Raw genomic sequence first — 126,701 nt, 5'->3', positions numbered from 1 at the left:
ATCTTTTTTAAATATTCAAATTAAATAACTCTGAGCTGTACTCTTCTATTGTGAAAATGTATTGCCTCCCTCTCTGGGGTGTCTCACGTCCCATACTAAAAGAACCCAAAGAGCCTTCCTCTGCTGAAGGTATCAGTCCCGGTTATTATCCTCATGATGGAAGAAAACTGGAAAGTATGAGGGGCTCATTCACTGAAGAATGCCAAGATCTGGTGCAGTTGCTGCTGGTAAAGTGCTTGTGGAAAGCAGGTGGTTTGATAGTGAGATTCAGTCTTCGGTCACTGCTGCAAGAACAGTGGTGATTTAGCACACTTGTGTTTGGCCACCCATCACTGAAGAAAGGGACCTGGGCACCAATTCACATCAATGCCACTAGTCAGGCAGGAGTTTCTCAAGATGAATTATTTTCCTGAAAGAATATACATAAAAATAGCAGTCATTACACAACAAAGGCACACTCTTTAGTTACCTGGCTCATTCTGAAGAATCATACACATATGCTTTTCAGATATATGTCTAGAGTACCAGGAAGGGTGCATCAGGAGGATACTTAACAGCCTCGACCATGTCCTGAGCTCTTTCCTTGACAATCTGGCCTTGGTTCCTTTCTCTCATAGTGAATGTACACATCTGCCAGTTGACCCTCGATTTGAGCCACCTCAGTTCATCAGAGATAATCTCTTCATGTTAATCTGCAAAACAGAGGGTATTGGAGTCTCCATTCTCCTTTTTCTAGGAAGCTCTTTGGCTTTTGTGCAAGTTGTTCACTCTTACAACCCAGACACAAATCCTAGCCAAAGAGAATGTCTCAGTCAGAGTCCTGACAGCAAAGAGATGGCACATGTGCATACTGAAGATAGTTCATAAAAGCACTATTTAAAGATGTGGCAGGGGGTGGGGAGGGAAATGCAATACCATACCAGCAACAAAGGAGGGACCTCACCCCCTATAGGACTGAAGGGCAAGGGGACAAAGTAGATCAGTACCTAAAGAGGGTAGGCATAAGGAGAGGGCTACCTGACAGGAGCTGTGACTTACAGTGGAGAGGCAGGGACAAAACTCACTCTCCATGACCTGTTAAGAAGAGCTGTAGGAATAAACACTCCAAACTCATTCTTCTGCCTTTCTATCTCCTGCTGGATGTTTCTGTTGGCCAAATGCAACAGGATGCCAGAAGGCAGGGGATCATAGACTGCCTGCAAGCCGTCTGGAGTACAGAGCAGAGTAGAAAAGATGAATACAAATGGAGGGGGAGGGAGACTCAGCACAGAAAGCCAGAGGGGAAATGCTCCATATATTAACATTATTCACAGTGCATTTCACAAACTGGTGCCAGTCTGTGAGGTATTTGTGGCTGAACTGCCATGAGATAAGTACGGAAATGCACATTTAGAAATCTTAATAGCAACTTAACACAGTCAGCATTCAAGTACCTGATCATTTCATTAAATAGGAAATAGAGCAATTCAGGAGCTATTGTTTCCATGAGGAAAATTGCTTGTGGCATGAGCTAGATTCCAGAGGTGTACAAATAGGTTTGCGTTGACACATGAGATATTTTAAGGCAAGTGTGTCAACTATAACTTAAATATTTACGAAAGTCTTTTAAATTGTGAGAATTTATTTTTACAACTTACTATTCTATCGCTTCAGTTATTAAACAAGTAAATATATCTAAATATTTTTATTTGGATATAAATTACATATTTTTCCTTATTAGAAAAATTAAGGACTAATATTTGTATTAACATTTCCATGTCTGGTATTGGCAGAGTAGCTTGTATTGACTAACCTTTCTTAAATAATAATTTGAAGGCTTTGGAGAGCAAAAGCAGCAGAAACTGGAGGGGAGTCAGTGTTTCAAACCAGAGAACTGAATTGGATTAAATTTGTAAGCTGGGCGTGGTGGTTCATGCCTGTAATCCCAGCACTTTGGGAGGCTGAGGCAGGTGGGTCACAAGGTCAAGAGTTCAAGACCAGCCTGGCCAACGTGGTGAAAACCCATCTCTACTAAAAATACAAAAATTAGCCAGATGTGCCGGTGCACACCAGTAATCCCATCTACTCAGGAGGCTGAAGCAGGAGAATTACTTCAACCTGGGAGGCAGAGTTAGCAGTGAGCCAAGATTGCATCACTGCACTCCAACCTGGGCAACAGAACAATTTGTGTTTGTGTGTTTATATAGCTTTTTGTCTGAGGGTTTGCCCCAGTTGACACAAGTCTAAGATAATTAAACTCAAGCAGAAAGTGCCAGTTTGTGGAAACAGAACATGGAGTTTGGAGAATATGTCAATACATTTAATAATGGACTCACTGAAATTAATCCAATGTGAAAAGAAAGAGAAAAAGATTGAAAGAAGATGGACAAAACTTTAAGGACCTATAAGACAATGTCAACCAGACCAACATACATGCAGTTTAAGTTCCAGAAGAGGAGAGGAAAGAATGAGGAAGAAAAAGTGTTTAGAGTAATAACAACGAAGTCCCCAAAGTTTGTGAAAAACAACCTACAGATGCGAAAAGCTCAGCAATCCCCCAACAGGGTACATACAAAGAAAATCACACTTATGCATGTCATAAGCAACTGAAAACCAGAGATAAAAGGAAAATCTTGACAGCCAACAGAGAAAAGAAAACTATTACTAAAAGAAGACCAATAATATGAATCACGGTAGACTACTCATCAGAAACAACAGAATAACATCAATCTTACACAAACTTTAACGAAATTCTTGCCACTGTAATAAGGCAAGTAAAATAAACGAAAGGCAAAAAGGGTTTTTTAAAAAATTAAAACTTTCTCTAATCACAGACATCATAAGTTTAAATCTTCAGGAATTTTTCTACCAAACTTCCAATAGAACTGTTAAGTGAATTAATAAGGTCACAGGATAAAAATTCAGTCCCAAATGTCCAATGTATAATGTTTCTATGTACTCACAACAAATGATATATATATTTATTTTATTTCATTTTAATTTTTATTTTGTTAGACACAGAATTTTTGGTTTGCTTGACCTCAGGAGTTCAAGACTGCAGTGAGCTATGCATTCGCTCTCACGTAGGCTATAGTGCATAGTTCACTACAGCCTTGAACTCCTGAGGTCAAACGATACTCCTTCCTCAGCCTCTTGAGCAGCTGGGGCTATAGGCACGTACCACCATGCCCAGCTGATTTTTTTAAAAAAAATTTTCATAGAGACATGCATACATGTCCATACACACAGCACTGAGAAAGCCTTAAACAATGACACACATGTAACAATAAGTATATCTAGTACCTAATTGTGTCTTATAAACATCATTGTTTGCCAAAAGCCAGGTCTCCATGGAGAGGAGGAATACAAGACGATCCTGAGGTATCTCATGCTGAAAAGTAAGAACATTCTTAAAGAATGAGAAAGCATATCAAAAGGACAAAAAGGCAGCTTGAAGGAGCTCCCACATGTCAAATCTAGGACAATGGATAAAATCAACTGCTGTTAACTATAGTAGGTAAAAATTTGATTCATGTGATCTTTGAGTCATTTTCACAAAATGTATCTCCACCTTACAAGGGAGGGTTCTGTAGATATCATCTTATCCATATGATCTAAGTTAATATCGCTAATATTGAGACAATTTAACATGATATGCCACCAGATTTGATATACCGAGAAAGATATATCACTTTATTCCTGCCAAAAATGCATGGCCTGAAACTAATCATACCCAAATTCAGGGACATTCTACAAAACAACTGTCTTGTTCTCTTTTTTTTAAAAAAAGTCACGGTTAAGTAAGACAAAGAAAAGTTGAAGAACTGTTTCAAATTAAAGGAAACCAAAGAGACCTGGCCACTATTGCTGCCTGTGATATTGGATTGGATCATGAATCAGAGAAAAAACATAACTCTAAGGGACATTACTGGGACAAGAGATGAAATTTACAAAGGGACTATGGATTAAATAGCAGTGTTATAGTAATGTTAAGTTTCCTGAATTTAATATTCTTATATTTAGAAAATCCACACCAAATGATTTAGTAGAAAAGGCAAATGATGTCTTGAACTTACTTTCAGATGTTTCAGAAAAACAATATTTTAAATAAATACACATATGGATATGAGACAGAAAGACACAGAGGCAGAGAGACAGGGAAGGCAAAGAGATAGCTCCAGTATGCCCTGACAAGCTCCCATTTTCCTTACTGGAGCTCCTTGTAACATTCTTGCAACTCTTCTATAAATTTGAAATTGCATCAAAATAAAAACCTAAAACAAATAATTAAAATTATATAGTATTTATAAAAATATTCATTCAGTGATCAACAAATTCGTGTTATTTTATTGGAGAATTTGTGAATTATTTGTTTTTTAACATATATATTTTATTGCGTTTTAGGTTCTGGTGCACATGTGAAGAACATACAGGATTGCTGCATAGGTCCGTACATGGCAATGTGGTTTGCTGCCTCCAATAATTTTTTAAACTAAAATGTTCTTTAAAAATTAAAATAATGCATCTGAATTCATTAGCATATATTTTTTAAAATTATATTAATATCTGAAGATTAAAGAATAAAAGTGAAGCCGCGGTGTTGGTGGTATATTGATTAGCATAGCTGCCTTCCAAAGAATAAAAGTGAAATAATTATAGTTGGTATATATTCATGTACTTAATCAGTTTTGTAATTCTGTATTTGTCTATAATACTATGTCACTGGTGTTTTGTGAATAATTCTTTTAATATAAAATTATTATTTTAAATTTTCTCATAAAATAGCCTGCAGTATTCTTTATAGGTCAATTTTTTATTAATAAATTAAAACTTCATGGCAGCTTCAATTGACTTCTCTCTTTTGACCATGATATTTTTATGTGGAAAAACTACTTGTCTTCACAGATGTTGGGCACTGCACAGGCGGCTCTGGTCAAATAGAGGCTAGTCTCAAATCTTAACTTTTTTTTTTTGAGACAGAGTTTCACTCTTGTTGCCCAGGCTGGAGTGCAATGGCACAATCTTGGCTCACCACAACCTCTGCCTCCCGGGTTCAAGCAATTCTCCTGCCTCAGCCACTCAAGTAGCTGGGATTACAGGCATGCACCACCACGTCTGGCTAATTTTGTATTTTTAGTAGAGATGGGGTTTCTCCATGTTGGCCAGGCTGGTCTCGAACTCCCTACCTCAGGCGATCCGCCTGCCTCAGCCTCCCAAAGTGCTGGGATTACAGGTGTGAGCCACTGCACCTGACCAAATCTTGACTTTTTAAATTGAGATCTGTAAGTATTTTAGCCCCAATTTTTTTTCTTTTTTTTTTTTTTTTTGAGACGGAGTTTCACTCTTGTTACCCAGGCTGGAGTGCAATGGTGCGATCTCAGCTCACCACAACCTCTGCCTCCTGGGTTCAAGCAATTCTCCTGCCTCAGCCTCCTGAGTAGCTAGGACTACAGGCACGTGCCACCATGCCCAGCTAATTTTTGTATTTTTAGTAGAGACAGGGTTTCACCATGTTGACCAGGATGGTCTCGATCTTTTGACCTCGTGATCCACCTGCCTCGGCCTCCCAAAGTGCTGGGATTATAGGCGTGAGCCACCACGCCCGGCGTAGCCCAAATATTTTTACAGATACTATTTTTTTCCATTGAGACTACTTTCGGCAACAAATATTTTTGCAAGATGAAATTTATTTTAAAGTGTCCTTTTTTATGGTTCTTCTAAATATGTCATCAAATTTAGATTCTGCAAAAAAGTAGGTCTTCTCAATTTCAATCCATTCTAGAATATAATATAAACGTATAAAATTAAAACTCAAATATTGATCAAAAGATTTTTTCCACGTTAACTTATTTCACTACTTGAGTGCTCATTGATTAAATTTTGCTTCTTCCTTTGCTTCCATATATTTGAAACCTTTGTTTTTAATAATTACAATTGCTATACACTTAAAAATAAAAGTTTTTAGTTGTTTCTGTTACTGAATAATGTCATTAAATATTTTCAACTGATTTGAGCAAGATGCAACCAAAGTGAAGAGAACTTTCTTCATTATTATGCTTGACATTTAGGTTGCTTTGCCAAGTCATTCTCCACAAAGCTCAAACTTTTTTTTTACTTTAAGTTCCAGAATACATGTGCAGAACGTGCAGTTTTGGTACACAGATACATGTGTGTCATGGTGGTTTGCTGCACCTATCAACCCATCACCCAGGTTTTAAGCCCCACATGCATTAGCTATTTGTCCTGATGCTCTCTCTCCCTTCACCTCTCTCACACCCCACAGGCCTCGACGTATGTTGTTCCCCTCCCTGTGTCCATGTGTTCTCATTGTTCAACTCCCACTTATGAGTGAGAAGATGAGGTGTTTGGTTTTCTGTTCCTGTGTTAGTTTGCTGAGGATGATGGCTTCCAGCTTCATCCACTCCCTGCAAAGGACATGATCTCATTCCTTTTTATGACTGCATAGTATTCCACGGTGTATATGTACCACATTTTCTTTAGCCATTCTATCATTGATGGGCATTTGGGTTGCTTCCAAGTCTTGGCTATTATGACTAGTGCTATAGTAAATATATGTGTGCATGCATCTTTATAACAGAATGATTTATATTCCTTTAGGTATATACCCAGTAATGGGATTGCCAGGTCAAATGATATTCTGGTTCTAGATCCTTGAGGAATCACCACACTGTCTTACACAATGGATGAACTAATTTACATTTCCAAAACAACAATGTAGAAGCATCCCTATTTCTCCCGCATTTGTTGTTTCTTGACTTTTTTTTTTTTTTTTTAGAAAGCCAAGATTTCGCCATGCTGGTGAGGCTGGTCTTGAATTTCTGACCCCAGACGATCCACCCACCTCGGCCTCCCAAAGTGCTAGGATTACAAGTGTGAGCCACTGCTCCCAGCCATTCCTTGACTTTTTAATAATTGCCATTCTGACTGACGTGAGGTGGTATCTCATTATGGTTTTGATTTGCATTTCTCTAGTGATCAGTGATGTTGAAAATCTCAAACATTTTTAAGATCTGATTGATGTTCCATAGCAAAGAGAAAGTATATACTGCCATCTGAAGTTTTTTGTTTCTTTTATAACATCAGCTTTATCATAAAAAATTACTCTATATACACATAAAAATATGTGTAAAATTTAACCACTAACAATTTCTATTTAAATTGGTAAAACACTGAATCTGTTTGCAGGCAATTAGGAATTGTGTGCACACCACAGTCAATCCAAGTACACTTCTGTTCCATAGGTATCATAGTTAGAACACAGTTTTTACAGTGGTGCTATGCGCTGCCAAAATTTATAGTCATGTCACCACAGAAACAAATAATTTTATTTTCAATGTTGAACTTTTCCTTTAGTTTATCGCAGTATGCACAATGGTGTCAGATGTTTTGCCTTCAACAAATCAACTTCCAAAAGCATAACTTGATTTCATAAATTGTCATGTGAAAAGAAAATTAAGCCATTAACTGGAATGAACTCGATCAATTTTCTAGTTGAAGCATCTGATGACTTTGATATACAATTGGAATTATTTAACTGTTTGCAAAATTCTTCTATCGTTAATGGAGCCAACACTTCAGCATCGCTTTGCATATACACAAGAAATGTTGGTAATGAAAATGATTGAAATTAATTTAGAAGAACAGACATTTGATCTAAATGAAAAGTCACTTCAAAGAATGATGTGTAAATAAACCTTCCCACAGCTGCACATACTCAATTGTTTTCTCTGAGCACAATCCTCTTAAGTTCCAACTTTGAAGTAGGTGCCGTTGCTTTTTCAGCAGATGTGTGTCATCTGCTTTTTATATGTTTAGTGATATCACTAAAACTCTTTGGTGGATGGTAAATGTCAACATTTTTGTGCAGGTTTTATATTCATCATCAGCTATCTTGGAAAATGAACATTTAAGACCTAATTTTTCTTTAAATATGCTCTTTCAGGCTTTTGGTTTTGTTTTGGGTTTGTCATCATCATTGCTGTTGATTTTCCTTTTGTTTTTAGCTCATTGCTGCTGAAAGTACTTTTTACAAAATTTTTGAAAGGAGTTACAAAATAGTAACGACCAAACATACAGCAAGAAAGTTTATTATTTTCTGAATATGCCATTTGTGTCACTACTATTCAGCTTTATATCCAGCATATATATCCAATATACCCTCCTGTAATTTTCTATATTTTTTACTGATAGACAATCTTGTGGTTGTGAATCTTCCCAGCCATGGCTGGGTACATACAGGGCACAACTGACTGGTAGACCAAGAGGTCAGTAGAGACAGCAGCGTAAACGAGCAGAAGTGAGCTGTCACTATTCACTCAAGTGTGGGTCTTTCCAGCTAGCCTCTGCATGCTATTCCTGAAAAAGAGAGGTTAATTTCATTGCATCTGAAAAGAGGTGGAGAAAAGGATATGAGTTATCAATGGTCCTCTTTCCAATTTAACCGCATGCTAGAGTAAAAACGCTGTTTACTGCACACATATATACTTGTGACCATGGCAAAACCAAATGCACAAGATAGAGGGCAACTGTATTCATTTTCTGTGCTACATAACAGATTTCCCTCTTCTATAAAATGGTAATAATAATGGGTCTACTTCTGTGGTTGCTGTAAGGAATAAAGGGTTAATAATACAAATAAGATTGGGTCAAGGAAATATATAAGAATTAGGTATTATTATAATAATAATTACGGCTTTCTAGAAAAAAACAAATACTATAATTCCTTCAGCAATTCCTCATTGTTGAAATTGCTAGAAACCAGGATGTTTTCCAGACTCTTCACTGTCATGAAGGCTTTCTTAGTGTTCCATTTGCCAATTTCTGCCCCTTTATAGTTGTATTTCTATAAATAAGAATTCTATTGCTGCAGCTCAGCAATTAGCTTTTATGGGTAGTCATGCTACATATTTTTTGGCTTATATTAAAGTTTTTTTGTAATGTACACCAAAATATATTTCTTTTTTTCTTTTCTTTTTTTCATTCCTCCACTGCCACCTCCCCAAAGTGTATTTCATCTGAACCATCACTAAGCTATAGTTTCCCATTTCAAACTCAAATAGCTAGTTTTATGAAAGTACACTTAGAATTTTCCATCCAACTCTTTTTATATAATCTTGTTAGTTTCCATTCATAGCTCTATTTGTTATAAGATCTTTTTGATCATCCAAATTGTTATCTTTGGATTATTTGTCATTAAGAACATAGGTTTGGTCGGGATGCAAGGGCTCATGCCTGTAATCCCAGCACTCTGTGAGGTCAAGGTGGTGGGTGGATCACCAGAGGTCAAGAGTTCAAGACCAGCCTGGCCAACATGGTGAAACCCTGTCTCTACCAAAAATAAAAAAAATCAGTCAGGCATGGTGGCAGGTGCCTGTAATCCCAGCTACACAGGAGGCTGAGCCAGGAGAATTGCTTGATCGGGGAAGCAGAAGTTGCAGTGAGTTGAGATCAGGCCATTGTACTCCAGCCTGGGCAATAAGATTGAAACTCTGTCTCAAAAAACAAACAAACAAACAAAAAAACATAGACTTGGATTCAAATAATTCTAGGCCTAAATACCAGCTCCACTCTTCATTAATTCTATAGAATTGGACAATTTCAGTCTATTTTCTCATCTGTCAAATGACAATAATAATAAATATTTCACATTACAGGATTCTTGGAGTGATTAAATGACATAATAGTTGATACCTCTCAATATATTATTTAAATAAAATATTTTATAAATGACATTTATTACATACAACATAATTTTAAATATTAAATGCAACATGTCAAATATTACTATTTATATAAATAAAATATTGTAATGAAGAATTATTCACCAGGATAAAAATTATCTCTATGATATTCTCAGAGAGTTGCTTCCAGTAGGCATATGACAATTTCAATAGCTACAAATTCATCTATCAATTTTAAAACTTTACCAGCAAGAATAATATTACTTTACTGAGATAGTCAACATCAATTTTGATTGGCTTCTTACATTGAGATCATTCTTTTTTGCATTATGTTTTGTGCCTTATTCACATTTTATTCTTGAGCTCTTTGAATATATCCATGTCGGTGTATCCACCTCAGAATGTAAGTTCCTGGCAGATCTAATCAGACACCTACACTAACTAGAGGGACAGAAGTCTGCTGCTGGGAGAACACGCCTAAGAAACACATTGCAAGGCATGTCATCCCGAGTGCTACACAAATCCTACTCCATCTGAAGGAAAAGGGACCTATTTCAGAGCCGCACACAGAGCAAGCTCTCCATACATGTGGAGATAGCATTCCCAGCTGCTCTATGGATTTCCTCTTCTTTCCTGGTGCCCACGTGAACTTCCCCTAGGATATCCTACATTCTCTCTCTCTGAGCCCACTATCTCCACTCCAATGTTGTTTTCAATGCAGCCTACACCAAAATGAATTTTCACTCTCTCTCTCTCTCTCCCTCCTTTTCTCTCTTGGACCTTGAGAGTGTTAAGAAAGAGAGGTGGTGGGGAGGGTGACACTAGTTCTTGTACACGATCTTTGAATGTTCAGCAAAGCACAGAGCTTCTCAGGGCATTTCTTCCCACTGCACAGTCAAAGCATCCAACCCAGCTGTCCCATTTACTATTGTCCTGGCAACCAGTGAGGTTGATCTTTCCCTTGCCCTACTTTTTAAAAAGCTGTTTCATCACAGCTTTTCCCTTTGGAACATAACAAGAAGGGACAGAGGTGATGGAGTGATGGCTGCTCCTTGTCACATTCTCCATGGTACTAGGTGGCCTGCACTGCCTGGGCAGCCACCCCATCCCTAGACCCCACCCTGCCAGAGTACCCCTTTCCTGCTGGCACTGGAGCTAGGTCTGACTGCAATGTGATCAGCTGGCCCTGTTCGCCTTCCCCTTTGCTCCATTTCCCTTTCCTCTGAGTGCTTTCGCCACCATCAGGCCCTGGTTCAGCCACTGCTGGCCAGTGCCCTTCTGCTAAAGAGCAAAAACTCCCTTGTGAATGCCAGAATCTTCCTTTAAAAGCCTAATGGAGAAGCCAGTTCTTTAAGATCCCAGCTCTTAACCTTCCTCCTCCAGAACCACAATAAAGCTCTGGCCTCACCAGATACCTCCCTTACATGTTACTTCTACACTCTTTCAGGGAGAGATACTATTCACACTTTTGGGGTGTGTAAACTGAGACTCTGAAAGATTAGTAACTGGAAGGAAGGAGACAAGACCATTTCTTCAGTGTGTAACAGACTGCATTTTTACACACACCACCTCCGGGTAAATGTCCCTGGGACTAATTACTGATGCTCTCAGTCATTAGGGAACTCACCCAAGATGCTGGAGCTGAACCTAACTCCTCCAACTCCAAACCCGCATTCTTTCTAGAACTTGAGAAAGAACACTTTCCCCCAGACCTCTCAGGAATAAAATTACTCCCTTCCCAAGGCTTTCACAGCACTCCCATTGCTTCCCACAGCCTCATTACCTTCACAGCACCTTCACCACCCTAGAGGGTAAGGCTGCCATTTTGTTCATCTTGGCAGTCAACTGTCTGTCTCCCACACTGGAGATGCTCAACAACATATGCTTTAGGGAGATATTTTAAGACAAAGGTCTCATAGAGAGAAAGCTTTTATTAATACTTAGGATCAGGCTCATACACAAAGGAGACTGGGGACACGGACATTTTTTTCCTAGGTGAATCTACTTCTAATCTGATCCACCCACCCAGGGCCATTAAAAACACATAAGGGGCTGGGCACAGTGGTGGCTCACACTTATAATCCCAGCACTTTGGGAGGCCAAGGCGGGCAGATCACCTGAGGTCGGGAGTTCCAGACCAGCCTGGCCAACACAGTGAAACCCTGTCTCTACTAAAAATACAAAAATTAGCTGGGCATGGTGGCAGGCACCTATAATCCCAGCTACTTGGGAGGCCGAGGCAAGATAATTGCTTGAACCCAGGAGGTGGAGGTTGCAGTGAGCTGAGATGGCGCCGCTACACTCCAGTTTAGGCGACAGGATGAGACTCTGTCTCAAACACACATGCACACACACACACACACACACGCACGCATGCGCGCGCGCACACACACACACACACACACACAACATGACATTTCCTTCTTCTATCCATGGGAGTTAGTAATAATTTTTATTATAAAACTTATTACAGTATGTCAATGTAACTTCTTTCTCATCCTATTTCCCTATCAGACTGAGAATTTATCAAGGATAAGACACCATGTAATTCATTTTTGTGATAGATGAATAGTAGGTCATAAGTAAATGCTTCTTGAATGAATGAATGAACGAAGATTAAATGAACCAGATTCTCTGCTTGAAGTAGGAGGTGGGGTAGGTTGATATTGGCTATGAAGCTGTCAGAGTCTTTGATCTGTTGAATGCTAGTGTTCAAAGGCACTTTAGAAGTGAAGCCAAATTCCTTCCATGGGGGAAGCCCAAAGAAGTTTAACAACTTGCCCAAAGTTACACAATTAGCCATTGAGCTGGAACTAGATCTCAGTCTTCTGGTTCCCAGATTAGTGACTCCTGTCCTTTTGAGAATTTGTAACAAAGAGGAGGAAAGACTTAGAAATCTCCCAAAGTGTCTACATTTCTCCTTTAACCCAAGTTCCTTTAGAAGCCAGCCTGGCCGGGCGTGGTGGTTCACACCTATAATCCCAGCACTTTGGGAAGCTGAGACCAGTGGATCGCCTGAGGTCAGGAGTTCCAGACCAGCCTGGCCAACATTGTGAAACCCTCACGCTACTAAAAATACAAAAATCAGCTGGGCATGATGGTGGGCACCTCTAATTCCAGCTACTTCGGAGGCTGAGGCAGGGGAATCACTGGAACCCGGGAGACGGAGGTTGCAGTATGCTGGCATTATGCCACTGCACTCCAGCCTGGGCACCAGAGTGAGACTCCATCTCAAATGAATAAATAAATAAATAAATAGAAGCTAGTCCAAAACTGTTATCCTTTTTTAGGGATCTTATATCCAAAGCAGCCAAGGGAGATAAGAATTGAGCTGAGCTGGATTAGGAAAGCTCCAACTCCCACAATGTTCTCTCCCCTTCCCTCAAAAATTACTTTCACTTCCAAGAATTTACCTTCCTCTGAAAGGTGGACAAAGTTTCATATTGAAGGACTTTTATCATAAAGTTATTTATAATAAGCATTTTTCCCAATATAAATGTCCAAAAACAGGAAAACAGTAAACAAATCATGGTACAGCTATACAATGACATAGTTTTCACCAATTGAAAAATCATATTTTGATAATACAATGAATTCATGCATGACATGAAAAATACTAATATTAGCTAACATTTAATGTTTACCATATGCTAGGTGCAAGCTAAGAAATTTACATGTCATCTTATTTGGTTCTGACAGCAATCTTGTGAAGAAGGTACTATTATTATCTCCATTTTACAAATGAGAATACTGAGGTTTAGAGAGGTTAACTAATTTAAAAAAATTTTTTTAAGAGACGGGGTCTCACTATGTTGCTCAGGCTGGAGTATAGTGGCTATTCACAGGCACAATCCTACTACAGATCAGCATGGGAGTTTTTACCCGCTCCATTTCCTACCTGGGCCGGTTCACCCTTCCTTAGGCAACCTGGTGGTCTCCCACTCTCAAGAGGTCACCATATTGATGCCGAACTTAGTGCGGACACCCAATCAGCATAGCGCACTACAGCCCAGAACTCCTGGGCTCAATCAATCCTCCAGCATCAACCTCCGAAGTAGCTGGGACTACAGGCACGTGCCTCCATGCCTGGCAAGGTTAAGTAATTTTCCGCTAAAACAAGTAAGGCAGAGTTAGAAACTTTAGAAAAATGTCTTTACTATAAAGATAGGTTTTAAAAATCATATGTACTACTTTCTGTATTGTATTATTCCAACTATCTCGTTATTATATTCAATGAAAATATTACCTAAGATAGTAGTTCCTGGCTAATAGAAACATGTACAGCTTTTGTTTTCTATAATGCTTGATATTTTTCAAATGCTCTATAATGAATAAATATTTCTCTAATTTTATTTGTTAGTATTTCTTTATATTTAAAGGCACAGCTTTTCTTAAAAGTATTCTCCTCGGGAAATGCCAGCTACATCACCAGAATTTGAAAAAGAGGAAAAGGGGATACCTTAGAAGGAGTACATAGGAAATGAGAGAAGTTGAGCCTCTGGCTGCTGACACCCTACTCCTACCTCCTCCATGCCTCTTCCCATTCACCAGACTCAGGACCTGGAGGAGCGGACAGGAGCTGCTTGTCTTGCAGTACCAACCATCAGATGGCTCAGATTTTGCCTCTCTGATCCACTTGTGCCAAACTCAAGAGCCAATGTACTCAATAAAATGGAATTCCGATGTCCTTTTTCTCCCACTGAACATTTCCCAAATTTCAAATTAGTGAAAGTTACTGAAAATTGAGCCCCCTCACATAGAAATGGTGGCCATACTGGTAATGAACAGTTAGTAAGAGCCAACATTTCCCAGTCCTCACACTGAACAATTTCTCCGAGGCACTGGAACCTGCTTATGTTCGTCTTCATTCATTTGTTCAACAAACTTTCACTGACCACACATTATGCGACTTTTCCCCAAGCATTGACAATATAGAGGTTAAAAAAAAGACAGACCAGCCCCCTGTCCTCACAAAATGTGTCTATAAACTCTCTAGTATCTCTCCCCTCAAACCCTGAAATATGGGCTGGCCTTGGTGACTTGCTACTCATGAATAAAATGCAGCAGAAGTGACACTGTGTCACTTGAAAGTAAACAGCAATGAAACTTCTCCTTAGCTTTCTTCGGGATGCTCTGGGAACCCAGCCACTATGCTGCAAAGAAATTCAGGCCATATGGGGAGGCCGTATATAGGTGTTCTGGCTGAGAGTTCCGACTGAGGGCTCAGTTAATGGTCACTGGCAGCTACCGGATATGTGAGTGGAGAGGATTTTGAGATGATTCCAACCCAGCCCTCATCTGGCTACAAGTAAATAAGAGACACTGAGTGAAACCTGCCAACCTGAGCAAAGGCAATCGTCCAAACTATGAGAGATAATAATAATAAATAATTATTTGTTTGTTTTACACCACAAAGTTTGAGATGGTTTTTTTCTGTATTAGTAGATGTGTTTACGGTGTAGCAAGGGAAAGCAGACATTAAATAATTATCCAAAAAAGAAAATTCCATTATAAGAGCACCGTGAGACTCTTCCCTTTCCTGTCTCACAAGCCAGCACTTCATCCCAGTCCTTCTCCGCACCCTCCCAGCTTCTCTCTCCTTGTTAATGGCTTCTCTGTCCTGACGAAAACTAAAACTGTGGAATTTGTGTCATTCTGCACTATTTGTTTCAAACCCATACTTATTTGGTTATCATATCTTGTTGATTCTGTTTCCAAAGGTACCTCCCACCTGGCTCTTTCTTTCCCATCCCAACACCACCTGGGCCCAGATTGGGCCCTGAGAATCTCATCCCTGGTGTATTGGAATGCCCTCCCCAGTCAGTCTCACAGCCTCCACTCACTGCCTTGTCAATCCATTCTACTCTCTGCTGTCAGACATATGTTCTTATATCAGGTCATCCCCCATTTTTCCCTCCCCTGCTCACAAAACTTTACCATCTCTTCTCACTTCCCCTCTCTTCCTTTCTCTGCCATCATGGTGTGTGCTTGGCTCCGCTTCCCACCATGTCTTCTCACAAGACTTTCGGGATTAGGTGATTCCTGCCCAAGAAACAAAAGCAAAATTGTCCCATTCCCCAGTGGATTCAGATGAAAATTGGTAGTAAAATCAGGTACAACTCCAAAAGGAGAAATCGGAGAAGAACCAAGTTGGGTCTATAGGGAAATGCACATGAGATGGCACACATATTGATGCTGTCTGAGGGTCACAATCGTGTTACCATATCAAGCTGAAAACGTCGCCACGGTCTGGAGAGTTGGACTTGTTTTATTGGGAATGTATTTTTCCTCTCTGAACCTATTATGAAACCACTGGTTGCCTGAGTTGAGTAATAAATATGTGAGACCTTTCGTTTAAACAAAAAAAACAAAAAACTTTACCGTGTCTTCATGGCCTAACAAATGCAGGCCGGATGTCTTAGAGCCTTCCCGGCCTGCTGTTCACCTCTGATATGGCTTTATTTTCCACACAGTTCTGCTACTACCTGCTACACTCTGATAATCTGGACTTCTCCGTACACTCTGAACACCTCTTCTCTTTGATGCCTCTAGCTCTCTATCCCTCCATCTGATGTTTTCTTCTTTCCTCATGTGTCCCGGAGTCTACCTCCTGTGACTTTCAAGGCTCTTACAGCAGTGATTTTCATAAGTCCTATGGCCAGTGAATAATGATAGCTGTGGTCGAGATGGCTTATGACCCAACATCTTCCACAATGGAAATTAGGAGTTTTAACTGAGCCGGTGGTCAGCTAGAGACTACCGTTCCCTCCCCTCTAATGCAGATTGGCACAATCAGGTGACTAAGTTCTGGAACATGAAATGTAACCAGAAATGAAGTGAGCCACTTCTGGGTGATGTCCTTAAAGTTTGTTGAATTTATTGTTGATGTCCTTCACCTGGCCTTTTACCTTTCTTGCTCACTGGGGCATGCTAAGGGCCAGAGCAACCATCTTGGTTTTAGAGACGGAAGCCACATGTCGAAAATGTGGAGGCCCTCGTATAGCCACAGACTTCCTACCTCTGGACAAAAAGAAGAGTAAACCTCTATTATGCTTATGCTTTGCTACTGGAATTTGCAGTCTTTTCGCTATATTAGCTTTGTCCATACCCCAACTAATATAATAGTTAATCTTTATATTGAGATTTTTATTATGTGGCAGGTACCCTCCATCACGTTATTTATTCCTCATAATGTCATTGTGAAAAAGACAACATTGAAAATGAAGAAACCGAAGCTCAGAAAAGCTTTGGAACTTGCCCAAAGCCATACAGCTAGCAGGTAATGAAATTAGAGCTCAAACCTAAGCCAGATGATTTCAGAAATGATACTCTTAATCACCATTTATCCCTTTGCTCTGTTCCACAGCCCTAAAGGCATAGACAGATGTCATTCAGGCTTACCAAGTGTCCTCAAAGCACTTAGGAAAAAGTGCTTTTATATAGTAGATGCTCAATAAATGTTTGTTGAATGAATGATTGATCTTAGAAAAACTTTGTGAAAGTTTCTGACTAAAATAATATGATACCATTAACTGTTTCTGGTCACTAACAGCCCACATCCCTATTTTATAGAGCCAACTATTCTGGATACTTAATATCCAACAAATCTCTTCCCAAAGAATACCATGTATTGGAGCACTTTTTGTCCATGTCATTATTCGTCTTACAATCTACAGAGAGTCTATGTGAGTTGATTGGGAAAAGCATTTTGCCTGTTTCAGTCATCCGTATTTATTTACACAGCTGTTCTTCCCCTTGTTCAAGTAGAAAACTGTGGTTCAGAAATCAGAGACAGAAATAAAATTAGGGGCTTTTTGAAGACTGCTGTGTGGTATCCTGCATCCTGGGCTCTCAGCTGGGTTATGGGGTCCAGAAACTTTCAAAGTCTTTCTTTGTGCTATGTTAAGGGTCCTGGTAGAAAGTGAATAGTACTGAGCGCTTGGGGCTGTGGGAGAGGTTACTATAAAGAACCGACATCCTACGGGGAGAACTGAATGTGTTCCCTCCTTCAGGGCTCTTATCTGGAGCCCTTTGATAGAAAGGGAATCCAACAGAATGCCTAAACAGCTCTGGGTTGTCTTCAGCCCTCCCCTGGGAAAACTTTTAGCAAGAAACACAAATCAAGAGGAAGCTGAAGAGTAACTTTTTAAAAGAGTCTTCAAACAGCAACAGCCAGGCTTTGTTTTTTTCAAGTAAGGGGACAAAAGGAAGAAATTACAGCCAACTTTCTTTCCAATTAAGTCCCATGGACCTCCCAAAATACAACACAGATGCTGTGACACACACTAACACGCTCCTCAGTGAAGTGTGCTTAAACTCAGTGGCACTTAGAGAATGATTTTTGAAACTAAAAATTTAAAACAGAAACAAAACACAGAGAGAGAGAGACCATAAAAGTTTATTGTAATCATGGCTTGCACTAACTCTATGGGAGGTTATGCAATAAAGCTGACTTCTTTTTCATCACTATATTCAAAATAAATTCATGCTTCTCTTTCACTTCCAATACTGACATACATTTAAGATTATTCTTCCTCTTATATGTCCTTATCATACTGATATTGATATATCAGTTTGAAACTAAGCATTGTTTCATGTTAGAACATGTCTGGCAAGAATGCCCATTCCCTAGAATTTCATGAAGCTGTATGTCCCAGAAAGAAGTTACATGGATGGGTAAGGGCGCTAAGATGATCCTTCCCCTTAGAGGACATTTAGATTAGGAGGAGCTGGACAAACACTGAAGAAACTTGCTTGACCCACTGCTGGTCAGTTTTTTTTTTTTTTTTTTTTTTTGAGATGGCGTTTCGCTGTTGTTACCCAGGATGGAGACACGATCTCAGCTCACCGCAACCTCCGCCTCCTGGGTTCAGGCAATTCTCCTGCCTCAGCCTCCTGAGTAGCTGGGATTACAGGCACGCACCACCATGCCCAGCTAGTTTTTTGTATTTTTAGTAGAGACGGGGTTTCACCATGTTGACCAGGATGGCATCTCTCGACCTCGTGATCCACCCGCCTCGGCCTCCCAAAGTGCTGGGATTACAGGCAGGCATGAGCCACTGCGCCCGGCCTGCTGGTCGGTTTTAATGAGGCCAAATCTCATGGAACAGAGGCAGAATGGGCAGAGACTGAGTGATCAGCCTTGGCTAATTCTAGTTTCTAATTCAGCAAATCAGAGAGGATGCTGGGTCTTCCCCCTACAGAGTCAGGGTTTGCTGCAGCAATCCCATGGATGCCATCAAGTGTAACCACCCAAGGGGGTTCACCATGCCCTCTGCCTAGACAGAGCCAATTCATCAAGACAGGGGAATTGCAAGAGAATGAGTAATTCCCACAGAACCGGCTATGCAGGAGACCAGAATTGAATTATTACTCAAATCAGTCTCCCTGAGCATTCCAGGAGCAGAGGTGGTGTTTTTGTTTTTGTTTTTTGAGACCGAGTCTTGCTCTATCACCAGGCTGGAGTACAATGGCACAATCTTGGCTCACTGCAACCTCCGCCTCCTGGATTCAAGCAATTCTCCTGCCTCAGCCTCCCGAGTAGCTGGGACTATAGGTGCATGCCAGTGCCCAGCTAATTTTTGTATTTTTAGTTGAGACAGAATTTCACCATGTTGGCCAGGATGGTCTTGATCTCTTGACCTTGTGATCTGCCCGTCTTGGCCTCCCAAAGTGCTGGGATTACAGGCATGAGCCACCATGCCCTGCCATAGAGGAACAGAATTTTTAATAACTTCGTGGGTGGGGGAAAGCCAGTGAGCCAGGAGTGCTGATTGGTCAGGGATGAAATCACAGGGAGTCAAAGCTGTCTTCTTGGGCTGAGTCAGTTTCTGGGTGGGGGCCACAGGATGAGATGAGCCAGTTTATTGATCTGGGTGGTGCCAGCTGATCCATCAAGTGCAGGGTTTGCAAAATTTTTGAATTTTGAACTATATAAATATATTAACTATTCAAAAGATAAAATGGAAATTATTTTAAAAATACAAATTGTTCACTCTCCTGATAGTGGTAATAGTTTCATAGGTATATAGATATGTCAAGACTTATCCAATTGTACACTTTAAATATGTATAATATTATACCACAGTAAAGCTACTAAATATAAAATAAATGACAAATTTATTGACTATCCAGTAAATACTATTGGGATATTTGGCTGCCATTTTAGAAAGTCAAATAGAAAAGTTAGATGCTTACATTACAGCAGACATAAAAACATATTCCAATTGGATTAAAGTGCTACACAAGAAACATAACAAGCTGGGCCCAGTGGCATGCACCTGTAGTCTCAGCTACTCAGGAGGCTGAGATGGGAGGATCATTTGAGCCCAGGAGTTCCAGGCCAGCCTGAGCAAAATAGCAAGACTACATTTCTAAACAAAATAAACAAATAAAATAAAAAGGAAAACAAAACAAAGCAAAAGCCCTATTAAAATGTTGAAAGAAAATATTGGAGAGTCACGATGTATGTTTATTACTTTTGAGTGGGGAAGGCCTTTCCAAGAAATACACAAAGCCTAGAAGCCATGGAGAAAAAGTAATAATAGCAGACTTCACCACCTAAAATGTAAAGCCTCTGACAAGAAAAGACACCACGAATGAAGTTAATGTCATTGAACAAAGCAGAGGCTGGGCACGGTGGCTCATTCCTGTAATCCCAGAACTTCAGGAGGCTGAGGTGGGTGACTTGCTTGAGACCAGGAGTTCGAGACCAGCCTGGGCAATGTGGTGAAACCCCATCTCTACAAAAAATAGAAATAAAAATTAATACATATACATCCAGTAAAATAGCATTATCTCTTTAGAGATAGCAGGGTCCTCCACTATTCTGCACCACAGGCCCCTATCACAGTCTGCTGACAAGCCTTCTCAGAATACAATGAAATGCATAAGTATCTGAAACAAAATGCGTAAGATTAAAGAGCAAACTGATTACCTCGAAATACAGTTATATGTATATCTGCTTTTTTACTAACAAAATAAGACAACAAGTGAGGGGACTACTGCAATTTTGATGTTATGGTGAACACAGATGACATCTGGAGATAGCTGAAACAATCACAAGGTGGTATGAAAACATCTGTGATTTCTGTGGGTGACAAAGCCGGGGTAATGCTGAAACTCATGTAATTTTCTAGTAGAGACGGGGAAAATTCATTCATTCAATCCATTAATTGAAGGAATGGCTACATTTCAATTGAAGGTTAATGAAAATAAGGAGGTACTGTTTTTCCCATTCAAGTTTACAGACCCCTGGAGCCTATCCATAGAACATTCGCAGGGCGTCTCCAACCCCATGGGCCATGCTCCAGGGAAGGATCTTGGCATAACCTCAAAAGACAAAGAAATGCAAAGGATAAAATGTAAAAGTCTAATCAAAAGGCATAGCTCCCTGGGGTTGCTTAAAGTTAGGTGCCCTCAAGCCTTCAAATTTATAACAGAGAGACAGAAAGAACACCTTCCTTCGCATGACAGTGTGGAGGTGAGAAGCAGTGCCCTGTGTGCCCAGCTCCATATGTCACACCCAGCCAAAATCTCTAGGCAATGAGCAAAACTGACTAGCTGAAAACAGAATTCCAAAAAATTCCCCTCGGAAAACATTCCCAAATTGCTTGGATGACATAATTATTTTGTTAGCAAGTATGTATCTATACTCCTGGGGAGATTTAGAATTAAATGCTGAGGTGAAGTAAATAAAAGACACAGTATTCTTTGCTTGTGCCAAATAGGGGAGACTCTGAGACTATTTGATGTTTTGAGTTCTTGTAATTTTAAGATAATTTGGCATGTCAGATACCACTTCTGCTTTTTCCTCCCTTATCTTCCTTTCAATTCTTTGATATCTTTTCCACCTCTAGACATTGGAGAGCCGGGGGCCCAGTCCTTATCAATTCTCTAGCTACACTCACTCACGCCCTATAGGAACACTATCTAATAGCTGATAAAACTAAATCAGGTCTCAAACGGACCTCTCCCATGAATTCATTCTCTCATATCTACCAGTCTATTCAACTTCTCCCCTCAGTTGCCTCAAATTGTGACTTCCTGCCCTGACCACACCCCACAAGTCTGTTCTCAGTCTTCCCCAAATCAGTAAATTACAACTGCATTCCTACAGCTACTCATGCCAAAAACCTCGGTTTAGAGTCATTAAATTTTATAAAAATTTGGCTAACAAACTGAGGCAGAATAATATAATATGAATTGGATTAGGTATAATACCAGCTTTTGTAATAGTGTTTGATGTACTAGCATATATAATGTTAAATAAAGCAACTTTGACCATTTAATTTTTAGTTATTCCATCCCATTTTGGTTTTGAATCTTTTCCATCTTCATTCATTGTCACGCTCCCTTGGCATGATTACACAGAGCTTTAAATTCCATGTGTATCACAGGTCCCAAATATAGAGCTCCAACTTCACCTCTCTCAAGAATGCTGTTGCCATCTAGAGATTTCCCTTTGGAGATCTATGAGAATTCAGAGTTCCTCATTCCCCTGCACCTAACTTGAACCTTCAACCCTCCACCTCATTTTAGTTAGTCTATTTACCTACTTGCTCAAGCCTAAAACTTCAGCTTTATCTTTCACAGCTCTCTTTTCTGATTTTGTCCAGTTTTTTAACCAAATCCTGACAGTTCTTCCAAACCATATCCCTAAGTTGTAGCACTTCTCCCTACCTTCATGGTTAGTCACCTTAAGCCAAGGTGACTTAATCCAAGGTTAGTCATCTTAATCCAAGCCACCAGCATCTCTCACTGGGCCTTTTCCAATGGCCTCCTAGGTGGTCTCTCACCCTACTAACTATTTTCCACAAAGCAAGCCAGTTAGTTAGCCTTTAAAAAAAAAAAAAGCCAACTGGGCACAGTGGTCCACCTATAATCCCAGCACTTTGGGAGGCCGAGGTGGGTGGATCACCTGAAATTGAGAGTTCAAGACCAGCCTGACCAACAGCGGAGAAACCCCATCTCTACTAAAAATACAATTTTTTTTTTTTTGGAGATGGAGAATTCACTTTTGCTGCCCAGGCTGGAGTGCAATAGCATGATCTCAGCTCACCACAACCTCTGCCTCCTGGATTCAAGCACTCTCCTGCCTCAGCCTCCTGAGTAGCTGGGATTACAGGCATGCGCCACCAACCCCGGCTAATTTTGTACTTTTAGTAGAGATGGGGTTTCTCCATGTTGATCAGGCTTGTCTCAAACTTCTGACCTCAGGTGATCCGCCTGCCTCGGCCTCCCAAAATGCTGGGATTACAGGCGTGAGCCCCCGCACCCGGCCTTCATTCTTCTTCATGAAGTTCTATGATGGCTTCCTATTTCACTCAGAGTGAGATCCAAAGTCGTTTCTTAAAGCAGTGTGCATTTATTTGTTTGGGGTCTGTCTCCCCCAACCAGAATGTAAGTTCCATGAGAGTCAAGACCCCCTCTTCTCTGTTCACCACTTTATCCACAGCACCTTAAACACTGCCAGGCAGAGTGGGGCTCAAGACATACTTGTAGCACAAAAGAGGAATAAACTGCAGAATGTGGAGTGAAGGCTGGGACCATAAAGCAGTGGAGGAAGGAGGGCAACACGAACATTTTAATCTATATTTTGTACACTTTTGCAAAGAGATGTTTTGAAGACTTCAGTCTTTAAAAATCTAAAAAGGAAAGAAAATTTATTCAAACTTGTTAACAAGTCCAAGCTCTATATAATGACTGAAAGGGCAATAGAATCAGATAGCAAAATCGGTGGGGCCAATGAGGGTAGAGCTGAAAAATCTGGAAATGTTAAATAGACATTAAGAGGAAGATTGGAGCTGGGTGTGGTGGCTCTTACTTGTAATCCCAGCACTTTGGGAGGCCAAGGTGGGAGAATCATTTGAGTCCAGGAGTTTCAGACCAGCCTGGGCAACATAGCCAGATCCCCATTTCTAAAAAAAAAAAAAAAAAAATAAGAGGAAGAACAGATAGATTGCAGACTCTAGCCTGCACTGACTTTGTAATGAGAATCAAATCCCAGCTTTGGCCGGATGCTGTATCCCTGAAGAACATCTGTGCCTTTGCCCACTCTTTTCCATGTTCTCATTCTCACAACATCAATTTCAACTCATACAGTCAATCGGCATTTAAAAATGTCCAGCAAGCTCCTCTTGAATTATGATACACCGAAGGAAGGGTTTTCTTCCATAAAGTCTCAACATCTCCAAATAAAGATTGCAATCTCATCAAAAAGACCCAAGAGAATACTTCAAAATGAACAACTAACATCCAATAAATTCTGCCTAGCTGGAAGCTCCAGACTTTGAGGACTTGTGGACTTGTGATGATTTTCTTCCGTCTGTGATGAGGAATTGGGAAGACCAGACATTCCTGGTAAGTAAAGGAAATGTCAGAGAGGAAGATCCAGGATTAGTAGTAAGTGCCTCTTGACGAGGGCCAGTTTTGGAAAGGTAGGATTTGCTAGTGCCTGGCTATAGTAATGAGTTTGCAGGAAATGACTGATGGAAAGCTGGGTTAACCTGGAGTAAATTTACCCCTCAGCAGGTCTCCTTTCCTTAACTCCACCCCCACATATTTTAATCAAGAGGAAAACTCCCAGGGTAAGATTAGACAGAGACCACATTTTAATCACTGTACTTCTTCACAACAATAGGCCTCACCTGATGGTCCCAACTTCCTGGAAGAATCTGCAAGCAGAACTGGGGTTTGGGGAGGGTGGAGTTGGAGCTGTGAATCCTTTGGGATTGAATGGCAGAAAGGTGCAAGTCCAAGTAGCTCTCTAGAAAGGGGGGACTCCAGCTACCCTGTGCAGGATTTGAGGGGTGAGTTCCATCTTTTTTTTTTTTTTTGAGACGGAGTTTCGCTCTTGTTACCCAAGCTGGAGTGCAATGGCACCATCTCGGCTCACTGCAACCTCCGCCTTCTAGGTTCAAGCAATTCTCCTGCCTCAGCCTCCCGAGTAGCTGGGACTACAGGTGCGCACCACCATGCCCAGCTAATTTTTGTATTTTTACTGGAGATGGGGGTTCACCTTGTTGACCAGAATGGTCTCGATCTCTTGACCTCGTGATCCACCCGCCTCGGCCTCCCAAAGTGCTGGGATTATAGGCGTGAGCCACCGTGCCAGGCCGAGTTCCATCTTAAATATTATGTTTGAGAAACAGAAGACACCTAAAAAGGGGTTCCCTAATAAAATTATTCACTCTCTTCTACATCTGGTGAAAGGTGCTTCCAGTCTTGTCTGTCTGCCTTATGAGTGTTAGCAATTGTGATGACTTGGTGAATCTATTGCACTCAAAGACAGGTCTTTCTCTGATGGAAGAGAAGAAAAACCAGAGTTTTGATCCAAGCATGGATGGGGGCTGTTTCTGCTGATTGGTATCCTGGAATACGGAAGAATGTTGGCCACCTGGGGGTTGCCCCCGTGGTATCTGTGTCACATTTGGATGTTTGGGTTTTTTGGTTTGTTTGGTTGTTTTTTTGTTTTTGGCTCATGGAGATTGGGTAATTCTTGGAAAGTCTTAGAAGGCTGATTTTGTTGTGGTTGGTGTTATTGCTCCTTCTGCGGGATACTAGAAAAAAGACTTTAGCTCCAAAGTGCATTAACACAAACCCATTTTTGATTTTGAAAGTCACACTGAAAACGTCTTTTCAGCCGGAGAAATGCTGTGACTGCCTTGTCAAAAAGCAGGATATACATCTTGATTCTGCTTTATTCCCACTCCTCAGCTGCCCAGACTTGGAACTCTCTCTCCTCCGTCTTTTCTCTGGCCTCTTTCCATGTGTAAACTGCCATCTGGACCCCCTTGTGGTCCCCTCACAGGACTTATCTTGTTCCTGCCATTTCCACCTGGCACGCCTCTCCCTAGCTACTCCTAACTCCAGAAAACCTTCCTCATCTTTAGAGTTCTTTCTGAAATGCTGCCTCTTCCATGAAACCCTCCCGTTTACCCCACAACTGAAATGAATTCATGTCTGTCCTGTCCGCTGGGGGATTTTGTTTTCATCTCTCTCATGAGGTTTTCCTCTGTCATGTATTTCTTTGTTGTTGTTGTTGACACGGAGTCTCGCTCTGTCGTGTCTCGAGCCGGGAGATCTCGGCTCACTGCAACCTCCGCCTCCTGGGTTCAAGCAATTCTCCTGCCTCAGCCTCCTGAGTAGCTGGAGGTACAGGCGCACGCCACCACGACCAGTTAATTTTTTTTGTATTTTTAATAGAGACAGGGTTTCACCATGTTGGTCAGTCTGGTCTTGAGCTCCTGACCTCGGGATCCTCAGCCTCTCGAGGTGCTGGGTTACAGGCATGAGCAACTGTGCCCAGCCCTCTGCCATGTATTTCATTGCGCAGGTTTTCCCTATCATTCTGTGAGATCCTTGAGGACTAAGGCCATTTTGCCCCACTTTGTGTATCCCATCTTCCCTCGAGTGCCTTCAAATATAGTGGGAATCTGTGGAATTCTGAGGGCGGTATTTTCATCCAGACTGTTAGTCCCAGCAAAGCAGAATTGTGTAGCACTTAATTTCCTAGGTATTAAATGCAAGAGGCCTGGGGTAGAATCTTGGTATAAGCACTTAACCAGCTTGTGATCTTGGAGGCTACTAATTCTTTGAGAATCTCAACTCCTTCACTGGGAAAGTGTGAATAATAAAACTTAGGAACAATGGGATTGTTGTGACAAGTATACGAGGCAAATAGAAAACATAAGTCTTTTCAAAAAGACATAATAAGTGGTAGCTATTTTATTATTATTGCTATTATCATTAGCAGTAAACTTCTGTGCAGAGACCAAAATATTCTTACCACAAGTTAGTCTATTTAAATAAATTAGGAGTGATTGCACTGGAGAGAGGATTTTCATGAGCCCTGCCAATTCTATCTTTTTCTGAAGACTCTTCTGTAAAGAACAATCACTTTCTAACAGTTCTGACCAATAGAAATATAATGTGAGTCATATATATAATTTAGAATTTTCTACTAGTTACATTAAAAGAAGCAATAAAAAGGAAGTGAAATTAATTTTTTCCTTTGTCGCCCTGGCTGGAGTGCAGTGGCATGAAATCGGCTCACTGCAGCCTTAACCTCCTGGGCTCAAGTGATCCTCCCATCTCAGACCCTTAAGTAGCTGGGACTATAGGTGCCCGCCATCATGCCCAGCTAATTTTTTATTTTTTGTAGATACTGGGACTGGGTTTTGTCATGTTGCCCCGGCTGATCTTGAACTCCTGGGCTCAAGCAGTCCACCAACCTTGGCCTCCCAAAGTGCTGGGATTACAAGTATGAGCCACTGTGCCCAATCAAAATTAATTTAAAAATATATTATTTAACCAAATATATCCAAAATATTACCATTACAACATGAAGTCAACAGAACTATTAATGAGATATTTTGCATTTTTTGGGGTACTAAATTTTCAAAATCAAATGTATACGGAACACATGAAACAGCACATCTCAAGTCCTACCTACTCTAATCAAGGGCTCAGTGGTTACTGGCTAGTGGTTACCATATTGGGCAGCACAGATTTATAACATAGAATTTGAAAACCTTCATAAATGAATCCTATCAGTCCAGGCTTTCACAGAATGTAGTTGGTACTGCAAGACAATGTGTTTCTCTGAAAATGATTAGGACTGGGAGTGCCAGCACTAGGCTCTGGTCTGGACTCTGCCATTTACTTGGATAACTTTGCGTAAACCATTAAATTTGGCAGTTTTATTTCCTGCATTTGTCCTGGGGCTTAGCTAGGTCACAAGGCACAAAAAAATAGGACCGGCCTCTTCAACTCGGTCTGCCTCATTGCTACCTACTGTCCCCAGGAATAGACCTAAGACCTGAGATAGAAGCCCCTGCACATCCTACCTGAGGTTGAACTTTTTCTTCGTTTGTTTGTTTTTGCAATGGAGTCTAGCTCTGCTGCTCAGGCTGGAGTGCAGTGTCATGATCTCGGCTCACTGTAACCTCCACCTCCCAAGTTCAAGCGGTTCTCCTGCCTCAGCCTCCCAAGTAGCTGGAATTACAGGCATGCGACACCATTTATTAATTGAGGTATCATGAATACTGTGGAGTTCTTAGAGTTTAATTCATGCTTTTTGTTTTTTGCCCCAGAGGTTATTCCAGTTTATGGGAATTTCATTCTTAGAATTTGAATACTTGGGGTTAGCTGATCCAGTCATTTCCAAATCTTGCCCCAACAACTTGGAACACACTCAGGGTCCAGATGCCGGTGGTTGGAATTAGGGAAGAGACAGGAGGAGGGGAAGCTAGAGGAAGGGTGAATTGCTGGCTCTCAGCTCCCGACCCCCTCTTCAGGTTTATAATAGATGTGTCATATTGCTTATTTCATCATGATATTTGATTGGAACAAAGGGTTAAACAAAATTGAAACCCAGATCTCACCTCTCTCTTCAATTTAGAGGAGAGGATCTCTTACAATACTGTATTTGCCCAATCTTGCACCACTCAGGTCTCCTGACCCCCAGTTCCATGCAATTTTCTCTAATGTCTTATGACCTACCCTGATTTCAACTGTTGATTATTAAGCGATTTTGAAGAATCTACTGGACTTCAGCAAACTGAGGCCTGTGGTAGAAGTGAACTAGTCGTCCTGCGTTGATTCTATTTCAGCAAGTGTGATCTTCCTTCCTTCCTGGGGAGGCAGCGGGATGAGGAAGGAGGCTTGCATTTCCTTCTCATGGCTCAAAAATGAACTGCCTCATAAGGCAATAGGAATTCCTTGCCTGGACCAGGAAAAGGGGATTGTTAAGCATTCTGAAGTCTTTCTTTTCTTCCCTGGTCTTTTCTCTTAGAATCAATCCATAGGCACAGCATTCACAGAAGATGGAATTTGACTCAGGAGCACAGCCCAAATCTTGAATGTATGTTTTAACACATAAACTAACTTTATTCTAACCTTACCCCTCAGATTACCATAACAGCATCCAATGTCCAAAAGTTATTTCAGCCACCAAAGTTGATTCGTGCTCAAGACCCAGTTTCCACCGTTCACTCTGTTTTCTCAACCCAAAAATGCATTTTCTGTTGCCTTAAAAATTTGCATATTTTCTCAGTGCCTGTTTCTGACTTACAATAAACAATGCCCAGACCTCCTGCCAAAAAAATGTCCAAATGTGAAATAGTTGCTATAATAGTCGTTTTTGTGATGGCAACTTTGAGCTGTGTGCTTTTAAATTATAATTACTTTTTTCCTCACAAAAGATGTGTATCTGTCTTGATTGCTGTAATTATGATTCTATACCAGCAAACCGTTAGAAAAGATTCATGTCATCACTGTGCTTCATAAAACCCATGCCCTTCAATACGCTTCCTTTGGTGACTGTATTATGTTTGTGTGTAATTTGTGGCAGGGAAATTCTAATGAGAAGCCATTAATCACTGAGTGTATATAAAAATCTGTGTCCTTAACTAAACAGACCAAAGTGGATATGGCAAGCTGGTTATTGGCATGACATGATTTAGAATCAGAAAAGAGACTTGAGAAAAACAACCTAGTCTAACCTAGTTTTATGGATGACATTCAGAATTGGGAAGGGAGAGCACATGGCTTAGTGACTGCACACATAATGGGACCAGGAGCCCAAAGATCCAGGTTCGAAACCTGAACTTGACACTAAGGAATTATGGCACAAACAGACTTGACTTCCTCATTCATCCTCGCTTCCCAGCTGTGATGTGTTGAATCCACACATTGAGAAGGTAACTCACCCAGGGACCTACTTGGGGGGGCAAGTCTTAGAATTGGAAATAGTTGCTATAATAGTCGTTTTTGTGATGGCACCTTTGAGCTGTGTGCTCACAGCTTTAAGCTGTGTCCATCACCCAGGGACCTACCTAGAGGGCAAGAAAACAGGGACACTGAGTTAGTCTGTGACTCCCACCCACCCCCCATTCAATAGAGTAGCCACTCTTAGATCTATTTTACATTGCAATGACTGAAGAAGGAACTTACTGGCTTTTTTTTTTTTTTCCTCTTAAATTTGATGTTTACTGACTTCCTTTCTCCAAGTCTTAGAATTGGAAGTAGACTGGTGACCCATCTCATGTCTGTGACTGTGCTGCATCTGTTTATTGATGCAGTAACTCTTTACTGAGCACCTTCCATTCTGGTTCCCGAGTATGCAGTTGTTATCCATATAGGCCCCGCCCTCCAAGAGCCTGCAGTCTAGACAGGGAGAATTGCAGCACGAAGTAGCAATAACTCTGGAAATTTAAACCCAGGAGGCCCTGGGAGCACATAGAAAGGGCAGCCAAGCTTGTTGGATTTGGGGAGTGGGAGGAGTTTAGAGTTGACTCCCCAGAAGAAAAAACAGATGGTAGGCCCTCCTTTTAATGTTCTTTCCTTTCTTTTTTATGTCTTTAATAAAAACTCCTGGGGGCTTCTTTTGGGAAAATATGAGAAACCAACATGAAGAACTCTTGTCTTAGCACTGACTATAAGCCTGAGCATATATTACTCAATCCCTACTGATCTCCAACATCTAGGTCTACAGGACCAGTAATACCAGAGTAGAATGGACCTCAAAGTATCATCACAAAGATCAAATTACAGAATGTGTATAGAAATATTTATAAAACTATAAAACCCTATAAAAAATGTCTGCTGAAGCTTCAATTCCAATTAACCTACGTAATCTTTCCCAGCTAGATTAAGATTCTGGTTCTACAGAGCCTTGACTCATGTTGAGCAACTGAGGAAAATGTCACTTTCCAATATAAATAATAATTGAGTGGCCGGGCGCGGTGGCTTACACCTGTAATCCCAGCATTTTGGGAGGCCAAGTCCTGCAGATTATGAGGTCAGGAGTTTAAGACCAGCCTGGCCAACATGGTAAAACTCCGTCTCTACTAAAAATACAGAAACAAGCCGGATGTGGTAGCACACGCCTATAGTCCCAGCTACTCGGGAGGCTGAAGTGGGAGAATTGCTTGAACCCGGGAGGTGGAGGTTGCAGTGAGCCAAGACCACACCTTCCTTTGCACTCTAGCCTGAGTGTGAGACAACGTCTCAAAAAAAAAAAAAGTTAAAAAAATAATAATAATTGATAACAATAACACTTGTGAAGACTTCATTAAAAAGTAGACCCTCTTTAGCTTTAGAATGGAGAAAACATGTTGCTTTTTAAGGCATCGTTACATCCACCTGTTGGCTCACTCGTAATAAAAATAATAGTTGGTGTAACTTCTCTGTGTAGGAATCTATGTGAGGAGGTTCCTCTTGCTGGTCTTCACCTTTGCGTTGGGATTCCTGAGGCCTCTGCCCTTGCTCAGACCTCTTTTGAAACCCCCTCAGAGGTCAAAACTGAAGAACTTGCTAGAGCCACATGCTGATAACTAATGTGGGTGAAGTGGGCGTGCCGAGTGGGCTGGAGAGTGCACACTCCACCCACAGGAGGCAGCGTTGGCTCAGTGCCAGCCTACCCCTTCAGGGGCCTCGATATTCTGAAATGGTCCTTATTTTTCTATGTGAATGTGAACTCACCGAGTTCATAAATGCTCCTCCAGTGCCTTGACTTCCTAACCCAAGTCTTAGTCACTTCATGGCTTTGCATTTTACCTAAAATGAAAATTACGCCCCTGCTTAAATTCTGTGGCTGGCTCCCCATTGACTAGTGTTGGCCCCTACTGGCCTATTCTCCAGCAGGAACTGATACTGGCTCCCTGCCATGCCACACTATGCCCGTTGTGTGCAGGCACCTGCTAGACACAGTGTACATAATGCGGATCCAGGCACAGCCCGTTCCCTCAAGCTGCTACCAGTCTTTTTGACAGACTACTTGGTAAATAGGCCTCAGCACAGAGATCTCATCACTTTCTGTTGGGCACTGTCCTGGCCCACTGCTTAATAATTACGACGTGTTTTTGGGCTCCTTGAGGAAAGAAACTGGTATTTGGAGCACAGTGGTTGCTCAACATTTGTTGAATGAATGAACGAATATAATAGAGGTTAATTTTAGATCACCTCTCTGAAGCTGAATTATTTAGGCTTCGTATGACTATGACTTTAAAATAAAACCCAGTTATTTACACATTCAACTAACCAGAATTCACCACAGGTTTTTTGTTGTTCTGCTTTTTACATTCATATTTAAGAAGAAAAAAAATTAAGACAAAATGGAAGACCAACCACCACAAGTTCCTTTTTTTGAGATGGATTCTCACTCTGTTGCCCAGGCTAGAGTGCAGTGGTGCGATCTTGGCTCACTGCAACCTCCACCTCCCAGGTTCAAGTGATTCTTGCCTCAGCCTCCCATGTAGCTGGAATCATAGGCATGCGCCACCACACCCAGCTAATTTTTTTTTTTTTTTTGAGACGGAGTTTCGCTCTTGTTACCCAGGCTGGAGTGCAATGGCACAATCTTGGCTCACCACAACCTCCCCCTTCTGGGTTCAGGCAATTCTCCTGCCTCAGCCTCCTGAGTAGCTGGGATTACAGACATGCGCCACCATGCCCAGCTAATTTTTGTATTTTTAGTAGAGATGGGGTTTCACCATGTTGACCAGGATGGTCTCGATCCCTTGACCTCATGATCCACCCGCCTCGGCCTCCCAAAGTGCTGGATTACAGGCGTGAGCCACTGAGCCCGGCTTTTTTTTTGTATTTTTAGTAGCGATGGGGTTTTTTCCTGTTGCGCAGGCTGCTCTCAAACTCCTGACCTCAGGCGATCCGCCCACCTCAGCCTCCCGAAGTTCTGGGATTACAGGTGTGAGCCACAGCCCCGGGCTACCACACGTTCTTCTACACCTACTGCCCCTAACACATCCACTGTTACACTCTGGGGTTGTCAGGTCCTGGTTTGTCTTAGCATTTTACAATTGCCAAATTCTAGAAGGAGGATTGACATTCATGATGATCCTAAAATGCAAGCTGTTTAAACAAGGAATGATTTAAAAATTCTCATGAAAATAAAAACGTGGAAAATATTCAAAAAAGATTAAAAGGTTTTCTAATCTATTTTGTTGCTCAAAAAAAAATCCAATTAACCAGAATTTCCTAATTTTGAACGGTGAAGTTTGACTGGCCTGTATCATGCTAAGATCTACACATGCTTATTACTGTGATTTCTTGTTCTTCAAACCAATAAATTCTCCCTGTAAGGACTGGTTGAATTTGGTTATTTCTTGTTATACTGACATTTTTTTCCCAAAAGAAAGAATTTCCCTATAACATACTTAATCACACAATGTTCAAAGGAAGATCTTGGCAGATTTTTTTCAGCAGAAACAGTATTTGTTGCTGGTGTTTGTGTTTTTTCATTTGATAATACGAACATTAGTATGATCGCTCAGCTCTGTGTCTCCCACCCTGAGTAGCTATAAGTGAAATACAGCATACAGAGACTTGTTCATAATTTCTTGATCTTTCATTTATTTTAGTGTTTCTATGAAAGAAAAAAAAGATGTTTTAAAACTCGAGGGACTTACCTATAAAGTAGAAGGAAAAAGGTAGCAACATGTGTTGAGGAAACCCGGTGGCCCCCAGAGCATTATTTTTCCTATAGCTTTCCAGAGAGAGAAAGTGGTGCTTAAAAACCTAATTCCCAATATTATCCCCCAGACTGAAATTCGGATGAACTCGGAACTGACACTCTTTGCATCTCATTTTCTCATTAGGTTTTATTACAGCCAACAAAACTTTCAGTGGTGAATTACTACCCTTCTCAACGGAACACCAGACTCCCATAGTGTCTGCACAAACTGAAATAATGAAATGGTTTTTAACCAAGCTTTAGGGATTACTGGGGGGAAAAAAAGTTAAAAAGAAAGGGCCCCAGGGTCTTCCCATCTCTATACTAACCAAAGTGTGGTTTTCCAGCTCTTTTTCTTGCCTATGAAGAAAAATAAAAACAAAAAACGGAAATGCCACTGGGCTTGAAACCCTACTTAAAATCAGATTTCTCTTTCAAGTTCCCTTCCATTACAAGTCAAAGTCATTTCCACCAAAATACACACACACACACACACATACCCCAACCAAAAAAACCTCTGGCAATCATAAAGAAATATTTCCTTTTACCTTCAACTGTATGTCCTTTTGAACAGCTACTGGTTGGAAAGAAATGGCAAATCATGTCAATGCTGGAGTGCATTGCTCAGATAGGACTTGGGATAGTAAATAAATGCTTTTAAAAGTAGTCATGGCATTGAGAAATGGCTCCATGCACCTAGACCAGAGGCACCAATGTAAAAACTGGTAATTGTGTTTTAACACAGAAGATTGAAAAGCATTTTGTTTCACATCCTAATATTATGCCATCCACTTAAAAAGAGTTACTTAATATTGATTCTGCGTCAGGCATAAGCCAGGTTCTGCCCTCAAAGAACTTACAATTTAGTCGAGAAGCCAAAACTGTACATGAGTTTTAAAAGAAGAATGTAGTACAAAGCATGGTATAATTAAATGTTAATGCAGTCTACATGCTCAGTGACCTAGGAGATAAAAGGAAGGGAAGGTCGCTGAGGACTGGGAGTGTCAAAAGCATGTATTTTCAATAAGTTCTTGAAATGATAGCATGTTAGAAAGCTGTGATAATTGCTGCTAACTTGTAATTGTAAAGCATTGCTGTAATTCGACATTGCTTTCCAACCAGTAGTTGTTCAAAAGGACATACGATTGAAGGTAAAAGGAGGTATTTCTTTATAATCTTCAGAGATTTGTAGATTTGAGCATATTTTGCACGGGGAATATTGAATTGAGTGAACAAGAATTCAAACCTCAGGCTGTGATTTTGCTATAAATTTTTGTTTCTAATGAACCATTTTCTTCCTGCTAAACAAGCTCAAAAAATAATTTTTAATTTTCTAATATCTAGTTTCACAATTTATTTTTCTTTTAAGAAAAGTGGACTTGAGGTGTAAGTCACATACATTCTCAAGGGAATTTTTTAGCTTTAAAAATAGTGTATGTGGAAGGGAGGACATTTAGCATCCTTTAAAATTGAGACATCTGAACAGCAATTTACCTTTTGAAAACACCAAATCTCAAGTGTGCTTTGCATTCTTGGTCTTAAAATGCTTTTCATTTTCTAATTTGGCAAAAATCCTAGTCTCTTTACATTTGCTACCTTTTCTGTCTACAACACAGGCAGCGTGAGCTAAATTAGATTTGTTAGAATGAAGTTTAAACTGCTAAAATAGAGCATGTCTCTAACTTTAGACAAGTCTAGGGAATTGTCGTAAGCATTACTTTTTTCTCCATACTTGTCTGCATTCATGGTCTTCCCAAGAAATTTCAGTTAATTTCCCGATTCTAAAAAGAGGGACTTTTTAGTAACAGTTGTACAACCAGGCAAAAGAGCACACCCTCGTCTTCCCTGAAGGGGAGGAAACCTACAATAATGTGAGGTAATTATATTTAGCCTTAGAAAAGTCTTTGAAACGTCCTAATCAAGACTTTCAGCTTTCCGAGTGTGTGCATTTTATTTTTACATTCGTCCTGGTCCCAGTTTTGCATTCCTAATGAAAGTGAACTGACAAAGCATGAAACTGGGCTAAGGAGCAAAACAAAGCCAGCAAGCCTGCTTTCGGTGTGCCAGGATTAATCAATATTCCGGAGACCTCGGGGTTTCCCCCTCCTACCCTGTGCGGTTTCCATTCCCCACTCCTCCTTTCCCGGGCACAGACTCCTCCCCTTTTCTTAAGTTGCCCTGATAGTAACTTGCAGTTTCAGAGCACATGCACATTGTCAGGGCTAGCCTGCCTGCTCACGCGCGCTGCGGATTGTTACTCCGCTGGACCTGCTGGGGAATTCACCTCGTTACTGCTTCATATCTTCCACCCCTTACAAAATCAGAAAAGGTAAGTGTCACATCCTGTGCTCCTGCTGGGTTTATTTTCTCCTTTCACTTCTCTGCCGATGTATTTTGCCTCCCAAGCAGAGGAGTAGTCTGAGTCAAGGCTAGCCATTTTGGTAGATAAAGTCCAGTCCATTTTAGTCATTTCACGTCATGAGAGTGTGGTGTCTATTTATGCTGGGTCCTCTGTTAATTTTGAGTTGAGTCATTCGGTGGGAATTGGGGGCAGATTGTGGCGCGAGATCTAGAAAAGGATCAAGGTTGAGCGAGTCTGCTTGAAAGTGACTGGTAAGAGGAATCAGAGCTATTAGTAAAAAAAAAAAAAAAAAAAAAAAAATCTGGTCTCTTCCATCTCCTCCCTCTCTTCGCTTCTCCCTAAGCATTTAATCCCGTGTGAAGTCTTAAACAAATTCTTAGTATCACTGACCACAACGTGCAATTGTATTTAAAAGGCAAACTGTCAAGTCTTTTTTTTTTCCTGCACTGGGATTTGCTAAAGGCTTGCGAGGAGTCATTTGTGAGGAGTCCGTTGGTTTCCAGTTACCTCCCCCACAGGCGCACACGCTGGCTGCTTGCGTTGGCAGCGACACACATCCATGGTACGGCTGGTTTTCACTCGGATTGATTATGGGAAGGGCAGTGGATTAGAACTCCCGTAAAGCACCAGGAGGAATCCCTTGATTTTTCAGACCAGCTGATTTCCACCAGGAAAGAGATTTACTGAAACGTAGTTAAATAGCTTGAGCGCTTTAAAGAAACCAGAAACCACACATTGTAATGTTTGGAATGAAAATTGGTTTCATCTCCTCATCTGTTCTAGGAATCCTAAATTTAAAAATGCTAAAAAGTCAGCAATTGTTTCCTCTGAGGACCCTAGTATGTGTATCATAAAGGCAGACCCTACTTTGTACTTCTAATTGTGATAAAAACGAAGCTGAATTGTGATTTCAGATGATTTATAGATGTGCCAGAGCACTTTGCTTATTTCATGGGGAAAAAAAATAAAAAAGTTACCCTGTAAAATAGTCACATGTATTTCCCATGTATTGTGGGCACTTGTGTTCTTCTTATGACTGTATTTACTAGTAGACATTATCGTATTTTTTCTTAATGAAGAAAATAGCTGGTTACTTTACTACATATAACAGAGACAACTCCCATCTATCAGTATCTTAATTATTTTTATGTTATGCCTTCAATCATGTATACAGCATAATTTGTCAAGTAATGGTTTAGAACTTACATTCAGTTTGATTGGACATTTACTGAGTGTGTACATTTTGCAAGGCATCAGCTGGGTTCTGAGGGGGAGGGTGGGTGTAGGGGTTCTCAGTCAGAACCAGCTCTGAGGAACCCTTTTATAGCCTCATTGGAGGCGGAAGAATGGATTTTTAAAAAGGAAATAGAGCATAAGTTCTGCATATATATTCTGAATATATGCACATTTCTCTCACGTGGTCCACTAAAATATGCACACTGCAGCCTTGAAACCTGGTATTGTGGCTCTCTAGTCCTTGATTCCTGCTGAGATTATGCAATTTGCCAAGACCTTGCCTGGTGTAGAGAAGCACTGATTTCTCACCCCTGGACGCTGTAACTCATGTCTCTTTTTCTCCTATTCTAGTTGTGTTTTCTAACACCAAAGAGGAGGTTTGGCTTTCTGTGGGTGATTCCCAGGCACTGAAGTGCAAAGAAGAGACACTCCTAGAAAAGTAAAATATGACTAAAACCAATGGAGAAGAGCCCAAGACGGGGGGCAGGATGGAGAGATTCCAGCAGGGAGTCCGTAAACGCACACTTTTGGCAAAGAAGAAAGTGCAGAACATTACAAAGGAGGATGTTAAAAGTTACCTGTTTCGGAATGCTTTTGTGCTGCTCACTGTCACCGCTGTCATTGTGGGTGAGTCATTTGATTAAAAACAAACCTGTATCTTATTTCTCTGGGGCATCTGGCTACCCCGGGAACATTATCGGATGAACTAGTTGTAGGTATCAAAATGATAGCCCAGGCTTTCCTCTGAACTTGATGATTTTTCTCCATAAAAATGACTGTTTTGGCATGTTTGGAGCAATATATGGTAAACCCATCATTAGGCATCATTAGGCCTTATGCAAATCAATTGTATGAGGAAAGAAAATAAAATGTTTTCCCATTTCATGTAAGGATAAAGAAGTGATAATTTAATCATTAGGCATGACAAATCAAGCATGCTACATTTGACCAAAATGTAATTATATATAATGTCAGTTGCACTTGAAACTGATTTATACAACTAGTACACCTAAAATGAGATGTTGGTTCTGAATAGTAATTATAGTCTAACTGGTGCTGACTTGAAGCTGAATGTCAGTGCTTAGACACAGAGGCCAAATCTTTTATGTATTTGCACTCTCTCACCCAGCAGCTGGGAAAGATGGATTGGGGAAAATGTTAACACAGATCTCTTTCATTCATTGCTTTGCAGAGCCTGCCATAACCAGCTATACTTTTCTTGAAACATTTTCATCTGTTACTAATTTAGCAGGGTTGACAGCAATCTGTACTAATAAAATACTTTTGTTTTGTTTTGTTTATTGATTTAAAAGTTATAGTTTATTACTTATGGGTGGTATTGATCCTACTTTAAAATATAGCTGAAAAAAAAAACTACTCATTTGGAATTTTTGACCAAACCAGTATAGAAATCCTTAGGCTGACAAATATATTAGTCAATGGTAGCTTGTAAAAATACTCTAACTCAACCTACTAATTTGCCACCAAAAAAGAGGCATTCAGTACAGTTTTAATATCTACTCTGGAGTTTGCCAAGCTTTCCATCGACTTTAAAGAGATAATGATTTAATAAAGATTAAGAAAATTCCGTAGTATATAAATATAATAACTTTTTCAAGAAAATAGAATTCTTGAATTGTAGACAAATGAAATATGGCAGGAGAGTTTGTCAGAAGACTTTAGCTACATCCGCCTTTAACATCGTCTCCCATTAGTAATCACAGGTGATTAATGATGATTCAATTAATTTTAGAGATATTCAAAGAGAACATGTCCTAATTGACACAGAGAAGAAATAGCTTTCCATAGTAAGTTTCCAGGCTTGAATATATTCCTAGATGAAGTATTTCAGTCCCACATCATTGTCCTGGAAGTCAATGCCTCATTTTTCACTCTGAATCAAAGTCATTGCCAAGCCAAGCAATAGCTGCACAGTAATAATAGCAAACATTTATGTAGTACTATTCCAGCTACCCTGTAGGAGTTTTGTTTATATTAGCTCACTTAATCTTCAAATAAGCCTATGAATCGAGTGGGAAGGTAGAATCTTCCTCATTTTGTAAATGAAACTGATTGTGGAGAGATCAAGCAGTTTGCCCAAAGTCACAACAGTAGTAAGCTCTAGAGCTAAAGTCAAATTCAGTCTAGTGCCAGAGGCCATTCTCTTAACCACTCTATTCTTCCTCTGCTCTGCTGCTAGTTGACATCTTATAAGAGATGCCAGGAAGAGAAATACCCTCATGAGTTGATGAAGGCCAGTTAGCTAGCGGTGCTAGATACATTCACATAGCATTGCCATTTTACTGTATGATTTATCCAGTTGAAGTAAACAGAAAACTTACAATTCTCCTATAGACCATTAAGCCACATCCTTCTTATTCAACAAATACTCGTTTGTAATTCATGATCCTGTACGTATAATAAATAGTGCTCAGTAATACTGGAGTACATTTGAAAAAGATGGAGAAAGACCATTCAAAATGGTGTTGTAAACACCAGAAGAGTTGAATTTCTAAGACAATAAATAGAGGAATGGAAAGTAATAAAACTTGAACATGGAAGACAGATTGGTGGAGAAGGAAGTTTGTAAGTGATTAGTATGAAGAAACAACATCTCTAATAAAACGAAGATAAGACCAGGATTTAAAAGTCTGTTTTTCACTAAGAGTTTGGGATCATTCCTCACCCAATAAGGGCTTTTTTAAGATTTGTGAGAATTGCAATAAGAGTTGGCTGAGCCAGGGTAGATAAGTTGGCCGGGGGCCCTCAGGGTTGGCTTCACTAACGGAAACTGAGGAGGCAGAAGCAGCAAGAAGAAGGCACTAACAAAGAAACACATAAAAAGAGCTCATTGACAGTCAAAGAGACCACTGAGCCTACACCAAAGATTTGGAATAGCAAATAGACAACTTAGGAGCAAACAGATTTAGGAGAGAAGGAAGAACCCTTCAGTTACCTGTTAGTGTGTCTTCCATTGGAGAGCCCAGTGGATATAAAGACTCCATTTAGCTTGTCACTGGGTTCCATGTCTACCAGTCCTAAGAGACAGGAAAAGAATATGTCTGTAGACCAATTCTTAATTTATTTGCTGTAGCATAAGAAAAAACAAGAAAGATGCTAGCAAGGAAGAAGGAGATAATTATTTTCCCCAAAGATGAGATGAGAAGAGCTATAGCTGTTACCTAGTTTTCAATTCCTATATTTTTATTGCTTTTAGTAAAGAAACAAATCACTGGGAAACCTATGTACTGGGTTGAATCTTTTGTTCAGTCTGTTTTGTTTTGCCTTTTCAAAATAAAATATATATGATTTAATGTGTGTAAGAGGAAACTAGAAAAATAAAATAAAGATGTGAATCCATATATTCAAAATAAAGCAGAAAATTATAAATATTTTGATTATCAATTCATCTACAAGCATAAGCATAGAACCATTTGTACCATTTTATGTCATTTCTACTGTCATTTCTAAGCAACATCAAAGTCTGAATGTGCCATGCCATGACAAAAGCTCATGTAACAGGAGCGGGTTAGCAATCTGAGAGAACACAGTGCCAAGCTCCACATCCCTTAGAGGGTCCATCATGAAAGCATTAGATAATGGGCTGCCAGGGCTGTTGTGGATATCTGTCTGACAAAAACCACATTGAGAAGAGAGGTTATTGTCTTTCTTCCTCCAGAAAGCGGTTTCTCTTTCAGACTGTGGTAAGTTGTGTTAGAGTGACCTCAGACATCTCACTGAAAGAAAGGAAAAGTCCTTTGTCATGTCCGACTCACAGAACGCTGACTCTTTCCATGGCTAGGGAATGAATTGCACAATAAAAATGAAATCTCAGGCCAAACAATGAAGTGGGTCATAAGATCAGCTGCGAGGTAGGCGGATATTTATAAATAGGAATGCATAGAATTGAGCTGTGGTTTTACCTGTATTTACAAATACAGTAACTAGCACCTTTCTCTGATGTTGGTCTTCGCGCGCGCACGCGCACACACACACACTTTACATTTGAGTTCTCCTTTATATGGATTTGGAAGAAATTGGTGACTTCTCAGGAAAGAAAACATCCTGACTAAATTTTTATAAAACATTTCTCCCTGTTCCCTAATACTCTGGCAACGATTTTAGATTGCACTAAAGTTTGGTGCAATGCTGTTATATCTCTAAATGGATAGACGAGAAACTAGTCAGCATGTCTGCCTCTTGGGATCGGAACTAGGTGTCTAGGGAACGGGGTGGAAAGAATACTACTTTTCTTTGAGAAAGTTTTTGTATTTTTTTTACCTCATTCGTATATTATCTACTGTTAGCTGTTATATACTAAGTAAATAAGTTAAATTATTTATTTTTAAAAATTCAATGATATTCAATTTAACAAATATGGAATGTTATATAGCTTGCTCTGTGCTGTGCAATGGGCATCCCCTGTTCTCAGGTAATTTCATAGGAGACATGGATGAAAAATAAGATGCGATTGGAACATAAAAGGATCAGAGGTGGTAATAGAGAAGTTTCTAATTAGCTGTAAACATTTTTTAAATGAGTTCATATTATGCATATTGTTCTATATAATACGGCATTTTTCTGTGTTGGTACTTTAGAGGTTCCATTTTCTTTTAATAGACACATTAGGAGCCCTAGATGTGCCATCTGAAAAAAGGAAAATGTGGCTTTTGATGAAGGTAGATCTGGATCATGTGCCAGCTGTATTATTTAATAGCTTTGTGATCCAAAAGGAGGCATTGCTGAGCCTCAGTTTCTTGTAGCTATAATATATATTTGCTATAGTTATTATATATTGCTAACAATAATAGAGGCTGGGCACGGTGGCTCATGCCTGTAATCTCAGCACTTTGGGAGGCCCAGGTGGGAGGCTCTCTTGAGCTCAGCAATTTGAGACCAACTGGGCAACATAGTGATACCCCCTCATCTTTTTAAAAAAAATGGCCAGCATGGTGGCTCACGCCTGTAATCCCAGCACTTTGGGAGATTGAGGTGAGCAGATCATAAGTTCAGGAGATCCAGACCATCCTGGCTAACATGGTGAAACCCTGTCTTTACTAAAAATACAAAAAATTAGCTGGACATGGTGGTGGGTGCCTGTAGTCCCAGCTATTTGGAAGGCTGAGGCAGGAGAATTGCTTGAACCTGGGAGGCAGAGGTTGCAGTGAGCCAAGATCGCACTACTGCACTCCAGCCTGGGCAACAGAGTGAGATTCTGTCTCAAAAACAAAAAACAAAAAACAAAAGAAAGAAATGGTCTTGTTGATGTTCACCATATTGGCCTGGGAACAATGGCTCACACTTATAATCCCATCACTTTGGGAGGCCAAGGAAGGAGGATCACTTGAGATCCTCCTGAACTCATGATCTGATGACTTCAAGATCAACGTGGGCAACATAGTAAGAGCTCATCTCTACAAAAACATGTTTTTTTAAAATTATCCAGGTACAGTGGTACATGTCTGTAGTCCCAGCTACTCAGGAGGCCGAAGTGGGAGGAGGCTCACTTAAGCCTAGGAGGTTGAGGCTGCAGTGAGCCATGTTCATGCCATCGCACCCAACCTGGATGACAGAGCCAGACCCTGTCTCCAAAAAAGAAAATAATAATAGTAGCTAACACTCAACATGTATGCCAAGCATGGCTGTGTTTAAGCATATTAACTTTATTTAATTCTCACAACAACTGAGAGAGGGAGGTAGTTTTATTGCTTTCATTGTACAAATGAGAAGACTGAAGCTCAAATCCCTATCGCACAACTGGTAAATACTGAGTGGGATTCAAATCCACCGTTGTCTCCAGGTTCTCATTCACCACACTCTTCTGGGTGCTATTCCTTGGCCTCAGGGAATACTCATTCTAGCTTTACTCCAGCAATTTGCTGAGGGTCTGCCTGAGGTAGCAAAAGAAAAGATGGAAAAGAGAGGTCAAACTGAAAGATCACTGGTGAGACTTGGTGATGGATTCAATGAGAGACGGTGGACTGCAGGCCAATGGCCCGGTTTCTGCCTTAAGTGGCAGAGTGGCTGATGATGCCACTGTTAAAGGTAGAACACAGGAGAAAGATGGGGGCCTTGGGGGTGCATGAGATAAGTTCAGTTTGAGTGTGTGAGGTGGGATGCCACCGAGGTGGATATACAATGGAAGAAGCTTGTTGCAAATCAAGATTTGGAAGGTATTCCTCCAACCTCCAGACTGAACGAAGACAGTTCCGTCTTTGGATTTCAAGTGAATAAGGATCAGTGAATCGAGCTATCCTACTGCATAAGTGAGTCTATTCTGTAAGTGAGTCTTTTCTCAGGACAGTTTCCATAACTATAGGATTCTTCCTTCATGCTCAAAAGCACTCATTTTCTAGAAATGCCATAGTGGTGTTCTGTACCTGGACATAACTGGCCGAGTCAGTTAGGTCAGCCAGGTGGGTTAATGGATGTGATTTGCTATCAGCTGCTAGACTGAACCGACCTGTAGTGGGACCACATTAGCCAACTGCTTGAGTTCATGGAATAGGCACAGTCAGGCACCCACACCAACATCCTCTCGATTTCCTGAAGCCCTGGTAGTAGGGCATCTTCACACTGATTGAACAACAGCAATCCAAAGAATGATGGACAGATACCTGGGTTCAGACTTACGGCTTCTTCATCACTTCCTGGAAATGAGCAGGGAGAGAGGAGCTTCAGAAAGCTGAGGGTAAGGGGATTCTGAGTCCCCTGGTGTTACAGAGCTCAGCTGTGCTGTCACTCAGCAGAGGCTGGGAGGGGAGAAGAGGAAGTTGTGGATTTACAGAGCCTTGCTCTGGAGAAGCCACACTGGGATAGTGTATAAGAACTAGGGTCTGATTTCTCTGTGCTTTATCTTCTCCCCTTGGAAGCAGAAATACAGAAAAATTGTCAGGGCTGGTGATGACACATGTGCCTAGAGCACAGATGTGTCCCAGCCCTCTCCCAGCTTCTCCAAAACCACTCCAGGAGCTGCCTCCTACTGGGAGGGTATAGCCCCTTAAGGTACAGCGGAGATCAGAGCTATGTGTTCTGGAGTCAGACAGCCTAGGTTTATGTTCAGTTCTGGAACTGAGCCTCTGTTTCTTCCTGTAAAAATAGAATAATTATGAAAACTCTCTGCCAAGATTTATATCCCAGTTCTGCTATGCACAATGCCACCTTAAATGATTTCCTTAATTGCTTGCCAGGTAAATTATCCACAGACATTGTAAATTTTACATGTTTTATTTACCTCTCTGATACAGCTTCAAGCTGTCATATGCACTGATTTGATGAGGCGGACCTGCCAGAGAACTGTAAGACCCTAGCATTTGGGGAGGATGAGGGGCAGAGATGAGAGAAGATATTCACCTGGTTTTGGTTTAGAAGTGGCTTCTATTTCCTTAGCTAGAGAAGAGAGCCAAGAGAGTTGTAGGAAGAGCCTTAATAGTTGTAAAGAGCTTTTAGATGCAGAAATGAAAGCCTCAGAGTAAGTGATACCGTCATTATCTGTCCCTTACCTGTCTCTCCTGAACAGAACCAGAAAGTAATCCCCAGGCAGCTGTTATCATGGCAGACTACTCAGTGGAGGGGGCGCCGCTCTCAGGAAAATGAAGAGGTGCTAAGAAATGTTTTTAATAAGTATTGCGATATGCTCAATAGTGAATTTCTTACTCATACCCCTTGGGGCCAATCTGAGTGTTTACCACCTCCCTGGTTTCTTCTTTCCTCCAGCACTTTTGGGCCTACTGTCCATTAACTGCCACTGATCAGAGTCGGGGCTGGCTGGAACCCTGAGAGAAATGTGGCTGGTTTCCAAGAGAGCTGGGAAAGGTTGTTTTGAAGTAGTGGGTAGAAGTCTTAATGTTGTTCTCTGGATTCTGTTTTGCTCTTTTTCTTCTTGTTCATTCAGATATTGAGGAAACAGAGCAGGCAATTCCAAACTTCTCTTTCAAGTAGGTAATCAAATAAGCAAATGTGTTCAGAACAATTAATCTGCAGTAATAATATCTTTCATTTTTGTGGTGTTACAGTTTACAAAGAACTTTCTGTTGCACTCTCTGTAGCATATAAGCTATGGCCAGGCCACCCTCCTCCTGATTTGTATCTGCAGATGTGTGGGATGCAGCTAGGAAAGCACTGAGAGTCTAAAGGTCCTGGGTACAGGACCGGCTCTACCATCAACTAACTTGATTTATGATGTAAGACAAATCTCTGAGTCTCATTTTCTCATCAGCAAAGTAAGTTGGGACTAACGTCTGCTTCCAACTCCAAAATCCTATCATTTTAAGTCTAGTTTATCTTCCTCTGAAGTATCAGAATATGTGGAATAATGCAGAGGTATTTTGTTTTGTTTTGTACCATTGCTAGGATCATTTTCCTAGACAACCCATTCTCACTGCTCTCTCCCATCTAACAAATAGCCAGCCCCCTTCTCCTTTGATCTCGTGAGGGCCCCTGGCTCTGGGTCTGTTAATCAGTGTTTTCTAACCAGTGTTTGAGAACACCGTGAGGGCACATTTAGCAAGAGCCCCTTCTGCCCTTCAGTCTCTGCCCGTCTCTCATAAATTGGGGGAAGAAAAACCATAGGCTTTGGTTTTTGCTACAGAATAAATAAGATTGTCAAGAACCTAACCCATTTAGAGGAGGCAACAGAGTTTAAGCGCTGTCTTTTCCAAGTTGTACGTTCCAGGTACTTGATATTTACGGAACACTGGGATACTGTCATTCATCAAGTATTTGCTGGCAGCTAGGTGAGCTGCATCATTGCTGGGAGCTGAGAAAACACGCAGAGCTTCAGTGCACAAAGTTTAGTGACTATACTGACTGAGTATAAAAATGACGAGTTTTATGTCAAGCTTCAGTGATCTCAAGACTGTCTAGAGCATATTCCCTAGGCCGAGAATATTCACCTCACTATGCCCTATCAAGAGATGTGCTCAAGAGAGTTTGAAAGCAAAAAGAGAAGGATAAAAGGCTCAAAAAGGTTTAGATAAAGAAAGATATACTCTGGATGAATTAAGGGAGGCACTCCCTTTTCCCCTTTGTATAACTTATCAAAGATTGGAGGGTAAATTTAGGAGGAGCAAATTGAAAGGCACAACCAAGTTTTGAATTTCAAGACAGAGTTTCTGTCTCTGGAGAGGGCAACTCCATTCTTCCTGTCCTCAGAGAGACTTCTCCAGTTCTCCAGCAATGTTTCCAGGCTGCAAACTGCTGCTGCTTCACAGAGAGAAAATAGTGGACTGTAAGTGAGAGACTGTTTATTCAGGACCTTGTACGATGGGGCTCCTTTATCCCTAATGAGAGTAGGGATAAAAATACACCCTACAAAGATGGTTCCTTCTTTTATACACATTGCATTACTTGAAATTTCATCTCTCAAGCAGATAACACAAAATCCCGGGTTTCTTGTGCTTGTCTAGAAGCTTGCTGGTGTCTTCATCTACTTGATGAATGTAAAGGGAAACATCAAGAAGGAAATTATGACTCTATCAAGAGACTGCCTGTGACAAAAGTAGTCATGCTTTTATTTAGTTATTTATTTATTTTTGTTTTCTGAGATTTGTACTTTTAGGGCAAATGAAGTTATGTAAGCAAACCTGAGATTCAGCAAACTTTTCAGGACCCTGTATGTTCTAACATTGCAATGCTTTCCACGAGATGATGGGTGACGAGGAGCTTGTCATCTTTGCTGAGTGGTTTCAGTTTTCTCATACTTACAACTCCAAGGGCTCATTGATTGAAGCAGCACGTGAGCCCGTATTGATCTGAGTTCAAAGTTTTTTCAGATTTACTTCCTTGTCTCCAAAAAAAAGAAAGCGATTTGCTCAGAAAATGATCTACTCATTATAAATCTGAGCATAATTAGTGACTTTCCTCTCCGTGGCCCAAGCTAAAGAAACTCCTTGTTAAAGCGATTAAAGAGGATTGAGGAGAAATCAACCCAGACCCAAAGCGACTTTTTAGAAAGACGCAGGCATCCAGCAGAAATATTGCAGAAAAGAATCCAGTAAGATTGAAAAACAGAGAGAGAGAGGAAAGGTTGTGGGCCTTTTTTTTTTTTTTTTTTTTTTTTTGCTTATTTATTTTATTTTACTTATGCAGTAAATAAATTTGCATAGTCCAAAATCAAAAAGTTCAAAAGCTCATAAAAAGCGAGTATCTCATTGACGCCTGCCCCCCAGGGTTCCAGTTTACCTTTTGTCTGTGTCTCATGCCTTTGAAGTAATTTTATGACTATAAAAATAAATACATATTCCTTTTTAAACTCTTTGCATACAAATAATAGCATAATGTACATAGACCACTTTTCACCTTGCTTTCTTCACTTTACAATACACCTTGGATGTTATTCCTTGGCACGTAGAAAGACCCCTCTTTCTTGGAGCTACATTGTATGGGTGAAGAATAATTTATTTAAGCAATTACCACTTGATGGACCCTTAGGTTGTTTCCAGTCTATAGACATTTTTATTTAAAATGGTGTAATGAATGATCTTTCACCCACGTATCTGTGGGATACAAACCCAGAAGTGAAACTGTTGGGTCTGAAGATACATATATTTCTAATGTTGATAAGTATTGCTAATCTGTACCCCATAGAATTTGTAGTCATTGCTCTTCCAAATTGTGGTATTTAAAAATGAGTTAGCCTCGGTGCTGCTTCTGCCAAATATAAGCATGAGTGGACTTTGGCAGTTTGTGCAGGCTGTGCAGACAAACTGAGGAAACTAGGGAAATCAGTGCCTTGGAAAACGGCAATTTCAGAATGGAAGCAAATCGATGCAGGATCTCCCTGCTTCCAAAGCCCAGATTTAATCCAGATGCAACACCCAAAGCTTTAATTGATATGTTACCTTCAACTTTTGAAGCACTTTCACATCCCTTACCATCTACAACCTTCATAATAAACTGTAAAACAGATGGACTAGGATTTCAGTTTTTATTCCTCCATGTAAGCCCTTGCCTCGTACACCACTTTAACAGACGTTTAGAAAGTGAAACACTGAGCGATGTGTCAAGGGCACTTAGAAATAAGAGATCGCCAGAAATAAGACTATAGAATCTAGGACCACCCCACTCCCAGGCTAGCCCTGGCTCTCTTAGGCATAGTCTTAGGGGATGCAGCCTGTCCATAAATAATTCCCCAGAATACTGGTGTTTACAGTCTGGGCACAAATGGGTCTCAACTGGGCTCTAGCGCAGAACATAAAATCAGGAGACAGGAGCAAACATGACTGTTCATGCTGCACAGAGACATATCAGTTAGCAGAACAGAGGCTCTGAAAGAGCAGAAGAGGAATAGATGGACATGGGAGGGCCCTTGCTGTGCACCAACATATAACACACAAAAGGCACCAGGTGGATCTTGGGAAATTTTACATCTATTTCATTCCCAGCTTCTGCGCAATCATAACAATATTTTTTTTTCCACAAAGGGAAGGCAACAAGTCCTGATTTTAATTGCTATTTCTGAAATAGAAGATTTTTTAAAAATAATAGTGGCTTGGACATTTAGAATACCTGTAGGATTACTGAATTAGGTAAATTAAATTACCACTTCACATAGCCTTTTTCAGTGCAGTTTTTGGAAGACAGCACCAGGCCTTTCTTAGAACTCCAAGGTTCTTCTGATGCAATTGTCTCTAAGAGTCACATGCCGTGTGCACATAAGTCTGTGTCTCCACTCTACTTGGTCATCAGTCACCCATGCTGGCTCATCTGGGCACCCCTGCTGAAACAAGGCTGAGGTAGGTATTTCCTACTTTCAGCAACAGGAAACACCAAGGGACAAAAGAATGAGCCAGGCCAAGGCCCAAATCTCCCAAGGATGTGGGAACAGAGGAGTGGGGGAGTGTTGCTAGGTTGCCTCCAACACTGAGTAGCTTCTCACCAGGAAATGCCTGCAAGTTTGAAGGAAACAAAAGTCCAGGGACCAGCAGAACTCTTACCCAGGTAAATTCACCATTATGGCTTTGCCTTCTTCATGAAAATAAGCTAATGCACCCTGGTGCAGTGGCTCACTCCTGTAATACCGGCAACTCAGGGAGTTAAGGCAGGAGGATCACTTGAGGCCAGGAGTTTGAGACCAGCCTGGGCAGCATAGCAAGACCCTGTCTCAAAAAATTTTAAAAATTAGCCAGGCGTGGTGGCATGCATCTGTAGTCCTTGCTACTCAGAAGGCTGAGGCAGGAGTTAGAGATCAGCCTGAGCAACAGAGTAAGACTCTATCTCTAAAAATAATGAAAATAAGTGAATGGAAATTTGTGTTCACCAGCTTCAACAAGCTGGCATGAGACAGGCTTATGATTTCTCCAAATTGGGCCAATTCCTGAAATAGAAATTTGTATTTGATTCCTCACATAATTATTGCATAACTGCCATAATAATTGTGATGGCTAAACTGCCAAAGTATTTTATGACTCCTTAAATGCTCTCATGTGTATTATCAAGGAGTTTAGAATTCATTAGCAGAAACAAGATTATAAAGCAGCTAAGATCTGTAATGCTTTTGATATACATGGTTCTTCTAAACTCAGAACTTAAAGTTCAAGAGGATCTTAGATACCATTTATTCCAATTGATCTCATTTTGCAGATTTTTTTAAAAAAGAAAAAATGCCTAAAGAGATTATGTGATTTGAAGATATGGAAACAGGAAGGCCTAAGCTTGCAACCCCACCCTCTCATGTCACCTACTGCAACGCAACCTTGGGCAAGTGGGTTATTCTTTCTAGGCCTCAATTTTTTCATTAAGGAGATACTGATATTAAATCCTACCAGTTTGATGTGAAGATTAAATCATTCACATAAAGCATCTCCTACCTTAAGTTACTCACAGAAAATCGGGTCAGAATGGTCTTTCTACAGTATCACACTTACTCTTCCTTCTACTAAAAAAAAAACCCACCTTCGGAACAAATTTGGGATCCAGAGCTATCACTCCTCATTTGTGAAGTTAGAAAGCTAAGCCTGTGAGAAGTCATAATTCAGTGAAGTTCTAGTCCCACAGACCATGAGAGCAAAATCACACGGTTTTGTACAGAGGGGATGTTCCTTGGGGCAGGCCACTATGCTCAGGAAGTGCAGTAGAAAATCAGATTTACCAGGGAGCATAGGACAAAGATTCCTGCATTCAGGAAGCATGTTCAACACCATCTGGGGGCCAGGCACTGTGGATCTTGCTCATCTGAAAGAAAATAATTCATGTTCATTCTTTCGTTCAACAACATATTAAGCACCTACTGTGTGCCTGTTTGAAGGGATGGATATAGATCAGTGAACAAAATTGACCAAAAATCCTAATCTTGTAGAGCTTACATTTAGCAGGCAGAGACAGTAATAAACAACAAGCATAATAAACTAGAAAATTATACTGTATTTGGAAGATGATAGGAACTATCAAAACAAAGCCAGCAAGGGAGAAGAAAGTTCAGGGTAGACCTCATTCAGAAGGTGACATCTGAGCTAAGTCTTTTTCTTTTCTTTTCTTTTAAGACAAAGTCTCACTCTGTCACCCAGGCTGGAGTGCAGTGGCACTGTCTCAACCCACTGCAACCTCTGCCTTCTGGGTTCAAGTGATTCTCCTGCCTCAGCCTCCTGAATAGCTGGGAGCACAGGTGTATGCCACCACATCCGGCTAATTTTTGTATTTTTAGTAGAGACAGGGTTTTGTCATGTTGGCCAGGCTGGTCTCCAATGTGTGACCTCAAGTGATCTGTCCTCTCTGGTCTCCCAAAGTGCTGGGGTTACAGGATTGAGTCACTGCACCTGGCTGAGCTAAGTCTTAAAGGAGGTAAACTTTGTCAATATGTGGGAACGGTGTTTCAGGCAGAAGGAAGAGCCAGTGCAAGGATCAGAAAGGGGGATCATGTCTAAGGTGATGGAGAAATGACAGGGAGGCAAGTGTGGAAACAGGTGAGAGGGAGCGGAGTAGGAGATGGATTCTGAGGCAAGGTGGATCTAGAGAGGCTGGCCAGGAGCAGCCATTGATTGCATGGCATTTGGCTTTGACTCTACATGAGAGGAGAAGTCAGCGGAATGAGTAAGGGAGTGATCCTGACCTAGGTCTCAGTGTTCTTTTGGGAATAGGCTGGAGAGAAGTGAAGTGGAGGCAGAGAAACCAGTTAGAAGACAACTGCAGTAGTCCAGCCAACAAGGAGGGTGACTTTTTAATCTTGGAAACTTCTTCATTTACAAATTAGAAAAAAATACTGAAGCACAGAAGGCAATAGACTTATTTATCCAGGGCCACATGGGGAGTAAAGGCAGGGCTAGGACTAGAATCCTGACATCATCTGTTCTTTAAACATTTGTAGAGCATCTTCTCTATGAAGATAGAAGCAGCCTGGTGAAGAGGCCCAGAGAACATTGCATGTTAGACTGACCCCTAACTGCCACATATAGCTCACTTGTCAAGTGTGAGTGGGACTTGGGACTTCTAACCAACAGAATGTGGCAGAGGTGATGGGATGACACTCCTGTGATTATATGACAGTTGTACATCAAATTCTTATAGCCTTGAGACAAATTAGTGCTAGTTTGGTTTTTGTGTTGCTACTTAAATGGAAAGATTCTAACTGTGAAATAGCATTTTTGTCATGTAAAACCAGTAAGTGGTATACTGCCAAGAAAAGTATTTGATGCTATGATTTTCCTGAGCCATTAAAGCAGACATCATGGTCTCCTTTCTGGCTAAAGATCTACAGGCTGAGGTTTTTCTGGGCAATGGGTACAAATGTCTTCTGGCCTTCCTGCAGCACTAATGCGCAAATAGCTGGCTGGTTCATCTTAGTCAGGCACTTGGTAGTTTTCTCGTGGTTGGCCTCAGAACGCAAGGTCTTTCTGTCAAGATCATTGCCTTCATTGCTTTGAGATTTCCTTTTGACATTTGAGCTCCTTTGGAGCACTACCTCTTTTTTTGGAAGATTTTGCATAGTAATAACTCTTAGAAGGCTGCCAAGTTGTTCATGACAAAGTTTGCAGTTAGAGGAGGTACGTTAGTAAAATTTTACTATTTCAAACTCCCCAAAATTAAGTAGTGTGATTTCGTCTACATTTTACTTCAAATTAGGCCTCATTCTTTCACTCTTAAATATTTTCTGGCATCTTAATATTTTCATTAGTTTTATCAAATTAAAAGGGGGCCAAATTCTTAAAGTAGGTCTTTAGCTTTTAACTTATTGTGTGTTTGGCCTTAAAAAGCAAACCTATGATGTGTTCTTTCTGAGGCTCCAGTGTGCACATTGTGTCTTAGTTTAGAAAGTGAGATGATATTTAATCTTCCAAAGAAGTATTTGTTGTTATAGACTCCCCAGGGAAAACAAGGAACCCTTGAAGGACTCCTTTCTTGAACTTTCTACATTAGCAGAAAGAAAGTATTTAAGCAAAAATGTGACTCTGTTTATAGCATTTATCCAGCACCGTTAATTCTGATCACCTTAAACATGCTAGTCGAGATATATTCTGGATTCTGGAAATCTTGTTAAGACACTAACATTGGAGTAAAACAGAAATCTTAATTCATGTTAACCAGGGGTGCACGATCTGCATATTGCTCATGACATCCACATATTGTATAACAGCACCTAGTGCAAACTTCGCAAAAGTTGTTTGAGCTCTAACAAATCCTGCTAGGAAGTTATTTTTATTTTCATTGCTATTTTTGCAGAGTAATTTATAATAAAGGACTTGTTCTTTTGCACTGAGGATCTCGTGGCCACAAAGCTTTTTGTTGACTGTGGGACCATTGATCGATGTGTTTCAAATAAGTGACCACAAATGGAGTGACCACCCTTTTGCAAAGGGTGAGCTGCTTTACCGCAGAGAAAGACTGGTCGTGCTACCTCTCCTTGGTTGGAAGGTCAGAGCTACGGGGCTCTGAGAAGTCTGTGCGTCAGACTGTGTTTCCAGGAAGGCTTTTTCATTGCTGGGCTAGCATGTAATCAGGAACCAGAACTGCTTACCAAGAAAAGGAGCCTTCGTATTCACAGCATTTCTCTTGATTTGATGCTGATAGGGGGCTGACCCTACCTCTGGGTTAACCTCTAACGTGGCTTGTAGGAGCAGAAAGCTGATGAAAAATGATGTTTGTTTATTTATTCAGCAATGAGTTGAGAAAAGCTAGCTGTTGACTTTGTTAAGTAAAATCAACAAAACTTTTCCCCAACTTAAGCTCTAGATTTAGTTAATCTCATTTAAAATAGATGAAAAAGTAGGCAAAATATTGTGTTCCCACTTAGGCTCCTTCAGTCAGTACCATGGTTGCTGAGAGGCTGTGAGGACAGTAGAGTGGGCGAGTCTGGACCCTGGAGTTGGACAGTGTGGGTGTCAGGCCCACCTCAGCCACTCCATAGACTTGGGTGAGCAAGTGACCCCTCTTTAAGCCTACTGTGGCACCAGCCTGCCAGCTGTGTGATTTTGGCAATTTGCATGCCCTTTCAATGACTCTGATTCCTCATCTGTGAGGTGTGGATAATAATAATAGTCCTGGCCTCGATGCAGTGTTTGAGGCAATGTGCTTGTGAGGACTTGGCATCTGCCACGTGGTCAATGTCTAGGAGCTGTTGCTGTTAAGGACACAAATGTTGACACGGGTCTTCATCAAATTCTTCATTAAATGTCCTTTTCACATTATTACCGATGGTTTCTAGTGATTGAAAATGTGTGCAGTGGAGGGAAAGGCGGACTATTTCAATTAATAACTTTATGTAAGTTTATTTAAATCATAAAAAGAGATTTGGTATAGGGGTTTTTGAAAGTGGCTCTGCCACTTTTGAGAACCTCAACAAGTAAGAAGACCTGTAAAGGGTTCCAAGTTGTGCTGGGTGCTTGCAGGACATGTCTAGGAGATCCAAGGTTATTCCTCCAGGTCATGTACCGTGTAGGAGTTCAAGATGCTAAAGACCCAGGAGCCAGACTCGTTTGAGAACTACACTCAGGCCCAGGCTACAGGGACCTGTTTGTGTTTGAGAGGCATTAAAAGAGTAGTGGAAAGAGCACTGGGCTTTGTTTAGAACCCCAAGTCAACCACTTATGAGATCTATAAGCTTGAGAAAGCTGACTAACTTCTGAGCATCCGTTTATTAATCTTTAAAATAGATACAAGGCCTGGCACAATGGCTCACACCTGTAATCCCAGCACTTTGGGAGGCCGAGGCGGATCACATGAGGTCAGGAATTTGAGACCAGCCTGGCCAACATGGCGACACCTTATCTCTACTAAAAATACAAAAATTAGCTGGGCCTGGTGGCTCATGCCTGTAATTACAGCTACTCGGGAGGCTGAGGCACGAAAATTGCTTAAACCAGGAGGTGGAGGTTTCAGTGAGCCAAGATCTTGCCACTGTACTCCAGTTTGGGTGATTAAGACTCTACCTCAAAAAAATAAAATAAAATAAAATAGATACAATAATATCTACCTCATAAAGTTGTGATAAGGGTTAAACACCACCATTAACACATAGTAAGAGCTCAATACACATTCTTCTTTCCCAATGTAATCTCATCTTTTTCAAGAGTAGAAATAGGTTGCTTGGTAAACCCAGAGATAGTAAACCAACTAAAGCATAGTCCGAGACAAAAACGATTCAAAATGTGTCTGAATCTACTATCACTCTAAACGACACTTCTCTTCTAAACTTTTGACCTAAAACTATTCCTTATAAATAGATGATGTCTCCTCTCTATAGAGAAGAGATGTCCTACCGTAGAGAAATGATGTCCTCCTACTATAGAGAAGAGCTTTTAGACAACGTAGGTGTTGTATTGAGGAATGTAAAGAAATAGAGACACATTCTAGAGTAGCTAATTCTGGGACTGTGCTTCCCAGCAAGACCAGCTTTTTTGACTATAAGGAGAGAAACACACAAAATATTATCACCTCTTGAGACTTTGCTTCCCTATCTTGCGTTGTTCTGTTAGACATCTGTTTGGCAGGTAACCGACTTTGTCATTCACACATTGCTCAGAATTCATTCATGGAGCTGGCTTACTTTCCTTCGTAACACCTACATAAAAATTGGTTGCACTGAGTAAGTGCAGGACTTGATGGGGTAAGAGGAGAGAAGGTAGTGGAACACCCAAGTAGAGGAAGAGGCCATATACACAACCAGTGTCATTGTACCAATGGGAGTAGAGATAGTGTAGGCACAGGTAAGACTCCAGGAGATGAGTTCAAGTGCACCTAATATTTAGAATAATTGCTTCCTTCATCAGCACTCGTTTGACTCTTGCTCCTAGAACCCATGTTATTAGCAGAACAGCTATTCTACCAATTATTTATATATTATAAATAAGATAAGTTTTTGGAGTAGACAAGATCCTGTCTACCCTTGGAAATATTACTGTATGTAAGCAACTACATTTCTAATAACAAACAGTCAACTTGAATATGAATTTGTAAAACCAAACCTGGTCTTCAACTGTTGTTTGAAGAATATCTAAAATCCCTCTAACAGCTTGATATGTTCAAATTCCAGATGACCAAAATGAGCCCCTTGTTTACAATGCACATGTTTTGTTATAATTGAATGTCAAGTGTTTAAATGCATTTAAATGAAGATCAGAAAGCACATAATCAATTCCAGTAAAATTAATTTGACTGGGCTGGGCAAGCTGGCTCACGCCTAATCCCAGCACTTTTGGAGGCTGAGGCATGTGGATCAGGAATTCAAGACCAGCCTGACTAATATGGTGAAACCCCATCTCTACTAAACATATGAAAATTAGCCAGGCGTAATGATGTCTGTAGTCCCAGCTACTTCAGGAGGCTGAGGCAGGAGAATTGCTTGAACCTGGGAGGTGAAGGTTGAGGTCAGCTAAGATCGTGCTACTGCACTCTGGCCTGGGCAACAGAGTGAGACTGTTTCAACAACAACCACAACAAAATATTAATTTGGAAGTAAAGCAAAATGTTTATTCATATATGTATGATAAAGCACTTATCTTTTTTGTGACTTGGCTTCTATGTGAGCAAGCAGGAAAAAGACAGATATAACCGAATTATTAATTCCTGTATGTTATAGATACTGCTATGTTAAATAACTCACATTGTAAATCAGAATTAAATGCCTTACCCCAGATTGAGTTCCAGGAAGATTGAAAGTTAAATATTTTAAAAGAAAACAAACAAAAAAAGAAAGAAAAATGAATTTAAGTTCTATCAAACTTGAGAGGGGGTAGGGAAATTAAAATGTGTAAACTCATGAAGAAATTACCTAATAAAAAAGGTGCACAGATATAATGTTATAAAAATGCAAAATACTTTTACATATTTAATGTAATGATATAAGGCAAACAAACCAGAAAAATAGTTATAGCAAGTATTTTATACATAGGCAAAGGGTCATTATCTTTATTATATGAAATACTCTACCCAATATTTACACACACACGTGCACACACACGTACATAGACTCTTAAACAATTAGGCTGTAATAGAAGCTTGGAGAAAATACAATTAGGAAAAATAATCGACATCATTAGATGTTAAGTAAATACAAACAAAACAAAATTATACTATTTACTCATCACATTAGCAAATTTTGCTTGTTTTAACATCTTTTTATGATAATACTCTACTGGGGGTGCAGAAAAAAAGCCTCATTCACTAGTGGAGCAGAGCATTAAGCTACCCGGCCAACCCACGCAGAAAGCAATTTGGTAACGTGGACTAAGTTAGTCGTATCCTTTGAGGTATTGGTTCCCTTTCTCTAAAACTACACTAAAAAAAACTCCAGATGTCAAATAGCCTTCATGTATTCATCATGATGCTCTTCATAAAAGTGAAAACTGCCAAGCAACCTAAGTGTTCAATAACAGCGAGGACTAAGTAAAGCCTGATGATGCAGTGAATGAATCTGGTATCAGGAGACCTACAAGTGATGTTTATGGTGACTGTATATGGAAAAGCATATTCTGTGTGATTTCCATGTGTTTAACTGTGTATTGGAACATTCTGGAAAGAAACTCAACTGATGCACTAAGTGGTTGCCTTTGCTTTACAGGAGAAGAGGAAACATATAAAGGGGTTCAGAACCTGGGATGTGAGTCCAAACTGCCTATGTTTAAATCCTAGCTCTGCTACTTGAGTATATTTGACTTTGAACAAGTTTTTTGTTTTTTTGTTTTTTTGTTTTTTTTGAGACGGAGTTTCACTCTCGTTACCCAGGCTGGGCGCGATCTTGGCTCACCGAACCTCCGCCTCCTGGGTTCAGGCAATTCTCCTGCCTCAGCCTCCTGAGTAGCTGGGATTACAGGCACGCGCCACCTTGCCCAGCTAATTTTTTTTATTTTTAGTAGAGACGGGGTTTCACCATGTTGACCAGGATAGTCTCGATCTCTTGACCTGGTGATCCACCCACCTCGGCCTCCCAAAGTGCTGGGATTACAGGCTTGAGCCACCGGGCCTGGCCTTTGAACAAGTTTTAAGTTTACTGTGATTAGGTTTCTCCCTCAGTAAGTTGGTGGTAAAATAGTACCCACCTCCTGGAGTTGTTGCAAGGATGAAATGTGCTAACCTAGGTAACACCTGGCATACAGCAAGAGCTCAGAAGCATTCGCTGTTTGCTATTTATTTCAGTGATAGAACCAACATGGGCAGGTTTTTGCCCCATCTTTCTGCATTTTCCAAACCGACTTTTCTCTCTTAACCATATTACTGTTACATTGGAAAAAAGCAATAAATATTTTCCTGAAGACCCTGAGAACTGGGTCAGCTGGGGTTTTTTTTGCCACATAGATTCAGATTCTTAATAGGATATCACAGTATAGAGACAAAAAAATAGATTCTTCATGGTTGCTGAGACCCAAGAAATGAAATGGGAGTTGCAGTGACAATTCAGATGAACTTTGTATCCCATTTCATAAAAAGTTAAGATAGTTCAGTTTCCGTAAAAGACTTCTTGCCTCCTCTGGGACAGCTGTGCCAACCCAGTATTATTCCTGCCTCCCACCACCCACTAACCCCAGCCTTTAGCTCCTAGTTAACTCAGTGCTGGGCGTGCTATTTTCTCTATGACTTAAATGAACCTTTTTAAAAACTGGAATCACATGTTTCAGTAATAAGAGCAAGGCAAAAACTTTAACAACATTGACAATACTGGCATAAGTCAATTTTCTTTGGCAAGGAAAGTAAATTAGGGAAAGGGGAGAAGGAGTAAATTTACACTTTTATTAACACCAATACCGTTATTAATTTATGAACATTTCAATCATTATCATGCATAATCTGACTTACATGTAAATTTGTCATTCTAAGAAGATTTTAAAGTTCCAGTTGTAGAGGGAAAATTAAGGGGAAAATTGCTTTCTCTTTCCCCTATATTCTCCCATGTTTTCAGGGAAAATTTTAGGGAGAAAAATCTCTGCTCATTTTAGAGTCTTCTCTTGCCAGCAACTAACAAGTCTGTGTAATACAGTTACCAAGGCAATGTCAAGACCATGTAGACAGAGGGAGAAAATGTGGTGTGAAGACAGGGAGATGATGAAAGTGGATTAACAATGTGAACAGGAGGGGCTTTTCTAATTGGAAAAAAATAAAATCACACTATCCTTTGAAAATGATTATGCTAGCAATTCTAACATCTGCTGTTATAAAGGAACTTAATTAAAATAAAGCCTTTTTTCTATATCACCTGTTCGTGAATGCTTATTTGTTTCCTAATTATGCCCCATCTTTGCAACTCTGTATTGAGCCATGTCAGAATGGGTTCCATTGCATTCAAGTTAGATCAAGAGATTTTTTTACTTGTTCAAACCAGAAACAGTTTTTTTCTATAAGTTCTGCTTGAAGCCATGAATTCAGGCAGACCCTCACTGATAAGGACTGCAAAGACAGATACAGCTCTTGCTCCTAAAGCAGCGCAGATATTTGCGCTTAAATCAATGCAACCACCAGCCGAATACACACTCATTTTGCTAGGACTGTTGCTTCTGTTCTAAAAAAGACTCAAGTTTTCTTTTTTTTTTTTTCCTTCAGGTACAATCCTTGGATTTACCCTCCGACCATACAGAATGAGCTACCGGGAAGTCAAGTACTTCTCCTTTCCTGGGGAACTTCTGATGAGGATGTTACAGATGCTGGTCTTACCACTTATCATCTCCAGTCTTGTCACAGGTACCATAGCAGTTGTTGGCTGGTTTGTTTTTAAGTGTGCTTATTGCAAAAGATTGCTTAGAAAAGCCAATGCTTTAGGTTTCTGCTGGATGCATGCTCTGTTCTAGTAAAAAAAAAAGTCCCTTCAAAATGATGGAAAGGAGGCTTTAGTAATGCATGAATGATTATAACTCTCGTATTTTACCAATCACAAGAGGAAACGAATTTAAACAGCCACGTAATCTGGTCCGCCTCACTGTGAACGAGGTGCCCTGCTAAACACCACACCACCAGCCTTCTCTGACCACAGTGATGTAGTTGACAACAGCGTACAACAGGTCTGTTTTCTCACCCTCTTATCCCACCCAGATAACATCTGGTTGGACAGCCTATTAGCTATTGATGCAAGAATGCTTGTTCTCAGAACCACCAGGACTTGAGCGGGAGCCTTCTTGGAAGCCTCATCAAGAGGTAATGCCCACAACACTCACCAACTCTGCTGCCACCAACACTTATCTTTTCCTGGTGTACCCGCATGATTTCATTTCCTTCTCCAGTTGCCTCCCACCCCCATTACCTTTTATGCTGGTGGGAGAAGGGGGAGGGGGCGGGAGATTTCCCCATCTGAATATTTTATCAGTGGGCACTTGGATTTTTGCCAAGTGGAAGCTTTGCAGGATAGGATTCTATTTTCTATGATAGTGAGATAATCATTTATTCCTGCATGGGAAAAGGTGAAAGAGTCATTTGTCTATGCGACTGGTGAAAACAGATGGAGCCAAGAAGTTGCAGAAAAATGTTACTGTACGTTCCTTCCTGCCCACTCTTCTCTTTCCCCACAGCACATCTCTGACTTGGAGAAGGAATTTCCATAGACACTGCCCCAGCGGGATGATTTCTGGGTTTGTAGATAAAGCCCAGAACTCAGGTATTACTGACCCTATTCTCTTTAACACTCTTGGCTCACTGTTCCCCTGTTGGGCATACCACTCTGCCTCTATGTGAGCTGCCGCTGAGAATCCTTCCTCATCTCAGGGAGTTCTCAAGGATATTTATACTCTGCTTTCAAGATCTCTGTGTAATGAGAACTTCATAGTACAACTCAAAAGTCATGGAGCAGCATTCTAACTATTACATGCCTTGAAGGGCTGGCTATTACTTGGACAGGAACTATGTCAGATTTTTCCTCAATGCCTTTCAGGTCTCTGCTGGTTTCCACTTGTCCAGAGCCTTAAACAAGTGACTGCATGTACACGTGCTTTCATTGAAGAATGAATTGCCCATGAAACAGTCCTGGAGTTGATTTGGTGTACTTGTCTGTGAAGCTGGGATGGTCCATTGCTGACCAGGGGTAATCACAGCAGCTCTAATTCTTACCACCAAACCTATATTCATGCCAACATGAAGGCACATGCTTATTTTATTATCCATATGCTGACATTTTTCTGGAAAACAAACTCTTCACAGAAAGCACTTGTAAGGCAGAACCCACATCTGACATTTTCTGTGGTAGAGCAGAGTCTCTCTTCACCATCCCTGCTGGCCGAGCATCTGGATTGAGTGCCTAAAGGCTTCCTGTACACAAACTGAGGGGTTCTGGATCCTTCATACATCCTCTTCAAGGGTGGAACCAATGTTTAGAGGTTTCTGCTTTCTCTTAACTGTGCTGAAAACCCACTGTGTTACTCTTTAAAAGAGAAAAGCCCTTATGTGATGTAATTAGGCTTCCTAGTGTTACTTCCCCTTACTAGCAGTCCCAGTTGACCACCACCTTGAAGTGGAATTTCCTGATGTTTTTTAAATACCTAATAACAAACAACTTTATTGAGGAAATAAGAGCTTTGGTTGTGTAATTTTGCAGGGAGAAAAAAAAAGCGATGACGCAATCCTTTGTATAGCTAAAGAGAAATTTTTGGTCAAAATTTGGAAAAATTGTCAACATTTATAATACTGTCAAAGAGAAAGGAATTATAAGCTGCAAACAACTAGTATAAAATGAACTTTTAAAAATGTAACCTAATTGCAAGTTGGGAGTGTTGCCAAATTGGACCATTAAGAGAGTTTTAGCTCTTATTCGAGACTGCGTTAAGACAAAGAGCCTGAGGGGCATAATTTAGTTTGCCAAAGATCTTTTTAAGGTATCAGTCTGAAATGAGTAGTTTCCAAATGACACAGTAATTTAGATATTTATGATCAAATGGAATGAATGATTGATTTAATAAGAATGTCCTTTATGGTTTTGAATACAATAGTTCTAACCCAAATGAAGGGATGACCCAGTTGTAATGGGAAGGGAGGAACTTTTACAAATGACACAGAGCCCTGGAGGATCCCTGTGAATACCGGGAAATGTTACTGGAGAATGTGTTGCCTAGGGAAGACACAGAGTCAGGCTCCCTTATTTTGGAGTGGAAAGGCAACCTCAAATGCCTCCGGTGGCCCAGTGGGTGATATATGTACATGAAGCTGCCCTTTCAGGCTACTTTTTGTTTTCCTATTTTGTTGGAGTCATGGATACAGAGAAATAAGAGGACCAAGTATGATGTTAGGCAGAGAGAGAGAGACCCAACTACAGAATAATGTGGCAAAAGGAAGGCAGAGAGACTTGAGACAAAGGCCAGATCTTCCCATTTTTCAAGAGTATCCAGAAATCTCAAAATTTTTAAGAACCAGCAGATTTTTGGATACAATTCACAAAACAAAACACTGCAAAGCAAACATGGTACATCTGTAGGCCCATTCCAACCCTCAGGCTACCAGTATTAGAACTCAGGTTTGAATGTCAGTGCTGTTCATTATGAGACATGTCCTGCTAACCTTGCGTGCCCATCAAGCTATCTCTGGGTTTCATATGTTGACTTATCCAACCATTGGCAGTCCTGTGCCAAAACTTAACTGATAATATGGAATTAGCTACTGAACATCATGTTTACGAAACAAATTGCTATTGGAAAGGCTTTTCTCTCCATCTTCTGGGAATAACTGCATTGTGTGGTAGCCACCCTGGTCTTTTCTACACCGGAAGGAACACTAGAGTAAGAACTCAGAGGTCACACTCCCATACTAAATCTTTCCCAGCGGGAAAATACTTTATAGACTTGTTGCTCCTCAGTTTAATTGTCCCAGGGTCTGTGTAGACAAAAACTGAAATGCATAAAATTATTATTGTATTTCTTGGACTGAGCATTTTATTGTGGAAGATTCTAGAAAACATGCTATATGATTAATTGTAGTAAAGCCACATTTAAATTCGGAGACATCTAGGTTATATTTTTTTACTTGAAACATCCGTGTTTTATGAGCTGTGGCTCCATTGCCCTTGTAAGCCATGTTCCCTTTTTCCTGAATTTGAAACTTCAATCCTTCCAAACATGCCTGGTGTGTATTAGCATTCCAGAGGCTGCCAGAAAGAAGCTGGGAGAACGCCTAATGGCCAGATTTGTACTCAAGTACCTATTTTTTGAACAAGAAGACTATGTCTATGCCAACACACCACACAATAAAATAGGAGTTTGGTGCCAGTTTCTATTGATTTGGCAGGACAGGCAGCCAAACTAGAGATTTCATGCCAGAAATATGAGTTGGTTTGGCTGACTTAGCCTGATTTAATTCGCTGGATAATAATTAGATGTCACATCTGGTTGTGCTGTATAGACATAACTTTTACCCCCTCAGTTCTGAATCTTTTCAGAAAACTAGTGCTTTCTTCTTTTCTCATTCTAAGTGTGTATTCCCCCTCAATCACTTACCTCAGAAGAAATCTTTGGTGTCACCCCAATTTTCTGGAAGTGGGGAGCACAACTTTTGACAAGCAAGCTCTGTGGAGTTGGGCATAACGTAAGTAAAAGAGGTGAGAGAGGAGTATCAACATAACAGTGTCTGGGACCTATGGTAGGATACCCTGGAGGCAGGATTATAAAATGGATGAAATTTCTCACTTAACAGTCATTCATTCCTTAACAGTTGTTTATTGCACTCTTACTATGTCAGACACTGGGGAGGCGTGAATACAAGGATACAGTCCCCAGGATGATGTGTGTTGGGTGCTGGGGAGAGAGTTTTCCCTCATCTCTTAATTCACACAATACATGTCAGCAAATTCCCATTCCAATTCCTTCACTAAAAGGAGATAAGACTCATTCTCTGTACTCCCAACAAGAAAGAGACAAGTTGATTTTTAAGAATATGATTTCAAATCTGATTTTCCTGTCAAGGCATCTCCATCCTAAAGTCAACTAGTCCAGAATTTTCCATCATAGGTACCACTTTAGTCTCATTTACTTAACATTTTCTTTAAATAAACATACTTTTCTTCCAAAGCCTACAATCATTACCCAAAATGGAAACCTCCTATTGCTTGTCATGTGAAGGAGATAAGTAACAATGTTATGAAATTCTAAATTGATACAATTGCCTAACAAAGGCTCTGAGAGCCTAAGACCCACCTCCCCAACTCTTGTAGTGTTTTTAAATGGCAGGGTGTGGTGGCTCACGCCTGTAATCCCGGCACTTTGGGAGGCTAAGGCTGGAGGATCACTTGAGGTCAGGCATTTGAGAACAGCCTGGCCAACATGATGAAACCCCATCTCTACTAAAAATATAAAAATTAACCTGGCGTGGTGGCATGCGCCTGTAATCCCAGCTACTTGGGAGGTTGAGGCATGAGAATCACTTGAACCTAGGAGGCTGAAGCTGCAGTGAGCTAAGATCATGCCACTGCACTCCAGTCTAGGCAAAAGAGCCAGGTTCTGTCTCAAAAATAAATAAATAAATAAATAAGAGAGGAAATTAGCAAATGTTAACAAGATATTAAATACACATTAGCACCAAAATAAGACTGTCTTTCCTGTAATCCAAAGAATCAAAAGAGAACTGAAAAGAATGACTTTCTACTGTGATTTAATATTAATTAAGGAAGGGTTTCCACACCTCCAGAATACTGTACCTACCCCGCTTTGGGAAGCACTCATCTGGTCCAGCCATTTCTGCAGCGCCCCTTCCAAGTGACTGTCCAGCTTCTTCCTGAACATTTCCAAGGACAAGAGATCTTTGGAACCTATTTGTCCTTGGAAGACTCTAATAATACTTTTTTTTTTGTATCCAAAATAAAACAAATAAATTCAAAAACCAGAAAAACAAAACACCACACCTGCCTGCCTAGTCCTCTCCTGTCCACGTGACAAGCTCTATGACGTGTCACATATTATTTGGGCAGCTTCCTTTCAAATCTATAGACCAGTGACTTCACTCGAATGTGGAACTCAACAACTGTTGAAGGCAACAAGCTGGAATCACCTGCAAAGGGCTTTCTTTTTTTTTTTTTTTTTTTTTTTTGAGACGGAGTTTCGCTCTTGTTACCCAGGCTGGAGTGCAATGGCGCAATCTCGGCTCACCGCAACCTCCACCTCCTGGGTTCAGGCAATTCTCCTGCCTCAGCCTCCTGAGTAGCTGGGATTACAGGCACGCGCCACCGTGCCCAGCTAACTTTTTGTAATTTTTAGTAGAGACGGGGTTTCACCATGTTGACCTGGATGGTCTCGATCTGTTGACCTCGTGATCCACCCGCCTCGGCCTCCCAAAGTGCTGGGATTACAGGCTTGAGCCACCGCGCCCGGCCGGGCTTTCTTACTTGAGAAAATAACAAGAGTAAAAATAATGAATGTTGTACCTCAAAGTATGATCCTTTGGCTTCAGAGGACCATACTTTGGTTACAGTAAGGGTGAACTAAAGTTTTGTCATTTCATTTAGCACAAGAGAGCTGGACAATTCTTAAATCTTGAGCATCTGAAGGGTTTTCAAGGGCTTCCAAAATGAGTCAAAATCACTTAAGAGAAATGTAATATCTTAAACTATGCATTGCCATGGCTCTGGTGTATAGCTGAGGTTGTTTGAATACTCTGAGCATTTGTGGTCAAGAAAAAGAGCTGTAGATTTCACCACCTGCCCCCGCAACACCCACCCCCACACTGTATTGAAAAAAACTGTATCTCAGGCAAGGAGGAGTTTCTTTAGGCTTCCCTTTCATTCTCTGTGAAATATAAGTGATAGGATACCTGTGTCACAAGGTTGTTGTGAGCATTTATGCCTGGAGCATAGCATGTGCTCAATTAGTGGTAGCTGTTGGCGGTAAGAATAGCAGCAAGAACTGTCCTCTAGCGGTTCCCATTGTATAAATGAAAATTCTAGACCAAGAAGACGAGCTTCAAGTTAGGAGCATGGAACTAAGGCTTCATATTCCACAAGTCTCATTTGTCTGTGATCCCTGCAGCAACCACTTTCCTTTTAAGGTAAATTAAAGAAACCGTAAAATTAATCCAGTAACAACGTGGGAGCCAGCGAGAATTCCTTCCTCATTACTGGAAAGGATAGGTTTCTGCCCTGCAGCATGGAATTCAATTACCTTATCACAGCTGCATAATTCTAAATATTATCATTGGTTATACAACTGCCCCGTCTTTTCTGAGAAACGCAACCCCAGTGTGTGGCACCCTGGATTCCAGGGGGCAGCGAATTCCACGTGCTGCACCCATGCTGAGAGCACAGCTTTTCTGGCTGACCAAAACTTGAGGCGGACTGTCTCCTCTCGACACTCAAACATACTTCATGGCGGCCTGGAAACAAGGCAACCTTTACAAAGCCTCAGCCCAGTTAATCTGAAACCAACGTGCTGGGCCTGCTTCGTTGTCTCTCTAGGGCTGATGACAAACATGTGGGAAGGGAAGCTAAGGAATGCCTGTCTAGAAAGGGAGGTTGTAAAATGTAGTGAGAAAAACTCATCTGTGGGGTAAACCTTTTTTGCATCATGTAGGAAGCAAATCCGGGTAATTAAATGTGTATGTGTGTCTTTAGGTTTCAGTGAGGTATAACGTCATTTAAGTCTAGCTATTCCACATAAAACTTTCCCTTTCCCTTTCAGACCACTCATTCAGTAAGCATTTATTGAGACTTTATATGTGCCAGCTGCTTCTCTAGGAGCTGAGGATACCAAAATGGAGAAGATAAGATTTCTGCCCTCAAGGCATTGAACATCTGGTTGGGAGATGGACTCCTGACTGCAGTATTCATGGTGTCAGTGAAACGGGTGGTATGATCTCAATGAAGAAACAACTTAGGGAAGGAATGGTGCAGCCTTCTCTTCCCCTCCCTCTCCAGTATTCAGGCTACCTTGCTGGGAAATAACTCTATTAGCAGAGAAGAAGGGCCCTTTTCTTTCTTTCTTTCTCTCTCTCTCTTTCTTCTTCCTCTTTCTTTCTCTCTCTCTCTTTCTTTCTTTATTTCATCTTTCCCTCTCTCCTTCCTTGCTTCCTTCCTACCTCCCTTCCTTCCTTCCTTCTTTTTTCCCCCTGAATTGTCTTCCTCTCACCTGAGTCACCATCAAATGCAGAAAGAGACTGAGGTCAGGCCCTGTGAAATTCCCAACAAAAGTCAACCTGGGGAACATGGCCTCACAAATGGGAAGTGAAGGTGAAAAGGTGCTTCACAGGCTTTCAACTACAGAAACCTTCCCTTTCTGAAGGGAGTGAACTTGCAGGAAGGGAGCCAGGAGACTTGGGATCTCTGAGCTCATATAGTCTTGCTCCCACAGCAGGAATCCTCTCTCCAGGCCCTGGAAAGTGGCCATGAAGCTCCACCAAATGGTCCATTCTTAGGTGGCCTCAACTATGAAGTCTGTTTTCTGTGAGGTCCACTTGCTGGTTCTAATTGTGTTATTTGGCACAATTAGGATGGCAGTTTTTCAGATGGTCTCAGGGGAGCAACTAGCAGTCTCTTGGGCACCTGAGCATAAGCGAAGTTTTCCAGTGCTGCTTCTGTGCCTGTTCTCTAGGCCCTCCACCATCCCGACTGCCTCTCTGCCATCAACTATGCTCCCAGAGCGGATCCTGGTGCTCCAGATGTCATGTGACTGTGTCGGAACAGTGGTCTAGATCCAATCCTTTATGAATGTAGGCCGAGGCTGGGTGTGCTGCTTTACCAGCCACAACAAACCATTGGCTTAGAGGAGTTACGCTTGTGGTCAACTAAATCCTGCAGAACTGAGTGTGGAAAGATTTTTGTGGTGAAAATGGAATTGTTCTTCGATTAAAAATCAGCGGCAACAGGCACATGGCTCTGTTGTGAGACGCTGCTTCCAGAAGGCTTGAGCCTGTGCAAGTTAGAAATTCTTATTTGCTAATTTCAGCAGCTTCAAGTGAGCTGATGATTTTTATCAGTTCTGGTTTGGAAGAAAGTTTTGAAACATTTAAAGATAATGTCAATAAGAAAGGAGAATTTAAAGCATCCTTTATCTCTAAGAAAAATAAGAGTTTCCACCCTTAAATTATCAACTTAATAAATCTCTACTTTAGAATGCTGTGGAAATCTTCTGCTGATATGATCATGGTTTCCAAGAGAGTGAGCAACCTGATGAATTCTGACTTGGAAGTTTGCGCCTGAGGATTGGAGGTGGGGGTTGGAGGCGGGGATTGCTTCTGAAGTGAGACACCATCTTAGGCTCTTCTAATTTCTAGAGTTCACATTCGGAGAGGATGCACTGTCTCACCAGATTAATGGCACTGCATAGAAGTAGTGCCCAGCCTCCAATCCCTGCCCCCTACCCCAGAGGTCTTTAATTAATTGATCTGAAATAGGGCTTGGGAATTGACATTTCTTTGTAGTTCTCTAGATGATTCTATTGTGCACCCGCAGTTGAGAACTACCACTTTACAGTTTTTCTAGAATTGTTTTTTGTTTTCTGGTGCCACAGTCCCCCAGTATTATCACTTTAGTTCATACCTTTACGAGTTCAGATACCCCCTCTTCCAGGAAGCCTTCCCTGGCTTTCCCCTGCTAATGAAGACTGCAGAGGTGTAGGTACATTTCCACCTTAGTATAGTTACTGCATCGCAATGAAATGCGCTGTTAACATGTCGGTCTTTCTCGAAGGTACTATGTCTTTATCTGGCACATTCTTTGCATTGCCTAGAGAACAGAGTCCACATTTTTGGCATAATAAATAAGACCCTTAGCAGCCTTCACAAGCCCCTCTACCAGCTTTATTGCCTGCTGCTTCCCTGGCAGAAACCCTGGCCCTCTCTCATGCCCTAATGCCCTCAGCACTGCATCCTTGGTATGTTTCCCTCTTCCCCAGCTCCATCAGAATTCCTTACCTCCTTCAAGGTCCAGCTTAGCTTCCAGTCTTTCCGTAAAGTTAGCCCTGCTTGCTCCAGTTGAAAGTAAGGATCCCTCCCTGGAGTGCCTGTCACTGTCACTCATACATTAACAGCACATGCTGTCATTCTTCAAACTAAAGTGGAGGCTTCCACTGGGACCATGTTTATGTATTTTTTGTGGCACCTGGAGCAAAGTTCATCCTGCCTGACAAGTGTACCATTTCTAATGGTTGTTTTTAGTCACAAAAGCAATGCAATGTATATTAGAAATGACACATGTAAATATTGATTATAAAGTAAAAATTGAAATCCTACTCTGTAGAGGTAACAGAGCTAGACCTGTTGCTGGGGAAGCAGTGTGTGGTAGGGAATAAGCGTTCAGGCTGGAAGGGCTGAGGTGGAAGCCACATGGCCATTTCCCAGCTCAGTGACCTTTGATGGGCTACTTTATCTCTCTCTGCCTCAGTTTCTTTATCTACACAATGGGGATAATAGTAAGTACCTACCTCATTAAATTGTGAATATGCAAGTTAATATCCATTAAGCATACTTGCCTGACACGTCTGCACTTCCACACTCTTTGTTAGCAGCTTACACACAAATATACCATTGTTTTTATGAAACAGGAATCATATATATTGTTTCATAATGTGCTTTATTTGGATAGTATTCTGCTATATTCGTACATGCAGATATGGCTTATCACTGAATGATTAGGGTACCTCTGATGTTCTGCTCTTTCAAACAATTCTGCAGTAAACTTCAGCATGTATGTATCTTTGTAGTCTATTTCTGAATGATTGATGACTAAAAGCAGAGCTGTTAGAGCACCAGGCGTGTGCATGTAAAATCCAGGGAGATGTCGCTAAATTACCTTCCAAAATTATTCTCCTGAAAGAATGCTGTTTTCTCCTGTCCTTCAGAAATGCAAGATATTATCCATTATAAATTCGATAAGTTTTATTTAAAGTCATTTTTATTGCTCAAGTGGTACATGAATGCTTACTGTTTGTATAAGTAAAATGGAAAACGTTATATGTAACGGAAAACATGAAAGTACACTGCACACACATGAACACACATACACACACACAAACACACACATACACACACACACTCACAAACACAAAGACCCCCAGTATATTGACTCTAATTTGAATAGACTTCTGAACTGATTAACATGAAAATGTCTGGGAATGCGCATTCCAAAATAAAAAGACTCTGTGTCCCATAAAGCCAAGTAAAAGATGCTGGAGTTACTGCTAGCAGAAATCGAGAGAGAGAGAGAGAGACAGAGAGAGAGAGAGAGAGAGTTACTGCTAGCAGAAATCGAGAGAGAGAGAGAGAGAGAAAGAGAGAGAGAGAGAGTTACTGCTAGCAGAAATCGAGAGAGAGAGAGTTACTGCTAGCAGAAATTGAGAGAGAGAGAGAGAGAGACACACAGAGAGAGAGAGAGTTACTGCTAGCAGAAATCGAGAGAGAGAGAGAGAGAGTTACTGCTAGCAGAAATTGAGAGAGAGAGAGAGAGAGTTACTGCTAGCAGAAATCGAGAGAGAGAGAGTTACTGCTAGCAGAAATCGAGAGAGAGAGAGAGAGAGAGAGTTACTGCTAGCAGAAATAGAGAGAGAGAGAGACACAGAGAGAGAGAGAGTTACTGCTAGCAGAAATCGAGAGAGAGAGACACACACACACACAGAGAGTGAGTTACTGCTAGCAGAAATCGAGAGAGAGAGAGAGAGAGTTACTGCTAGCAGAAATAGAGAGAGAGAGAGAGAGTTACTGCTAGCAGAAATCGAGAGAGAGAGAGAGACACACACACACAGAGAGTGAGTTACTGCTAGCAGAAATCGAGAGAGAGAGTTACTGCTAGCAGAAATAGAGAGAGAGAGAGAGAGAGAGAGAGAGAGAGAGTTACTGCTAGCAGAAATCGAGAGAGAGAGAGACACACACACAGAGAGTGAGTTACTGCTAGCAGAAATCGAGAGAGAGAGTTACTGCTAGCAGAAATAGAGAGAGAGAGAGAGAGAGTTACTGCTAGCAGAAATCGAGAGAGAGAGAGAGAGTTACTGCTAGCAGAAAGAGAGAGAGAGAGAGAGAGAGAGAGAGAGAGAGAGAGAGAGAGAGAGAGAGAGAGAGGCAGGGGGAAGGGTCTATATCCAGACAAGGATTTCTATGGCCATGTCATGAACTGTATGCCTCCAGGAGACAGTTCTGTTTTCCCTCTGTTCAGTATTTGGTGGTCATTTCATAATAAGCAGAAAGAAAACTTTGGAATAATCCTATTCTTTGCTGAAGGATTGATTTACCTTAATGATCGAACAATTTCGAGTCTGGATAGAATCTAGGTTCCTAAGCCTTAAGTTTCTGCAAATTCGTTTTACCAGGCAAGGCAGACTTCCTTTTGCTTCTTTGTGGTGAAGATCCTTTCAACAATCTCAGACCCTCAGGCTGGAAGCCAGGGCATTAGCCCATGATGTACTTGTTTCACTAACCCATCAGCTTCTATATACCAGTGTAACACTCTTCTCAGCTGGACTGCCTCATATGGGGATATGGGCTTGCCATCTTTGTGTTTTGTTTTGTTTTGTTTTTTAACAATTTTTGAGTTTTTATCTGGGTTTTCTTCAGAGGGAAGAAATTTCCCCTAAATAACCAAGGGAGTTTCCTCTCACAAAGCTTTGGATTAAAGGTGGCCAATGGCTGAGATTTGTGATTCTGGAGATAAGTAAATAAGTCAAAAAGAGCTGTTGGCTAATCCTTTAGAAGGATTTTATAAGAAGAGTAAGATGATTGTAAGCTTCCTAGATCCAGGCTGTTAAAATGACATCCATATTACCAAGATTTGTCAGTACTGTTAAGGGAAAAAAGGGGGGAAACCCCTATATATAAAAAAGCACAGTCTTGTTTCATCTATAATACCCCTGGCCCCCCTCCTTTATCTACACCACCACCCCTCCCTACACTCACCACTTGATTATTTTAGAGCAGATATTTCATTACATTTCTGAAACCAAAGGAAACATAAGACAGGTGTACTATTTTAAGATTGCATTAACATATTTCACGTTTCTTTAATGCCCCAACACACACATACACACACACACACACACACACACACACACACACACACACACCAAGAGCTGATGATCACTTGAAGAAATTGTTAACCAACTGGCTTGCTTTCCATTTCTGAAAAAAGCTTCTTTACCAGTGCTTTATGTTAATTAACAAAACCCTTCTGCAGCCAGAGCGTGATACATCTTCAGTACAGGATGATGCAGTAAAATGTTTATGAAATTTTGGGAAACAATTTTTCATCATGGCATAATGTGCATGTATGAGCACACATAACTTTGTATGTTTATTCTTTTTTCAAAAGTCCTTCCAATTCTAAAATGTATTACAGTCTGATAGTGCCTCTGATGTTGCTAACTCTTTTTAAGTTTATAACCTTTTCAGAATTTGTTTCTGCACTTTAAGTTTTCTTAGCCAGATTATTTCTAGTTGAACTGTAATTTCAATGTATGATTCTCCAGAGTGTTTGTGCTAAGTGCTGAAGTTTCATTATTTTAAAGCTAACTCCCTGAAGGTATATTACAAAATTTCCCACAATTGTAAAATAGTGATTCATACTCAAAAAAAAAAATCCCTATTATCAGCATACCTAAACTACACACTAAATATTTAAGAAAAAAAAAGTGGAAACATTAGTTGCTTTTATACTGGAATCTTGCCGTTTCTTTTTCAATTTAGAATAGAATTTGGTTGTCTTATCTTGGGACTGTGTTTCACAACATATCTGAAAGCATTCTTTTGGCATAAACCCAGAAGATAGTTTTAGAGCCAGACATCAATGTAGTAGTTCTCAAGGATACTGAAAATTCATACCATTCTTATGGGTATAATAAAAAATGTTTACAAATTTATTCTATAATGTAAAGTAGGAGCACACTTACTATGAGAAATATAGCTCCTATGCAATATAAAAAGTAAAATTATAAGCATATTTCCATAAACTGGAAAAGCTATTGAATCTAAGCATGATTGACAATTTCAAATGTTCCAATATCATTTAGGCATAATATTTCAAAGCTTTCAAGCTTTTTTTCTTTTAGCATTTAGGAAAGTAGAGGACAAGGAAGGATGAAGAAAAATTTATAGTGAAAAATCTTAATATTGAGATAATTCCATCTATTGACTTTAATCTATAAACTTTTTGTCTCTGAATTGGGTACAATGGCATTATTATTTGATTTTAGCAGCAAACATTTGGGTTTAGCTTATGGAAGGCAGATGTCCTGTGGGAACATGACTTGAAGTCACTATATAATTTCCCTTTAAATAAACATCTAAACTGTAAGTTGACAAGTACCAAGTGAGGTCAAGTGTCTGAAAGTGCTGTGTAAACCACATAAACTTGTTTTCCTTATGTGAAAGAGACATTTGTAGCAATGGGCATCAAAATATACCCATTTGTAGCAAAGTGCTCAAAATATACTCGTTGCCAAACTTTGCCGCCCACCACTAACCTCCATTGGATCCTTAGAAGGTAGAAACTTATTTTAGAATATAAAAAGAGATTATTTTATTTGTATGAACTCCCTAAAATTATTTCTTGGTATTGGTAGACCTAGGTTTATCTTATTTCAAGGGTGCTTTATTTTTTAAGAGGTTTATTGAGATATAACTCACATACATGCAATTTGCCCATTTAAAGCATACAATTTAATGGATTCTAGCGTATTTACAGAGTTGTGCATCCATCATCACAATCAATTTTAGGACATTTTTATCACCCAAGAATTAAGGCCTGCATTCCTTGACCATCATCCCCCAATTCCTCCAAGCCCTCAGCCCCAGGCAAACTCTAGCCTACTTTCATTCTTTATAGATCTACCTAATATGAACATGTCATGTAAGTGGCATCATTCAATACATGGTCCTTTGTGACTGGCTTTTTTCATTCAGCACAATGTTTTCGATTCTTCCATGGCATTGCATGTATCAGTACTTTATTCCTTTTTATAGCTGAATAATAATGTGCCATCTCCATATTGCATATACATGGATATGTGATATGTCCATATAATGGAATATTATCCATTTATATAATAACATATCTCATGTCTATATTCCATATATGACATGTCCATATAATGAAATATTATCCATTCATTATTGGATATTTGAGTTTTTCCTATTTTTGGTTTGGTTTTTGCTATTATAAATAAGGTTGCTTTGAACATTCATGGACATACATTTTCATTTCTCTTTTGTATATACTTAGGAATAGAATTGCTGGGTCATATGATTACTCTTCTTAGCCTTTTGAAGAATTACCATACCATTTTCCAAAGTGGCTGCACTATTTTACATCCCCAGCAGCTGTTTGAGGGTTCTAATTTCTCCAACACTTCTTATTATCTGTCTTTTTGTTATTTTTCATCTTTTTATCAGTGTGCTGATAAAATGCTGTCTTACTGTGGTTTGATTTGATAAATGTCTCACTGTGGTTTGATTTGTAAATGCTGTCTCACTGTGGTTTGATTTGCACTTCTCTGATGGCTAATAATTTCAAGCCTATTTGTATATGCCTGTTAGTCACATACACTTTGTATGTACACTTTTGCATCTGCTTTAGAGAAATGTCTATTCAGATCCTTTGCCCATTTTTTAATTGGGGTGGCTTTTTATTATTGAATTGTGATTGTTCTTTATATATTAAACTTACACTTTGTAAAAACTCTGGGCACTAGGCTATACAGGGATTACTGTACCACTTGCACTGAATCATGGCTATGGTCCTCCTTGAGAAAGATTCCTCACTGTAGTTAACACCTGCTCTAAATAAGCACTCTTAAGTACTTGTTACAAAGTGTAAAGTGAATAATACAACATTGGTGAAAACAGGGAGTTCTATACTATTATGAATTTTTGAAATAAAACGTGTTCCCTCCCCTGAAAAAGGAAATACAGCAGGACTTCATTAGTAATACATTTTGTTTCTCTTAGGTGTGGGAGGACTCTTGCTCTTATCTACATGATACATGCTTTAGCTAAAACTTTGAAGTCATAAGATATGTAGTCTAGGTATTGTAATTGTGCATTTCACATTTCAGAAATGATAAAATTCAAATGTTAAGTCTTTGGCTACACTAAAATAATTGTTGAAATCTCTTAAAATGTAGATGGTAAACTCATCAGTCATAACTTTTTGTTGCACTAAAATATAATATGAGTTTATTTCTTCAGTTGTAGTGAATAAAGTTAATTACAAAAATAAAGCAGGTAACACAACTATATTTGAATATACTTAACACTATTGAACTGCACCTCTAAAAATAGTTAAGGTGACACATTGGCACATTTTATGATGTGTTTTATACCATAATTAAAATTTTTTTAAATAAGGCAGATTTAAATATTTTAATGTCAATTCTTTTGAATGGAATATTCTAATGATGGTTTGATTATCAGTCTAACTTAAGCACAGTTATCAATTGTACACAAACCTTTCAAAGTGCATTGTACACTGCTTTGAGTTAGATAGCTACTCCCTATCCTAGATTTTACTTTCTGAGATGAGTAATACAGATAACTCAGGTTATCCAGGATGTTAGTTCATGGGTCATTGATCAGATATCTTCAAGTGAAGATACTGCTCAGCCACCCCTATGATTTGTGAGGTGGTTGGAGGTGAGGGTGGGCCTCTGGGGAGATGGCTGCAACAGGAGCACCTCTGGATTACATACCCAAGTTCCCTCTCAGGAATGTGGATGCTAAAAGTGAAGCACTGATACAAATCTCACTGGTATGAAGTAGATAGTACAAGCTGCTATGGTCTCTAGCTGCACCTCAATTTACGGGGTGGCCTCATTGCTGAAAGTTCTGTATAGGTCTTTTACAGTAGTATTGAATTTTACATTCATTATAATGCTTTTTATTATGAGTTCTAATTCCAGGTTAGTTTTAATTCAGAGAGAAAGTAAATATTTGCTTTCTGGAGGTTTCTGCACTTGAGTTTCTGCAAGGAGAACCCCTCAAGTTCTGTTTTTGGGGATCCTCCCCTTTTGAAAGCACCAATCAGACCTTAAACCCAAATTTTAAACTCTGCATCTTTGAGGACTAACTTCCACTGCCTTTTGACCACCAATAAAAAGGGCCAAAGTGGCTTTCTAAGCCAATCATTCTCAGGAATTTTGGGGTTGTTTCATTCATCTTTCTTTGAGGAGGCTAAAATCAGTTACACATTTGTAGTGAGCAGTTTGGAGTCCTGTTATTTGAATCACCCATTATTTCCTATACAATAGGAGAGTTAGGGTTAATATTTTCTTCTCTCTCATGCCTTGAATTCCCAGCAGGAACTACACAAAATTTACTTCTGCTTTCTACCCCAGTGTTGTCATGGTGCAGATTATTGCTCATTTTCATTCTTGAATAGAGCCACAGGCAAAGCAACTTCTTGCGTTGATATTGATGTCCTCCTTCACATATGTAAGTAATATATGCACTGATTGCAATACGTTCTTTTTTTTCATTAACCAAAACCTCAGGAGACCCTGGAATCAGCTATGTGTAAGCCACCGAATACTCTATAGATACAAACCTATGTCATTAGGGGAAAACTAAAGATACTTAAGTTTTTTGAAGTTGATGTCAAGAAGGGCAGCATTGCTTGGTTGGTGCAACTGCTAGAGATAGGACAGATTATTGGTCTGACCAAGGTCAGTCTGGAATTGTAAAAAGCGCTGATAAAGTATTGCATGGACAAGTTTAGATAACAAGGGCTAGTATTTTTAACTAACACTTGATTTCCTCTGTGTGGTTTGCTTTTTCAGATTTATCTTTACTGTGTTGAAATCCACATAAGGGACATAAAATAAAAACCTTCAAAAAAAATATAAACACAATATGCAAACTTTTTGGAAATTTAAATGTTAAGGTTTTTTTTTTTTGTTTGTTGGTTGGTTTTTGTTGTTGTTGTTTTGAGATGGATGAGTCTCACTCTGTTGCACAGACTGGAGTGCAATGGCTCTATCTTGGTTCACTGCAACCTCTGCCTCCCAGGTTCAAGCAATTCTCTGCGTCAGCCTTCCAAGTAGCTGGGATTACAGGCATGAACCGCCTGCCCTGCTAATTATTGTATTTTTAGTAGAGACGGGGTCTTTACTAGAAACCAGGCTGGTCTTGAACTCCTGACCTCTTGCTGTCTCAGCCTTGGCCTCCCAAAGTGCTGGGATTACACATGTAAGCCACAGCGCCTGGCCAAATGCTAGGTATTATTCGGTAATGTCTGCCCACTGCAGTTGGACAAAACCACATTCGGGTCTATGTGTTAGCTTTGTCCCTCAGCCTTGTGATTTGCATTTGGTGGTTCAGGCCCACCTCTCCAAGGGCCAGCTGCATGAAGGCAGACAGCCCATCTCCACTTTGATGAAGCTTTGCAGTCAAGCTCCTCAATGCGTGTCAGAGAGGCATAGGGCTCTGCAAGGGTATGTTCATGTCTATAGCAATAATTGACCTCCCTAGTGGAAAGACAGGATTTTCCCAAGGAAAACACTTTGCGGTGTCATATTTGTAGTCTCTCTAAAGAGATGATTCCTTAAGTGGTTCCCAAGTCTTAGAAAATTCTCTTTTGCAATAGTACCCATTAATGTTCAGAGAGCTATTTTTGAGGAAAGGATTCCTCGAATTTTTGCAGGTATAAGTCATTCCTGTCTCAGCAGAGTACAAAGAGTGATGTGAGGGAAGCAGAGCTGCTGGCAGGAATTTTAAAAATATTAAAAATATACTGTATTTGTCCCACGTTAACTGTGCTCCTGGGGTATAGAGGTCAGGGATAGAATTTGTCTCTGGGATGTTTCTCATTAAAACCACCTCTATTCCAAAGCCCTGCTGTCACTAGCCAAGATGTGTTTATTCTAATAAATTGTGGGTCTCATATGACAGCACATTACAAAATATACAGTTTTATTTGTTTTTCTTTATCTAGTCCATTGGAAATGTGTGGTTCTTTTGTAGTTTCAGTTAAGAGTCTAAGTTGGTCATTTTCCTCTTAAAATACTCTTCAATCCTGTGAGTACTCAGCAAACACTCACTGTTGACCAATTTCTGTTTCCAGCCAGACACTGGTCATAATGTAACCTATTTAGAGGATTTGAATGAAATGATTTAATTAACATACAAGAGGCAAAATTATCTGCCATGAATTTCTCTGGAGTAAAGCATCCTCAGTCCTTCCAAGTTAATGTTTTCAGTTTCGATGTTCAATCAAGAAACGCTCAAATTCAACTGTATTTTTTGTTAAAAAGACTATTTCCTTTGGTATTTAAAATGATCCCAAACATTGCCTACACGAGAGAAGTGGGGAGAGAGACCACAACCGATTTTACTTTGGCACATATTTTTGCCATTCTACCTATCAGTCTACTCACACTGAAGAGCACTTACAGACATTAAGATAGACTTTGAATGAAAGGAGCTTTTTGTTAGCGTTGGAAAAAGGCAGATTTAGGTCAAATTTTGACTGAAGGGCCATTTTCTTATCAAAAAGACTCCAGGGATCCATTTTGTTTTAGTTTTTGAGAAAAAGCAAAAGTCACAATTATTAGTCTTTAAAAGAGAGCAATTTTTTGTTTGTTTGTTTCTTGTTTTTAATTTATCCCAGTCTTTATTTGGAGGAGGCTAAAATCAGCTGCAAGTGTATGGTGAACATTTTGGAATCCTATTACTTAAATTTCCATTAGTTAGGGTTAATGTAAGGCATTCTGCATTTCTTTCATCACTTAGATTTTTATTTAAATAAGGCATTAGTTAGCATGAAGATTACTATCTGGTGTCTGCTTATCCCTTTTTTTGAGGACCAAGCATATAGATATGTGAGCAATAGTGTTTTATTATTCTAAATACATTTTCATTATTAAGAGTTTTTTATTTTATGATTATACTGTCTCAGTGATGAAATAAAAATTTTTAAAGATTTGCATTTCAGTTCTTTTACTTGTAGGCAAGACTGTACCACTCTGAGCCACAAATTTAAGTTTCAGAAATTTAACTTTGGAACTTTTCAAGGAAATTTGAGATTTGTGTCAAGAAACCTTTTTACTAATATTAATATAATTTGGAACCCAATTCTTAAGTTAATGTGATCCTGCAAAGTCTACCATTTTTGCCCCCATAATAAGTCAGATCTTTGTAAAACTTAGAAATGCATGCTGTACCATGCCTCATGCTGTCCCTTCCTCAGAATAGTCTCGGAGTTTAGCTTTTATAACCTTTGGTTGCCCTTGGAAGGTATTTAGGGCTTGGATGGGCTTTGTTCATAATCACAGTGTTCTCTTAGGATAACCACCCTGGCCTTCTAGTGACGTTGAGTTACTGATATCAACTTCTCATGTGTACAGATAATCCAAATCTATATTCAAAAAGTGCAGTAGCATCAAGACAGACTTGAAAAGGGCTTTTTTAGGTATCAACAAGACATTAAAATAGCACATCTCACCATTTTTCCCTTCAACTACATACGTTGTGACTTAATGGGGAAAGTATAAGATTTTGATCTCTCATAATCCTAACTGCATTCATGTGTTGTTCAAGGGTTACTAAGATTGCAATAGAAGAAAAAAAAATGAAAAAAAAATTTTCCAAAAAATACTACCACAAATATATGCTTTTATACTGCACATAATGAACATTCCTGAATGTACTTTGTTGTTATTATAGTCCTTATGTATGTTTGATTATAAAAGTAACACATCTATCCTACCTAAATGACTGTATCTGATTAACTCATTGGTAAGAGATTCTCTATCTCTATTCTATATCTCTATCCACACACACACAAAGGCACAATTGACATAAATTCCTACTTTTAGGCTTCCCAAAGAAAAACACAATCCTGTTTTTAAAACAGGATTGAAAAGTGACATAAAGAGCAGGGCTGCAGCCTTTCTATAGTTTTTATTTGTCTGCTAAAAAGGAAGATATTTGTATTTCTTTTAGAAACTTCACCCCAACAGATTTATTCTAAAACAATCCTGACTGTGTTGAAAGAATGAGGTATAGTTCACTTTGAGAAAATATCCTAAAGGAAGTTCTGATCAATGATTCTCACAATTTTTTTTCCAATCCCAATATACTTTTGGGTTAAAAAGTCATTCTTCTCAGTATTAATAGTAGTTAATATAACCCTTTGATTTTGTGTTTATTATTGGTGTGGAGAGAGCAGAAGGAGCTATGTTAATTTGTATGGCCTTTAAAAAGGCTAAAGATTATTCTGATAACCAGATATTCATTTCCCCCAGTCCTCAACCCTTCAGTGAGATGGGCCTTCCCAATTGGAAATCATTGTGTGAGTTTTCCAAAAACAATGAATTATAAAATGCTCCATCAGGGATTACTTTAGTGCACTTAAAACTTGACTCAAAATTTTACAAGCATTGATTTTACTTTCATAAATACATTTCTGGGCAGATGTGAAATTTCCTCTGGGAATATCAGTCTACCTTACTGTTTTGGGGGCATCCAGCTCTTACTGTAGAGGCAGGTGGGGAAACTAGAATAAATGTTGGGTGAACTTGTCTACCGTTTCTGTCTTGACCTCTAACTCTCAGGTGAGGGTGAAAGTCCTCTCTCCTGAATACTGGACAGGCATTTTCTATAGTCTGAGGGAAAGGCTGCTTTCTACCGAGGTTATCTATCCATCTGTAAAAAATTTTTCTCCCGTAAATATAATCATAATACCCATTATCACTTGTTAAAAAATAAATAATCATCATTTAATAGTTCTATCCAGTCAGTTTTCAAAAATTCCCATTTCTTTTCTTTCCCTTTTCAGTTTGTTTGAATCAAACCATATTCATACACTGAATTTGACAGTCTCTGAATCTGTTGAGTTTTATCTCCAGCTTTATCTGAAGGAGAATGCAGCTATTTTAGATGTGATATGTAAGAGGAGGGAAACTAAGTTTTAAAACAAACTCTCTCTCTCCAACTTTATCTCTGTCTTCTTTTCCCACCCTTTTCTTCTGTAATATGCTTGTTAAAGAGACCAGGTTGTCAGGTGAAATTACTTTTCTACAATCCGGATTTTGAAAATGATCATATCACCATGGTGTTGTTTAACATGTTTCTCTTTCCCCTAAACCACTGTTAGATATAAGCATTCAAACTCCAGAGCAGAAATGGTCTTGAAGAGCCTCAGTAACCACAGCTTTTAGAAGCTGGAACAAGTCAATCGGCAAAGGATATTGAGTTAGGCAGGGCCAGCCTTTGGCAATGCAATTGCTCCTTCCTTAGACCCACAAAAATTCTTTGTTTTCTTTGAAAATGAGAAAAAGCAGCCAGGTGCAGTGGCTCACGCCTGTAATCCCAGCACTTTGGGAAGCTGAGGCAGGTGGACCACGAGGTCAGGAGTTCAAGACCAGCCTGACCAATATAGTGAAATCCCATCTTTACTAAAAATACAAAAATTAGCCAGGCATGGTGATGTGTGCCTGTAGTCCCAGCTGCTCGGGAGGCTGAGGCAGGAGAATTGCTTGAACCTGGGAGGCAGAGGTTGTGGTGAGCTGAGATCACGCCACTGCACTCCAGCCTGGGCAACAGAGTGAAAATCCATCTCAAAAAAAAACTGGGAAAAAGCTACAGGATAAGTCATTAGGTATAAGCATAACTAGAATTGTCTGCAAAATAAGCTTACACACATGGTAAAGACCTCATGATTCTAAGCCTGTCTCCCAGGCTCCCTTTCAAGTTACCAAGTTGCAGAGTTAGTTCATTATTATGAAGATGGTAAGTGCATATAGAATAAATGTATTCTTGGTAAAAGAACATTACCATGAAGGGGAATGTAGCTATTTTAGATGTGATATATAAGATAAACTTAAATAGGGAAACTATTTAAGTTAAAAAAAAAATCAAAGGAAATATAGAAAGTAAGGGCTAAGCCAGAAACCTGGCCCCTCCTTGGGTTCCTTGCCCATACCAGGCTTGTTGATTGTACCTCCCTAACTCCACTGTCTTCCGACTACGGCCACCATCTGCACCCTAGTCCAGGCAACACCAGATGGATCCTAATCTGTGATAACTTCCTTTCTAGTCTCCCTGCCATCCCTCTACTCCATGCTCAGGGTCTTGCTCTTTTCTTACCTACTTTTTTTTTACACAAAAACAGCACGTTCTTCTTAAAACTCAACTCTGATCTCACTTCCCACATTGATCAAACTTCTCACATGGCTCTAGCTTGTGCCTTTCTGTCTTATTTCTCACTCCTCCTCCCCACCCTCCCACCGCCAGCCCCCACGTCACTCCCACCCTAGTGTCTGCCTTGACTCTCTTCCCCAGCATCTTCACCTGAAACGCCCTCCTTACCCTCAGATCTTACCCTGCGTGTCACTCCCTCCAGGAAACATCTCCTACACACAGTGCAGTCAGGCAGCCCCATCACTGGTCTGCACCTCCTCCAGCCAACTGTGTCATGAAAACAGGGACCATTTTGTTCAGCACACCATCCCTGGGGACTGAGAGCAATTATGTTTTGAGATCCAGAGTCTTAAGTTATTATGTAAAGTGTCGTGAAAGTCTCCACTTTCATATAAAAAAGTGCTATACACTGCATAACATTTTTCAGAAAGGGTTATTATGGCAGGGCGGAGGGTCAACGTTCCAAGGGCCTGAAAGTATTACACTGCTTCCCTGAGCAGTGTCAGACCAGAAAAACCAACACTGGACTCTTGACTTAGGGAAATATTGCACCCTACTGCCAATTTATGCACTCAGTTTTTTTGTCTTTTTGAACAGGCAAAGAGAGCTCTGCCATGCTTTTCCTGGAAAGATTCACTGATTCAGTCTTTCAGTTAGTGTTTGGTGGAATGCCTACTAAAGCCATGGCATGCGATTCTGCCCTAGGACACGAGAGTCGTGTGTGCCTGCGTTGAAAGCATGAGCATTACATGGGAGTTTTCTGATTGGCAGCTAGTTTGCTTCCCTGACAGGCATTTCCAGATGGGAAGAAAGATTTATTTTGGCACCCCCAGCTCCAACTGGAGGGAGCACACACACACAATAACCACAACATTCACTCTCCATCAGTACATAGGATCATCTGCCTTCAAAGTTGGGAAATGGAGTTTACGCTACAGCAGAATAGCTGGCTCTTGGTAACTTTCAAGGGGAGAAAGGGCATCTCTCCCTCCCCTGCAGCTGAGTACACAGCTTAAAATAGAATAATGTGTGTTTGGTGTGTTCTTTTCATCCTCTGCATCGATAACAGGTATACAGTTACAGACACAAAGAGCTAGATTCATGTCTTCTGCAGCCTACAGAGAATTCCCAGAGTTACCCACCGAGCAAGAGTTGGGCCTAAAATGTTTAGTAAAAAGAAATATATCTTTTAGAAGTAACCCAATATATCTATGTATTTCTAACACTGCTGTATCACATGGCTTTATTCTCTTCCTCCCATAGTGATCCTTGGATGTAAATGCACAGTGGAAGAAAATTTTACCAAGAATGATTCTTAGCGACCTGACACACCCACACTTTCCCAAAAACAAAACAAAGTTAATACTTTAAAAATGGAATTAGAGAAACTGGCATGCCTGCCATAAGTAGCAGGCTTGGAAATGCTTTGGGTGAGGGTACAATACTGAACATTTAAATGCTTCCACTGGAGAATGCAGGTCTAGCTTCGTAAACCCAATGTGAGAAGTCAAATTGATTTGCTAGTTTGTTTTTATGCATTTTCTAAGATGTTTCTTCTTGTCTTATGACCTCTTAGAAGCACTGACCTCATATTTGCCTTGTGATTGAATGCTTTGCCCGTCTTGCAGCACATCCGTGATCAGTAATGGTATTTCTTAATGAATAAGTTAGCACGTAAATTTGCAGTGTGGAAACCACATCCCTGACAGCACGCTTCTCAGCAGCTGCTTACAATTCTTTCACGTTCCCTCCCTGAGGAAATGGTTTGTAACAGAATTGAACAGATGCTAGGTGTTTGGCAGCATTGTGAGTGATACTGGTTTTCAAAATTTAGGTTATTTCACGTCAGATAATTATAATTTCAACAGCTTTTAGTCCTTTAATGTGTTGCGGTGTTCACATAAATACTTAACCTCTGACTCCACATTTACGCTTCCCAAGTTCCCCTAACCTATTTATTGGTTCTGACAACACCACTACTAAATTCTTGGCTCTCAAAGTCGAATCTGGTAAACACGCACGGGCAGATCTGACTTGGCACTAAAATTGCTCCTTCTTTCTAGATGAGCTTTTGCAGTTGTTCCTGATAGTGCAGTCAAGTGTTACCAGAACTCCAATGTATAGGTTAGAGTTTACCAAGTGCCTCTCTCCTGGGACCCTGGCTTCTGACACACACACGGATCTCTTCTCTCTCAACTTGACACACTGTTCTGTCTCATGGATTGCTGTGCTCCCCTGGACCTGTGAGCTTTGAGAGCAGATACTAGGTTGTATTTCTGTCGAGAGCTCCTGAGAGTGGCATACAATAAGTGCCTAATAAATGCATCTCAAAGGAGCTGAGGACAATTAGCTAAAAATGAGGAAAATATTAATGTTTTCTTCTTAATCAGCTTTAATGTCAGAAGACTCAAAATCCACATCTGAGGGGTTCTTACGCCCCTCCAGGGGCTGTTAGGAAACACAGTATAAATGCTTTGGGCGTACAGAAAATGCACTCTGAGTGGATGAGCCAATGGAAACGTTCTCATGCTTCAACACATTCGGTCGTAGATGAAGGGTGGTTTGTGTATCTTGATGACTGATTCCTGTTCATGAATATTCCATTCACCTGACTTCTTTATGTGGTTTATCTCCCTACTTGAAATGTTTTGTCTTTCGCTGCATTTGAAAGTTATTCTGTACACATTTATGAGGCATTTTACAAATGCTGCGGCCTCCATAAGACTGCGTATGCCGATATGCTTCTCAAGAGCCACCATTTCCTTTCTTTCCCGTAGGAAATCTTGTATAGCTCTGTCCCCTCACTGGATATACAAGGAAGCAGCCTTGACGAGCATCTACCATGTCTTCATGCTTCATTCCCTTCCTTGTTCTCATTGCATGTGTGCTCTGAGTCATGCAGGGCAGCTATTGTCTAGCTGAGGTTGTCAATGCATTCACTACCGAGGCCCTCTAGTTAGCTGTGCTACCTGAGTGGTACAGGGGACACTCACTCTGGCTGCGTTTATTTGTAGTAATTCCTGTTTGATTCTTAAGAACGCAGACTTCTGGAGCTACCAGTGGCAGCACTGACTAGCTGTGGGAGAAGTCACTTTGGTATTCAGGGCTTGTTTATGGAGTGGAAATCATAGTAGTGGCAGTAATAAAAATATCTGTCATATGTGCCTCCTGGGGGACCTGGAGGTGAGCTCATGGGGAATTACAGCTGTGAGTGTGCTCTGTGTGAATCTGTAGGCACTGGCTAATGTCAATGACTCCTACACTCTGAGATTCTGCTCTAATATTATAAACACCAACTTCAAAAGCCCTTTTGGCTTCTTTGCCAGAGAGTATCAGGTGTAAGGTCCCTCTTTGCACTTGCATCTAGGGTCTGCCCAGAGAAGATCATTTCCTCAGTCTTGGCTTGAGTCAAATGATGGCATTCTCACTGACCGGGCCCTGGCTTTGTCACTAATTGTTAGGTAGTTTCAGAGATCGTGTTGCACGTTACTTCATCCCTTTTCTTCTGACTGGCTGCCTGCTATGTCCTGCTTACTGCAGTTCATAGATGTTTCTGGATGAGAAAACTGTTTATGGGTGACCCTTGAGGAAACAATTAAAAGTCACTGTATTTTCTATGTTAGAATTTAAAAATCTACTTTGCCAAGAAATCTTATGACCTTGTAGCAATTGGGAAAACTCCATTTGTCATAAAGGTAACCACTTTCCAACTGATGTACTAAAGCAAAGTTTGAAGCCACTTTGCCTTATCAAAAGGCCATGAAACTTTCATGCTGTCCTAGCCTCACCACTAACTAGTGGTCATGTACTAACTTTTGTACATCATTGAGCCTTTTGGGTTCCTTGGCCTCACTCACCAAACCTGGAGGGCCCTCGCCAGTTTTAGGCATTTAATTTTGGCTTTTTGATGACAGAATTGGTTTCTGAGGGTGTCTGGAGATTCCCTGTGGGATTATGTTCTCTACAATCAAGTTTCCATTGCATTAAGATAAGTGCAAGTTAGAGGCAACACACCGTAGGGTTTACTTAGCTTGGAACAGAGCTGGAAGGGTGGTTGCACCTCAGTAATTACCTAAATAAGATGTGATTACATCAGAAGCTGTAAATGGCTGAGAACATTGGTGTTGCAGTAAAGATTATACTTATTCTATCTAAAAGTACTAAAATCTTAATCTTGATTACAGGTTCATTCTATAATTGGTCAGTGACTTTTTTATTTTACCTATCATAATAATTGCTAGCAACTACTGGGTATAAAAAAGATGCTGCTTATTGAACATATGTACTTGTTATTCCATCTGAAGGTCATTTTTACTATTCCCATTTATAGATTGGGAAACAAGGTCTCAGAGGTCTCCCTGCTAGCAAGCGGCTGAGCTTGAATTCAAACTCAAATCTCCATGTCACTAAAGCCCCCTTCTCTCTAGAGCCATGGAATCCCTGATGTGGTATGTGGCCTCTAGGTTAGTACTGGATCAGTTTATTATGCTAAAGCACATTTGTCACCTTAAGTCTTTTCTCCACATAAGCTAAATATTTTTCACAGTTTTTCTGTACTCACGTACTTAGCTTTTCACATCATGTGTGGTTGAACATTCTATTGTTTGGTGGGGATGTGACTTGTCTAATTGTTTGGAGAGAATCTTACTTATCTACACAACGAAAGAACTCCTTGAGAAGTGGAACTACTATCTGTACATTTGCATTCCAGCTCTAGTTGCAGTGATGAACTCTTGCTATAGTACATTACAAAAATAAGTCATTGATTGGTAGGTTGAGTATAATTGCTTAATTATTCTCACCTGATGAATTTGCAGAATTTGTCATTCATCACTCATTCAAGCCTTGAAGTAGCCACTGGGCATATAGTGATCAATATAGACCATCATGTATTACTATACTTGAAGGGCTGTGACCTGGAAAATCACAAGCTGGTATGTTATTGCAGAAGGAATGAAAGTGAAGATGAACTAAAGGCATACGCTTTAAAATAATGGACTTTTTGATAATCACTGTAGCACAACCAGAAATTTTTGTTAATGAATTGTTCAATTAACTTTTCTGAAGCCTAAAATAATTATACTGTTATTTCTTTTGCATATGAATAACTTATGTTTGTATTAATCCCTGATGCATTTACATCTCTGCCCAAATGATATCATACTCCTCCTATTTAGTAGGGAAGAATATTTATTAGCGTATTCTTCTCTAGATTGATATTACTGATTCTTTTTTTTTTAAATAAAGATGGAGTTTCACCATGTTGGTCAGGCTGGTCTTGAACTCCCTACCTCAGGTGATCCGCCTGCCTTGGCCTCCAAAGTGCTTGGATTATAGGCGTGAGCCACCACACCCAGCGATACTACTGATTCTTTTAGGAAAAGAGAGTAATTCCAAAGTTACAAAGTCAGGCTTACAGTATTCTCACAAAATGTCTTGTAATAGCTTCATGTGCTATAGGGAATCTTTTTTATTTAAAAAGTACTCCCTTCCTATAATAACTTTTTGGCTGTGGAATTCCTGATACAATTTGTTTTGGTTATTCTGAAAAATTCTGAATCTTCCCTAATACCTTTAGCAATAAAATAGGAGCTGATAAAAATTATGAAGTGTCTTTGAAGCTGGCTGAGCATCTAGACCTAATGAGTGCTTAAGGCTCCATGTCAATCTGGAAAGTCACCTGGTGAAGTACCCTTTCGTACTTTTTAAAAAAAAACCCTGTCCTGTTCCATACTTTAATCAACAACTCAACAACATAGAAAGCATCTACATAGTGTTTTCAGACGACATAAGCCCAGAAAGGATGGCTTCTGCTACCTATGCCTGCGATCATGGTTCAGAATGACTTCAATAGGCTGCAATGCTGGATGGAAACCAACACAATGAAGTTGAGCAGGGAATAAGTGTACATTTCTGCTTTTAGATTCAAAAGGCAATTGCGCAATTACAGGATGGGAAGCAATGAGCTTGGCAGCAGTTCATGTGACTAAAGGCTTAATGTGAACCAACAGTAGGAAGTGATGGCTTAAAAAGAATGAATGTAGCCGTGTGCTTCCTCAGTACAAATATTAATAGTTCACTGTAGTCTGTACTGACTGCACTGTATCAGGAATAATTTCATTCTGAGCACATTTAGGAGACGCTTTGACAAAACAGAGTAGCTACTAAGAGGGTGCTGAATCCATTCCAAGATACATTTATTAGACTCCTGTTTGGGGCAGGCAATGTGCTAACCAGGGAAGGCAATAAAGATACAAAGAGACGTTGCCAGTCTCCAGCCTCAAGGAATTGAAAATTTAAATAGAGAGCCAGACAGGTACACACATGACTATAAGACAAAGCGTCCCATGAAACCAAGAAGCACAAAGGAAATGTGGAAATTCAGGGACTGGGCTAGTGGTCGGATTTCCATAGGAAATGAGGATGACAGCAGAGGAAGCCTTAAGAGCAAAGAAGAGACAGAGACAGGAAAACTCAAGGCCTATCTAGGGAATACTGAGTAGTCTGCATTGCCTGGCAGAATAGGGTAGACCTGCGTAGGAAATGAAGCTGAAAAAAGAAGGTTTGGACCAGAAAGTGAGGACATTGACTGGTAGGCAGTGGGAGGCATTACAGGTTGATGAGCATCTGAAAATAATGATATATGAGGATCAGTTGGAGAAATGACCCATATTCAGTCTGAAGAAAAGAAGACCAAAGTCCCCTGGTAAATGCATATCAGGCTTGCTTTGGGTTCCTCCAGAAACAAAAATTTATCTCAAAGGGAAAGTGTTAAAAGGAATGTGATTTTAGATTTCTAAGCAGTTTTTTTTTGATCAAAGCTGCCCAGTGATGAAGACTTACCCCAGAAGATTGTGAGCACCACTGTGGCAGGACTCAGAGAAAGTTTAGTAACTGACACTCTAAACAGAGTCAGGGGAGGAACGCTGCAGCTTCACCAAGTGGCCTGGGCATTCTAGGGATTGCCCATGGTTCTTGCAATGTGTAATTATCCATGGCTGAGGTTTTCTCTTTCTTCTTTGACTTAGGACATCCATTAGTATTATCGCCTTCTGAATAAAGCCACCATGTTATGACTCTACAGTTCAATGAGAGATGTTAAACTAAGTCAAGTGCAGGTCCCCAGGCTGGGACAGTAGCCACTCACCATGACTGTGGCACTTTACAACTTACACATCTTTTTTTACGGTGATATATGGCTTCCTTCAAACATGACTTTAAGCAGATTACCGTCACAATTCCTCATTGGGTAGATCAAATGCAAATCAGTGATTGATACCAGTCTAGTGTGAAGAAGAATTTACTTTACAGAGAATCTCCAAGGCAGCAGGCATAGTGATCAAACAGTGGGCTCTGGAGTTGGAGGGACTTTAGATGCCAGCAGTGCCACTTATTAGCATGTGATCCTGAGTGAGGGACTTAACCTCGCTGTATTCTAATCTGTAAATGTGGGGTGACCATTTTTAGCCCCCACCTTGAAGGGTTCTTAGGAGGATTGAAGGAGGTGAAGCCCTCAGTGCCGTGCCTGGCAGTGGGCTGTAATTTGACCCCTTTCTTATGGTTGACAGTGGTGTTTCAAGGAGCCCTCAGGAGCTAAAAGTACTTTTTTAAAAACAAAAATAAAAACATCACTGTCATCACATGCCACATATTCTTACGGCATCACATAGGTTAATTTATTGAATTCTCAAAAACATCCATTTACCAAAAGAGTGAGAACTGACATACCTTGACCAGTCTCAGACTAGTAAGTGGGAGAGCCAGGATTCAAGCCAAGCAGCCCTGGAACTCACATCGATGACAGCCATTTCCCTCCAGTTCCTACCAACACATTTCCGTTTTCCTCCAATTCCATTTGAAATCACTCTGCTAGATAATTTGATGTGTTTTATTCGTTTGGGCCAGTTCCACAATAATTTTTAAAGTCCTGTTGACTGTAATAAATACATCAAAGGCTTAATGTTTATGTCCTTTGCCAGAGTACCAAGACAGTCCTTAATAAATGTTGAAGGAATGCATGAATAAGTGAAAAAGTTTTTATTGTAGAAGTAATGAATAGTCGCTTTTAGAAGAAGCACATTATCCTGAATGTAACTTCAGTATCTTTACTGACTCATTCTATTATTTGTGATGAGCCATAGTCCTTTGAATCCTTCATTTAAAAATCATTGTTTTGTACCTGGCTTCTCTTTACCTTCTGTGTAGGTCTTCTATTCCATACATTTTTTTTTTTTTTTTTTAAGAGATGGAGTTTTGCTCTTGTTGCCCAGGCTGGGGTGCAATGGCCAGATCTCGGCTCACTGCAACCTCCGCCTTCTGGGTTGAGGCAATTCTCCTGCCTCAGCCTCCTGAGTAGCTGGGATTACGGGCACGCGCCACCATGCCCAGCTAATTTTTTTGTATTTTTGGTAGAGATGGGGTTTCAGCATGTTGACCAGGATGGTCTCGATCTGTTGACCTCATGATCCACCTGCCTCGGCCTCCCAAAGTGCTGTGATTACAGGCTTGAGCCACCGCGCCTGGCCTTCCATACTTATTTTTAACAGCATGTCCCCAGTTCTCTCTCTATCTCTCTCTTTTAAAATCATTTAGTGGGACTAAATTTTACTCAGATGTATCCATCCACTAATTGTGCTTGTTCCAAACCCTGTATCACCAACAACCAGTCTATTCCTAAATTCCAGATTGAAGAGTTATTTTACCAACCATCTCATGCAACTCAGGCCAACCAAATGTTACTTCTATATCCTTTCTCTGTACAGCCTCCTAGACCCCTGAAGTCTAGTCAGGAGAAGTGAAGTTTGATATAAGGGACTGTTTACAATTTTCTTGGATAATTTTTGGGATTCCTAAATACCCCTTGAAAAAAACATCAGGTTATGAAGCCGAGAAGAAAGTATGCACAGGTATTACGAAACTAAAGTAGAATGTGCAGAAACAACTCCCACCTATAGAAGGAAGAAAGCTATAAAATGTTGTGCCACTAGCTGTGGAATATATCAGCAATAATTCAATTCCATTGCTTCCCTTGGGCCTGGGGGCAAAAATGTAGCTTTTCCTGTTCCAAGGAAAGAATGTTCTCTTACAATGGTAACCAGAAAAAAGGGAAGCCAATTGATTCGACAGTGTTTTTACTCTATGAAGTGACACTGCTTGATTGTTAGGCTCTGGTCACTGAGAGAATAATCTCCCACTCCCTAGGTGGGACCATTCTTTTATAGATTAGATAAGAACAACTGATGAGCTTTTAAATGCTAAGAAAACTAATCAGAACTGAAAGGGGGTGCTGTTAGACACAGCCCAAGAAATATGCTGACTGAGATAAAAGACCCTTCTGAATTTTTTCTCCATCCCACCATCTTCCTTTGCTTTCTCGTCTCCCTCTCTCTACTTTTTCTCTTTTCTCTGTCTCCTCCTACCTGTCTGTATCTCCACAATCTTCCCTTTCTCCTCTCCTCAGCCCCAGCTCTAACACCAAAGATTTCATTTTGCGCACTCTACTGGCCAAAGTGTGGACCTGAATTTTTAAAATGTATTTTCTAGTATTGTAGGTAAGATTCACAGAGCCGGATTTAATTTAAAAAATAGACAAAGTGGTGGTTCACGCTTGTAATCTCAGCACTTTGGGAGGTTGAGGCGGGTGGATCACCTGAGGTCAGGAGTTTGAGACCAGCCTGGCCGACACGGTGAAACCCTGTCTCTACTAAAAATACAAAAATTAGCCTGGCATGGTGGTGGGCACCTGTAATCCCAGCTACTTGGGAGGCTGAGGCAGGAGAATCACCTGAACCTGGGAGGCAGAAGTTGCAGTGAGCTGAGATCGCACCACTGCACTCCAGCCTGGGCAACAGAGCAAGACTCCCATCTTAGATAAAAAAAGAAAAAGAAAAAAAAAAATAGACAAGGTGAACATGTTTTATTCCCTAGTTGTTGTTGTTGTTATTTTAAAGAAATACATCTGTTTGAAAAAATCTTAATTTCAGCTTCAAACAACAAACTTAACTTCAGTCCATTGCAGAGTGCTGAGGTTGGATTATGATTCCAGAATCTTTGCAGGGTGTGGGTGGGCACAGGTGTGTGTGGCTCCTTTGACCGCAAGAATCTGCTGCTCCCCAGCCTCATGGCTGGGCCTGGAGTCACACTCCTGCATCAGCTGTTCTTTGGCAAAGCAGGGGCAGATTTAATTGGTCTTTAACATTCATATATTGCTTTCAACTTCTATGAGGCTTTCATTTCAATTCCTTTTCTTCTGTGAGGGACAGGCCTTCCATGGGAAGAAAGGGCACCCCTTGAGTCTGACATGCTCTGCAGCCAACTTGAGAAGCCCTTTGGTTAATTTTGGACAAGTCAAGCTTGGTTGTGGAATTCGGTCCCATTTAGCATCCTGCCAGCTAGAAAACGTGCTGTCTCCATCATCTTCCCAAGACAGTCATGCGGGAAGGTCTTTTCCCTAATGAGAAACACAATCCAAAGTAAAGACGGCTTTTGTGGAAACTGCAAACTACTCATCCAGTGGTCAGTTGTAAATCACGGTTCTTTGGGGAAAAAAGGGAAGACAGGCTGGGGCTCTGGCCCTCAAAGAACTTCCTCTCATTAAACCAAAGCAATTTGCTGCTCTCCCCAGGCTCTTTCTGTACGTGAATTCACTACTTTCCCCGCTACCCTCAGAGCTCCTGATGGTGCTGGTGAATGGGCACCACGAGGAGGCATGGCTTTCCACGTGACAGAGGTTTCTTTCCAAACCCAGGCTTTACAGGTAGATCCGAGCGTGGCTTTCGTCAGCCTGTTGCCCCCACTGCCCAACACACACTTTGCTTTTTGCTGCTATTTTCTGTGGTCCTGGGTTTCTGAATCTTGGCAGGAGGACAGTCATTTCTTTGTGCTCGGCTGTTACAATGAGGTAGCCAAAGAAAGGGTCTTGGTCTGAGGCTGTCAGCTGTTACTAATCACGACTCCCCAGCCATCATGGGTCCCGCTCGCCTCTCCCTCTTGCTCTGCTTAGCACACATAAAGAAGATGAATTACTCCCTGGTTCCTCTTCAAAAAAGCATATTGTGCGGCACATTCCAATACAGTGAGCGAAGGATGGGCTCATGTGAAGGGTAAATGGGTATCCAAGTCACCTCGCAGCGGGGCTCGCGCAGGCAGCCGTGGGCCTCTCTGAGAAGTGAATTTCAGAGCTGCCCCTTCTGAGAGTTTCCGACATTGCTGAGAGTGAGAGGAAGTCCCTGCGGTGGGCTTGCTGGCAAACCACATTAGTGGAAAGATCGCCGGGCTGTGTTAAGCTGTCATGAGAGTCAATTGAACAGTCAAGATCAGCGTAGAGAGAAATAAAACTTGACCACTCAGAGGCCGGTACGGGCTGCTTACCCGGGAAAGGCACTCTCCACCCCAAGGTTAAGCCAAAGGCGCTAGTTCTTTGGCGTTAGAGGTAGCGGTGATGGAAGCTGTGCCTCAGTTTTCTCTCATTGCTTCCAAATTAAAGTTCATTCTTAAAGAATGACTATAGCCAGAGAAAAGGGATTGTCTGCTTTGTCCTATCAGACTGAGGATACAAGTGATTTATTTGACTTTCTCTGCCACTAATAATGTCTTCACCACTGATATTTTTTCCACTTAACAATCTTTCAAAAAAGAATGTTTCTCTTTCGCTTTTCTGCACTTCATTGCACTAGAGCTCAAAGAAAAAGACGTGTTGACAAGTTTTGAGGGTCAAATTAAAAAAATCAGTTTCTCTGCTAAATTATGTGTCATCACAAGTGGCAAATCTGTAAGGAAGCTTCACTTGGTGTTTTCATGCAATGCAACGTTACAAGGCTAATAAAATGTCATTTTGTGATATTATAAACAGCCATAATGGGAAGGAACCTTTGGCTAGGTGAAAACACATGTGAAAATGCTTGGGACTGTGATTTCTGCAAAATTGTTCCCTGCTCTTCATGAAGATGGTTTCATTCTCTTTTACCAAGAATCACTGATAAAAGTAAATTGCTTTCTTTGCCCCACATTCCATGAAGTGAACCTATCTAAAATGTATTCCCTTGTTACAACATCCATAAAATTTCTGTTCAAGTGGAATGACCCGATACCAGATATCAGTATGCTCATTCTGTGGGCTCCACTAGTGAGATGAAGCAAGTTTTTGGATATGATGGGCAGCCCAAGATCACAGGAAGGGAAGACTATACATAGTTCATGGTTCCTTTTTTTTTTTAGATGGAGTTTTGCTCTATTTTACCCAAGCTGGAGTGCAATGGTGTGATCTCGGCTCACTGCAACCTCCACCTCCGGGTTCAAGCAATTCTCCTGCCTCAGCTTCCCAAGTAGCTGGGACTACAGCTGCATGCCACCAATACTGGTTAAATTTGTATTTTTAGTAGAGACGGGGTTTCACCATGTTGGCCAGGCTGGTCTCGAACTCCTGACCTCACGTGACCCACCCACCTTGGCCTTCCAAAGTGCTGGGATTACAGGTGTAAGCCACCATACCCGGCCCATGGTTCCTTTGTAAAGCCTCTACTATTAACCAAATGGGAGTTTATACCAGTGTTTACAAACTTTTTTTTTTATCAAAAACTACAATAATAAATATATTTTGTATTGCAACCTGGTAATCACACATACACACAGAGAACTGAAAAAAATTCTCACAAAGCAATACTTGCCTTTACCACATGTGACACCCTGTGATATTTTCCATTCTCTTTGATTAATTGATGAAGATACTAGTCATGACCTACTAAATTGACTTCATGAAGGCACACATTTAAGCCATAGCCCTCTCTTTCATTCCCTTCTCTGCATTTCTATTTTCATTTATTCACTCATTCACCTGTTAACATACAGACAGATAGAGCCATAGCAGTTTTGTTTTTTGTTTTTTGGTTTTTTTTTTTGAGATGGAGTCTTGCTTTGTAGGCCAGGCTGGAGTGCAGTGGCACCATCTCAGCTCACTCACTGTAGCCTCCACCTCCCGGGTTCAAGCGATTCTCCTGCCTCAGCCTCCTGATTAGCTGGAATTACAGGCATGTGTCACCAAGCCCGGCTAATTTTTTTTGTATTTTTAGCAGAGACAGGATTTCACCATGTTGGTCAGGCTGGTCTCGAACTCCTGACCTCGTGATTTGCCCACCTCAGCCTCCCAAAGTGATTATAGGCCTGAGCCACTGCACACAGCCCATAGCAGTTAATTCTATATGATGCTCATCTGCAAGAGGGAAATTCATTAGCAAAGGGGAAAATGATATAGGAGTGCCAGAGGAAAGGCAAAGGAAGAGATAGCAAGAGGGTGCCCATTCCATGGTGGTGAGTAATAAGTGGACATTTTCCAGCCTCCTGGCCTTCCTGACCAGCTGAGGGCCGCCATTCCAGGAACTCATTCCCAGCTCTGAAAATGAAACTCTGGGTGATGCTGAGTTTGCATTGTCACTCTTTCCCCACAAGGTTTGTCTCTTATTGTTCCAGACAGAATGAACCTCATTAGTTTGGATTAATTGGGGGAAGATCAACCGAAATTAGTGAGTCAGAATTAGAGTGTTTAAACAAAAGCAACGTTAGAATTTGTAATTCATATAGTAACCCAATCTAAGTGTTAAAAAAAAAAAAAAAGCGTGTGGTCTCTGTCCAGCACAACAACAAAAGCAGTAATAAGAATGGCTGTTTACAAAAAATGATTATGGAATACCTTGTCCCTCTATGTGCAGACACTGTGCTAGGCACTGAGGCCACCGCAGTGAATCAAACAGATGGTCCTGCTCTCTTGGCACTAAAATTCTGGTAGAAGGAGACATAGAATGGACAAAACTGTCCTTTATCAAGGACCTACTTTGTACCCTTTAAGTGTGTTTTCTCTAATCTTGCAATGTAGATATTATTAGCTTATTTTCTACATCAGAAGTAAGGCTCAAAGGTGAAATAATGCTTTGTGACCAGCTTGTTTATTGTGTACCTGCTTAATGAGTAATAAGAACAGGTACATAGCAAACATTTGTTGAATGCTTACCATGTGCTGAACACCAAGGGCTTTCTGTATGGAAGCCCCTTTAATGCCAGTGAAAACTCTATGAGGAAGCTTCAATTTTTCACTTTCTACAGAGGAGGAAACTGAGACTTGGAGAGGCCACAGGGTACTGAGCCAAAAGTAGAATCCAGGTCTTCTAATGTCAGAGTCTGGGCTCTTACCCACTATGCCACTGTGTTTTAGATTACGTTCTGAGGCTCTCACTGGCTTACTAACTGTGAGTGAAATTGTGACATAATCATTATTTACTAACAATTTGGAATCTAACTTTTAAAGATTTGTCTTCAGTTCCAGAACCTTAGAATTGTAGTACTTGGCAGTATTTTTACAAGATAATCTATAAAGGAGCCAGAAGAAAATATTTTTGTGCAGGAAAACAATAAAGTTCTAGAGAGAGATTTGAAGTGACTTTCTCCATGCTCCCTCCTCACCTAGCCCTGCCTTTCCTGGGTGAGTTTCTCCACCCTCTTTCTTACTCTCTCCCTAGGATGGCAGTGTGCCCTGGCTCCAGCAGTGGGCAGCTGCCTAGGACACAGGGGCCCATTTTTTAATCTGTAATTATGAAGTATATTGTATTTTTAGAGTTTGATTTTCTTATTAAAAAGAAAACATCTTGTATTCACATGAATACAGTACACATTTGCGCTCATCCTTGCTTTCCTTGTAAGTTTGCCCAACTCGAAATTCTAGGAGGATTGAGAACAGGCAGCTTTCATTAGATGTGTGTTTGAGAAACTCATTGTGGAGAAGGAGTACATCTAAAATAAAAACTGAAACAGAACAATCTTCTTGACTCAGCAGTTGCCATCCTTCTTTTCTGTTCCTCCTGGACCTGGTCCAGTGGCCCTGGAAGAACAACGAAACATCATGGGGATAAGTGGGAAGACAATTCAAAACAGAAGACTGCTTCTCTAGATTTCGTGTTTCAGAACTGGAGACAGGAGCTGCTGTGGGGAGTATACTGATGCATGTTAATGTCCAAGACATAGATTTTCTGCAGACAGGAGAATAAAATCCATGCCAGTGATGAAAACTTGGGAACTTGGCACTTTTTATGTTCCTTTAATACTTGACTGAATATATTTTTTATTTATTCAAGAAGTCATATTAATTATTATACCAAAAGAGATCTAATTTACAATACAATCTCACAGAGTACCACACACACATTTATGAAACATTCCCTCTCTGCCCCCCTAAAATCCCATGAATTTGGTGCATATCTGTTGTGACAAACCAATGGCCAAAAGACTATCTTTATAATTACCTATTGGTGCAAGACTCTCTTCCTTTCCTCTCTCTTCCAAGTGACTAGTGCCTAAAATACTCAGGTATTTAAAGCAAAGTTTTAATCTTTTACTTTCTAGAGAGTGTCTTATTCAGTCTCCTTCTGATACTTAACTCATTGTTGAACGGAAGTAGGTTCGCAGAAATGATTGCTTGCTTGATAAGTGGTTATTTATAGGTAGATTTTTAGAAAAGAAAGTAAGATTCAAGTGCTCACAGCAGCCAGCAAATATGTAGGGCTCTCCACTCTCCATTAGAACGTGCTCTGGGCTGTTTTTCTAGGATGATGAAGAGTTTGCACTGATAATATCAGCTCTCTAGCTAGTCCTTCTGGTGATCAGTGTTGCTCAGCTTGACCTCAAAGTAGGTTTAGGGAATGCTGAGTAATTGGATGGAGTTTTTTCACAATTATATTCCTCCATAGAATTATCCTCAAGCCAAGTGGCTCATCTTAGCAATTAGCTCAAATGCAAGAAAGTTAGAGAAAGTCAGCATGGAAAACAAGCAATTAAAACACGGGTGACTCCTAGCTTGTCCATAAAAAGAGAGGTATAGCAGTAAGAATACTCTCTTGGAAATGTGGGTTCAAATCCTGCCACTGCCATTTATTAGCCGTGCAACATTGGGCAAGTTATTTAACTTCTCTAGCCTCTTGTTTCTTCACCTACAATATAGTATCAACAATATCTGCATTATAAAATTTGTCATGGAATTAAATGATTACTACCATCAATCAAAGATAGGACTTAGCAAGTGAGCCTTTGGACCAGATAAAAGTTAACTCAAAATGGACAAAACACATATACAAATATGTGATTGTAATGGAAAGAGCCATTATGGTACTTGTAGCAGTAGTACAATATAGTATTTCTTTGGATTTCAGGGGGAGGTTGATTCTGAAGACAGGTTTTTGTAATAAAGATGTCATGATGTCTTGAATTGGGCTAGTTTAGCTAAGTCCAGATCAAACGAAGAAAAACTAGTCAAGATCATTATCTTTACCACTTGCTCTGGAATGTGTTTCTCAAATATGTATTTAGATGAATGTATGGCAGCTGTAACACACTCCCACAATTACCTAAGTACCAAAGTAACTTCCTATCTCCCCATCATCCCAAGTGCCCTCTTCTCCCATATATTTTAAAGTGATAACGCTCAATGTAAACTTCCTTTCCAAACATTTAGGGCAGTTCCTGCTGAAGTACCCCTTTCTACAAAGTGATTTAGTAGCTTAACCTTGCTCCAGACACTCTGACATTTTTGTTTAGTCTCTGGTGTAAATGTTAGACTCTCATATTTCTTTAGGTTGGGGAAAGGAAATGGCCACAGAGTTTAGGTGAGGGAGAGAAAAGCGATGTCCTGCTCATTCAGGGTTTGTCTTCCAGAGTTCTTCCTCCATTTTCCTGATTCCACCTGTATACAGGCCATTGTGTGTGAACAGACTGTACACATCTGTCCTGTTGTTGCCCGGATGACAGTGTACTGCCTTGTTCCTGGTGGTCTCATTCGTTTTACAAGCCAGGGTACCTGGAACAGAGGTGATCAAGTAACTGTGTGGGACTTCGATCCCCCTTTAAGGGAAGGACCCACATGGAGATGTGGTTAATGAATATACCTCCCTTACCTTTTTTTGGCTGAAACGATAGCAGCTGCTACTTTATTCTCTTTCAAAGGATAAGGGCCAGTATGCAGAGGTGACTGAGGCCTTTGATTTGATTATTGAATCTCCTTCTGTGCTTTTTGGAAAAAAAATGCCTTGATAGTTGTCTTTAGCTATTTAGAATTAGAGAGTAGGAAGAAAGTGCTTTCACACTGGTTTTTACTTTAAACATTTTTTAAAAACCGATAAACTTTATTTCCTAGAGTCGGCAACCCCGTAGCTGTGGGTACTGGGATAACTTTTCCCATCCCTCTCCGCATGGTGCGAGGAGGGACATTTAAGCCTCATTCTTTGTTTGCCACTTTGGTTTCCAGTGCTCTCTTCTTGACCACTTAGCGCTCTCTCCAAATAGCTGTAGGTCGAAAATAGTGGGCAGGAGCGTCAGAGAAGAGTTGGCGTGAGAACGGAACAGCATCACAGAATAGAAGGAGAGTGGGAAAAAGCATCTCGGAGGAAGAAAATACTGCTGCCTGGTACTCCCTGGTCCCAGAGATATCCGGCGTATTGTGCTTGCACCACTCGCCGGTTCCACAGGGAGAGAGCTGGAAGACTTGCAGGCGCTGGGGTGACAAGTTCAGGCACTCATGGGAAAGAGCGTGTGCCCCTTCTGAGAGAAATCATTCTGAACGCAGCCAAGCCAAGATATTTTGAGATGTGATTCAGACCTGAGAACGAAACTGCGGGCGGATGGGATACTTCGGTTGGGAACAGATTAGCCCATTTTTAACGTAGTTGAAAGTGTTGAAGTGGTGCCATCCTAACAAATGAATACTTAGCCCCGAGTTTTGAGAAAGCGGCCCAGGATGAAAGAGGCTGAGTGCATGGCATCAAAGCCAAAGTTGGCCTCCTTATCGGTGGGAGCTGCACTTGGTTTTCTCAGAGGCAGAAAGTGCACTGAACCTAGTTACGTAAGACCCGAGTTCAAGTTTCCATTCCATTCCACTTGGTGTTAAGTAAGTCCTCAGACTGTTACTTAATAGCTTTTAAATCTGCATTCTAGATTGTTAAAAATACTAACCTATGAAATACTTAGGGCTTATAAAGAAAATTATAAATGGGGGGTCCAAAGTGGCTCCCGCCGGAGGTCGTGGCACTTGCGAAGGCGAGGTCATGAGTTCAAGGCTAACCTGAGCAACCTTATAAGCTCAAACTGATTGGCAAAAAAAAAAAAAGAAAATTATAAATGATACAATTCAAATACAAATGAAATAATAAATTGAAGGTCATGGCTCCAATTTCCACTTAATTACCGTTGTACTAGGATTTTTGAGAAAACCCAACCAGTTATCTGGCAATCGTAGACACTATTTTTATCAGTACTTTATCTTCTAAATATGAAAATATTTAGAGTTCACACAAACTCTAAATATGTTTGTGTGAACAGGGCCACTACCTAAATATTAAACCTTCATTAGAATCAGATACTCATTATTGTAATACAGCATAATTTTTTAATACATTTGTGGAAACACAATGTTAAATTGTAAAAAATAAAAAGCTCAATTAACTATAATTGGATTATACTATAATTGGATTTTAGCGGGATTGGGGAGGATAAAGAATGAAGAAAAGTGAAGATACAGCTATTAAAACAGAAGAACCCATATTAATATAGATAACTTAATCTTTTGAGAGTTTTGTATCTTTTCCAGTAGTTTTTCAGCCCAGAAAGAATCAAACTGTGTTCCATTAGCTACAGCCATTAGGAAAACCTTAAAAGCCATGCCTCCTTTTTTCTCTAGATGCGATCTTTCCTAGATCTCAGGCTTTAAAGACATCCTGAAAATGAGGGAAAGAGGGATGTTTAGCATGAGATGAGGCATCCCAGACCTGTGGGACAAAGTAGAGGAAGACAGGGTGCAAGAATGAGAACTGTGCCAAGATAATTTTTAAAAAATTTTTGATTGGATGAGATGAAATGAAATAGCAGAGAAATTATTTGAGAACCTTATAAACCCAATGTCTACTTTAAATGCAAATTGAAGATAGTTCAGCAGGGGATCAGAATAATAGTTTAAATTGTGCATTAAAACATCAGAAAAGACTCCCAAACACATATATAAAATAATTCTTTTGAAAGAATTTAATGGCAGTTAATCTTTGTGTGAATTACTGCAGTGCTTGAATATGAGGTAAACTTAGATTATCCTGCCAGAAAAATGCTTTAAGTACTTCTTTACACACACAGGCATGTGCGTGCACACACACACACACACCACTCATACTTATAGCTTCCCCAACTAGTAGCAACCTAGGAAAGAATCTGATTGCACTTTTAGACCATTAGAGAACGGCATTGATTTGACGATGTGGAATTAACTCTTGGGACAGAAAATGAGTGGCTGCATTTTCACTGGCACCGCCAATGCCTTGTCATTTCCCTTCACCTTGTAAAATTTGGGGCCAGTTTCTCATAACATGTATGAAATTCCATTGCCAGGTGGGATGAGGGTAGGGGAGTATAAAGGAAATGCTGTTCCTATTGTCTTCCACTGGAGAATTCCCTGGACTGACTTCTTGAAAATCTTCTGTTTGCCTCCACCAGGAATGGCGGCCCTAGATAGTAAGGCATCAGGGAAGATGGGGATGCGAGCTGTAGTCTATTACATGACTACCACCATCATTGCTGTGGTGATTGGCATAATCATTGTCATCATCATCCATCCTGGGAAGGGCACAAAGGAAAACATGCACAGAGAAGGCAAAATTGTACGAGTAACAGCTGCAGATGCCTTCCTGGACTTGATCAGGTATGTCCTTACAAGCCCGTCCTTTGAGGTATATTTTGACCATCAAGCCCCTCTTACTGGGAAGCTGATCAAACCCTGGAAGGGGTGTCTCACTGCACCAGCCTTGCCAGGCTTGAAGTGAAGGTCATATATCTTTACTTCTTTCTGACAGAAATTGAAGAAAAGATCCATTTTCTGATCTCATATGAGAGAAGTGAGAAGAGCAATGAGAGGAGGATTTTGAGAGTCTTGCTTTAAGGATTCAGAATCTGGTCACTGAGTTCTCTCAACTATGTAGCTCACCTTGAAATTTTAATACTTCTTAACCTATTTTTCTTAAGTCCTGTTCTTAAAGGCTTGTTTTTATTCAAGTATGGTGTGTTCTTTGGACACTTATGATTTAGAACTTGTGATCAGTATTACTGTCCACTATGCGCAATGCATTATACACAATTTGGTTCCAGAGGGACGTTAGAGATCATCTTGTCAAACATGTCCCAAGGTTTTCCTTTCATACTATTTATGGAGAAAGAATTTGGCAGGTCTGTAATAAAATGATAAAGAATGGCTTCTTTAATGTTGTTTTATGTACAAACCAAACATTGATTACAAATGAGTCTTATCTACTACTTGAAACAGACTTGGTAATAGAGTTGGCCTTATGCAGAACTGTGAAGTAAGCCAAAATTCAATCCTGGCACCTTCCTTCTTTCTCTCCCCTACACACCTGCCCTTGCTCAGTCAGGTCCTGGCAGGAAGCATACCACATACTCAAAAGGAACCTTGAAGAAGGTTTGCCAAGATGCGGACAGCCTTAAAGGAACATACAAAGGATGGTGAGGCCCCTATTGCATTAACAATAAGGAACTATTTTGTTACCATCTTTAGCTCTGAAGGGTCAAAGGAAAGGAGGTGTTACTGGAACCCAGAAAGAGCTATAGCCTCAGGAGAGAAGGGCCCCAGGGGCCCTAAATGGAGAAAGGGGGCTGCCGCCAAATCTATCCAAGAAAGCCCTAGGAGAATACAGACTCCCTCTGCCTGTGACCTGTCAGTGCATGCCCATAGACAAAGCCCATAGGAATAGGAAGCCAAAAGGCAAGAGAACTCACATGCTGTGGTCCATTGAGGCCAGGTTCCCAGGTCAGGAGAGTGAATCTAGAAGGACAAAGGAAAAATATCTCAGCACAGGCCTCTAGATCCCCCATCTGCTTAGCATTCTCCTACCATTTAGTCCCTCCCAGCCTGTCTTCCCCAAGACTAGCTCTTTCCTCCCAGCTTCACAGCTAAGTTACCTGCAGAATGACTGGGTTGCCAATCCTAGATACCTATCCAAAGGGTTTATTCCCCATGGATCATCTGAAGGAAATTCCTCCATGCCATCTCAAGGAATGGGTCTGTGGCAGGTAAAGTCAAAAGAGATTTGGGGAGCAGAGGATACCTCCAGCAGCACCTTTCAATTCCCACCACGGGGGACTTTGCACCATCTCTATGTATGTAAACACTACCCAACCCCAAGAGGCCTCTTCTTGAAAGTCCTTTTTCAGGGAGTTGATCACAATGATCTGTATGCAACAAGCCACCCTATAATGTTATTTCATACCAAGCTGACATTCAATAGCTGTGTTTTTATTTAGTTCATACAATTAATTAAAGCTTTTAACCATTTCTTCATGAACTTTATTCTCAGAGAGTTTGGATTAGAAGTATTTTATTATATTACATTTTCTTTCTCTAAAATTTTTACTCCTTGTTTGAAGAATTGGAATCTTGTCATCCCCAGTCTGGCTGATCCATCAGAGAACCATGTTTCTGCCCTGCCTTGCCCCAGTGACAAATGTATCCTGCCCACAAACAATTACTTGGTTTGAGCATTTATCCTGGAATCTTCTCCTGAATGCACATTTCTGTCAAGGTTGATAGCAACAACCCCATACAGCATGATAGGAAGAAAAAGAAAACAGGATGGTCTAGTAGGAAGGAAGGGACAAGAGTCTCTAATATTAAAATACAACTTTAATAACATGCACCTGCTGGAATATTGAGCTTAAGATAACTGCCAGGGCATGTCTCCTTCTCCCAGACTTTCATCTTGAAGCCCTAATGATAGTTTAATCCAATCTCCTCTTTAAAAGATGAGTCAACTGAGACATAAATTGGTGCCATGACTTGGCCAATGTCACACAGCTGATGACAGACATCCCAGCCAGAGTGTCTACCTCACTCCAACCCCTACAAATACAAACACTGTTTGACACAGTCTCGGAAGAAGTAACAAACACTGCCACATGGGCTTCAAGTTGGAATTTCTTAGGTCATCCCTCCATTGGCTACCAAAGACCTGCAGAAGCTTTAGCAATTCAGTGCCAAAATCCCATTCCCCAGAATGCCTTTGGGAGGCTTTTCTGGAGAACAAAATTCCATAGGCTGACCACGATTTTTGATTCAGGACATTTGTTTCCTAGACAAGTGGCTCAATCACCAAAATGACCACCATTGAACAATAACTCAGCCATTAAGCTGACAATAAAACGCATTTCCATTCTCACTTTGATTATTCCTAGCAGCATGGTCTTTAATAATATAATGGCTGAATGAAGAAGCCCATTGGCTGACAAGAGGATAAATGAGTCAAATTTGAACTCCCCTGAAAATATGAACTACTTAGGGAGGACCATATATTCCTTTTCAAGTCATGATATCCACTAACATTTTTCTTTTTCCATTTGTTGCTTGATTCAATGCAATCTTTACCTTACACATAATGAAAGAGAAGTTAAGGAGTAAACTTATTTCTTGGAAAATTTTGCAAGTGACTGTTATTTTCTTTGCAGGAATATGTTCCCTCCAAATCTGGTAGAAGCCTGCTTTAAACAGGTAAACACTCTACAGACTCACCTTTGAAATTCCTCTTTTGTATACCAAACCAGGTGGGGCCCTATTTCCCCCCCTCATTTCTCTGCTATAAGAAACACTTCTCTTGTCAACTAGATTAAAAACACTAGCATTTTCTAGAAAATTTTTTGGGAAGGGATGATTCTTACCTTGTATTGAAAGCTGTTGCCAGACGCAGTGTGTCTTGCATACAAGTAGCTCACTGAGTCTGGCATTAAGAAGGCTAATCACAAGACCTCCTTCCTCTCCCTGCCCCACTCCCCACTGTCAAAAGCCCACCAACCAAGCAAACACCAATATAAAATTCATTTATAACTTGCCTTAAACCAAGGAACTAATGGACTCTAAAGGAGAGCCAAAGCAGAAAGGAATGGCATCATCATTCATGGAAATCCTGCTATATACCAAGCACTAACATTACTTTTAGTCCTCACATAAATATGATAAATATCATTGTCTTCATTTCACTGATGGGGCAGCTCATCTATAAGAACTCATGGGGATTGTGTATCACACACAAATTCTCACAAGTAGTAAGTGGCAGACTCAGAATTCAAATTCGTTGTATTGACTCCAAGTTCTATCTGCTTTCTGCTACTCCATTCTGCTTCAAAGAAAGGAATATTCAGGGTGATGAGATACCAACCTAAAGGCTATGGTAAGGTCCAGCTCCTTTTTGCTCATATACAAGCAACTCTTCCCTCTGTGTTGTGGATACAAATACCTTTTACTATTAGAAGATAAAATCAATAAAGCTCACTTTAACCTCATTTGAATATAAAAGCATTGTTGTCCAAAATATTAAAAGGGAAACAGACACTCTGGGTTAAATAATGTTTCCCAAACATTTCTCCAGATGGTATCAGTTCACTCCTGTTGTAATTCCCTAAGCTTCAGCTTAGGATCTGTAAAACAAACCAAACCAAACCCCAACCTAATAGCAGACTTAGTTTTACACACATAAGTCTCCCTTTTTTTTTCCTTTGAATAATTTTTAAGACTATTTTTAATATGTAATACATGCACACGTTGAAACATTCAAACCAAATTCTTTCTTTAAAAAAAATAATAAGCCTGAGGCCAAAATCTTACTTTCTTTGTTCAAAAACAACTATAACTATAAATAATAAGTGCCTTTCAATCCAACCAGCCAACTCCAGCACCATGGGGCTGACGATTCCAGTAAGTCAGCTGGCCCCGGGTGATATCAAAAATGCTGATTTCCAGATCTTTCAGATGGAAAAAGTACTGACTCGTGCAGATTGATTGTGTTTGATTTGGAGTTGCATTTACAGGATTTTTAAGGGAAAGAAAACGTTTCTCCCCAGGTCTAGTTGGCTTAGACCAGATGCAAACAAGGTTGCAGTTTCTGTGTATGCTGCAAACCGAGCCTAAGGGGAATGAGTTAGAGGCATAAGAAAGGCTGATCAGGATAGAAAATCTATCCTGGACAATCCATAAAATGCATAAGCACCCAATGGAATAAAGAAATTTGAGAGTTGATTGGAATAAATGGACAGGGGCCAATTTTTTTGTGGCTTGAAATGATCGGTACTACTGACCGTTCAAGAATGTGTCCATAGTACTGACAGCCGGCTATGCCTAGTTGTTTCCCAGTGGATAAGAAAATCTTTCATTAACCCTTAGTAAAGAAATGCCCAAGCACTTCATATACAGCAGCACTCTCTTGCCCTAGCCTCTAGATTCACTCACTATCCATTCATTGTTACTCGCACTGGTGCTTTCCCTACAATCGCCACCAAGATCAGGAATTCTACTCTCATTAAAATCATAGAGGGATGAGCTTGCTTGTTTCATGTGGCCAGCATCTCCTGCCTGGGACATCCATGCAGAAACTGAAGAGATGATGGGAAAAAGACCATCTCTTGAGTTAGAAGAGAAACCCCATTAGAGACTTGGAAAAAGTGAGTTGTCATCATCAACTATTAATCAGGCACCGATTATTAAGAATTGATGATATAAAAAATGACTTGGAGACTGGTTGTTTAGGGATTTTTAATTTTGAATACCCACTGAAATCCAAGTCTAATCCCTGAAGGGCTTTGTCATTGAGCACCATTAGCAGAGGTTAAGTATGGTACTTTACAATTTACAAGATGTTCTCATATAGTCTGTCTAATTTGATCATCGCAACAGCACTGGGAGGTAGAACCAGCACAGTTATTCTTGTTTCACAGCTGTGGAATGTGAGAGAAAGGGTACCAGGTGATTTATTCATTATACCATAGCATGATCCCCACAGAAAAGAAAAGGATTATTGTGAATACTTGGGTTTATGGTTTTTTAAAAAATCCCATTAGAGTCATTTATTAGGGTTTCAGAAGAAAGCAAAAGCACATGCGTGTGTTTAGTCCAGCATCTTTCACTGGATATCTCTTTCCTATTATCATTTGTTATGTATTTGAGTGTGTGTGTCTGTGCGTATGTGTGTGTGTGTGTGATGTGATTTATATGTATTTCAGTATGTGTTTCTGTCTATATTGATAAAGTAGTAGAAGTTTGCCACAGGTTAGACAAAGAGAGAGAGAAAGAGAGAGAGACTTTCTATAACACTAGTCTCTGAATACAAAGTAATATATATCATTATAGAAAATTTGACAACAGGAAAATATTAAAAAAAATAAAAATTACTATAATGCTCATTGCGCTTTTTATTTTTAAGTTTAAAACCAACTATGAGAAGAGAAGCTTTAAAGTGCCCATCCAGGCCAACGAAACACTCGTGGGTGCTGTGATAAACAATGTGTCTGAGGCCATGGAGACTCTTACCCGGATTACAGAGGAGCTGGTCCCAGTTCCAGGATCTGTGAATGGAGTCAATGCCCTGGGACTAGTCGTCTTCTCCATGTGCTTTGGTTTTGTGATTGGAAACATGAAGGAACAGGGGCAGGCCCTGAGAGAGTTCTTTGATTCTCTTAACGAAGCCATCATGAGACTGGTAGCAGTAATAATGTGGTATGTATTTCCATTTGCTATACACGTTATATGCGAGATGTTTATTGCCATGAATATGTGTTCTGTGCCGAGGAAGTCACCATGAGGCAGGAGGGCCAATTGCAGTGATCTCACTCTGGTAAGCACAAGAAAATCAATGAATCTCTGGGCCTCTAGAAGCCTTGAACCTATCTGGAAGCCTCTCCTAATAAGTTTGCTTCCTTGTCTTCAAAAGCTGTCACTTTCTTTACCTTAGTGCTGATGAAATCTCATTCCTCATTTCCCCATTTTGTATCTAGTTTTTCATTCAATTATTGAGTGTCTACTATATGCTAAGCATATAGTGTCAGGCACTATGGATATAGCAATAAAGAAAACATACAAGGATGTTCCAGATCTTACTCTCTTTTAAGGGAGACAGACAATAAACAAATCAATCAACCATATGCTTTAGTCACAGGTGCTGTGAAAAAAATAAAATAAAATAGCAGGTACCTAGGAAAAGGCACAAAATTTGCCTTGGATGGTGCAGAAAGGCCTCTGAGGAAGTGACATACTTTGCTAAGACCTGAATGAACAGAGGAAGCCAATCATACCAACGTGCCTGAAGAATGGTGTTCCCAGTAAAGGGAAAAGCAAACAGAGGAAAATTGAGGGCTCCTTATCTGTTTCAGCCCTAAGAAAGAAACATAAATGGCAGTTCTGCTGCAACGTCTAAAGGATTATAAAATGCCAAGCCACAATTTATAACAAAATTTACTTTAATAAAGTTGACAGCAGGAGACAAAGGAAGAGACTATAAATCCAAGAGGAACATTGACCTTGGAAAGTAAACATTACCCAACAGGGAGAGAACCCTTTGATTGGCTTAGGCCTCGAATGAAGGTTGCCTCTCTTTTATTTATTATTTTTAATCCAGTCTCCTCCGTGGCACCTGAGGCAGGAAAGCATCCATTGCTAAGGAAAGCACTCACTCACCAACATGATTAAAAATGTCCTTTGTCTTTAATGCCACCAAAGCCCAGGGAAATCCATTTTTCAGGAATTTGTACAAGATGGATATGAACTTGGGCACAAAGACGGATCAGAATGCGGTCTCCACAGGAGCCCCCACTTGGAAGCCTCCTTTGAAATCCTGGCAGGAATGAAAGTGGACATTTATCTTCATATGATTAAAATGCCTCCACCTTTCACCTCTTTTATGAAAGAAGCCCATTCAAGGCCACTGAATGAACCTCACATGCAGCTTATCTAGCTGTACATTCGCCTGCACATTCAAGGCTGAATTAATATATTTCTGAAAACAGGTGTTCCTATGACTTCCTGGCCTGGGTTCTTAAAGGACTTTTGAAAGAAGCATTATATTTTTCAATTTGAAGCAAGTCCTCCACAGTTCCCAGGAGACCCTTCTCCTTAAGGGTGATTGGCTTCTCTGTGTTTGGTAATGTGAGTTTGGTGTGCTTTACTGCACATATCAAACAAAGAGAAGGGAAAGCCAGTCAGGGAGGCCTTTAAGCAATCTGGGTTATTTCAACATGTAGAAGTCATTGTGAGACTCAGTTGCTTTTTCTTGCAGTCTGCAGGTGGAAAGCTCACACATGGCAGTAGCAGCCTGTGGTGAATAATGATTTCATTAGAACACCTATAACTTGATTGCAGTAGTCCATACATGTGCATTATTAAGTTTAATATTGAATTTATTTTATGGACATCTTCTATATATGGCAAGTGTTATTAGATTTGCATTTGCCCTATAAAATAAAATTTCCTCTTAAAGTTACTTAAGTAAAAAAGGTGATTTGAAGAATAATACTAAGTTATCTTGTAAGTGGTACGTAGATATGGAAAGGCAATAATAAAAGTGGCCCTTGAACAAGAGAGCTGACTGCAAACCTGAGACACTGGCATAGCGTTGTGTGCCTCTTGGTTTAACTTGGGAATTATAATCTGGTGTGGAAAATGCTTCCAAAAGTCTGCATATTGGAATGATGGATTCTGGCTGTTCAGGAAACTTAGCAGGGAGCAGGAGGCTGAGGGACGGAATGGCATCTGAGGACCAGAAAAGTGACCCCAGTGTGGTAAAAGAAGGGCTGGCTAGGAAGACAGGTGGGTCCCGAGAGTTTTGTATCTGCCTTTTTACCCCAGGTTTAAGAGAAAAACATTGTGTCCTTGAGCAATTCTGAGTGAGGGGAAAGCCCAATTCTATAAGAACCAGGGGAAATTTATATTTACAAAAGAGAAAAAAGAAGTCCACAGTATCCTTGGCAGGAAAGTTTGGCAATCAACTCTCTTTCCCCTTTACTTATCACTTGGAAATTTCTGTGGACTAGCTTGGTGGAACCCAGACACCAACTATGCTGGTGTTGCTTCTCCCCAGGTACGCCCCTGTGGGCATCCTCTTCCTGATTGCTGGGAAGATTGTGGAGATGGAAGACATGGGCGTGATTGGGGGGCAGCTTGCCATGTACACTGTGACTGTCATTGTTGGCTTACTCATTCACGCAGTCATCGTCCTGCCTCTCCTCTACTTCTTGGTAACACGAAAAAACCCTTGGGTTTTTATTGGAGGGTTGCTGCAAGCACTCGTCACTGCTCTGGGAACCTCTTCAAGGTATGTAGATCTGTGTGGAAAATGAGTCTGAAATGTTACCTTGAACCAGAGCCCCTCAGGTAGGGTGTAGGAGGGGCCAATTTGTTCTGGGTTTTAAACTTCCAGGAGTGATGAGTTAGTTTTCTCACTGCTGATGCCAATCACATCTATTTGGGATTCAGGGAATGCTGGGCTACATATCTTTTGTGGGGACAAACTGGAAATCAACTGACCACTTCATCTCTCTTTAGTTGACATCCACTTGAGGAAGAAGTGGCAGAGTGACTTGGCACAGGCTGTCATGATGGGGGCAGGATATCACAAGTGATGCCTCACAGAGGAACCCAGAAGCAGGAGAGTTGCCAAATGACCCCGTGGGGGGACCACACTGTTCTTAACCCGCTCCCCCATTTATGCAAGTGCTGACTTAGTTCCCTTTAAGTTAGGACATGGGAGAGGAAGGAAGTGTCTGTCCCAAAGACCAAACACACAGATAGTCAGAACTACTAGGACGCTCAGCTGATGTGCCCTGTTTCACCGTTCTCAGTTCGGCCACCCTACCCATCACCTTCAAGTGCCTGGAGGAGAACAATGGCGTGGACAAGCGCGTCACCAGATTCGTGCTCCCCGTAGGAGCCACCATTAACATGGATGGGACTGCCCTCTATGAGGCTTTGGCTGCCATTTTCATTGCTCAAGTTAACAACTTTGAACTGAACTTCGGACAGATTATTACAATCAGGTACAAGGAAAGAGTTCTATATAACCCTTTCTTAAGAAGGCCTCTAGGGCTGGGCGCAGTGGTTCATGCCCATAATCCCAACACTTTGGGAGGCCAAGGCAGGTGGATCACCTGAGGCCAGGAGTTCGAGACCAGCCTGGTAACATAGTAAAAGTCCCATCTCCAGTAAAAATACAAAAATTAGCCAGGCGTGGTGGTGCACTCTAGTCACAGCTACTCAGGAAGCTGAGGCAAGAGAATCCCTTGAACCTAGGAGGCAGAGGTTGCTTGTGAGCTGAGATCATGACACTGCCCTCTAGCCTGGGTGACAGAGCGAGACTTCGTCTCAAAAAAGAAAAAAAGTTTGATGAACTTTTTCTCTTGCATGAATTTTTAGACAGTGTAAGAGAGATGACAGACCCCAGTGACAAGTAGAGAAAGAATCTGGTATTTGTGAAGAATTTTTAAAAACTATTGTATTTGAGGTGTTTAGTGAAAAGTTATTTTCCTTTCCACACCTTTCCCCAGTCTCTTAGTTTCCTTCTGCAGAGGCAACCAGTGTTACCTGCAGGTTACTTCTGTGTCCTTTCAGAGATACAACAGGCATACCCATGTTCAAATGTAATCTCCCCTTTTTGCTTGTTGAAAGTTATTTTGCACAAGGGACCCATGAGTCTAATGGCAATGGGATACTTTAAGCCTCACAATCCAGATCAGCATCTGCTCTTCATTGTTGTGCGTTTTTCTTAATTGTAATTAAAAATATATTTTGGAGAGCAAAATAAGTCAGATTTGGGGGGATTTTTATCACTCAACATTTTGTTATGAAACTTACCCTACATACAGGAAAGTTGAAAGACTATTATAACAACCATCCTCTACTAGATGGAAAAACTGTGAATGTTTTGCCATTATTTGCTTCTTCTTTCTCTTTCTCTGCCATTATGACATTTCACCTGTACATAATTCAGCATTCATCTCTTAAGAATAAGAATATTTTTCTATATAATCACATTAGGGAGAATTTTAAACATACTTCCGGAATATCCAGTCTATATTCGGATTTCCCCAGTTGTCCCCAAAAACATGTCTTTTACAGCTTTCACTTCCAGACCAAGTTCGAATCCACATTTATGGCCTGCATTTGGTTTCTTCGTTTCTTTTCATCTCAGTCACCACACATTTGTTGTTATGTTTATTTAGAAATAAGTTATGGGACTCTGTGTATATATTTTGTGTTAGTAAAAAATTTTAATAGATGTAGTAGGATGCGTTGGAGTAAAAAGGACAAGGCTGATCAGGGCCAGAGGTCACTGACTGACCTGGGAGTTCCGGGAGTCTCCAGCCCAAAGTAGTAACAGTGGGGCTTAGGAAATCATTAGCTCAGCTCACCTGTAACCTACACTTTGGCATATTGATTGAAAGGCTCTGAGTTATAAAAAAAAGATTCGGTTGCATATGACAGAGTTAAAAATAACAGTAACAGTGACAAACAAGATAGAAATGTATTTCTCTTTCATTCAGCATAGCTCTCTGCTCCACAAAGCCTTCGAGGCTGATTGGTAGGTGTTCTGTGGTATAAGGGACTAAGTCCGCAGGGTGTTATCATTATCCAGGTGGTCCGGGATGACTCATCACCACCCCCAAATTTTAGCCAGTGGGAAGTGGGGAGGTGGTATATGCTGCAGGTTGCTCAGTCACTTTCAGGCGTGTCCATTGGCCAGAACTTAATCTAAGCTTCAGGAGAGTTCGGGAAATGTAGTCTTTATTCCGGGGAGCCATAAACAAGCTAAAAGTCCCGATACCTTAGAAGGGGGACAGTATGAATACTTTCTGTGACAGATTTAATACTTTATTAATATGACTTATAGCTAGATAATACTTTACTATTTATAAAACATTTGCTTTGCAAGCCAGGTATTCATAAAAAGTATTTCTAATACTACAGAACTTTGTTTATAAATCATTTTGCTTTGGAATTAACTAAGCAAACCAAACTAAGAAACCAAATTTGATTCTTTTGACATTAATCATGCATGTTCAATAACTTTACAACCCTCCACTTGGAGAGGGGAATTATTAGAAACAAATTATTATTGTAACGCTACATCATTTTAGATCTTGCCTTATAAAATACTTCCAGAGATATTAAAAAGTACATAGCCGCCAGCTGATTTAAAAGTATGGAATGATAGGTACAACTTCACAAGGTCACGGTACAAGGACCAAATGAAATAGGCCATGCTTAGCATATCAGAAGACACATCATAAGCACATGATAAATATTCATTCACATGATGATTAGTTCAATGATTTTTTTTTCTAATCTCATTTATGGACCAGGGGCTCATGCCTATAATCCCAGCATTTTGGGAGGCCAAGATGGGTGAATCACTTGAGCTTAGTAGTTTGAGACTAGCCTGGCTAATATGTGAAACCCTGTCTCTACTAAAAATAGAAAAATCAGCTGGGTGTGGTGGCATGTGCCTGTATTCACAGATACTCAGGAGGCTAAGGCACGAAAATCGCTTGACCCCAGGAGGTTGCAGTGAACCGAGTTTGTGCCACTGCACTCCAGGCTGGGCAATAGAGTGAGACTCTGTTTCAAATAATAACAATAATACCGCATTTACGTTTTTTCTGAAGCAGGTCCTCTTGTGTTATATGACAAGTCAGGCACTGGCACCGTGCATATTTTGCAGGGTATATGGTCTACTTGGGGAGCTTTCTAAAAATGTTTTCTGCTCTGGTACTTCTGTTAACAGCATCACAGCCACAGCTGCCAGTATTGGGGCAGCTGGAATCCCTCAGGCGGGCCTAGTCACCATGGTCATCGTGCTGACATCTGTTGGCCTGCCCACTGACGACATCACGCTCATCATCGCGGTGGACTGGTTCCTGTGAGTATGTTTGACCTGCATCCAGCTTGCTGTCACAAGGGCCTCCCTTTGTCATTTTAGGGCACCAGGCAGCCTGGCACACCTACAGAAAGAACTCTGAGGAGAGGGGCCACTTGGCCCATAGTTAAATTGTCCTCATTGTCTGACCCCTGGTCCTTATCTGGAGACTGAGCCCCAGACACCATGTGCACTCACTCCCCTCTCAGCCTGAGGGGCACATATGGCTGCTACACATCTCACTCCATGAAGCCATTCAGGAATTGGGAAACCTGCTGTCTGTGGAGCCAACAGAAATCAGCAAGGCTGTTTCTGGGTTGCACAACACATCGCCACGGCGGCTGGAACAAAGCTGCAGGCCCCACATACCAGCTCAAGCCCTGCCTCGGTGCTTCCCATTCCAGTGGTTATGATTTCCCAGCCCAGCCCAACAGGGTGAGGCTGGGCTGTGCCAGCAGTGGGAAGAGAGCTAGTGTCATTAAGTGGAATTGAGTTGTAGATCTGGGGAAAGTTCCAAGAAATGTGCCCTCCACACTCTCAAACTCGAACCTCTGCAGGACCATTCCTGTGCCTCCTTACCTCACTTTTCCAGCTGGCATTCTCTGTGCCTTTTCTCTTGAACATTTCCTTCCACTTTTGAAAATCTTTCCCTAGAATGCCCAAAGCAAATGCCTAGAGGAACACAGTAGGTGCTGGAACCCAACGTGGGTTCACTAGAACTGAGACCATGAAGAGCTTGACGGTGTGTGTGAAGCCCCAAAATGGGCGGGAGCATTCACTCCCCAGTTACTTGTCCCTGTGTTTGTGTCCTGGCCTTGTGTGAAACTGGGCAGATTACCCAACCATTCTGGTTTCCACCTCTGTAAAATGAGAGGGCGCCCATGCCCTTCACCTCCTGGGGGTACTATAGGATTCAGTGCAGTGATGCCCAGAAAGTGTGCAGCCTGCTGTCTGGCCCACAGCCAGCATCAGTTAACATGAGCACTCTCATAGAGAGTTTCAGTTCTCCAAGTCTTTGGTCTTTACACTTAAAAATTATTGAGAACTAGGACGGGTGTAGTGGCTCACCCCTGTAATCCCAGCACTTTGGGAGGCCAAGGCGAGTGGATCACAAGGTCAGGAGATAGATATCAGCCTGGCCAACATGGTGAAACCCTGTCTCTACTAAAATACTACAAAAATTAGCCAGGTGTGGTGGTGCATATCTGTAATCCGAGCTACTCGGGAGGCTGAGGCAGAATTGCTTGAAACTGGGAGGCAGAGACTGCAGTAAACTGAGATCGCACCATTGCACTCCAGCCTGGGCAACAAGAGTGAAACTGTCTCCAAAAAAAAAAATTATTGAGAACTAAAAAAGCATTTTATCTATATGGGTTGTACCTATTTATACTTATCATATTAGACAAACTTATAAGATTCCATTTTTAATTTATTAAATGTCTGATTTAAAGATAGCAATAGGCTGGGCGCAGTGGCTCACACCTGTAATCCCAGCACTTTGGAAGGCTGAGGCGGGCAGATCATGAGGTCAGGAGTTTGAGACCAGCCTGGCCAAAGTAGTGAAACCCCATCTCGACTAAAGACACAAAAAATTAGCTGAATATGGTGGCACACCCCTGTAATTCCAGCTACTTGGGAGGCTGAGGCAGGAGAATTGCTTGAACCTGAGAGGCAGAGGTTGGAGTGAACTGAGATCACGTCATTGCACCCCAGCCTGGGTGACAGGGCAAGACTCCATCTCAAAAAAAAAAAGGTGACAATAATGAATAAATAAAATGAATGTATTATTGTCACCTTTAAACAAAAAGGTGGTATATGCTAACATAAATAGCATTTTTTTGCAAAAAACCATTTTTGACCTCAAAATTTTATTTATTTATTTTGAGACCAAGCTCCACTCTTGTTGCCCAGGCTAGAGTGCAATGGCATGGTCTTGATGCACCGCAACCTCCACCTCCCGGGTTCAAGCAGTTCTCCTGCCTCAGCCTCCTGAGTAGCTGGGATTACAGGCACCCACCACAATGCCCAGCTAATTTTTGTATTTTTAGTAGAGACAGGATTTCACCATGTTGGCCAGGCTGGTCTCAAACTCCTGATCTCAAGTGATCCACCCACCTCAGCCTCCCAAAGTGCTGAGATTACAGTTGTGAGCCACCATGCCCAGCCTCAAACCCAAAATTTAGTGAAAAGAGTGGCACTATTTTATATTTTGAATGCCTTAATGTCTGGCTTAATACAAGACAGTTGAGTTTCCCAACAGTTTCTGCAGTTTCACAACTGCTTCAGGAAGTTGTGACATCACACATCATGTAGTCTTTGCAAAACTCCACTATATATTCATGAGAAAATGAGAGTGAGAGGGACAAATACATCTTAGTATTATTATGAAAATAGCTTAAAGAGAAGGGTCGTTCCCCACTGTTGGAACTCTCACTACAGTCAGACTGATAATGGAACATCCATCATCGATATGGCCTTATGACTTTTAACAGCTGCTATTATGAACATCATGTGTCTATTATGTAATCCTGCAGTTGGTAGATACACCAAACTGAATTGTAAGAGGTGCTTGCTGGCCAGTTTCTAGTGTACGTTGAAACCCTGTGATGCTGGTGAGAGCCTAATTTTTCCCTCCTCCCCACGCTACCCGCAGGGATCGCCTCCGGACCACCACCAATGTACTGGGAGACTCCCTGGGAGCCGGGATTGTCGAGCACTTGTCACGACATGAACTGAAAAACCGAGATGTTGAAATGGGTAACTCAGTGATTGAAGAGAATGAAATGAAGAAACCATATCAGCTGATTGCACAGGACAGTGAAACTGAGAAACCCATCGACAGTGAAACCAAGATGTAGACTAACAAAAAGAAAGGCTTTCTTGAGCACCAGGTGTTAAAAACCATTATAAAATCTTTCCATCTCGTTACAGCTCATTCTCTCCAGCAAGCCCCTTATCTCCCCTTTCCTCCCTTCTAAGATTGGAAAGTAATCTTTCAAAAAATGAAAGGGAGGATTCTGCAGTGGCCAAAGTATATAATTTTCATCCCACAATTGAAATTTTTAAATCATTTCATGTTAGTCTTACCTAATAAGGTACCAAGATCAAAAATAGTCTTGATCAGATCTTCTAAGATCAGATCTTACAAGTTTATGTGGCACATAATCCTGTGAATGTGATTTTTTTATATAAGTTCAAGAAACAAACATAGTAGGCTAAAAACATTTTAAAATCAACTTTTGAAATTTAAAAATCTTTCAGAATACAATTGAGTTTTAGTTTCAAAATATTCACAACTTGAATTGCAACCGGTTATCAGTTGGACAGTAAGATTTTGTCCCTTTCTCTTCTGACTGGCATACTTATTTCATCAGTAGCTCGGTGCCCATACATATCTGGCACAGCTGTGAGGAAGGGCAGAAGGCACAGTTCATGTGGCCTTGAGTAAGTCACATCTCACCTCTAGGCCTCAGTGTCCTCATCTGTAAAATGAGGGACTTCCCTAGATGCTTTTGTGGTCTCTTCCAGCCCGGACATCCTATGATGTCATGAAAGAGCCTGCCCTCTATTTCCCCTCAGAACACACTGTGCCAAGTACCATCCATGGAGCATGGAGTTTCAGAAAGGACACTTTAATGGGAGTGAACTAAGGACAGGAGGGTTGTGTGTGGTGGTTACCAAGTCCTGTGTCCAAAATGCAGGTTACTCAAGTCGCCAGGCAGGAGGCCATTCCAGGAGTGGGATTATCGATAAAACCCTTTGCCCGGTTCATCCCAAAGGGGAAGTATCCCTTCTTTTGTACTCTTCCCAAACTGAAGGGACTACTCTGGGAAGAAAGTCTCCCCCCACTCCTCAACTGTTGATTGATTTCAAAAACAGAACAGAAGACTAGCAGCTAGCAAGGATGCTTGTGGTCACACTATGGAACAGTGAAGAGCTAGGAAAGAGTGGAGCACAGACAACATTATCAACAAAGGATTTTAAAACACCAAGAGTACAGGTCTTCCTTAAGGAAGAATAAAACAGAAGAGGTTCATTTTTTTTTTTTTTGGCTTTTATTTCCACCTGAAACACTTTTTCTCTTGAGTCCAAAATCATTGCCCCATGAAGTCTAACTACCAAAACATAAAACCACTTATATATTTGAAAGAAGTCAAATGAATGAGCTCTGTAATAGAAGTCCATGAGCTGAGTGGATAGTTTCTTATTTGAAAGTGTTTTACTTTAATCAAAAGTCCTTAGAATGAGAGAAACAAAATATTTCTTTGTTTTGGAATCCCATTTATCATTCAAAACTTTCAGCCGGAGTGGCGTTTGCTTTTGTTTTGTTTGTGTCCATAAGATAAATGGTAGAAGATGAATCAGTATGAAGACGCTGTCAAAGAGGTTATGAGAAAAAACAGCAGGGTCATTAGTTTCAGGCAAGGCAGCTCCCAGGTTTAGAGAGTAATTTTTACCCCCTGAGGAATATCCAGTCAAAGACGCTGAGTGGGAGCTGTCAGGCAGTAGCAGCTGTGTTTGAGTTTCTGGCTGAAAGCGGTGAAGAATGGACTTAATTATGCTAACAGACTGAAAATCTAGACACACATCCCCTGATCTACAATTACAGATATTTTTATATAGATCCCAAGCATTCTGTGTGTAAAAGTTAACATTAGGCTGTGGTGGAGTAAGCATTTAATGTCGAGGCTCTATTTGGGAAATACACTACAAATGTTAATGTATGTGGCTGTCATCTAAAGACACTAGTAGAGCAAAGACTTAATCCTCTCAACTTAATTCTGTTACACAGTGTGTGTGTGTTTTAATATATATACTAACCATTTCTTATGGAAAAGTCCTCTAGGGAGCCCATCCTCTCGCCAAGCCATCACAGGCTCTGCACACACATGCACTCAGTGTGGACTGGGAAGCATTACTTTGTAGATGTATTTTCAATAAAGAAAAAAGAATAGTTTTACATTAACATCTTTGCATGGTTTTCTTATTCTTCTCCTCAAAGGAAAATACATTTTCCATTCATGGAAGTATTACAATAAGCTCAGGGCAGGCTCCGGAAGGGTCTTGCAGCAAGGTAAAATCTTGGCAGAGCCAGCTGGGGGAGCCAGCCACAAGAAAATCAGTAAGGACATGCTCTCCTGCTCAGCTCCAAGAAGTGGAGCTGGAAACAGGAGGAGGTGAGCGGAGCCCTTTGCTGTAACAGGCTGTACTTCCTTGTCCACGTCAGATTCAGATTTCTCAGACAAATTGAATCATTTCCATGTTGGGATTACAAAAGTGTAATGCCACCATGGGCCCTTCCAAAAAAGTTACTTCCTGTCTGATCTTAAAATCAGGTAGATTTATCTCTGTGATTATTACCATCATTTGTGAAAAGAGCAAACTAAGATCTCAAGGTATTTCCAGAAACAGCCATTATGCTAGTCAACTGCTCTGTTCATTAAGAACAACTTATGGATGACCACTTTTCATCATGTTTTTTAAAAAAGAATTGGCAGGCAATACTATGAAATCTCCAGATTGCAGTAATATCTGGAGACTATAATCTGACCCTCTCTAACTGCAGGTGGCAGCCACCTAGAGGAAGTTCTTAAATTGGATCCATGGACCTCTAGGTCATCCACATGAAGACTTCAATAGGTTCATCACCCTTGAAATTGTAGGGAAAGTTTTGTGCATTTACCTTTCTCTGGGGCTAAAATTCTTCATTTCCATATTTCCATCAGTTTCTTTAACAGTTCTCACTACTAAAAAAAATTTTTTTTTGTTTGCAAATCGCTGTATTTGAACCATACATCCTAACTTTTTCGAAGGCATATATGGTATTCACATGGCCAGTTTGAGAAAAGAAATGCTGCTTACAGACTCAGGGAACCAAGGCCACCCTGCACAGATAGTATTTGCCCCCAGTGAGATGTTCTGGAAAGTGCCACATAAAATCAATCCACTGCTAGGAAATGCTCCCTTCTGCTGGGACCATTTCTTTCCCTTGTGCAGCCCACACTGGGTTTTGGTCACCTCCACAATGACCGGAGAAGCAAATCGTCGGGCTGTGGGAGGTCTGTGGAGAGGGAAGTGCCTCAGCCAGAATATGACGAAGAGGACAGGGAAGCAGGCATAGATCCCTACATGTGGTAGTCACATATATGCTCACAAATGGAACTGTGAAAATTTTTCAGGTTCACATTTTATTTTTTTTAAGAGACAGGGTCTCACTGTGTTGCCCAGGCTGGAGTGCAGAGGCACACTCACGGCTCACTGAAGCCTCAAACTCCTGGGCTCAAGTGATCCTCAGCCTTCTGAGTATCTGGGACCATAGGCTTACAGCACCATGCTCGGGCTAATTTTTATTTTTATTTTTTGCAGAGACGGGAGCTCGCTCTTGCTCAGGCTGGTCTCAAACTCCTGGCCTCAACCCATCCTCCTGCCTCAGCCTCCCAAAGTGCTGAGATTACAGGAGTGAGCCACTCCTGTCGGCCTCAGGCTGACATTTTTAAAAAAATGTTTCTTATAAGTAAATACATGCAATAAAATGTTTAAATCCTACCCTCAGAAGTTAGGGGTCTACGTCCTCCTGTTCCCACAGTCATACTGGCACCACCACTGTTCCACCCAAGCAGGATTCTACTTTTCAAGAGAAAAAAAATCTCACTTAACTGCACTATACCTATGAATAAAGGCACAGGAAAAAAAGTAAATCCTTGATTCATCTACACAGTGCTGAAAACAGACGTGTGAGTTCTGTGAGCTGAAGGGGCCTGGAGGAAGCGTGGCGGGAAGGCTGGATGCCCGCCGCAGGGGCTGCGGGGCGGCAGCTGCCTGCGGGTCGGGCAGGGCCAGGCGAGCGCCCTTCTTCCGGGTGGCCGCTGGCCCAGACCCCAGGCTGCCGTCAGTCAAGCGGCCTCCACAGCGACAGTGCTTCCCCTTCTCCCACCCGGGTGGTCCCAGAGCTGGGGCAACGATGGTCAGCTCTGTGTGGCCGCGTCCTGGGGCTAGAGCAGTAGGGAGGTGCCACGCCGAGGGCTGGCTCCAAATCAATATTCTGACAAAATAAGAAGGAAGGAAGAGAGAGGGAGACGATGGCAGCGTCTGAGAGGGAAAGCGGGAGATGAGAAATCTGTGGGATCCTCGAGGCAGCGTACGGGGAGCGAGCCTCACAGTGGCCACCAGGGGGAGCCCGGAGCTCACCCATGGCCGCTTTCGCGAGGAGCCCTAAAGGGAGCAGCGGCACTGTCTCTTAGAGAGCTCACTTGGGGCCATGCGCGGTGGCTCAGGCCTGTAATCCCAGCACTTCGGGAGGCCGAGGCGGGCGGATCACGAGGTCAAGCGATCGAGACCATCCCCGTCAACATGGTGAAACCCCGTCTCTACTAAATTAGCTGGGTACGGTGGCGCGTGCCTGTAATCCCAGCTACTCAGGAGGCTGAGGCAGGAGAATTGCCTAAACCCGGGAGGCGGAGGTTGCGGTGAGCCGAGATCGCGCCATTGCACTCCAGCCTGGGTAACAAGAGCGAAACTCCGTCTCAAAAATATATATATATATACAAAAATTACCCAAGCATGCTGGCACACACCTGTAATCCCAGCTTCTTGGGAGGCTGAGGCAGAAGAATCGCTTGAACTCAGGAGGCAGAGGTTGCAGTGAGCCGAGATTCTGCCACTGCACTGGGCAACAGAGGGAGATTCCGTCTCAAAAAAAAAAAAATCTCACTTGGGTAACGTCGAATTCCAAGTCTGCCGTGCCAGGGAGGGAGCAATCTGTGAAAGCTATCAAGCCGGGTTTAAAATTCCTCGGTGCCCCAATGTCACTTTTCCGTCTGTTCACCCTGCTTCTCCGATAGCCTCTCCAGAGGACCTCCTTCCTTTCTGGGTATCCTGTTTTGTCTCCCTTTGCCTTGCTTCTCTTCTCTCTCATCTTCTGTCACTTACATGTTTTGCAGCTACAGATAGGTACTCAGAAGGTGGCGTGGTAACATTTTCCCGCAGGTCACGCCTCATCGTGCCCACAATACTGCTGCCTCAACCTTCAATTTTGAAACATTCACAGCATGTAGGGTTGTTAGATAAAATACAAGACACTCAGTTAAATTTGAATTTCAGGTAAATAACAAACATTTAGTATGAGTATTAAGTAACACATAATGTGGTGGTGTAAGTATGCAAAATACTGCATGGGGCATCCTGTGATTTTATGTGTTAATCTGGCAACCCTCCAGACACATGAAACATGGAACTCAGAATAATTTATATTTGCTTCAATGAAGCTGATATCATAGGCGAAAGAGGTTGCTTGGGTTAGGGAGATCTTCATTATAAAATAATCATCCCCATTTTGAATTTCTCTCTGAAAGCAAAAACATGCTTTAAAAAGCAATTTAGATCTAACATTTCAGACTATTAACTGTTCTGGTGACATTATCACTTCTTATGTGCTTATGTGCTTGTATATCTTGTGGCCACGGTTAAAAAGCTTGATGAATCACCTCTAAGATTTCACAAAACTGTTTTGAATAAATTAAGCAACACTTCAGTTATCCATAGTCAAGATATTTTAAGGCTGACATCTGCTTTTGTTTTCTTCCCTCTCCTATTTTCTTCTTTCCTTCTCTCACTCCTTAATTCTACCCTCTCCCCTGCCCCAACATAAAATATTTTCTGTAATCTATTACAGGGCTGAAAATTTCGGCATTCACATACTGTTCCCTAATGATGGATACATTTTTTCATTTGGGGGGCACCTATTAGAAAAGTACCCATATTTTTTCATATTGTGCTATTCGAAGTTGATCATTTCCAGTCTCTGTAAAGTTAATAATGAGGCACTTTTCAGTCTTTTCAGGGAACTCCAGCCTTCATGAATGGGAATCATTCTCACAAAAACCCCCTTTTTAAGCCAAGGCTGAAGGATATAAAAAAAAAAAGACCCAGCTGACACCACAGGAGAACAAAATAAAATCATAACCTCTTTTGCAATAGTGACATATGCAAAATCATGTAAAGATGGTAGTGAGTGTCCTAAAGGTGGTGTCAAATGACAACTTTTGGATTTTTTTTTCCAACTCTTTAGCTTCAGAGGATCATAGATCCTGGAAGCAGCCAGCCAGGAGCTTCCAGACATAGCTGTCACAGGGGAAAATGAAGACCATCTGGGAGTCAGCTCAGCCCTGCACGATGAACTAGCGAGTGGCCTGCCCTGGGGAGAACTCTGCACGCAAAAATTTCTGTCGGCAACACAAGCCTCTGACCACTATCACCAAATTCCCCTGCCCTTGGCACTCCAATGCCTCAGTGAGGCCTTCTTTCATTCAAGCCCATGAGGAGCTGTTAGCTAAAGAAGTAAAAAACAAACATGAGAAAGCCAGTAGGTATGTTAGAAAACTCATGTGGCTAGACTAAAAATTGCTTCACGCTTCATAAAACTTAAAGGCCTTCCACTTCAGAGTGGTGGTTGAACTCCAACTTCTGCAGAGATGGGTTGCATCCACACCTGTTAGACCTGAATTCGTGTGTGTGTGTGTGTGTGTGTGTGTGTGTGTGTGATGGAGTTTAGCTCTTGTTGCCCAGGCTGGAGAGCAATGAAGTGACCACAGCTCCCCACAACCTCCCCCTCCAGGGTTCACGGGATTCTCCTGCCTCAGCCTCTCCAGTAGCTGGGATTACAGGCATGCATCATCATGCCCAGCTAATTTTTGTATTTTTAGTGGAGATGGGGTTTCTCCCTGTTGGTCAGGCTTGTCTCTAACTCCCAACCTCAGGTGATCCACCGGCCTCTGCCTCCAAAAGTGCTGGGATTACAGGCGTGAGCTACCGCTCCCGGCCACACCTGAATTCTTAAGCAGTTCAGAACCCCTGGCTGGTCCCCTCCCTGCACCTCAGCGTCCTCATCTGTAGATTTGGGGATTGCATGAAACCCACCAGCTCCAAACCAACTTTCTTATCAAGTGACTGTGTATTGGAGGGGATACTAGAGTTAAAATACACCTGAGTCAACTGACCTTGGCATGTGATAGGTTAAGCTTCAACTTCCCCATCATAAATGGGTATCATACCTTCTTTATTATGGTGTAAAGAGAATTAAATAGATAATAACTAGATATAAAATTCTCAGCACAGTTCCTGGCACTCAGGGAGATTCTTAAGACCTTCAGAACAACCCGGGCTCAGTAGGGAGGAAGCGGCACGGGGTGGCGCTGGAAGAAGGGAGGGTGGCTCCCCGCGCCATCTGGGCCTGCTGTGAGCTGGAAGGAACTCCCCGAGGAGGCCACAGACCTACATTGCCCGGGGGTGCGGGGCGGGGGGACGCTTTGCGGAGGCCGTCACCCCTGGAAACCGGCATCAGGAGACACTGCCAGGCCTCTTCACGGAGGGGCCCGGGCCTCTGAGCTCGGGGCGGCCCGGCAGGCCCTGCTCGCCTCCGCAGAGGCCTTTTGTCCCGCGGGCTCTCCCAGCGGCCCCGCGCTGCGTGGCGGTTTTGTGAAGGGCACAATCCGATGTTCTGAGGAGACCACCCAGCTTCCTCTCGCAGAGTCTCCCAGAGTACAAAACGGCCCCTCCGTGTGCCAGCGACCTCCCCTTCTGCCAGGCCCCCTCCCACTGGCCTCTTCCCTGCCCTGCCAAGCGGGGACGGAGAGCCAGCCGGCCCCGGTCGGTGGGAACCCTGTGGATGGTGCGCTAATGAGCTGTCCTGAGCGCGGGGACAAACTCTCTGTGCCTGGGCCGCTGCTGCCACCCTGCGGTCTAGGCCTTTCTCTAGGCCCCTATGGGCCAGAGCAGCCCAGAGCAGGCCACGTGCAAACAGGAACACTTCCAGCAAATATTCACTGAGGGGCTCAAGGAAGGTTGGAGAGCCAGAAAACAGTTCCGAAGTCTGAAGGAAAAAGGAACTCACGAGCTATGGCCACAGCGCTGATTCTCAAAGTGTGGTCCCACAACCAGTATCAGCATTCCCTGGGAACTTACAAATGCAGATTCTCAGACCCCACACTAGACATACTGAAGCAGAAACTCAGAGGGTAGTGCCCAGCAATCTGTTTTTTTGGTTTTGGGGAGTTTTTTAGAGATGAATCTTGCTGTGTTGCCCCGGCTGGAGTGCAGCAGTTATTCTCAGGCACGATCATGGTGCACCACAGCCTGGAAGTCCCGGGGCTCAAGGGATCCTCCTGCCAACGCTTCCCCAGTAGCTGGGACTACAGATGCATGCCACCTCACCCAGCCCAGCCATCTGACTTAAAAACCCGACCAGGATATTCTGACGCACCCCCAAATTTGAGAACCACTGTTCTAGGCTCTAAAAAGAAATGGACGTCAGAGTTGACAGAGAAGGACCCTAATCCTGGCTTTGCCTATGAGCTGTGTGACCTTGGGCAAGTTCCTTAACTTCTCTGTGCCTCCTTTCATCCCTGTCATGATGAAAATCATTCCTAATTTCCAGAATTGTTGAGGATTAGATAGAAAGAAAGCTGAAGTCACTGACATATATATGTGCTTGCTTCGGGTATTATAATAGGGTCATAAATGTGCCCACACTAACACTAGAATGTACAGAGAAAGCACAGTCCCTCCTTTCATTTATTCACAGGTATTTATGGGATGCCCACTGTAAAGGGCAATGATGATAAAGCCCCTCCCTCTAGGGAGGTAGGTTTTAATATCTGTGTAATATGGGGTGCTTTGGACTACATCGTGTCCTCCCACCCTTCACCAGCATTCATATGTGAAAGCCCTAACTCCCAATGTGACTATATTTGGAGATGGGGCTTATAAGAGGTAATTAGGGTTAAATGTGGTTACAAAGATGGGGTCTAAATCCAATAGGATTAGTGGCTTTCCAAGAACAGGGAGAGAGAGAAATCTCTCTTTCCACAAGCATACACCAAGCAAAGGCCATGTGAGGACACAATGAGAAGGCAGCTGTCTGCAAGCCAGGAAGAGGGCCCTACCAGAAATAAATCATGCTTAGAGGGTCAGAGGGTCGGGCAGAGACATCCCAGGGAAACAACACCGTAAACTGATCTATCTTCCTCTCCCTACACCTCTGCGAGGCAGTTCATCCAGCAATGCTGCTTTTGAGTATCAACGTGGCTGAACTACACAAGCAGGATTACTCTATTCTTAAAGATTCCCAGTTGCTGGTTTTAGAACTTAATCCCCCTTCCACATTAGAAATGCCTCCTTTAGTGAAATTGTAAAGTTCTCTTACCACATGTAATTAAAAAAAACCTTCAAGTACAGAAGGGAAAGGCATATATAGCCTGGACTGGGCATGGTGGCTCACATGTATAATCCATACTCAGGAGGCAAAGGCAGAAGGATTGCCTGAGCCAAGGTGTTTGAAGCCTCAGTGAGCTATGATCATGACACTGTACTCCAACTTGAGCAACAAACCAAGACCTTGTCTCTAAAAAAGAGAGCAAGAGATGAAAGGAAGGAAGGAAGGGAAGGAAGGCTGCTGTGTAGCAGGTACCTCACAATGATCCTGTGAGTAGACATAATTCTATTCATTTTATACACTAAAATGTTGAGGTTCAGAAAATAAGTAAACTACTCAAGGTAAAATTGCAATTTGAGTCTCTCTCCAAATCCAAAGCAGGTGTTTTTCCCCTTAGACTGTCTTAACCACGGAAATTAAGTCTGGTCCAGCACTGCAAACCCAGAACTTCATCCAAAGCACTCCTAGGCCAGTGTTTTTCAAATTGTAGGTTGTCAGTTTAGAGGGTTTCAATTAGCATTTTTTAATGAAAGAAGAGAGTAGAGTAGAACAGAAAATATCACACGTATTAAAGTATTGTTTGAGGAAATTTTTATTATAAGTGTGCACATGTGTGTATAGGCTTGTAACCTGAGTAACGCCCATTTCATGATTAACAAGTGTAAAGCCACAGTTCCAAGTTTTTCCTGATCAGTAACCAATCACCAATCAATAACTTTCTTGCCCCTTGAATTCAAGAGTTTGAGTGCCTTGTTGTGTCCAGAACTGATCACCTTCAAGGAGCTTTATTTCCAAATACAAATTGTATCTTAGGAAGTGGTGCTGTGGACTTTTATCTTAAAGAGCCAAATGTTCTACCACCACATATTTTCCAAATTCAGTTTAGGGTTGTAATATATGTTCTTCTGACACAGCCCTCCAAAATTACCCCACACTGATGAATTTGAAGATGGGCACCACGACCAAGTTAAACGTCTCTTAGACAGCCGTTCCTGCTGGTGCTGCTTGCCAAATGAATGAGCGTGCCCTGGCCCCTAGCTCTGGAAACAGACCCAAGTGGAGGAATCTCTTGTTAGCACTGACATCTGGTGGTCATTGAGAGGCCAGCACCCCGGCATCTTGAACTTAAAGAAAGGTATTCACCTGGGAACCAGGTACCAACCCTGACTCCAGCAGAATTGATTCCTCATCGCCCTCCTCTCCTGGACCACCTCCCTTTTCCATGTAGCTGAACTCAGCAAGGTGGGGGGAAAGAGCAAGGATTTAAAGTCGGATGCAGCCAGGTTCCACAACCTAACATGTGATCCTGCGTAATTTACCTAAACTCAGTAAGATTCAGCAGCAAAACTGGGATAAGAAAACAATCTGCAGTGGGCACTGGGGTATCTTGTTTAACTCTCAAAACAACTTTTTTGATATTAAAAGTTCAAGACACTTATTAAGCATCCAAATATTGATTCCCTTCTTCCTCCAGTCATTTTATTTAAGGCACTCTCTAATCCTTCAAAGTCTAGAGTCCCACTTACTTTCCATCACTTTTGCCCAGCTGTCTCCATTGAAA

General features: G+C 41.1%; 1 protein-coding gene and 1 pseudogene across 1 annotated transcript; both read left to right on the top strand.

Annotated features, from left to right (window-relative positions):
* Positions 1-15,686: 15,686 nt before the first annotated feature.
* On the top strand, positions 15,687-15,842 carry LOC108590543 (ribosomal protein eL39-like 2; annotated as a pseudogene).
* Positions 15,843-35,352: 19,510 nt separating this feature from the next.
* SLC1A3 (solute carrier family 1 member 3) lies at positions 35,353-117,898 on the top strand. The gene is made up of 10 exons (XM_054252295.2): positions 35,353-35,482; positions 37,103-37,378; positions 58,715-58,852; positions 100,694-100,898; positions 103,709-103,751; positions 106,453-106,745; positions 109,102-109,335; positions 109,862-110,056; positions 112,801-112,935; positions 115,586-117,898. The coding sequence occupies exons 2-10, from the start codon at positions 37,198-37,200 to the stop codon at positions 115,788-115,790; spliced, it is 1,629 nt and encodes a 542-aa protein (XP_054108270.1). The 5' UTR covers positions 35,353-35,482; positions 37,103-37,197; the 3' UTR covers positions 115,791-117,898.
* The last annotated feature ends 8,803 nt before the right edge of the window (positions 117,899-126,701 follow it).

Source organism: Callithrix jacchus, chromosome 2, assembly GCF_049354715.1.
Source record: "Callithrix jacchus isolate 240 chromosome 2, calJac240_pri, whole genome shotgun sequence".
Lineage (NCBI taxonomy): Eukaryota > Metazoa > Chordata > Mammalia > Primates > Cebidae > Callithrix > Callithrix jacchus.
The sequence above is the reverse complement of the archived record's forward strand: the minus strand, read 5'-3'. Positions and strand labels throughout refer to the sequence as shown.

Coding starts and splice junctions, on each gene's coding strand:
- SLC1A3 (XM_054252295.2), top strand. CDS start 37,198: ATGACTAAAACCAATGGAGAAGAGCCCAAGACGGGGGGCAGGATGGAG. Junction 100,899..103,708: donor GCCTTCCTGGACTTGATCAG/GTATGTCCTTAC, acceptor TTTTCTTTGCAG/GAATATGTTCCCTCCAAATC. Junction 106,746..109,101: donor CTGGTAGCAGTAATAATGTG/GTATGTATTTCC, acceptor GCTTCTCCCCAG/GTACGCCCCTGTGGGCATCC.